Source organism: Dasypus novemcinctus, chromosome 23 (genome assembly GCF_030445035.2).
Source record: "Dasypus novemcinctus isolate mDasNov1 chromosome 23, mDasNov1.1.hap2, whole genome shotgun sequence".
In the NCBI taxonomy this organism is placed as follows: Eukaryota; Metazoa; Chordata; class Mammalia; order Cingulata; family Dasypodidae; genus Dasypus; species Dasypus novemcinctus.
Window position 1 is genome coordinate 3,817,121 of NC_080695.1, and position 144,179 is coordinate 3,961,299.

Below are 144,179 nucleotides of genomic sequence, written 5' to 3' on the forward strand. Positions count from 1 at the left end.
GTGACATTCTGCAGGTGTCAATGAATTATAAACATTAAGAAAATTTAAAGTCAATAAAGCTTTTGCCAATTGATCTTTTGGTGTTATAATACCATCATCTCCCCTTTTTGTTTTAAAAGCATAGTTTTTAGGGTATGATGGCTGCGTTCAACTATGGCTTGACCTGTAGGATTGTAATGAATGCCCATAACATGCACAATAGCATACATAGAACAAAAGGAAGTAAAAGATTTACTAGTATAAGAAGGGCTATTATCAGTTTTAATTTTCAAGGGGCATCCCATCACTGCAAAAGCAGACCACAAGTGGGAATGAACATGATGAATACGTTCACCACTTTGTGCAGTAGCCCACAAAAAATGAGAGTAAGTATTAATACAGACATGGACATATCGTAATTTACCAAATGATGGTATGTGAGTAACATCCATCTGCCACAGTTCATTAGGAGCCAAGCATCTGGGATTAGTCCCAGCCTGAAAAGTCACTGTGATTAAGGGTCCACAGGTGGGACAGGTGTGAATTTCTTGAGCTTGATGTTTTGTTAATTGAGGAAATTTATGTCTAAGTCCCTTAATATTAATATGAGTCAATGCAAGATATTTACTGGTATCTTGCAAACATCCTACTAATAAATCAGCTTTTGCATTTTGTGTAGCTAGAGGACCAGGAAGGGAAGAATGAGAATGGATATGAGTAATATATATGGGCTGACTTCTTTGCTGAATGAGAGCTTGAAGGTCAGCAAAAAGTTAAGATAATTCATCAGTAATAAAAATATGAGCTGTTTCAATATGAGCTACAGTTAAACACACATATTCAGAATCAGAGACAATATTCAAGGGCTCTTGAAACATTTGTAAAACCTTAATGATGGCTGAAAGCTCTGTGTGTTGAGCAGATGAATAAGGAGTCTGTCAAATTTGTTCTTTTTGAGAGGTAATGTATGCTGCTTTTCCATTACTACTACCATCAGTAAATACTGTACAAGATGGTTGGGCTATGCACATAGCCCTGAAAAGCACTGCAAAAGTCCATTGTTGGGCTTTCCCACAGATAGAGGAATGCAGCTGGCTTGATTTGTCTAAGAAGACACTAAAGAAAGTCTTAGCAAGTTTTAAAACAAAATGATAGCAACACAGCTGGACATTAACTTCTTGCAACAAACTAGCAGTGTTTGGGATTGCTGCATACTACAGTGTTGTTATTTTAATCTATGATAATAGGTTGTTTCTGTGACACATACTCTTTTATAATAATTAAAACCATAATTAACCACATTGTACTTCTCTTTAATATTATGCTGAAATATTGGTAACTTTATACACTCTTAAGTATTCATACAACTTTTTATTCATACAACTTTAATTAACAGAGGGTTAAAGAAAAACCTGCTAATTTTATAACACTTTTAAACACCTTCTATTCAACTTATAACATATTAAATGAACTTAACTATTACTTTAAATTTTTCTTTCAAGGTAAAAGAACAAACCTCTTATAATTAGTTTGGAATAAAAGGCTACTTTTCAGGATTTGATTTTGAGAAAGCAGGTTTGAATGTTATGTTATTTAAAGGAGATAAAAATTTTCCTTCTTGGAACACCGAGGAAATGAGGTTAAAGCACAAGAAGCTATTTTGATAAAACAGACTTTCTTTGTATACTGATTATTGAGGATAAAAACTTTTACCAAAACAGATTAATGACTTGAGAGACTTTGAGAAAGAACAAAATTTTAACTTTGCATTAGTATACTACTTGATACTAAATGTTTAAAAATTTTATAGATCGACCCATCAAATTTTATTTAACTTTAATCATAAAAATTTCTTTTCTATGAACCTTCTACACTTCCAGTATTCACCTAGGTTTTGTTCCACACTGTACTCTTTCCCAATAATCAATCATTTTATCTTAGGACAAAGTCATCTCCTGTTTCCTTAATAATAAAAACACATTCCATATAACCCACATACTAAGTTATCATACAAACTTTTTACAACATATAATACCATCAACACTAAACAAGCTTGTTAAAATAATGAACTTTTCTTTACTTCAAATATTTAGTAGCATGCAATATCAGAAACAGTCTCCTAGAAGCAAGTTGTCAGGGGAGGCTGGATGCTGTCAAGTTTTCCTGTTATAAAATTACATTTTATTATTATTATTATTATTATTAATTCATGTTCTTTTAATAATGACTTTTTGGAATTAGCCAAGTTCCAAGAGTTTATGAAAATTAGCCATCCTACTTTAGGACAAAACACACTTTTTAGAAAAAAACTTATTAAATTTCAATCAGCATTTCCACGAACTTTTAATGTTTTTTAATATTCATTTAAGTTTTACATCCTTCATTTTATCCTGTGAAGAAAAATAAACTATTCATTTCAATCTTGGCAAGAACAACTTTTTATAAAAAGACATAGTAATTTTGTTAATGAAGACTTACAATTTTTATCATTGTGGAGATTTTATTAACATTTAAACTTAAGTATTAATATAAGCACTTATTTAATTTTTGGCCATTTGAATAGAGCTCTTTTTAAAACTTTTATTAATTTGTATTACCATCTGGAGGTATCAAAATATACACTGACATTGAACAGACACAAAACAATTACAACACATTAACAGAAACATACAGTTTACAATTAACTCATAATTCTTACTTTCTTGGTATAGCTGTTTTTAAGTTCTCCATTATATCACATCTTAGATTTCACTTTTTAAGATTTCGGAATCCATGTTGCCTGTAACATGCAAGCTTGTACTTGGAAACATTTTTATTAGTTATCAGCAATCAGTTAAGATAACTTGAGCAGCATAAATGTACTTAAGCTCTTATTTAGCAGTTTAGACAGACTGTTAACACACATTTTTGGATTATTACTCTATAAGACTCTATATACTGAGACTTGAAGTTCAGGAGTAAACTATTGATTTAAAACTGAAAATTCCTTTTTAAACCTTGATAAAAATTTTGTACTAATTTTATTATCTTGGTTAAATAGGCCAATCAGAATTAGCATGGAAACAAAACAGAACACCAATGTTGCCATGTTTTTCTCTTTTTTCATTGTCTTAACTCTATTAACCCCCACTATCCCACAGCTACATTGTCATGTAGACAGCAGGGGGTTTGCAGAGTTGCTGCCAGAATAATTTCCTTATCTTAGCACTTTAACAGAGAGTTTTCTTACAAGCCTGATTTCACTAACAAGGACTTTATTTAGTATTTTTACCTGTTTTACATCTTTCAATAGTTTAAAAGGTATTGGTTCAAGATGGAACTCAACACCTCCCTGAGAATTATTAGCATCTGATGGAGTTGGTCATAATATAACCAGAAAAGCTGATAATAATTGCATGGCCTCTGGATCTCCTCATTGAGATCTGTGCAATAAACAGGGCATTAAAGGTGTTTGAGGAATGGAGTTGGGAACAATTATCTTATTAATATAGGGTAAAGTGTCTGATTGTAAAGGATCTAAGGTGGCAGCAATTTGCTGGCACAAAGCCCACACAGATAAAGGAATGGATTCCCCTCTTTGATATGCTCTATGTAGCACCCTTATTACCTGTTTCCACTGTTTCAGATTCAAAAGATTTTTCCCTTGCAGCTGAAACCAGTAACAGTGTTTTTGAACTAGATCTAAAAGTTCAAGTAAATCAGCAGTTTTTACTGAGACTCCAACAGCATTTAAGAGAGTTTTTAGTACCTGTGAATATTCTTCCAGCTGTTCTGGTTGATTACCCATACCCTGATGCTAGCAGAAAAGAGGATTAATTAAAATTCTTACCACTGTACAGTCAGACTCGAGTCACCCTTTGATGGATGTCTCAACGTTTCAGGAAGGTTTTCAGTTCCATGTTCCCGATACTGCCTTGGAAGAATCTCTGTTGCAGTCACTGCTTCAGGCCCCACGTTGGGTGTCAGATGTCAGAGTCATGGACCCAAAGGATATTGGGAATGAAAGATAAAGAGAGATTTGGATAGGGGATCTGAGAGCATTGAAGCCTCAAGCTCATCAGACACATTTATTAATATCAGGGGCTTCTTTATATACCCCAAGCAATCGTGAGAACCAGCAACTATCCTAGCTAATTATTCCCATAACTTCATTAATGAAAACACAGTTCACAGTGGATAAGATAGTAACTAAAGCCCAAGATGTTCTGTTATGTTATTGAAACAAATATACTCCTAAATCTTGTTGCCCAAGTTACTTGAGATATCAAGTCTGGGTTCTGCTGGAATGTTATGTTTCCCAGAGAGATTAGCCACCTGCATGTATACCTCTAGGGACAGCATGACCCAGTGGTCAGAAAGTAACTTGCTACCATGGAAACAGCATGCCTTTGTTTCCCACAAACAAATGTAAGGGGGAAGCAACTATGGACTAAAGTAGACTTACTATTATTCTAGCAATGGAAGAACTTATATTATTTATATGAAGGCAGTGTCCACCAGGGTTTCTGAGGAGAGGGGGAAAGAGTAGATGTAGCACAGGCATTTTTGGGATGTTGGAATTGTCCTGCATGATATCACTATGATAGACACAGGCCATTACACATCATGTCAAAACCAATCAAATTGTGCAGGGCAAAGTGTAAAGTATAATGTAAACTATAGTCCAAGGTTAGTAACAATACTTCAATATGTGTTCATCAATTGTAACAAAGACTAATGGTAGATGTAACTAAACTAATGAAAGATGTTGCTAATGTGGGAATGTGTGTGGGGAAGAGGTAGAGTATATGGAAATCCCTTATGTTTTTTATGAAACATTTATGTAATGTAAATCTTTTTTAAAAATTAAAAAATAAATTAAATAAATAAATGCAAACATCACATTCTCGATTGGATACTCAAACCACAAAATAGGCATTACTGGAAAGTATTGGTGAAAACGGAATAATTCTATAGTTTATTATATAGTATTGTAATGATGTAACAATGTTGATTACTCATTTTTGACAAATATATTATGGTTATATGAGATGTTAATATTAGAGAATGCTGGTTGAAGGGAATGTGGGACTGCTCTATGATCTTTGCAATGTGTACTAATTCTTCTGTAATCCAATATTGTTTCAAAATAGAAAGTTTTCCTTTAAAAAATAAGGTGACGAGCACATTCCAAGAATTTAGATATCACAGAGAGCTTTTTTTGTGCAAGACTTCTGTGAAATACTAGAGAAACTCCTACAGGTGAAAGGAAATGGCACCAAATAGTAACAAGAGCAGTGGACAGGGTTAATAAGTGTGTAACTATAAAAGATTGTTGTATGCATTCCCTTTACTTTTCCTAATTTTTAAAAATGCAGAAGGTACCACTATTCACAATAGAGTAATGATGGACTTTAATTTTGTATAAGAATAAGGTCAATGTAAACTATTACTTTTATGATTTTGTGAATTTGCACTTTGCCACCATAGCAAATGGAGTAGGGTGTATGTTCATCTGATCTTAGATGTTTGTACATTTATTGTAACTGTTTCACTGATGTGGAAAATAGCTATATTATCTTCTTAATGTAAATTGCTCAGGAAAATAATTCATCTATGATTTCATATTCAAATATAATGGCACACTATAATGAATGGAAAATAAAATTGCTTCTCTTAATATGAAGATTTTTCACTTACATTAAAAAATTGGCAAATCTCTCCCTTCTTCACACTGTCCTCTGAACTAATCCTCAAAAATTAGATGATACTCATGCCATCTTTTCTTTGTCCATCTCTAACGTGTGCAGTTGTGAATTGGAATTTCCTTGTAAGTATCCCTAATGGTGATTGCCATGGATCCTAAAATCTGGGAGCTAGGGCTTGTTGTTTAGAATCATTCCTGACTCATGTGGATGCAAAGTAAACATATTCCCTCACGGCAACTGTGCCTGGGAATGTGCATAAAAGCTAACCAAAATGGTGTGGAGTTGTCTGTTAAGTCACTTACATGGGCTATGTGTTGAGGAAACATGAGTACAATCACCAGTTGCCATGAGGAGATTGGCATCAGACTCAGGTGAGATGGCTATTTGGAAGAGGTTTGAATTTCTCAATATTTTCCATTCCTGGGCCAGATATGAGCTGAATAAAGGTTTGGAAGCTATCCAATAGCAAATCCAGCAGTTTCAGTTTGTCAGTGCATAAAAGACTAGTTCAGCTAATGTATGTGTAGATTGGACATCTGTGTAAATATCCAAGGGGCTGGAGTGATGGGATTGGATTTAATTTGAAATGTAATCTTTTCGAGGGTAAGAGGTAGAGGCATTATTAGGTAAGGAGAGACTGAGGAAAGAATATGGATGATGAATAATGACAATCAGGAGGGAAAGAGAGTGGAGGGGCATGAAGAGAGCACACTAGGAAGTCAGTAGAATTCTGTTTTACCAAGGAGAGTACATAGCATGGATACCTCATAAGGCCTCCCTTTAGGCAAGAGATAATATTGGTAGGAACCTTAATTTTGAATTCAATCTGGGTTTATTGGAACAGGACCCACAGGTACTTCAAATGGTAAAATTAGTGTTACCATCATGAGGAGGCATATGTTAAATTATAAATTTTACAAGTTTCATCAAGCAAGGTTACGTCACAGGGCAAGTAAACTGCACTGTCTGGAAAATCACTCACTCTGGCAGGGCTCACATGTAAAAACAGGACTTGACAGTGTGATTATTCACTGAAAATTTGAGGGTGTCTGGGGTCTTTCATGGATGGTGAGCCTGTCCCAGCTCAGGTGTAGCTGGGAGTTCTGACAAACATTTAGGTTGCAGGGGAGAGTGATCTCCAACTGTGAACTCTTGGGCTGAGGAACTAATTAGTCTGAGGAGATGTCATCTGTGGCAGTGAGCGTCTGGGCCGCAATGAAGTCACCTGGGATGTGGGGCAGGGTATCCTTCCCAGAGGAGACCCACTTGGATTGATGAGGCTCATGTTTTTTAGCTCCATGATATTAAAATGAGGCTGAGATGCTTGCAGAATATTTTCCTGTGGACATTTTATTTAGACTCAGAACCTTTTTCACAAGCATCACTCTTTTTTTTTCTTTTAGTTGAATTTTACTTTTATTTATTTTTGTATTTATTTACTTTTTTAACGTTACATTCAAAAAATGAGGCCCCCATATAACCTCCACCCCCCTCATCCCACCTCTCCCCCCATAACAACAACCTACTCCATCATCATGAGACATTCATTGCATTTGGTGAATACATCTCTGAGCACCACTGCACCCCATGGTCAATGGTCCACACCACAGCCAACACTCTCTCACAGTCCACCCAGTGGGCCATGGGAGGACACACAATGTCCAGTAACTGTCCCTGCAGCACCACCCAGGACAACTCCAACCCCCAAAAATGCCCCCACATCACATCTCTTCCTCCTACTCCCTACCCCTGGCAGCCACCATGGCCACTTTCTCCACACCAATGCCACATTTTCTTTGATTACTAATCACAATAGTTCATGAATAAAATATCAGTAAGTCCACTCTAATCCATACTCTATTCCTCCATCCTGTGGATCTTGGAATGGTTTTGTCCACTCCACAACTCTATCAAGAGGGGGCTTAGATTCCACATGGATGCTGGACGGAATTCTCCTTTCAGTTGTAGGCACTCTTGGCTCCCTGGTGTGATGGTTGACCTTCTTCACCTGCATGTTAGTTGAGTGGGGTAAGTCCAATAAACCAGAGTGTAGGAGTTGCAAGTCTGTTGAGGCTCAGGACCTGACTATCACATGGTCAGTCCAGAGATTCAGGTCCCCTGGGTATACACTAAACCACAGTGCCAACTACAGATCCAGTAAAAGTAACAGGAGAAGCTTGTGGACAAAGATCACATCTGAGTCCAGCTCCATCACACAGAAGCACAAATTCCAAAGTAGGGCCAACTGACATGGTACTGAACTCCATCTGCCATGACCATAGAACCTGTTGGTCTCCATAGCCCTCAGAAGAACCAATATCTTGAGTTGTATCTATGTTATCTGTCTCTGAGGAGCCCTATTGTTTGAATGTTTATGGTGGCAATGAGATCCTGCTGAGAAATACATATGCATAACCTCTAGAATGGCCTTCAGACTCACTTTGAAGACTCTTAACCATATAAAATCATTGCTCCTTACTCTTTCCCCCTTTTGGTCAAGCTATTTTTCCAGTTGCATTGCCAGTTGGTGCTTGGAAGTAATCCCTTTGTGCCAGGGAGGCTCCTCCCCTGTAGTCATGTCCCATGCTGTGGAGAAGGTAATGCATTTATATGTTGAGTTTGGTTTAGAGAGAGGCCACATTTGAGAAACAAGTAGAAATGCTACAAGTAGTGTTTCATTGGTAACCTATAATACTGGACTAATTTTCCATTTCAAAAGAAAATTTTCATAAGTATAGTCATCCATATCAAGGGTATGTCAATGGTCCATCCTCCTTCACTATTCACTGTCCCTGTACTCAGAGGATCCTTGTGACCCATTAGAGAATGTGTCAGAACTCCCCAGGATGGGAATTTGATATTCTTTCAGTTATTGTATGGATCTCCATCTACCATGAAAATGTCTCATTAACAATTGAATCATTGATATGACTTATATTTATGTCCCAGGTGAACCTCCTCTCATGCATCTGACACCCCACATCAATGATTCTCCACTGCCACAGTTGTAACAACTGTGTATGATTTGTTGTCTTGTATGTATAGTGACATTTTCTTCTATTATTCCCCCAATGTCTTGCTTCCAGTAACTCTCCACTACCATATTTGCCAAAACAAGCATTTTCAATATTGTAGTTTCAACCACAAACCCACAAATCCCCAGAGTTCATTTGCTCCCTCCCCTGAACCTCCCCTCAGTTCCAAGGACAGTTCAACCACCCCACCCTATCCCCTTACAACTACACCCTTACATCTTATAGATTTTGACCATATGGGCATTGACTCACAGCCCTCTATTCTCTTTCTGTCTCCTGTAAACGTATTGTCCAGACTCTAGTTCTGTGATTCTCCTTAATTTGCTTAATTCATATCAGTGAGATCATGTAATATTTGTCCTTCAGTGCCTGGGTTGCCTCACTCAACATAATGTCTTTAAGGTTCATCCATGTTATCCCATGTGTTAATACTGCATTCCTTCTTACAACTGGGTAATATTCCATTGTATGTGTATACAAGAGTTTGCTCATCCTTTCTTCAGTTGATGGACACTAAGGTTATTTTCAACTTTCGGCAATGTGAGTAATGCCACTAGGAACTTTGGTGTACATATATTTATTCATGTCTCTGCTTTCAATTCTCCTGGGTATATACCAGTAGTGGATTTCTGGGTCATATGGCAGTTCTATAGTTAGGTTTCTGAGGAACCACTGAAATGTCCTCCACAATGGTTGCATCATTCTGCATTCCCACCAGCAGTGAATAAATATTCCCATTCCTCTACATCCTCTTCAACACTTGTAGTCCTCTGTTTTTTAAAATAGATGCCAGTCTAATGGGTGCAAAATGATATCTCATTATAGTTTGATTTGCATTTCCCTAATAGCTAGTGCTATTGAGCATCTTTACAGGTACTTTGCACCATTTGTGTTTATTTTCTGTGCAAGTGTCTATTCAAGTCACTTGCCCATCTTTCAAATGCTTGTTTGTATTTTAATTTTTGAGATGTAGTATTTTTTTAATATATGCTGGATATTAGGCCCCTATCAGATATATGATTACCAAATATTTTCTCCAATGAAGTAGACTGCCTTTTCACATGCTTGACAAACTCCTTTAAGATGCAAAGGTTTTTTAATTTCAAGGAGGTCCCATTTGTCTACTTTTTATTTCATTGATTGTGATTTTGGTGTAAAGTTCATGAAACCATTTCCTAATACAAGATCTTGTATTAGGTGCTTACCTACATTATCTTCCAAGATCTTTATGGTCTTGGCTCTTATACTTATATCTTTGATCCATTCTGAGATAATTTTTGTATAATGTGTGAGATGATGTTCCTTTCTTAATTTTTGGATATAGATATCAAGTTCTTCAAGCACTATTTGATGAAGAGGCCATTCTCTCTCTGTCAAATGGCCTTGGTGGCCTTATCAAATATCAGCTGACTGTATATTTGAGGATCTGTATCAGAACTCTCAATTCCATTCCAGTGGTCAATATGTCTATCCTTGTGCCAATGTCAAGCAGTTAGAACCATTGTAACTTTGTTGCATTGTAGTTTTTTGTCTTTGTTTATTTTTTCAATATTACATTAAAAAAATATGAAGTGCCCATATACTCCCCACTCCCCTCACCCTACTCCTCCCCCCATAACAACAACCTCCTCCATCATCATGAGACATTCAATGCACTTGGTGGATATATCTCAGAGCAACGCTGTACCTCATGGTCAATGGTCCACATCATAGCCCACACTCTCCCACAGTCCACCAAGTGGACCATGGGAGGACATACAATGTCCATAACTCTCCCTGCAGCACCACCCAAGAAAACTCCAGGTCCCAAAAATGCCCCCACACCTCATCTCTTCCTCCCACTCCCCCAGCAGCCACCATGACCACTTTTGCCACACCAATGCCATATTTTCCTCAATTACTAATCACAATAGTTCATGAATAGAATATCAGTAAGTCCACTCTAATCCATACTCTATTCCTCCATTGTGTGGACCTTGTATTCGCTGTGTCCATTCCACAACTCTATCAAGAGGGGGCTTAGATTCCACATGGATGCTGGATACAATCATCCTGCTTTCAGTTGTAGGCACTCTTGGCTCCCTGGTGTGGTGGTTGACCTTCTTCACCTGCATGTTAGTTGAGTGGGGTAAGTCCAATAAACCAGAGTGTAAGCTGAAGTCTGTTGAGGCTCAGGGTCTGGCTATCACATGGTCAGTCCAGAGATTCAGGTCCCCTGGGTATACACTAAACCGCAGTGCCAACTACAGATCCAGTAAAAGTAACAGGAGAGGCTTGTGGACAAAGATCACATCTGAGTCCAGTTCCATCACACAGAAACAGAAACTCCTGATTAGGGTCAACTGACATGGCACTGAACCCCATTTGCCATGACCATAGAACCCGTGGGTCTCTGCAGCCCCCAGAAGAACCAATACTTGGGGTTGTATCCACTTTGTCTCTGGGACTCTGCTGAGGTGTGCATAAGGGCAACCCCTCTGATAACCTCCTGGCTCTTCTTGGAGACTCATAGCCATATACACTCATTTGTCCTTTCCATCTCCCCCTTTTATTCAGGTTAAAAAGCATTTTTAATTCCTGGTATTATGTACATTGAGATATTCTGCTTGTCCGAGTTAAACCATTTATTCAGGTCATTTTCTAGTTACATCATCAGCTGGTACTTGACAGTAATCCCTCGGCGCCAGGGAGGCTCATCCCTGGGAGTCATGTTCCATGTTGGGGGAAGGCAGCACACCTACATGCCGAGATTGGCATTGAGATTGGCTACATTTGAGCAGCAGGGAGGTTCTCAGGAGGTAACTATTAGGCACCCTGCAGCTCTAGGCCTTGTTCTTATTTCAGGTACACAGGCTCACAAGCATATTCATTAGTATCAAGGGCTCATTGTTGGACCTTCCTTCTTTTTTGGTCTTTGCTGTTGCACTTGGGAGATTCTTGCTGTTACTTTAGGGACTGTGATAGAGCTCCCTGGATAGGAACTCAGCAATCCCTCAGTTGTTTTCAATTGTATCCACTATGAAAATATCCAAACATTTTTATGTACGCTGGATATATGCTGTGAAAACTCCCTGCCAACGATGTGTCCCCTGTCAATGACACCCCATACTAATATTCCTCCCCTGCCATTGTTGAACCTCTCTGTGATCCAAAACTTCAAAAATGAAGCCCAATATATTGACAGGTTCCATTAATAGTAAAATGGAATATAGTGTTGAGTTTAAAGGTTAGATATAGAATACACATAAGTTTAGAAAAATTAAGGTAAAAATAAATTGGGGGATCAAAAAATTTAAAAATGCAAAAGCTTTGTTTTTGATGTTTTGCCTTCCATCACTGCAAAAGTGTTGCTCTGTATCCAAACTGGCAAGGCAACAACTTCCGTCTTTTCCTCAGTGTCTACGTCCTATCTTTTTCTTTTCTTTTTTCTAATTATTAAGCTTATCTTCACAAAAGTTTTAGATCACAGTAATTCATATATATAATATACAGTACTCCCACATATCCAACATAAACCCTTTTCCCTTCCACAGTAATAATCTTTTTACTTATTCATACGTTATTTACTGAAACTGATGTACAGATATTGAGACAATAGCTTTCAAACAAGGTAATATTTGTGTTTACATTGTGGTTTATATTTTAGACTACACAATTTTCTAATTTTTAGTTATTTTATGTTTTACTTTATGATTTACATTTTAGCCTATCAGCCCCTATATATTTTTGGTGTAATTTTACATGTCATATCCATCCTTGCATATGCTTGTGGAACACTTCTATTGCCCACACAGTTACATTGGTTCCATCTATTCAATACCTCTTTCCCCCTTCTCTTAAGTCCCACAATGACAGTCAATCTTCATTGCTTGAAGGGCCATGTTCAGAGATACTTGCAACAGTGTTGAGGGCTTGACATGCTCAACTGCCCTAATGCACTGGGAGCCACCATTTCTCTTGAGAGATACAATTCCCTCTATTTGAGAGTATCAGTCCTCCCCAGGATGTGAGGATACCTTCACTCTCATTATATGGGTCTCTATCCAAAGATATAACCCATTATGGCAAAATGAGCATTCATGCATTCACATATTCTCTGGGAGCCTGTCCAGTGTCAGATTATCCCCTTTAAGAATCTTAAACAGGTAACTTTCCTTATTATATTTTTGAAAAGTTTTTCTCCGCTTTATACTCTCAACCAAATACCTGACAATCTCCTATGTTCCTGTGTTGCCCCACACTCCCCCAATTTCTTGGGCAATATTACCCATCCTCCCATCACTAGACCCCCTCCAGCCTGCAATGCCCCACACAGAGGTTACACTATGCCCCCATTTTATCCCTTCCTTGTACAAATACTGACCTCCAGCTTATCATAGATTTCACCCATGTAGGTGTCAGCCTACATTCTTCCTCTGCCCCACAATTTCCTTTAAGCCTATCATCCAGTCTCCAGCTCTCTGAGGCAGCTTGGTTTACTTATTTCATATCATTGAGGTCATGTAGTATTTGACCTTCAATGCCTGGGTTGCTTCACTCAACATAAGGTTCTCAAGATTCATCCATGTTATCACATGTGTTTGTACTGTATTCATGCTTAAAGCTGAGTAGTATTTCATTGTACGTATATACCACATTTTACTTATCCATTCATCTGTTGATGGGTCTTTGGGTTGATTCCAACTTTTTTTTCCAAAATTCTACTCATTTTATTCATTTTTAAAAAAATATTACATTAAAAAAATATGAGGTCCCCATTTACCCTTACCACCCCCACTGCACTACTCCCCCCCCCCACCACAGTAACACTCTCCCCCATCATCATGACACATCCATTGCATCTGGTGAGTACATCTCTGGGCATCACTGCACCCCATGGCCTGTGGTCCACACCACAGCCCACACTCTCCCACGTTCCATCCAGTGGGCCATGGGAGGACATACAATGTCTGGCAATTGTCCCTGCAGCACCACTCAGGGCAACTCCAAGTTCCGAAAATGCCTCCACATCTCATCTCTTCCTCCCATTCCCCACACCCAGCAGCCACCATGGCCACTTTTTCCACACTAATGCCACATTTTATCGATTATTAATCACAATAGTTCATGAGTAAAATATCATTAAGTCGACTCTAATCCTTACTGTATTCCTCCTTCCTGTGGACCTTGGCTTGGTTGTGTCCATTCCACATCTATGTCAAGAGGGGGCTTAGATTCCACATGGATACTGGATGCAATCCTCCTGCTTTCAGTTGTAGGCACTCTTGGCTCCATGGTGTGGTGGTTGACTTTCTTCAACTCCATGTTAGCTGAGTGGGGTAAGTCCAATAAATCAGAGTGTAGGAGCTGAAGTCTGTTGAGGCTCAGGGCCTGGCTATCATATTGTCAGTCCAGAGATTCAAATCCCCTAGATATATCTTAAACCCCAGCACCAACTGCAATTCCAGTAAAGTAGCATGAAAGGCTTGTGAAAAGAGATCCCATCTGAGTCCAGCTCCATCATGCAGAAACACCAGCTCCAAAGAAGGGTCAACTGACATGGCAGTGAACTCCATCTGCCATGACCATAAAACCTGTGGGCCTCTTTAGCCCTTAAAAGAACCTGGGGTTGTATCTACTTTATCTGTCTCTGAGACTCTGCTCAGGTGTACATAAGGGCAATCCTCCTGACAACCTCCAGACTCTTTTTTAGAGTCTCATAGCCATACAAACTCATTTGTCCTTTCCAGTTCCCCCTTACTTTAGGTCAAAGAGCATTTTTAACTCCTGGTATTATATGTAGACAGGGATATTCTGCTGGTCCACATTGAACCTTTGATTTAAGGTTGTTTTCTAGTTATGTCATCAGCTGTACTTGGTAGATCCCTCGGTGCCAGGGAGGCTCTTCCCTGGTGTCATGTCCCATGTTGGGGGGAAAGCATTGCATTTACATGCTGAGTTTTGCTTTGAGACTGGCCATATTTGAGTAACACAGAGGCTGTCAGGAGGGAACTCTTAGGCACAGTGCTGCTCTAGGCCTTGTTCTTATTTCAGGTGTATAGGCTCACAAGCATAGTCATTAGTATCAGGGGTCACTTTTGGACCCTCATTCCTTCCTGGTCCTTGCCGTTGCACCTGGGGGCTGCTGCTGCCCCCTTAGGGACCACGACAGAGCTCCCCCCCCCCCCTGGTCAGGAAACCAGTACCCCCCCAGGTCTTTGTAGTATATTTTGAAGTCAGGTAGTGTGATCCCTTCAATTTCTTTTTTCTTTTTCAATATGTCTTTGGCTATTTGGGGCCTCTTTCCTTTCCAAATAAAGTTCATACCTAGTTTTTCTAGTTTCTTAAAGAAGGCTGTGTTCATTTTTATTGGAATTGCATTGAATGTGTAGATCAGTTTTGGTAGGATAGACATCTTCATAATATTTAGTCTTCCTATCCATGAACAGGAAATATTCTTCCATTTATTTAGGTCTTCTTTGATTTCCTTGAACAGTCTTGTGTAGTTCTCTGTGTATAAGTCTTTTACATCTTTAGTCAAATTTATTCCTAGGTATTTGATTTTTTTTTTTGTATTTGTATTGTAAATTGTATTTGTTTCTTGATTTCCTCCTGAGCTTGCTCATTCTTGGTGTACAGAAATGCTACTGATTTTCGTGCATTGATCTTATAACCTGCGACTTTACTAAACTCATTTATGAGTTCTAGAAGCTTTGCTGTGGACCTCTCAGGGTTTTCTTTGTATAGGATCATGTCATCTGCAAATAATGAAATTTGACTTCTTCCTTTCCAATTTGAATTTCTTTTATATCTGGTTCTTGCCTCAGTGCTTGAGCAAGTACTTCTAAGACAATGTTAAATATGAGGTGATAATGGGCATCCTTGTTTTGTTCCTGATCTTAGAGGGAAGGATTTTAGGATTTCACCATTGTAAATGATGTTGGCTGTGGGTTTTTCATATATACTCTTTATCATGTTCAGAAAATTTCCCTATATTCTGATCTTTTGCAGTGTTTTTATCAAGAAAGGGTGCTGAATTTTGTCAAATGTGCTTTCTCCATCTATAGATATAATCATGAGTTTTTTTCCTTCAATCTGTTTATATGGTGTATTACATTGATTGATTTTGTATGTTGGATCACCCTTGCATACCCGGAATGGATCCCACTTAGTCATGGTGTATAATATGTTTAGTGTTGTTGAATACGGTTAGCAAGAATTTGTTGAGGATTTTTGTGTCTAGGTTCATTAGAGAAATTGGTCTGTAATTTTCCTTTCTTGTGGTGTCTTTGTTTGGCTTTGGTACTAGGGTAATGTTGGCATCATAGAATCAGATAGGTAATGTTCCTTCTGTTTAGATTTTTGAAAGAGTTTCAGCAGGATTGGTGTTAGCTCTTTCTGGAATGTTTTGTGGAATTCACCTGTGCAGCCATCTGGCCCTGGGCTCTTCTTATTTGGGAGGTTTTTAATGACTGATTCTAATTCTTTACTTGTGATTGGTTTGTTGAGATCCTCCATTTCTTCTTCCATCAATACAGGCTGCTTATGTGTTTCTAGGAATTTGTCCATTTCCTCTGAATTGTCATTTTGTTGGAATATAGTTTTTCAAAGTATCCTCTTATGATAGTCTTTATTTCTGTGGGGTCAGTGGTGATATCTCCTTTCTCATTTCTTACTTTGTGTTTTTGCATCTTCTCTCTTTTTTTCTTTGTTAGTCTTGTTAAGGGTTTGTGAATTTTATTTATCTTAAATAACCAGCTCTTGGTTTTGTTTATCTTATCACATGCTTTCTTATTTTCTATTTCATTTAGTTCTGCTCTTATCTTTGTTATTTCTTTCTTTCTTCTTCCTGTGGAGTTACTTTGTTGTTTTTTTTACTAATTCCTCCAAGTGTACAGTTAGTTCTTCAATTTTTGCTCTTTCTTCTTTTTTGATGTATGAATTTATGGCTATAAATTTCCCTCTCAGTACTGCTTTTGCTGCATCCCATACGTTTTGGTATGTTGTATTATCATTTTCATTAATTTCAAGGTAGTTATTAATTTCTTTTGAGTTTTCCTCTTTGACCCACTATTTTCCTAAGCATGTGCTGTTTAATTTCCATATCTTGGAGCAAAATCTTGGCCTCCAGCTCTTGAACATTTCCAGCTTCACTCCACTGTGGTCAGAGATATTATTTTGTATGATTTCAGTCTTTCTGAATTCATTGAGCCTTTCTTTGTGACCTAGCATACGGTCTAACTTGGAGGACAATCCATGTGCACTTGAGAAAAATGTATATCCTGCTGTATTCAGGTGTAACGGTATGGAAATATCTATTAGATCCAGCTCCTGTATTATACTGTTCCAAGTTTTGGTTCTTTATTGATTCTCTTTTGAGATGTTCTGTCCAAAGTTAATAGTGGTATATTAAAGTCTCCCACTATAATTGTAGAGGCATTTATCCTTTCACTTAGTTTGTCCAGTGTTTCCCTCACATATTTGGAGGTGCCCTTGTTAGGAGCATAAATATTTGTGATTGTTTGTTCTTCTGGAATGATTATCCCTTTCACTAATATGTAGTATCCTTCTTTGTCTCTCACAATTTTTCACATTTAAAGTCTATTTTGTCTGATATTAATATAGCTACTCCTGCCTTTTTTTGGTTATTGTTTACCTGTAAGATTGTTTTCCAGCCTTTCACTTTCTATCTCCATGAATCTCTGGGTCTAGAATGTGTTTCTTGTAGACAGCATATAGATGGGTCATATTTCCTTATCCAATCTTTTGGTCTGAATCTTTTCACAGGTGAGTTTAATCTGCTGACATTCAGTGTTATTACTTTCAAGGAATTATTGATGTTAGCCATATTTTCTTTGATTTGTGTTTGTCATATTTTGTTTTATTCCTTCTCTTTTTTTCTTTTTTGCTGCTCTTACACTCTCCTCCAACCTGCCTCTCCTGTTTTTTTCTTTCTTCCTGCAGAACTCCCTTTAGTATTTCTTGAAGGGCAGGATTCTTATTGGCATACTCTTTCAATTTTTGTTTATCTGTGAAGATTTTGAACTCCTCATCATTTTTGAATGCTAGTTTAGCTGGGTAGAGTATTCTTGGTTGGAAATTTTTTTCTTTTAGTACATTGACTCTATCAAACCACTGCCTTCTTGCCTCCATGGTTTCAGATGAGAAATCAGCACTTAATCTTATGGAGCCTCCCTTGTATGTGATGGTTCTCTTTTCTCTTGCTGCTTTTAGAATTTTCTCTTTGTCTTGAGCATTGGATAATTTGACAAGTATATGTCTTGGGGTGTGCCTGATGGGATTTATAGTGTTTGGGGTGTGTTGAACTTCCTGGACTTGTACATCCAACTCTCTCAGTAGATTTGGGAAGTTTTCAGCCATCATTTCCTCCAACACACCTTCTGTTCCCTTTCCCTTCTCTTCTCCTTCTGGAATACCTATAATACGCATATTTGAGCGTTTTTCATTGTCCTTCAGGTCCCTAAGTCCTAGCTTGATTTTTTCTATTTTTTTATTGATCAGGTCAATATCTGTTTTATTTCAGATGTACTGTCTTCCATGTCACTAATTCTCTCCTCTGCCTCTTCTAATCTGCTGCTATTTTCTGAGAGTGTTTTTTTTTTATTTCTTCAACTGTGGTGTTCATCACCATCATACCTGTTATCTTTTTTATATGTCTACAATTTCCTCTCCAAGTGTTTTCTTCATATTGTTAATCTCTTCCTTTACTTCATTAAGTTGGTCTCTGATATATGTTTTACTATCTTTAATTACTTGTCCGATGTTCTGCTCCCCTTCCTGGTCTCTAGTTTGTTCATTGAATTTGGCCATGTTTTCCTGATTATTTGTTTGGTTTGTAGTTTTTTGTTGCTGTCTGGTCATCATTTTATCTTGATGGGTTTAATCAGTTCCTTAGCTTCCCTGTCTAGTCTTGGGGATTAATTAGTTGTTGTTCATGTGTAAGTGTTATGACTTCTCTTTGTCATTTTGTTCTTTTTACTCTATTTTCTTGTTGCTAAGTTCACTTTGAAGGAAAATATTAGGGCCAGGGAAAGCAAAATGAGTAAGAAAAGATAATGTATAACGTAGTATTGGTAATAAATGTTAATAGAACAGCAGTGTGAGATCTGGGAGAATGGATATTAGACTCATGTAAATTGTGTAGTTATAGCAGTAAGTAGAGTACCTATAATGAGACAGTCAACTGAATATGGGGAGGAATATTGTATGAATTAAAAAGCCCATGTTTTCATGAGAAAAGGAAAGAGAAAAGAAAGACAATAATATCAAGAGTGTATAGAAGACAGAAAACAGAACAAAGGTTTTAGAAATTAAAAGTCAGACAATTCGCAGTCTAAAGAAAGGGAGGTGCAATGTAAGAGAAACAGTAGATGATGGAGGATAGAAAGATGTGGGGGAAAATGGATAGTGTAGGTGGCCAAAATCAATACATAAGAGGAAAGAGGAAATGGAGGATGAGGAAACACAGCAATTGTGAAGCACTCCCTGTAGCACCTATTATATAAATAAAATAAAATAAAATAAGAAGAAAAAGAGAGAAAAGAAAAAAGAGATGAGAATAAGGGGGGTGGAGAAAAAGGGGGAAACAAGCAAGAAAAATAAAAGAGAAAAAAAATAAATACATGAAAAAGGACCTTGGGGGATAAAATGGAGGAAAGACCAGGAGACAATGCAATATTAACAGCCAAGAAAAAAAAAGAACCAACGGTTTAAGCTAGGAATCCTCTTTGCAGTTAAATAATACACTTAGGGATCTGACCTTCCCCTTTCTCCTTTCCTCACTTCTCTCTCTCCCAAGGCAGCAGGAAAGCTGCTTGAGAGGTCTGGTAGGAGATTCAAGTAGGTCTTTGTTGAACCAACTCAACACAGAAGACTATGGTTCTTTATTTCCAGGGTGAGATCACCTACACCTCACAAGAAACTGCAAACATGCTACTGGAAGCTTGGATAGCACCTCCTACAATTCCTCCCCCTTAGGTGTGCTAGGAGAGGTCTAATTGATTTTCTGACTCCACCTTCTCCCAGACCAAGTTTCCTCTCCAAGGACATTTAGGTAAATTTGGCTTTCTCATCAGATTCACCTCTCCTTTCTGCCTAGACTTTCCCCAAGACAGCCTGTACACTCCTCCAAGTTCAAGGAGAGAGAGAAAAACAAACAAACAAGAAAACACACAAATGCTGAGGGCTAGGGTAATCCAGGACCTCAGCTGGACCTCAGGGCATGATAGATTCAGGAAGAGGAATTCTGTGATATTGCAGACTCAAGGTGTGTGAGTCTCTGGAATATTGGCCACAAGGGTTTAGGGGACACAGACCTGGGAACCATGCATCTGGTTAACAGGGGGCCTGGGAGCACCACAGTAAAGTACAACACAGCCTTCAGGGATCCCCACAGCTGGGTGCCAGCCCTAGGGGGAGGGGTCCCACCCACAACCTCTGACCTACATGTCAGAAACTCAAAATTCCACCTCTCGCAAGAATCTCTTCTATCACTGTCTCACCAAATCGACATCCAGACACCTGCCCTGCAAGCCCCTGAAACAGCCCACTCAGGGTTTGGGAACACCCCACACAACAAAGGTCCCAGGGATTGCTGCAGCCCAGCCACCAGCCCTAGGGGGAGGGGCTCCACCCAGAACTTCTGACCTCCTGATCAGAAACCCAAAATTCCACCTCTCGCAAGAATCTCCTCTGTCACTGTCTCACCAAATCGGCTTCCAGACACCTCCTACCCTGCAAGCCCCTGAAACAGCCCACTCAGGGTTTGGGAATTCCCCAGCAGAGCAAAGCCTTCATGAATCACTGCCACTGCCAACCACCAGCCTCAGGGGGAAGGGTCCCACCCATGACCCCAACCTCTGTGAAAGAGACCCAAAATTCTACCTCTTGCAATAATCTCCTCTGTCACCGTCCCACTAAATTTACATCCAGACACCTCCTACCCTGTAAGCACCTGAAACAGCCTGGTCCAGCAGGACTCCAACCTTATTCAGCCACTTCTTTGCAGGAGAGATTATGAGGTGCACTTACTCAGATGCCATCTTGCCCCACCCAGTTTGTAGTTTGTTTTTGATATCAGGTAGTGTGCTTCCTCTGATTTTGTTTTTCCTTTTCAATATGTCTTTGACTCTTCAGGGCCCCTTGCCCTTTCAAATAAATTTCATAGCAAGCTTTTCCAATTCAGTAAAAAAAAAAATTTTTTTTTGGTAATTTTTATTGGGATTGAAATTTGTAAATCAGTTTGGGAAGGACAGACAATGCAATGATGTTTATTATTCCTATCCATGAACAGGGAATATTCTTCCATTTATTTAGGTCTTCTCTGATTTCCTTTAACAGTGCTGAGTACTTTTCTGCATACAAATCATTCATCTCTTTAAATTTATTCCTTGATATTTGATTCTCTTAGTTGCAATGGTAAATGAGATTTTTTTAAAAAATTGCCTCCTCATGATTGGTGTAAAGAAATGCTACTAATTTTTGCAGATTGATCTTATAATCTGTCACTTTAAAGAACTCACTTATTAGCCCTAGAAACTTTGTTGTAGGTTTCTCAGAGCTTTTGAGGTATACAGTCAAGTCATCTGCAAATAGTGAAATTTTTACTTCTTCCTTTACAATTTGGATGCCTTTCATATCTTTTTTCTTGCCTAAGGCTTGAGCAAGTACTTCTAACAGAATTTTAAATAAGATAAGTGACAGTAGGCATCCTTGTCTTGTTCCAGATCTTAGAGGGACTGCTTTTAGGATTTCACCATTGGATATGTTGTTAGCTGTGGGTTTCTCATATATGCCATTTATCATTTTGAGGAAGTTTTCTTCTATTTCTATCTTTTGAAGTGTTTTTAATCAGGAAAGAGTGCTGTATTTTTCAAATGCTCTTCCTGCATCTGTGGAGATAATCATGTGATTTTTTTTTCTTTCTGTCTGTTTATGTGGTGTATCACTTTGATGGATTTTCTTATGTTGAACCATTTTGCATACCAGGGATGAAACCCACTGGGCATGGTGTTTAATTCATTAGATGTGTTGTTGAATACAATTGTCAAGTATTTTTTTGAGGATTTTAACATCTAGTTTCATTAGAGAGATTGGTCTATAGTTTTCCATTCTTGTGTCATATTTGTTTGGCTTTGGTATTAGGGTGATGTTGGCATCATAGAATTAGTTAGGCAATGTTCCCTCCACTTTTATATTTGGAAGTGTTTTAGCAGGATTGGTGTTAGTTCTTTCTGGAATATTTGGTAGAATTCACCTGTGAAGTCATCTGGCCCTGGGTTCTTATTTGGGATGTTTTCAATGCCTAATTCTGTCTCATTACTTGTGATTGGTGTTTTCAAATCATAAATTTCTTTTCACCAGTGTAGGTTGCTTGTGTGTTTCTAGGAATATGTCCATTTCCTCTAAATTATAGGTCTTGTTGGTATACAATTTTACAAAGTATCCTCTTATGATACTCTATTTCTGTGGGTTCGGAGGGCCATAAGCCCTTCCTCATTTATTATTTTAGGGATTTGCATCTTCTCTTTTTTTTCTTTGTCTAGCTAAGGGTTTGTCAATTTTATTAATCTTCTCAAAGAACTAACTTTTGATTTTGTTAATTTTTTCTAACGCCTTCTTATTTTCAATTTCATTTAGCTCTGGTCTAATTTTTGTTATTTCCTTCTTTACTACTTCCTTTAGGGTTATTTTGGTGCTCTTTTTCATTTATTATTTATTTATTAATTTATTATTTATTTCTCTCCCCTCCCCCCCCCACCCTGGTTGTCTGTTCTTTTTGTTTATTTTGCTCATCTTCTTAGTCTTCTTCTGTTGTTGTCAGTGGCATGGGAATCTGTGTCTCTTTTTGTTGTGTCATCTTGCTGTGTCAGCTCTCCATGTGTGTGGAGCCATTCCTGGGCAGGCTGCATTTTCTTTCACACTGGGCAGCTCTCCTTATGGGGTACACTCCTTGTGCATGGGGCTCCCCTACGTGGGGGACACCCCTGCATGGCACAGTAATCCTTGTGTGCATCAGCACTGCACATGGGCCAGCTCCACGTGGGTCAAGGAGGCCTGGGATTTGAACTGTGGACCTTCCATGTGGTAGACAGATGCCCTAACCACTGGGCTAAGTCCACCACCTGTTGCTTTTTTTCTGATACTGCCAGGTGTGCAATTAGTTCTTTAATCTTAGCTCTTCTTTTATGTTGCAGACAATTTTGGCTGTGAATATCCCTCTCAGTACAGCTTTTGCTGAATCCCATACATTCTTTGGTGTGTTGTCTTGTCATTTTCATTGATTTCAAGTAGTTACTCATTTGTTTTTTTTGCAATTTTCCCCTTTATTGTTTAACTTCCATATCTTTGTCCCTTATCTGCTTCTCTGCCCCTTACTGATTTCCAGCTTCATTCCATTGTGGTCAGAGAAATTATTTTGTATAATTTCAATCCTTCTGAAGTCTTGAGAGTTATTCTGTGGCCTGTCATGTGGTCTACACTGGAGAATGATCCATGTGCACTTGAGAAGAATGTATATCCTGCTGCATTTGGGCGTAAGGTTCTGTATGTCTTTTAGGTACAGATCCTCTAATGTATTATTCAAAGTCTCTGTTTCTTTATTAGTTTTCTGTCTAGGTGTTCTGCCTAATCATGATAATTATATATTAAATCCCCCACTACCATTGTAGAGGCATCTATTTCTCCACTTATTTTTTCCAGTGTTTGCATCATGTATTTTGAGGTGCCCTGTTTAGGTGCTTAAATGTTTATGATTGCTTTTTCTTCTCATTAGATTACTGCTTTTATTAATATATAGTGGTCTTCTTTGTTGCTTACTATAGTTTTGCATTTATTTTTTATTTTATTTCTTTCTCTCCCCTTCATGCCCCCCCCCCCAGTTGTCTGCTCTCTGTGTCCATTCACTGTGTTCTTCTGTTTCTGCTTGTATTCTTGTCAGCGGCACTGGGAATCTGTGTCTCTTTTTGTTGTGTCATCTTGCTGTGTCAGCTCTCTGTGTGTGCAGCCCCACTCCTGGGCAGGTTGCACTTTTTTTTTTGCATGGGACAGCTCTCCTTACAGGGCCCACTCCTTGTGCATGGAGCTCCTGTACAAGGAAGACACCCCTGTATGGCATGGCAATCCTTGTATGCATCAGTGCTGCACGTGGTCCAGCTTCACCACATGGGTCAGGAGGCCCTGGGTTTGAACATTGGACCTCCCATGTCATTGGTGGATGCTCTATCCATTGAGCCACATCCACTTCCTTAGTTTTGCATTTAATGTCTATTTTGTCTGATATTAGTATATCTTATCCCACCCCTTTTTTTTGGTTATTGTTTACATGTAAAATAGTTTTACAACCATTCATTTTCAGCCTCCTTGTGTCCTTGGGTCTAGGGTGAGTTTCTTACAGATGGCATATAGATGGATCATATTTCCTTATCCATTCTGCCAATCTGTGTCTCTTGATTGGAGAGTTGAATCCATTAACATTCAGCATTATTACTTTCAAGGAATTACTTACATTAGCCATATTTTCTTTAGGTTTATGTATGCCATATGTTGTTTTTATTTCTCTTTTTTATATTTAAGGTATTCTTACAATCTCCTCCAGTTCTCTCTCTCCTGTGTTTTCCTTTCAACATGCAGAAATTTCTTTACTATTTCTTGAAGGGCAGGCTTCTTTTTTACAAACTCTCTTAATTTCTGTTTTTTTTTTTTTCTGTGAATATTTTGAACTCTTCATTTTTGAATGCAAGCTTTGCTGGGTAGAGAATTCTTGTCTGTAAGATTTTTTCTTTTAGCACCTTAACTATACCATGCCACTGCCTTCTTGCATCCATGGTTTCAGAGGAGAAATTAGCACTTAATCTTATCAAGCTTCCCTTGTATATCATGAGCCTCTTTCCCTTGCAGCCTTCAGTATTCTCTCTTAGTCTTGAGCATTGGACAATATGACAAGTGTATGTAAAGATCAGGCCTTAATCTAATAAGGTTGAAGCCCTTATAAGCAAAAATGGAAACCAGAGGAGAAGCTAGAGAAGGAGAGAGAGTTTTCCATGTGATGAATGCAGAGATGCAAATACAAGTTAAAGAACCCCAAGGATTATTGTAAGCTAGCACCATAACACTAGAAATTCTGGTAGAAAGCATGGCATATGAATACTAGGATGTTGGGATTCTAGCATTCAAAGCTGTAAGATAATAAATTCCTGTTGTTTAAACCGATCATTATGTGTTATTTGTCATAGAAGCCCTGGTAAACTAAGTCACTCAGTGAATAATACAAGCACTAATTTTGGAAGCATGTCTTTACAGTTCCAAAGGTTAGATAGCCCAAGATGTTGCAGTGTAAAATCAAAAGTTCAGTGTTCTTATTGGGCTTATTATGTTTACAGGCATATTATCTAAGGAGGGAGAATGGGAAGCATCTTCCCCTTTCCTCTTTATTAAGTCAAGAAAATTTCATCCTTTTACCCTAACACAACTGAGAAAGGCAATTTGAATATATGTTAATAATTTGAGTACCCAAGGGAGCTGAGTTTCATTTTTATAACATATCAAATTTATAGATACATATTAGTAAAGCATAAATCCACCCAAATTGCACAACCATGGTATTCGATATAATCACACAGTTGTGCATTCATCAATTCAGTTTTAGAGCATTTTCATTATTCCAGTAATAATAGTAATACCAAAAAAAAAAAAAAAAAAAACAATGCAACAAACACAACTCATCACCATTCAATCCTCTATGTTTCTCCTTCTGTGCCTAACTGCTATTCTGTTTCCATCTCTCTAGTTTATTTGTATTTATATATATTTTTAAAAATGGCCTTATATATGCAATGTTACACTTTTTATGCTTCCTTCTAGTAAATGTTCTTAGGATTTCCCTTTTAACCATTGTCAAACCCATAAAATAGCCCTGCTGCTCATGAACAGCATGATGTGCTCTCACAATTTCCATTCATTTTCAAAACTTTAAAGTAACATTTTTACCAATTCTTCACACATAAACTCTCAGCTTTACATTCTCTACCATCATCCAATTTTCTGGTCAATATATTCTAATTATTAATTCCATGATTTTATACAATATAACTTAGTTCATAATAACACAATCATACAGCATTTCTTATTTTTATGTTTGGCTTGCTTCACTCAAACTAATATCCTCTAGGTTCATCCATGTTGTCATTGCTTCATGATATCATTTCTTCTTACCACAGCATAATATCCCATCATATATATATACACCAGAATTTATTTATTTATCCATTCATCAGTTTATGGACACCTGTGCTGGTTCCAACTTTTGGCAATTGTGAATAATGAAGTGTGCGGATGTCTGTTCATGTTACTGCTCTCATTTCTTCTGGGTATATACCTAGAAAACTCCACATGAAAAGTTGATATTTAAGTTCCTTGGGAACTTTCCAACTGTCCTCCACAGTGGCTGTACAATTCTACATTCCCACCAAAGTGAATAAGCACTCCTATCTCTCCACTTCTTCTCCTTTTTAATAGTGGCCAATCTAATAGATGTGAAAGGATTTGAATTTTGATTTGAATTTCCCCAATTGCCAGTGATTTTGAACATTTTTTCACATGTTTCTTCATCATTTGCATTTCTTCTTTGGACAATTGCTTTTTCTGTTCTTTTGCTCACTTTTGACTGGGTAGTTTGGCTTTTTATTGTTAAATTGTGTGATCTCTTTCTATATCATGTGTATTAGCCTTTATCAGATATGTGATTACCAAATATTTTCTCCCATTGAGTTAACTGCCTTTTCACCCATTTGACAAAGATCTTTGAGGGGTAAAAGTGTTTAATTTTGAGCATTTTTTTTCTTTTTTTGCTCATGCTTTGGGTGTAAGTTTTAAGAAACTACCATCTACTAAAACATCATGAAGATGTTTTCCTGCAATTTTATCTAGGAGTTTTAAACTTGTCACCTTTTATATTTAGGTCCTTGATCCATTTTGAGTTAATTTTTGTCTAATTTGTGAGATCAGGATAGACTTTCTTTGGGATATGGATATTCCATTCCGCCAAGACCATTTGTTGAATACAGTGTTCTGGTCAAATGGGTGGGCTTAGCAACCTTGTCAAAAATCACTTGACTACAGATGTGAGGATCTATTCCTGAGTTCTTGATTTGGTTCTATTTTTAAATAAGTCTATCTTTATGCCGGTACCATGCTGTTTTTGCCACTGTAGGTAATATTCTTTTACGCCTGGAAGTGAGAGTCTTCCAAAGTCTTTTAAGTTTTTTAAAGACATTTTTGGCTATTTTGGGCCACTTGCCCTTCAAAATAAATTTGCAAATTGTCTTTTTTCTTCAAAAAGGCTGCTGGGTGTTTTATTGGGATTGCATTGAGTCTGTAAATCAGTTTGGGTAGGATTAACATCTTAATGATATTTAGTTTTCCAATCCATGAACATGGAATGTTTTTCCATTTATGTAAATTGTCTTCATTTTCTATTAAAAATGTTTTGTAGTTTTCTGAATACTGGTCATTTAGGTCCTTGGCTATGCTTATTCCTAAATATTTTATTGTTTTAATTGCTATTATAAATGAATTTTCCCCTAATATTATTCTCAGATTGCACAGCAGTAGTGTACAATAAATCTATTGATTTTTGTATATTAAACTTGCATCCTGTCATTTTGCTGAACTTGTCTATTAATTTTAGTAACTGTGTTGTGGATGTTTCAGGATTTTCTAGATATAGGTTCATACTATCAGCGCATTGTGAAGTTTCACTTTTTACTTTCCTACTTGGGTGCCTCTTATTTCTTTATCTAATCTAATTGCTCTAGTTAGTAATTCTAGCACAATACTGAATAATAATTATAACAGTGGGCATCCTTGTCTTGTTCCTCATCTCAGAATTAAAGATTTCAGTCTATCACCACTGAGTATGTACTAGCAGTAGTTTTTTCATATATGCATTTTACCATACAGAGAAAGCTTCCTTCTATTCCAATCTCTTGGAGTGGTTTTTTTTTTTAATCAAGAAAGGATGGTGTATTTTGTCAAATGCATTTTCTGCATCAATTGAGAGGATCATGTGATATTTCTTCTTCAATTTATCAATTTATTACACTAATTATTTTTTTGTGTTGAACCACCCTTGCATACTTAGGTTAAACCCACTTGAAATTCTTTTGATGTGCTTTTGGATTCAGTTTGCAAGTATTTGTTGAGGATATTTGTATCTATGTTCTTTAGAGATATTGGATTGTAATTTTTTAAATAGTATCTTTATTGGGTTTTGGTATTAGTGTGATGTTGGCTTCATATAATGAGTTTGGTAGTGTTCTTTCCTCTTCAATTTTTTGGAAGAATTTGAGCAAGATTGGTATAAGATTGTCTATGAATAACTGGTAGATTTCACTGAGAAGCCATCTGGATCCTGGCATTTCATCTTTGAGAGTTTTTTGATGACTGTTCCTATCTCTTCAATTATGATTGGTTTGTTGACATCCTCTATGTCTTTTAGGGTCAGTGTTGGTGGGTCCTGTGTTTCTAGGAATTTGTCCATCTTGTCTACATTGTCTAGTTTTTCGGTAGAGTTGCTCATAGAATCCTTTTGGTTTTGTTGATTCGCTCTATTTTTTTCTCAATTTCATTTATTTCTGCTCTGAACTTTCTATTACTTTCCTTCAGCTTGGTTTGGGATTAGTTTGCTGCTCTTTTCTAGTTTTTTTTCCAGGTAGCAGTAAGCTTTCCAATTCTAGTTCTTTCTTCTTTTTTACCGTAAGCATTGAGGTCTGTAAATTTTTCTCCTAGCACTGCCTTTGCAGTGTCCCATAGGTTTTGATATGCTGTGTTCTCATTTTCTTTCATCTCAAGATATTTGCTGGCTCTCTTGTAATTTCTGCTTTGACCCACTGATTATTTGAGTGTGTCATTTATTCTCCATACATTTATTAATTTTCCTTTTTCCAACACTATCAATTCCCATCTTCATTCTGTTATGATCAGAGAAAGTGTTTTGCTTAATGTCAATCTTTTTAAATTTACTGAGGCTTTTCTTGCCACCCAACATATGGTTTACCTTGGAGAAGGATATATGGGTGATTGAAAAGAAAGTTTATTCTGCTGTTTGGGTGCAATGCTCTATAGATGTATGTTAGGTCAAGTTCATTTATCATATTATTCAAGTTATCTGTTTCTTTATTCTCTGTTCACATGTTCTGTCTAATACTGAGAATGATATGTTGAAATTTCTGTTATTGTAGAGACATGTATTTCTCCCTTCAGCTTTGCCAGTATGTACTTCATGTATCTTGGAGCACTTGGGTTAGATATTTTTTCTTGGTGACTTGACCCTTTTATTAATATATAATAGCCTTCTTCATCCCTTAACACCGTTTTGCATTTAAAATCTCTTTGGTCCAATATTAGTATCACTACAATAGGTTTTGTGGTTATTATTTGTATGAAATAACATTTCACTTTTATATCAGGATTTGTCTTTATATCTGTGGTGAGTCTCTTGTAGACAACATATATTTGTTTCATTTTTAAAATCCATTCCATTAGTTTATGTCTTTTGATTCGGTGTTCAAGACATTAACATTCAAAGTTATTAGTTTAAAAGCATTATTCATGTATTTTGTTCTTTGGCTTTGTGTTTTCATGTTATACTATTATCTGTCTATTTACACGTAAATTTATCCTTCCTAATAATCTTCATTCCTACATTCTTCTCCAAATCTCTTGCCTTTGCTTTTTCCTTTCAGGATGCAACACTGCTTTTGTTAGCTCTTGCAATTGTCATGTTTTGGTAAAATATTCTATCAGTTTTTGTTTGTCTGTTTAGACTGCGAACTCTCCCTCATTTTTTAAGGAGAGTTTTCATGAATACAGAATTCTTGGCTGACAGTTTTTTCTCCTTCAGTACCCTAGAAACATCATACCACTTTCTTATTTCCTCCTATGGTTTCTGATGAGAAGTTGGTACTTAATCTTACTGATGTTTCCTTGCAAATGATGTTTTGCTTTTCTCTTGCTGATTTCAGAAGACTGTTTATCTTTGGTATTTGTCCTCTAAATAGTAACTGTCTGGGGGTAGGTCTATTCAGATTTATTTTGTGTGGAATATGTTGTCCTTCTTGGCTATTGGTATTTATGTCTTTCATAAGGGGTGGGAAGTTTTTGGTTATTATTTTCTCAAATATACTTTATGTGTCTTTTCCATTCCCTTCTCCTTCTGGGAAACCAATAATGTGAATGTTTCTGTCTTTCACATTGTCATTCAATTCCCTGAGACCCTCTTCCATTTTTTCCATTCTCTTTCTGTTTTCCTGTCTTTTCCAGTTCAGATGTTCTATCTTTAAATAAGGCCCGTTTCTTTTATTTGCAGGCTTTTACATGGTTCTTTATGCTCACCCAGAGTTGTCTTAATATCTTTATTCTTTTAGTCATACTTTCTTTCAATTCTTTGAATTGATTTAGGAGAGTTGTGTGATTACCATGTCTTGTCGTAAAACCCATATCTCTTCTGGAGTTTTAGTTTCTTCATTTGCTTAGACAAACTCTTCCTGTTTCCTGATATGGTCTGTAATTTTTTGCTGATGTTAAGGCATCTGAATGTTGGTGAATTTACTCCAATGGCCAGTTTTCTTTCTATCACCTTTTTTTTTTTTCACATATCTTCTTTGCTACTTGGTTCAACTTGTTCTATGTTTTTAAAAGTGCCCAGCTTAAGTGTAGATTTCCTTCTAGAAGTTAGGGTACAGAGAGATTCCAATGCAATTTTGTCCATGCCTGCCTGTAGATGGCACTTGCCAGAGCACCTTTCCATGGAGGTGTTTATTTCAATATCTGTTTTCCTGTGTTTTGGTCTGGCCAAAGCTGAGATTGAAATCAGACTGTGCTGGCTGAAGTCATTGAAGAAATTCCCCCCAATCCCTTTTCTTTTCCTTGTAAGACCTCACAGGTAGGAATATGCTCCTCTCTCAGTCAGCTGCAGTAAGCTAGGGGTTTTACCCCAGTTTAATGACTTGGGGTGGGGGAATGGAGCTCTTCTAGGATGCCACAAGGGTTTGGTAACTTACATGTGTAATTTTTAGGTCATCTCTCTGGCCCTCACCCTCTGGGAATCGTGAAGCACTGTCCTGGTCTGCTGACCCCAAAATCAGACCCATTGGAGAGTTTTTTGGCTCTTTCTCCATTGTTTTTGCCTCATATAATGCCATCTTCCCATAATTCTGGTTTCAGTTGTAATATTAAGGGGTTTCTTCTTTGTTGAAGTACTTGGTCACTGATGGGTCCATTCTTGAAGGACAGCTATTCTCTAATTGTGGAACTGTAGCTTTTCTTCGTACATTTAAAAATTTTCATAGAGCAATTCTGTATATAAGGTATGCTCTTTCCAATGTATAAGGCATTACAGAAAATGGTGTGATACTTCACTGTAAACTGAAAAGACCAGTCCCAAACCAATGTCAATTTTAAGCCCATTTCATCACCCAATTGGCTATTTTCACTTACAACAAATTCTGTGGCTTGCTTCACCCACTGGTTAGGACAGTTGAATAGGAGCATGCCTAACAGTGAGATGTGGGTACTGTTGTATAGGACCACTAAGTTAATTTCGTTAGAACTTGAATATGGCTGGATATTAACAGTTGCCTTGTGGCATCCAAGAATTGCAAAAATAAGGGAGATTCTTTTTCTGATTTCATTAAATGGTTGCATCTGTCCAGGAACTGATAGCCAGTCATGATCCACTCCTTCTATATCAGATACGGAATTACAGAAATTGTCCTAATGTAAGGATCCGTCATCACCTGAATAAGAGAAAATATGACATAACTCAAATCTATGAGTTCTCCTATGGTAGGTATGTTTGCTTTCCAGCCTGTGCATAAGTGCTACTGAATGCTTAAGGAATGCCTTTACATATTTTAACCATCTAGTACATTGCAATGAAGATAGCCATTTCAGTTAAGTTTCTTCAAAAGGCACATTAACACATAGTTGCTTAAGTTTTACAGATACTTTTTGTATTTCTTGGATATTAGACAAGGTCTTATTCAAATCCAATTTGTAAACATCACTTCTCTGTGGGTGATTTCTAGTTATTGCATTACAGATACTTTGATCAATTTTTCTCTGCTGCAATACATCTTTTGTGAGGACCATTCTCACCAAGATCTGCCATCAGGGTGGTTCCAGCACAGGAGTGGCAATCTTCCAACAAATAATGGGAAAACTACTTTAGGTCTTGGTCTGCTAAAGAACTTGGCAGTACAAAGTATTCTGGAAGGCAAGTGGATATCTTATAACCCTTGTTATTGGAAAAAACTCTCCACACAGAAACACCCATCCTATTGATACCTCTGTCCCATTCTGAGTAACTTCAAACCATTGGCTCTAACACCTCCTCCTCAACTTCCTGAGGGTAGTCAATTTATTTTTTTGACTGAATTGTAGTATTTTTCACAGCAAATTCAAATATAAAGATTAGCTGCAAGCCTGTTGGCTGGGAAGAGTGAAGTATTTGCAAGGTATACCTTTTTTAGCAGTTTTGGGACATGATTTTTCAAAACAAAATCTGACATTCCTGGAATCTTTACAATAAATAACTAACACTATTGGATCAAATTAGATTTTTGCTTGGGGCCTAGGACTTTCTGCTTCTTTTTGTGTTCATTTGCTGTGCAATTTGCTCAATACATTTCAAAGGAACATCACGTTTACCAAGAAGAAAGTTTTGTTATGGAATTTTTAAAATGGCATTGGATCACCTGGAATAAAGAAAATGTTTAAAACTTTTTTAAAGTTGAATTTTATCATTCATAAATGAACATCCACAAACAATAAGTGTATAGTAAATGTTGTGAACTTGCAAAAAAACATGCATATCATCATTCAGGGCTCCCATATATTACCCCAACACCAACACCTTGCACTGTTGTGAAACAATTGTTACAAAGGATGAAAAGCATCATCAAAACATTACTACTACCTATAGCCAGTATCTTACATTAGGTGTATTTTTACCACAACCCACCTGGTTACAGACACCCTGTATTAGCATTATAAAGTTGTTCATAGGAGAATGTTTGCATATTTGTTCAGATAACCACAATCCAGCTTCCACCAAATGATTCATAGTGTTATACAGCCCCATGGTTTTTAAAATCCATTCAGAGTGTAAAGTAAGTGGCTCTCATATTCATCACAGAGTTGTGCTGTCATCACCTCAATTTTCCTTACTCCAAAGAGAAAAATCTCATAATCCCTTCTACCCCACAGAAAATAGAATATGGGTTGAGAATGGGAGCTGATTCTTAATATATGTAGAATTTTTAATAATGTTTGTTGTAAATGTGTGGAAATGAATAGATTTGGTGGTAGTACATTTATATTACAGTGAGTATAACTGTTTTTTTTTGTAGATGTGATTGTGACCAAAAGGGGTAGTCTGTGGATACAATATTTTAATTGAAAGGAAGGTAGAGAATAATGAAGGACTGTATAATATAGTGATTTTTTTTTAATTTTTTTATTTTTTATTGACTTTGTAATAATATTACATTAAAAATATATATGTGAGGTCCCATTCAACCCCACCCCCCCACCCCCCCTCTCCCCCCCCCCAACAACACTCGTTCCCATCATCATGACACCTCCATTGGATTTGGCAAGTACATCTTTGGGCACCTCTGCACCTCATATACATTGGTTCACATCATGGCCCATACTCTCCTCTATTCCATCATGTAGGCCCTGTGAGGATTTACAATGTCCGGTGATTACCTCTGAAGCACCATCCAGGGCAGCTCCATGTCCCGAAGACGCCTCCACCTCTCATCTCTTCCTGCCTTTCCCCATACCCTTTGTCCATTATGTCCACTTTTCCCAATCCAATGCCACCTCTTCTATGTGGACACTGGATTGGTTGTGTCCATTGCACCTTTATGTCAAGAGGAGGCTCAGATTCCACCTGGATGCTGGATGCAATCCTCCCATTTTCAGTTGTAATCACTCTAGGCTCCATGGTGTGGTGGTTGTCCTTCTTCACCTCCATCTTAGCTGAGTGTGGTAAGTCCAATAAATCAGATTGTAGGTGCTGGAGTCTGTTGAGGCTCAGGATCTGGCTATCACATTGTCAGTCCAGAGATTCAAATCCCCTAAATATATCTTAAACCCCAACGTTAACTGCACCTCCAGCACATTAGCATGAAAGTCTTATGAAGGGAGATCCCATCTGAGTCCAGATTCATCACACATAAACACCATTTCCAAAGAGGGGCCATCTGCCCTGGTAGTTAACCCCATCGGCCATGACCATAACTCCCATGGGTCTCTTTAGCCCTCAAAGGAACCAATATCTGGGGGTTAATATAGTGATTTTGGTGATGGAAAATGACTGTGGTTAATAGTGTAAGAATATTCTTTTATGAAGTGTTAATAAAGGAAATTTAAAAATTATTGCCTACCAGCTTTACCCACAAATCATATGGACTTTTATCTGTTGCAATGCTTTTTTGTACAAAATTGACTTCATTCATGACAATTCTCCTGGCAAAAGAACTGGCTTCAGTTTTTTAATATTCGGTTCCAAATTAAATTTATCATCAGCCTGGGTCAGCAGCAGGACATAGGATCTGAATGTGGGTCTGGGCAGCTTGAAGGAGAACATGCTGCTCCCAACTATTCTCCTAAGATATTACCAGTGTCAGCACTGGGGCCACCCAATACCTCCAGACACCTCTGGACATTGGGCTCCAGATCCTGAAGTCCTAGGCCTGCCTGGGGCCTGGCTGGGAAGACTGACAGGCCAGTCGTGAAGAAGCAACTGCCCAAGTAAGGAGCAGGGCACAGGGAAGGCCTATGCTTGTTCAGGGGCCCACTACCCAGAAGGGGCCCACCACTCCACCACGAGAGACTGCACACACAGGGCCTGTGGCCTGCATCTTAGGACCTCTAACTGTAGATTTTGAAGTCAACATTGGAACAAGTTTCTGATGTGCAAATATCTATTAAATCAGGGGCTTTGTAGTGCAGAGCTAGCAAACTTGATGCTGCTGTAATTTGACAAAAGAGCCAGAACCCAATTAGTAGAATTAAAGCCTCAACTAATGGCAATTGAATGTAAAATCTCCGAACAGTCCAAGGTATGGTTCAGATATGTGATGAAGAGGACTCTGTTGCACAAGGTTTTAAATCATATGGCCAAATTTGGGAGCATGGAGATAATAACATGCCAGTTTGTTTAGTAATTAAAATATTTGTGCCTGATATGGGGGCTCCAGAAGTCGCCTGTAGTCACTCCTCCAATTTGTCCAATTCCTGTGGGCTGTTTGCCTCAATTGTTTGTTCAGCTGGAGATAGTCAAGCCAGCAAGGTATCTGTACCACAGGGCTTGTATTAGCCAAATCTGATGGCATATGGCTCTCAGCATTTGACATTTTTGTTTGAAAGAATGGCTTATTTGGAGGATTTGAGCCTCTGGATTACAAATCAAGGAAAGCACCAAGCACAATAACAAAAAAAAAAAAAAAAAAAAAAAGCCAACAAAATTGTGTAGGTCTCCATTCAATAAATTTTTTCTTGGTTTATGCTGCTTCTCTTCTTAGCATGAATTATTACCAATAATAATATTACAAATAAAAATATTGCTAATATTGTCTGGTTTCATCATGCTGGGAGAGGGTTTTTGCTCCACATTATTTTCTAAAATGATTATCTTTTACCAAGTGGAGTTGCTAATCTCCCTTCTTGATGGCACATACTTTATGTCAATAGTCCTGGAGCACTAATTTAAATTTACTGAAGGATATTCATAGGGAAAGAGTGATCATCCATCTCACATATGCTGAAAAAGTGGAACATTCCCAGGGGGTATGAATTTAGGTTTAAATATGTCCTATAACAAATAATCCCATAATATATCCTGGACTGTAAAATAATCTGTCATTAATGGGCCCAGGAAAGTATCTGTCTCAATGTGTCCTCCAGTCCTGATGGGTTAGAGGTAAAATAGAAAATCCATTTTCATGAGAAAAGATATGGAATGGTCTCATGTGTACAGGATCCTCATAAACATGAAAATGAGACATGCCCCTTTTAAGTATATAAAAGAGCCATGGAAATGTTTGTAAAAATTATTAAGTGATGAAAGTCTTCCCAGAGGTTTAGAATTAAGAGAAATTAAATTCTGGGCAAAAGTGAAACCCAGGCAAGAATAATCACTGGTGAGAGTTCTGGGAAAATGGCACCAAAGTAGTTCATACAGGGTGTAGCTCTCATAAAAATAAAAAAAAAAATAGGGAGAAAGCATAGGCATCATCCCAGAGAGCTTGTTTGGGGACCTGGAGGAAAGAAGAGTGCCACATTCATCATTGAAGAGAACTGGGGATGGAGAAATTAAGGGCCCAAAAGGAAAACTGTGAGCTCCTGACACCACAGCTGGGAATGGCACCCATCTCCCACCTCAAGGAGAACAAGCTCCATAAAACATGCAGCTAAGTAGCCAACAGAGTGGGAAAAGGGCATATTCCTCCCAGGGAAAGAGAGGGTGTGGCAGAGGCCTGACTGTGGTTTGTGTTAAGGGTGTTTAACCAGTATAATTTGGTTTTGAGTCTATGGTTCAGAAGTTAAAGGAAATCGAAGGATTCATCACAGTGGAAAGATTTGACAAAGAGCACTTTCTGATGGCTAGCCAAGAAAGTGAAGGAAGACAGGCTTTGCTGCCCCTGATTCTTTCCCAGTCACTTTGCTCTATTCTATGCCACATTATTGGATCCCTGACCCTGTTTTGATAACTTAAACTGGGAAAATTTAAAGTTTTAGAAAAAACTGAACCAGAAATCAAAAAAGAGTTGTGGAAAAAAAAAAAAAACACTAGGCAAGAGAAACATATTGATGAACAGAGTAAGATCACCAACATGATTAGATGCCTAGATATCAACAGAATCAACAAAATAACAAAACATACAAAGAATATATGACCAAGCAAGGAAACAAACGAAGAATCCAGAGAAGACACAGGAGTAAAGATAACTAGTCAGTGATGTTAACACAAATCTCCTTAATTAATTCCAGAATTTGATGGAAGATATGACTAAAGAGATGAAGATATTAAGATGACACTGTTAGGTGCATAAATGTTTATGATTGTTCTTTCTTCTTGAAAGATTATCCCTGTTACTAATATGTAGTGTTCATCTTTGTCTCTCACAATAGTTTTGCATTTAAAGTCTATTTTGTCTGATATTAACCTTTTTTGGTAATTGTTTGTAAGATTGTTTTCCAGCCATTTACCTTCAAACTCCTTGAATCCCTGGCTCTAAGGTGGGTTTCTTGTAGGCAGCATATAGATGGGGCATATTTCCTTATCCATTGTGCCAATCTGTATCTCTTGATAGGTGAATTTAATCCATTGACATTCAGTGTTATTACTTCCAAGGAATTACTTACATTAGCCATATTTTCTTTGGTTTTGTGTATGCCGTATTTTGTTTTTATTTCTCTTTTTGTCTTTTTAGTTGTTTTTTTACACTTGCCTCCAACTCTGTCTCTCCTGTTTTATTTTTTCCTCCTGGAGAACTCCCTTTAGTAATTCTTGAAGGGCAGGTTTCTAATTGGCTTACTCTATTAGTTTCTGTTTATCTGTGAATATTTTGAACTCTCCAACATTTTTGAATGACAGCCTTGCTGGATAAAGTATTCTAGGCTGGAAATTTTTTCTTTTAGTACCTTGACTATGTCATATGACTGCAGTCTTGCCTCAGATGAAAAATTAGCACTTTATCTTATTGAGCTTCCCTTGTACATGATGGTTCTCTTTTCTTTTGCTGCCTTCAGTATTTTCTCTTTGCCTTAAGCACTGGATAATTTGACAAGCATATGTCTTGGGATAGTGCTGTTAGGATTTTTGCTGTTTGGGGTGTGTTGTGCTTCAGAGACATGTACATCCATCTCCCTGAATAGGTTTGGGAAGTTTTCAGCCAATATTTCCTCCAACACCCCTTCTGTCCCTTTTCCCTTCTCTTCTCCTTCTGGAATGCCAATAATGTGTATGTTTGTGCATTTTTTGTTGTCATTCAAATCTCTAAGCCCCCGTGTATTTCTTCTATCTTTTTATCTATCAATTCTACTATCTGTTTGATTTCAGGTATACTGTTTTCCACATCACTAATTCTTTCCTCTGCCTCTTCAAATCTAATGTTATTTGCTGGGAGTGTATTTCTTATTTCTTTGATTGTGCCATTCATCACCATCATATCTGTTATCTTTTTGTGTATGTTTACAATTTCTTTAGTATACTCTCCAAGTTTTTTTTTTTATCCTAATCTTTTCCTTCACTTCATTAAGTTGGACAATGATATTTGTTTGGAGAGCTTTGATCAGTTGTTTGATCTTTTGTTCCTCTTCCTGGTTTTTAGTTTGTTCATTGGATTGGGCCATGTCTTCCTGATTATTGGTTTGGTTTGTAATTTTTTGTTGCTGTCTGGTCATCATTTTATGTTGATGGTTTGTTCAGTTGATTATCTTCTCTGTCTAGTCTCAGGTTTTATTTAGGTTCTGTTTTTGTGCATGTGTTAAGTCTTCCTTTTGATATTTTGTTCTTTATTTTCTATTTCCTTATTGTTGTCTAGGTTCCTTAGACTGAAGGAAAAAGATTAGGGCCAGGGAAAGCAAAAGAGGTAAGAAAAGAAAAAGTATAATAGTAGTATTGATAATAAATGCCAGCAGAAGAACCATATAAGACCTAGGTGAATGAATATTAAACTCATGTAAGCTCTGTAGAGTTACAGGAATAAAAAGTGGAGTTCCTACAATGAGAATGGAAACTGAATATGGAGAAGAATACAGTATGAATTAAAAGACCAGCGTGATCAGGAGAGAGGGAAAGAGAAAAGAAAGGACAATAACATAAACAGTGAATAAAAGATAGAAAACAAAGTAGAGGAGTTAGAAATAAAAAGCTAGAAATTTGGTGGCTAAACAAAGAGAGATGGAATGTAATAGCAACAACAGAAGATGGGAGATAGAAAGATGTAAAGGAAAGGAGATAGAGTTGGTAGCCAAAATCAGTACACACAGAAAACTGAGGGAATGTTGAGTTCCCATCTGGGGAAGCTCTGCTGCATTACCCAATAGAAGAGCAACAATCCCCAAAGTACAAGGGCAAAGTGAAGTGAAGAAGGATGGCCCAATGATGGTCCCTTGATACTGATGAGCCTATCCTTATGAAGCTGTGTACTTAAAATTTCTACATGACCTAGAACTGCTGTGTGCCTATGAGTTACCTCCTGAGAGCCTCTATGTAGCTCAAATGTGGCCACTTTCTAAGCCATACTCAACATATAAATACATTACCTTCCCACTTGCATGTGATATGACTTCTGGGGATGAGCTTCCCCGGCACTCAGGGATTACTACTAATCACCAGCTGGTAATATAATGAGAAAAATACCTTGAGTAAGAGGGGTGAATGGTAAAGACAAATGAGTTTATTTGGCTAAGAGACTTCAGAATGAGTCAGGAGGTCATCAGAGGGGCCACATTTATGTCTCAGCAGGATCCCAGAGACAGCCAAAGTAGATGCAATCTGAGGTAGTGCTGCTCCTGAGGGCTACAGAGACACACAGGTTCTACAGTCATGGCAGATGGCTTTGGAGTTCAGTGCCTCACCAGAGGGTCCTACTTTGGAATTTGCGCTCCTGAGTGTGAAAGATTTGGACTCCTATGAGACTTCTCTACACATGCCTCTTCTGTCACATTTATTGAACTTGTGGTTGTCACTGGAGTTGGTGTATGCTCAGGAGACTTGAATCTCTGGACTGTGCATGTGCCAGCTGGGCACTGAGGCTCAGCAGAGTTGCAACACCTTTCTTTCTCAATGGACTTACCCAGGTCTGCTGACAGGGAGGGAGGATGATCAACCACCATAACCAGGGAACTAAGAGAGTCTAAAACTGCAAGCAGGAGAATTACATCCATCAGTCACATGGGATCTAAGACCCCTCTTGATTTAGAGATGAAGTGGACATCACCATCCCAGGGCCCTCAGGATGGAGGAAGAAAATATGGATTAGAGTGGACTTCCTGGTATTCTACTATAGAACTATTGTGACTCTAGCAATAGAAGAAATTGCATCATTGATGTGGAGACAGTGGCCATGGGATTTGCTGGGGGCAGGGAGAGGGAAGAAGAGGTGTGATATGAAGGCATTTTGGGGACTTGGAGCTGTCCTGAATGATATTCCAGGGTCAGATGCAGGATATTATATATCCTGCCAGAACCCACTGAATGGACTGGAGAGAGTGTAAATTACCATGTAAACTATAATCCATGTAGTGTAGCAGTACTCCAGAATGTATTCATTAAATGCAAAGACTGTGCCTCACTGATGAAAGAGGTTGTTGATGTGGGAGGCGTGAGGGTGGGAAGTCAGGTATATGGAAAACATATTTTTTAATGTAACATTTTGTGTGACATATGTATCTTTAAAAAAAGACAATAAAAAAAGAAAAAAAAAGGAATTTTGAACCAAAAAAAAAGATGACACTGTGTTAGCATAAAGAACAATTTGAAAGCCTGTAAAGAAAAGTACATAACTTATAGAAATGAAAGACACAACAGAATAGATTAAAAATACATTAAGGGCAGATGGCCCCTCTTTGGAAATGGTGTTTATGTGTGATGAATCTGGACTCAGATGGGATCTCCCTTCATAAGACTTTCATGCTAAAGTGCTGGAGGTGCAGTTAATCTTGGGGTTTAAGATATATTTAGGGGATTTGAATCTCTGGACTGACAATGTGATAGCCAGATCCTGAGCCTCAACAGACTCCAGCACCTACAATCTGATTTATTGGACTTACCACACTCAGCTAAGATGGAGTTGAAGAAGCACAACCACCACACCATGGAGCCTAGAGTGATTACAACTGAAAATGGGAGGATTGCATCCAGCATCCAGGTGGAATCTGAGCCTCCTCTTGACATAGAGGTGCAATGGACACAACCAATCCAATGTCCACATAGAAGAGGTGGCATTGGATTGGGAAAAGTGGACATAATGGACAAAGGGTATGGGGAAAGGCAGGAAGAGATGAGAGGTGGAGGCGTCTGCGGGACATGGAGCTGCCCTGGATGGTGCTTCAGAGGTAATCACCGGACATTGTAAATCCTCACAGGGCCCACTTGATGGAATAGAGGAGAGTATGGGCCATGATGTGAACCAATGTATATGAGGTGCAGAGGTGCCCAAAGATGTACTTACCAAATCCAATGGATGTGTCATGATGATGGGAACGAGTGTTATTGGGGGGGGGGGAGAGGGGGGGTGGGGGGGTGGGGTTGAATGGGACCTCACATATATATTTTTAATGTAATATTATTACAAAGTCAATAAAAAATAAAAAAAATTAAAAAAAATACATTAATATCATATAATAGCTGATTTGATTTGGTTGAGGACAGAATTAGTGAAGTAGATGACAGAGCACCTGAACTTAAAAAGACAGAAGAATAGAAAGTGAAAAGAACGGAAAAGGTTTAACAGGGTTTCCAGGAATTGTATGATAGCATGAAACACACAGACAAATGCATTATAGGATTCCAAGAAGAAAAGAACAGAAAAGGGGCAGAAAGAATTTTAAAGGAAATAATGGCTGACAATTTTCCAAACCTTATGCACGACATGAATATCAATAATCCAGAATTACAACATATCTTAAACAGAATAAATCTGAATATATTTAATCTGAGACATATTCTTTTTAGAATTTAAAATGCAAGAAATAAAGACGTTTCCTAGAGCAGCAAGAGAAAAGCAGTTTATCACTTATATGGAAGTCTCATTAAGTCTAAGTGCTGATGTCACCTCAGAAACAATGGAGGTAAGGAAACAGTGGCACAATACTTTTAAGGTACTGATAGAAAAAACTTCCAGCCAAGAATTCTGTCTCCAGCAAAACCATCCTTAAGATATATTTACAGCCATTACAGACAAAGAAAATCTGAGAGTATGTCACCAAGAGGTTGGTTCTACAAAACATACTACAGTGTATGTTACAGGCTGAAAGGAAACAACAATGGTGAGAGACTTGGAGAAGAGTTTAGTAATGAAGATAATAAATAAGCATTACTGGAAGGGTTAAATGACAGAAAATAGTAAGATATGACAACAGAAATCCAAGGGATAAAATGGACAAGATAAGAAAAGCTTTATAGTGATATTGAATGTTAATGCACTGAACTCCTCAATCAAAAGGCATAGAATGACAGAATGGATTAAAAATATGAGCCATCTGTTCATTGCCTACAAGAGACTCACTTTATTATTTTTAGTTTTTTAATGAGGTACTGGGGATTGAACCCAGAACCTCCTACATGGGAAACAGGCACTCACCCACTGAGCTATACCCACTCCCCCAAAGTCTCACTTTAGATGCAAGGGCACAATCAGCCTGGAAGTGAAAGGTTGGAAAGAGCTATTCCATGCAAGTAGTAATAAAAAAGATCTGGAGTAATGACATTAATATCAGACAAAATAGATTTTAAATGCAAATCGGTTATAATGGATGAAGAAGGTAACTATATATTAATCAATGGGAAAAGTAAACAAGAAGAAATAACAATAATAAATATTTATGCACCAACTTAGTTCTCCAAAGTACATGAGGCAAACACTGGCCAACCTGGCAGGAGAAATTGGTGTTTCTATTTTCAGAATTGAACAGAACACCTGGACAGAGGATAAATAAGGAAAAAGAGAGCTTGAACAATATGAAAAGTGAAATAGATCTAACATACATTTGTAGAACATTACACCCAGCCCAAAGCAACATGATATACATTCTTCTCAAGTTCTCAATAACCTTTCTCCAGGACAGACTTTTTGTTGGGACATGAATCAGATCTGAATAAATTTAAAAAGATTGAAATTAAAGAAACGACTGTCACTGATCATAATGGAATTAAGTTGGAAATTAATAACAAGTTGAAAAAAGGAAAATTCACTAATGCATTTAGATTAAACAGTATACTCTTAAATAATCAGTGACTCAAAGAAGAAATTGCAAGCAAAGTCAGTAAATATCTCAAGATGAGTTAAAACAGAGACATAGCATATAAAAATTTATGACAGGGAAGCAGATGTGGCTCATACAACTGGGCTCCTGCCTACCACATGGGAGGTCATTGTTTCAGATCCCCATGCCTCCTGAAGAAGACTGCGACCTGGCATGATAGATGGGCATGGCCAGCTAACATAACAAGAGACACAAGAAGAAAAAACATGTTGAGAGACACAAAAAAGTGTGAGCAGAGGTTCCTGGTGCCTCCTAAAGAAGACAGTGAGCTGATGTGATGGGAAGGCATGGTGAGCTGATGCAACACGAAATGTGGGGAGGAAAAGCAGAATAAGAGACCCAACCAAGCAGGGAGCAGAGGTGGCTCTAGCAATTAAGCACCTCCCTCCCACAGCAGAGGCCCGGGGTTTGCCTCCCAGTGCCTCCTATAGAATCAAGGATCATGAACAGGCACAGTAAGTGAAAAACAACAAGGGGGTGGGAAGAAATACATAAATAAAGTAAATCTTAGAAAACCTTATAATAGGGGAGTAGATACAGCCCAATTGTTTGAGTATCTGCTTCCCATGTATGAGGCCCTGTGTTCAATCCCCTGTACCTCCTAAAACAATTATGGCAGTGCTCACAATGAAATTTATATCCTTCAATGTTTACTTTAAAAAAGAAGAAAGAGCTAAAATGAAAGATGTAACTGTACATTTGGAGGAACTAGAAAAAGAGCTGCAAACCAACCCAAAAACAAGTAGAAGAGAAGAAACAATAAGATTAGAGCATGACTAAATAAAATGGCTAATAAAAATAGACAAAAGAGAGAATCAACAAAACCAAAAGATGGTTCTTGGAGAAGATTAGCTAGTTTAAGCAAAGGAAAAAGAGATATGATGTAAATAAATAAAATTAGAAATGAGATGGGCCATTAATGCTACCTGAGCAGAAATTAAAATATCAAAAAAAAGATAATATTAACTGTATGCAAACAAACCTGACAAATGTTCATGAAATGGATGAATTCCTAGAAATCCATGAACAACCCACACTGACCCTAGAAGAAATCAAAGACCCCAACAAGCCAATCACAAGTAAAACAAATGTAACAGTCATCAGAAACCCTCCCAAAATGAAAGGCCCAAGACCAGTTGGCTTCACAGTGAATTCTGCTAATCATCAGAGATGATCTAATACTGATCTTTCTCAACCTCTTCCAAAAGTTGAGCAGCAAGGAACACTACCAAACTCTGTCACTGAAGCCATCACCTCAATACTAAACCAGATAGAGATATTATGAAAAAATATATATAGGCAAATATCTCTAATGAATACAGATGCAAAAATCTTAAAAAAAGAAATACTTCCTGACCAAGTTAAAAAGCACATTAAAATTATGCATCATGATCATATGTTGTTTTTTTTTGTGTGTGAGGTACTGGTGCCAGGGATTGAATGTAGGACCCTGTATGTGGGAAACCAGCACTTACTTAACCACTGAGTCTCATTGGCTCCCCTGAGTTAGTTTTTTTCATTTGTTTGCTTGTTTGTATTAATTTTAGGAGGTACTGGGAACTAAACATGTGGGAAGCAGAGGCTCACCATTTGACCAACATCTACTCCCTGATCATATGGGTTTTATGGCAGGTATGCAAGGATGGCTCAATGTAAGAAAATCAGTGCATTACACCTCATTAATAAATTGAAGATAAAAAGCACTTGATTATCGCAATTGAGTTGAAAAGACTTTTCGCAAAACACATCACTTCTTGATAAAAACTTTCTGAAACACAGCAGTAGAAGCAATCTTTATCAATAGGATAAAGGCCATATGTTAAAAAACCCAAGACAAACATGGTAGTGAATGGTGGAAGATAAATTTTTTCCCAATCTCACTGGGAAAAAAACAAGGATGTCCACTATTTCTCCTGTTAATCCGTATTGTGCTAGATTATGCAAGAAAACACAAAAGGCACCCAAACAGGATAGGAAGAAGTAAAATGTTCACTATTCCCCAATGATATGGTCCTATATTACAATATCCTGAAAAATCAGTCACAAAATTACTAGAACTAATAGACATTTTCAGCAAAGTTGCAGAATAAATATTAATATGCAAAAAGCCAATACAGTTTCTACACACTACTAAAGAGCAAACTGAGAAGGAAGGTAGGAAAAAATTCCATTTACAAGAGTGACTAAAAGAATCAAATGTTCAAGGAATAACCAACCAAAGATATAAAGGGCCTGTATTCAAAAACTACAAAACATTTTCAAAAGAAACCAAGGAAGTCTTTAATAAACTGAAGAACATTCCATGTTCATGTGTTGGAAGACTAAACATCACTAAGAGTTCAATTGAACTATAGATTTAATGTAATGCTGATAGAAGTTTAAAAGCCATTTTTGTAAATTGGAAAAGCCAATTATCAAATTTATCTGGAAGGATATGGGACCCTGAATAGCCAAAACTATCTTAAACTAGAAGAATGAAGTTGAAGGACTCTCACTTTCTAACTCTAAAGCATATTATTTAGCTAAAGTGGTAAAAAAAAACAGCACATACTGGTATAAAGAAAGATTGATGGGATCAAATCAAGAGTTCCAAAATAGACTCTCATATCTATGGTCAAGTGATTTTTGACAAGGCTGTGAAACAAACCCAGTTGAATCAGAACAGCCTATTCAAAAAATGGAGATGGGAAAACTGGATACTCAAATCTCGAAGAAAGGAAAGGATCCCTATCTCACACCTAATAGAAAAATTAACTAAAAATAGGTCAAGGACCTAAATATAAAACTAGAACCATAAAAGTTCTAGAAGAAAATGTAAGGAAACAACTTTTAGATCTTGTGTTAAGTGGTGGTTTCTTGGCCCTTACACCCAAAACACAAGCAATGAAATAAAAAATAGATTAAAAGGACTTATGACTTCCTCAAAATTAAACATTTTTGTGTTTCAACCAATTTTTCAAGAAGGTTAAAAGGCAGCATATTCAATGGGAGAAAAACCAACAAGGTTTTTATTTCCATGTTTTATAAATAGATCACAGAAGTCAATGACCAGAAAACAACCAAATTTAAAAATGGGCAAAAGAATTGAATAGACATTTTTTCCAAAGAGAAAATACAGATGACCAAAAGAGCACATGAAAAGATGTTCAGCATCACTAGTTATTAGGGAAATGATCAAAACGGCAATGTGATAATGTTTCATGCCATACAGAATGGCCATTATTAAAAAGACAGAGAATTACAAGTGTTTGAGAGGATGTGGAGAAATAGGAGCAATCCTTCACTGTTGATGGGAATGTAAATGGTGTTGCCTCTGTGGACTATGATTTGGTGGTCCCTCAGGAAGCTAAATATAGAACTACTCTATGATCCAGCAATCCTACAACTAGGAATATATACAGAAGGACTGAAAGAAAAAATGCTAACAGATATTTGCACATCCATGTTCATAGTGGCATTACGCACAATTGCTGAAAGATGGAAACAGCTTAAATGACCATCAACAGTGAATGAATAAACAAAATGCAGCATAAACTTGCAGGATAATACTCTTCACATGTAAGAAGAAATGAAATCAGGATGCATGTGACAACAAGGATTAACCTTGAGGGTACTATGTTGAGTGAAAGAAGGCAGAAACAAAGGGATGAATATTGTATGTTCTTACTGATATGGACTAAATACTATTAGTAAGCTTATGTAATTACACTATAGAGTACAGGTTAGTAGGAGATAAAATGCTGGCTAAGAAGGGGGAGGTAGATGGAATGTATGTAAAATGTTTAATAAAGTCAGTTGTAAATATGTTGCAATGGAGAGAGTTGAAAGTAGCACATTATACTGGCTATTACACTGCTTATTTATAACTTGTGATTATAGTTAAAAGATGTAGTCTAGGGAGGTTAATGTTAATTGAAAGACAGCTATAGGATAATCTACACAGTGATATTGGTGGTAGATGAGGATTCTGTTTAATAATATAAATGCAAGAATGTTCTTCAACTACAAGATATTAAGAATTTGTTGATAAATAAGAAAAATACAACTAATATAAACTATAATTACCAACAATATTGTAATATTTTTGTAGGAAAGGCAAAGGAGGTACTATATCAATGCTAAAAGTAAAAAAAAAATGAGTTTAGTTTTATGAGAGGTGAATATGATTAAACATTTTTTTCTTCATTTCCTTCATTAAGAAGGAGATGTAGGCCATGTCATTTAACCAATCTCTGCTCATTTATGTATCTTTCTGAACACTGGAGAAATAATTGAGTTTGCTTTTAGGATTAAATATGATAAATGTGACCGGACAGAAATTTTTAGATTAATGCTTTCATAATTTGGTAAGCCACCTTTTGTATATTATTTTATTTTTTGAAGTAGAGATAAAGTTAGAAAAAAATCAATGAGGGAGTAGATGTAGCTCAAGTGATTAATTTCCTGCTTCCCATGTATGAGGCCCTGGATTCAATCCCTGGTCCTTCTAAAAACAAAACAAAAAAGTGAAATAAACCAACTCTCATTGGAGAGTGGACGTAGCTCAACGGGTGAGTTCTTTTTTTTTTTTTTTTGTCTTTATTTTTTTAAATGTTAAATTCAAAAAACATGAGGACATGAGGTCCCCATATACCCCCACCTCCTCACCCCACTCCGCCCATAACATCAACCTCTTCCATCATCATTGGACATTCTTGCTTTCCACGTAATAGGTCCTGAGTTCAAGCTCTGGTACCTCTTGGAAAAAAAAAAACCCCAGCGGTGGCGGGGTGACGTCATCAACCAGCGACGGAAGCCATTCCCAGAAAACACCTCCGCAGATACTCTGGAGGATGGTAGATCGTCGAGAGGCGCTGCACGAACGCCGAATTGAAGAAAAAGTATCAGGTAGGAAACTTCTACCCGGCACCAACTGGTCCTCTTCGCTTTCCCTGCAAAGCTTCTGGGTTCTGCAGCAAGCAGCCTGGACCCCTCTCACCCGAGAAAGAGATTTTCGAGGAACTAACAGCAGTGAGTTGGAGCCCCTGCATATCCAGGCACAGAGACCCAGTGCTGAAAACAATTTGCTGCGGGGTGCTGGAAGCAGAAGGGCCCCCATTTTGGCGGTGGGGGGGTAGGGAATAAAATCTCAGCAGATTGGCTGTGGCTGAGCGGTGCACTCACCACATCCAGTTTCTGCCGGTTGAATTCCCTAAATGCAGACTGGACCTTTCCGAGGGTCCCGACTTTCTGCAATGACTCTCCGAGGCAGGAAAACCTAGCAGGGAAGAAACTTTAGGCAGAAAAGCCTCACAGAGGAAAATGGAGAGGGAGGATTAAACTGAACACCTGCTGGACTGGAGAGTTCCATAAATGAAAAGTGTAAGGAAAATGGGCACTGAGTGAGGAAGATTAAACAAATCTTAGGAGCAGGGGACAAAATTCTATACAGAAACAAAGAGAATAGATCAAGATTCCTGAAGAAGGAAGAGAGGAAAAACTGTCAAATTATGGCAGGCTGTTATGTTTCTTGTACTGAGGAAAGGAGGGCTTATAAGAGATAGGAATTAAGTTAAGCTTTAGTTTGCTGATGTAGGGCTTAGCTTAAAGGTCTACTTAATTTATTTAACTTAAACGCCAGTTTGATCTGGCTGTCAGCCATTGGGAATTGTGATAAAAATTGAAGGTGTTGAACCGGTGTTCATTTACTGCCTGTAAGGCCTTGGGGTAATATTTGCTAGTTGTTTTCATGTTGGGCTCATAGATGATCATGATGTCAGTTTTAACATGATCATAATTTTTAGGTCATCCCAGACATAAAGAAATCATTTGCTGGGTCACAAGTGGTTGGTGACCTACATTCAAATCTTTGGGACAGACAGTCCACCAGGGAGATTATAATGAATATTATGAGGGATAAAAGGTCCAAATGCCCACCTCATAGTATATGCCTAAGCCTAGTTCCCATGTTTTGACCCAAATGAAATCAAAGTGATCAAAAGAAAGGCCTTACCAGTTTAAGTCATGTAGTGCATTTAATTATTTCATTTAATTTTACCTTAACTTCCACAGAAGTGTGTACCCAAATACAACAGGTGGTGTTGGCAATGACAAAAATGCCTCCTTGTTCAGCTAATAAGTAACAAATTAAGCTAATAAATCTAATGAGTTGTTGTGCAGCTATAGCTTTAGCAGTAGATTCAGTAATTTCTCCATTGTGATTTTAATCCTATTTTCATTTGTGTTAGCCCTAAGCCAAGGTAGCAGCAATCTACCCAAAGACCCAAACCCAGAACCATTACCTCCCTGAGTAAATTCTCTTTCCCCCTACTGTAGGTTGAGGGGAGTAGTCCAGTGAGAAGTTTCAGATTCATTATAAATTCCTAAAGGACTGTGAGGTGACCAAATGCACATTGCCCAGGCATTTTGTCAACTGTAAAGGTAATTTACAACCCAGTCAAGTATCTAATAACATTTCCAAAACAAAAATATTGCCTGGGGAAGTGATTGTGTTCCCACCTACCATATAGGAGGTCCAGGGTTTGATTCTCAGGGCTGCCTGTTGAAAGGCAAGCTGGCCAAAATGGTGAGCTGGCCTGAGTGGAGTGCTGAGAACTGGCCCATGCAGAGAGCTGGCCCAGTAAGATGATGCTACAGAAAGAGGCACAGAGGAGAGACAATAAGAGATGCAGCAGACCAGGGAGCTGAGGTTGCACAAGAGTTTGAGCACATCTTTCCTACTCTAGAAGGTCCCAGGATCAATTCCCAGTGCCACCTAAAGAGATGACAAGCAGAAATAGAAGAACACACAGAGAGCATACAGTAAGTGCAAGGCAATGGGGTGGGGGAGAAATAAATAGATAAAATAAATCTTAGAAAAATTTTTAAAAAATTATTGCCTGGCAGAACAATGTAAATACAGTCAATGTGATGTTGTTTACAGATTTATTAGTAGGAATACTATCATTTGTCCTTAGTATCCAAGGGTCTGTCTTATTGAGACTATAAATGAAAAGCTTACCAAAAATTATTTGTGTTGTGAATATTTTGCAGATCCAGTAACCTAAACCTGAAAGTAGACATGCATTGTTAATGTAACTTGTAGTTTGTTGAGGTATGTGGACTATTATGGCAAGTTTTCCAAGCTCTTCTATGATATCTTTATAATTCTCTCAATCAGTTGTGTCTATTGTGTGGCTTACACTGAGCAAAAACAGGTTCTTTCCTTCCAATACACTTTAAAGACCAATTCCTGTGACACTGGGTTTCCAAGTGAGAAAGTTTATTTGCTAGGCAAGCAAAGAGATCATTGGTCTAGAAGGACCCAAAAATGTGCCTCCTTGATTTTGAGGAGGTTGGGGTTTTTATGGTTTCAAACAGGGCAGGGTGGAGTGGTTATAATCACAATAGTAAATATACACAAACCTTGTTTTCAGATAAACATAAACAAAAGTAAGATCAGACTCTAATAACCATCACAATAGTATGTGTACACAAGGGTGTGCCTCATTTGAAATAACCATAAAGTAAGGTGAGGTTGACCTAGCCAGTTTCGGTAATTTCAGGTATTAGCTTTAGACTATTCTATAATATAGTGAAAAAATAAGGGGAAAAAACATCTGTATAATGATTCAGTAATCATAAACTTAAGCTAATTCTTAATTCTTGGTTATAAGGTTCCAGGTCCAAGAAATTTTAAAGCAGAATAAAGAAGACTTGGGTCTAGTATTCATATCTGATATGAAACAGATGGTGCCGTTTGATCTGAAGAGAGTGAACCATTTGGGATAAAAAAAGAAATTTGTTATGGGTAGAACTATGGGGTCGCTTGCAATGTGCAGATATCAGGATTTATGGTGACAATTCAGTCTATAAGGTTACATTCCTTTGAAAAGTCCTTGTAGAAACAGCCAATGACATTGTCTTTCTAAGCCAGTACAAGGGCAAAGTATAATGAAATATAAAGATTTTATGCATTATGAATATTAGTTTTTTTTTCCAAATTCTACTCAATTTATTCATTTTTTAAAAAATATTACATTCAAAAATATGAGGTCCCCATTCACCCCCACCGCCCCCACCCCACCACTCCCCCCACAGTAACACTCTCCCCCATCATCATGACACATCCATTGCATCTGGTGACTACATCTCTGGGCATCGCTGCACCCGATGGCCTATGGTCCACACCATAGCCCACACTCTCCCATGTTCCATCCAGTGGGCCATGGGAGGACATACAATGTCCGACAATTGTCCCTGGAGCACCACCCAGGACAACTCCAAGTCCTGAAAATGCCTCCACATCTCATCTCTTCCTCCCATTCCCTGCACCCAGCAGCCACCATGGCCACTTTTTCCACACCAATGCCACATTTTATCAATTATTAACCACAATAGTTCATGAATAGGATATCATTAAGTCGACTCTAATCCTTACTGTATTCCTCCTTCCTGTGGACCTTGGTTTGGTTGTGTCCATTCCACATCTATGTCAAGATGGGGTTTAGATTCCACATGGATACTGGATGCAATCCTCCTGCTTTCAGTTGTAGGCACTCTTGGCTCCATGGTGTGGTGGTTGACATTCTTCAACTCCATGTTAGCTGAGTGGGTAAGTCCAATAAATCAGAGTGTAGGAGCTGAAGTCTGTTGAGGCTCAGGGCCTGGCTATCATATTGTCAGTCCAGAGATTCAGATCCCCTAGATATGTCTTAAACCCCAACACCAACTACAATTCCAGTAAAGTAGCATGAAAGGCTTGTGAAAAGAGATCCCATCTGAGTCCAGTTCCATCATGCAGAAACACCATCTCCAAAGAAGGGGCAACTGACATGGCAGTGAACCCCATCTGCCATGACCATAGAACCTGTGGGTCTCTTTAGCCCTCAAAAGGACCAATACCTTGGGTTGTATCTACTTTATCTGTCTCTGAAACTCTGCTCAGGTGTGCATAAGGGCAATCCTTCTGACAACCTCCAGACTATTTCTTAGAGACTCATAGCCATACGAACTCATTTGTCCTTTCCATTTCCCCCTTACTTTAGGTCAAACAGCATTTTTAACTCCTGTTATTACATGTAGACAGGGATTCTTCTAGTCCACGTTGAACCTTTAATTAAAGGTCATTTTCTAGTTACATCATCAGCTGGTACTTGTTAGTGATCCCTCGGTGCCAGGGAGGCTCATCCCCAGGTGTCATGTCCCACGCTGGGGGGAAGGCATTGCATTTACATGCTGAGTTTGGCTTTGAGACTGGCCACATTTGAGTAACACGGAGGCTGTCAGGAAGAAACTCCTAGGCACAGTGCTGCTCTAGGCCTTGTTCTTATTTCAGGCGTATAGGCTCACAAGCATAGTCATTAGTATCAGGGGCTCACTTTTGGACACTCATTCCTTCCTGGTCCTTACCGTTGCACCTGGGTGACTGCCGCTGCTCGCCTAGGGACCACGACAGAGCCCCCCCCCCCCCCGGCCAGGAACCCAGTACCTCCCCAGCTGTTGTTTTTAATTGTTTCCACTATGAGTATATCCAAACATTTCCATGCACCCTGGACACATGCCCTGTATAACTCCCTGTCAACCATATATCGCCTGTCAACATCCCATACCAGTATTCCTCTGCTGCCATTGTTGAACCACTCTGTGATCCATAATTTCCTGAAAAGTGAAGCCCAACATAATGTCAGGTTCCCTTACTAGTAAAATGGAATATAGCAACCAGTTTAAAGGTTAGATATAGACTACACATTGATTTGGAAAAATTCTACATCCTATCTTTTTCTTTTCTTCTTTCCTAATTATTGAGCTTCTCTTCACAAGAGCCTTAGATCACAGTAATTCATCTATACAATATACAGTACTCCCACATATCCATTATAAAACCTTTTCCCTTCCACAGAGATAATCTTTTCACTTATTCATATCATATTTACTGAAACTGATATACAGATATTGAGACAATAGCTTTCAAACAAGGTAACATTTGTGTTTACATTGTGGTTCATACTTCAGGCTATACAGTTTTCTAAATTTTTTAGTTATCCTATGTTTTACATTATGGTTTACATTATTAGTCTGTCGTCCCCTATATGTTTTTGATGTAATAATACATGTTTTGTATTCATCCTTGTGTATTCTTGTGAAACACTTTTTTTGCCCTAACATTTACTTTGGTTCCATCTATTCAATATCTATTTCCCCCTCCCCTTGGGCCCCACAGTGACAGTCAATCTTCATTTCTTGAGGAGCAATGTTCTGCAATACTTGCAACAGTGTTGAGGGCTTGACTTGCTCAACTGCCCTAATGCCCTGGAAGCCACCATTTCTCTTGAGAGATACAGTTCCCTCTATTTGATGGCATTAGTCCTCCCCAGGATGTGCGTCTAACTTCACTCTCATTATATGGGTCTCTACCCAATGGTATAACGCACTCTGGCAAAATGAGCATTCAGACATTCCCTAGGAGTCTGTCCTGTGTCAGATTATCCCCTTTGAGTATCTTAAACAGGTAACTTCCCTAATTATATTTTGAAAAGGTTTTCTCAGTATTTTACTTTCAACCAACACCTGACAATCTCCTATGTTCGTATGTTGCCCCTTCCTCCCCCCAATTTCTTGGGCAATATTACCCATCCCTAGCCCCCCTCAAACCCGCAAAGCCCCACCCAAAGGTAACCCTATGCCCCCATTTTATCTCTTCCTTGTGCACATACTTACCTCCAGCTTATCATAGATTTTTCCCATGTAGATGTCAGCTTACATCCTTCCTCTACCCCCCGATTTCCTGTGAGCCTATCTTCTAGTCTCTAGCTCTCTGAGGAAGCTTGCTTATTTCATATCGAGGTCATGTAGTATTTGTCCTTCAAAGCCTGGGTTGCTTCACTCAACAAAAGGTTTTCAAGATTCATCCATGTTATCGCGTGTGTTTGTAGTGTATTTGTTCTTAAAGCCGAGTAGTATTCCATTGTATGTATATACCACATTTTATTGATCCACTCATCTGTTGATGGGCATTTGGGTCAATTCCAACTTTTGGCGATAGTGAACATTGGTGTGCATGTATCAGTTTGTGTCCTTGTTTTCAGTTCTACTCAGTATATACCCAGCAGTGGTATTGCTGGGTCATATGGCAAATCTATGGTTAGTCTTCTGAGAAACCGCCAAACTGTCCTCCAGAATGGTTCGATCCTTCTGCATTCCCACCCGCAGTGGATGAGTGTTCCAATTTCTTCACATCCTCTCCAGCATTTGTATTCTTCTGTTTTTTTCATAGCTGTCAATCTTATGGGAGTAAGATGGTATCTCATTGTAGTTTTTATTTGCATTTCCCTGATAGCTAAAGATTTGGAGCATTTTTTCATGTGCTTTTTAGCCATTTGTATTTCTTCTTTGGAGAAGTGTCTGTTTAAATCTTTTTCCCATTTTTTAAATGGGTCGTTTATCTTTTTATTTTCAAGATATAGGAATTCTTTATATATGCAAGTTAAAGTCTCTTATTGGAAATATGGTTGCCAAATATTTTCTCCCATTGTATAGGCTCCCTTTTTACTTTCTTGACAAACTCCTTTGTGGTGCATAAGGCTTTAATTTTGAGGAAGTCCCATTTATCTATTTGTTCTTTTGCTGCTCGTGCTTTTGGTGTGATGTTCATGAAGCCATTTCCTATTACAAGGTCTTGTAGATGTTTCCCTACACTGCTTTCCAAGGTCTTTATGATCGTGGCTCTTGTATTTAGATCTTTGATCCATCTTGAGTTGATCTTTGTATAAGGTGTGAGATGGTAATCCTCTTTCATTCTTCTACATATGGATATCCAGTTCTCCAGGCACCATTTGTTGAATAGGCCATTCTCTCCCAGTTGAGAGGGTTTGGTGGCTTTATCGAATATTATATGGCTATATATATGAGGTTCTATATCAGAACTTTCAATTCAATTCCTTTAGTTTATGTGTCTCTCGTTATGCCAATATCATGCTGTTTTCACTACTGTAGCTTTGTAGTATGTTTTGAAGTCAGGTAGTGTGATTCCTCCAATTTCGTTTTTGTTTTTCAATATGTCTTTGGCTATTCGGGGCCTCTTTCCTTTCCAAATAAATTTCATAGTTAGTTTTTCTAGTTCCTTTAAGAAGGCTGTGTTGATTTTTATTGGGATTGCATTGAATGTGTAGATCAGTTTTGGTAGGATAGACATCTTAATAATATTTAGTCTTCCTATCCATGAACAGGGAATATTCTTCCATTTATTTAGGTCTTCTTTGATTTCCTTGAACAGTCTTGTATAGTTCTCGGTGTATAAGTTTTTACATCTTTAGTTAAATTTATTCCTAAATATTTGATTTTTTTATTTACTATTGTGAATGGTATTTGTTTCTTGATTTCCTCCTGAGCTTGCTCATTATTGGTGTACAGAAATGCTACTGATTTTTGCGACTTTATAATATGCGACTTTACTGAACTCATTTATGAGTTCTAGAAGCTTTGTTGTAGACCTCTCAGGGTTTTCTATGTATAGGATCATGTCATCTGCAAATAATGAAATTTTGACTTCTTCCTTTCCAATTTGAATGCCATTTATATCTAGTTCTTGCCTCAGTGCTCGAGCAAATACTTCTAAGACAATGTTAAATAGAAGGGGAGACAGTGGGCATCCTTGTCTTGTTTCTGACTTCAGAGGGAAGGATTTTAGGATTTCTCCATTGTAAACAATGCTGGCTGTAGGTTTTTCATATATACTGTTTATCATGTTCAAAAAATTTCCTTGTATTCCAGTCTTTTGGAGTGTTTTTATCAAGGGTGCTGTATTTTGTGAAATGCTTTTTCTGCATCTTTAGATATAATCATGTGGTTTTTTTCCTTCAATCTGTTTATATGGTGTATTACATTGATCAATTTTCTTATGTTGAACCATCCTTGCATACCTGGAATGAATCCCACTTGGTCGTGGTGTATAATTCATTTAATGTGTTGTTGAATACAATTAGCAAGTATTTTGTTAAGTATTTTTGCGTCTAGGTTCATTAGAGAAATTGGTCTGTAATTTTCCTTTCTTGTGGTGTCTTTGTTTGGCTTTGGTACTAGGGTAATGTTGGCATCATAGAAAGAGTTAGGCAATGTTCCTTCTGTTTCAATTTTTTGGAAGAGTTTCAGCAGGATTGGTGTTATTTCTTGCCAGAATGTTTTGTAGAATTCACCTGTGAAGCCGTCTGACCCTGGGCTGTTCTTAGTTGGGAGATTTTTAATGACTGATTCTATCTCTTTTCTTGTGATTGGTTTGTTGAGATCATCAATTTCTTCTTTTGTCAATATAGGCTGCTTATGTGTTTCTAGAAATTTGTTCATTTCCTCTGAATTGTCATTTTGTTGGAATATAGTTTTTCAAAGTATCCTCTTATGATAATCTTTATTTCTGTGGGGTCAGTGGTAATATCTTCTTTCTCATTTCTTATTTTGTGTATTTGCATCTTCTCTCTTTTTTTCTTTGTTAGTCTCGCTAAAGGTTTGTCAATTTTATTGATCTTCTCAAAACAGCTCTTGGTCTTGTTTATCTTTTCAAGTGCTTTCTTATTTTCTATTTCATTTGGTTCTGCTCTTATCTTTGTTATTTCCTTCCTTCTTCTTCCTGTTGGATTACATTGTTCTTTTTCTAATTCCTCCAAATGTGCAGGTAGTTCTTCAATTTTTGCTCTTTCTTTTTTGATGTATGAATTTATGGCTATAAATTTCCCTCTCAGTATTGATTTTGCTACATCCCATATATTTTGGTATGTTGTGTTATCATTATCATTTGTTTCAAGGTAGTCATTGATTTCTTTTGAGATTTCCTCTTTGACCCACTGTTTTTCTAAGAGTGTGCTGTTTAATTTCCATATCTTGGTGTGACATCTGGGCCTCTGGCCCTTGCAGATTTCCAGCTTCATTCCACTGTTTTCAGAGATATTATTTTGTATAATTTCGATCTTTCTGAATTCATTAAGCCTTTGTTTGTGGCCTAGCATATGGTCTATCTTGGAGAATGATCCATGTGCACTTGAGAAAAATGTACATCCTGCTGTTTTTGGATGTAATGATCTGTATATGTCCATTAGATCCAGCTCCTCTAATATACTGTTCAAAGATTTTGTTTCTTTTGTGATTCTCTTTTGAGATGTTCTGTCCAGAGTTGATAGTGGTGTATTAAAATGCCCCACTATAATTGTAGATGCATCTATTCTTTCACTTAGTTTTGCCAGTGGTTGCCTTACGTATTTAGAGGCGCCCTTGTTAGGAGCAGAAATATTTATCATTGTTCTTTCATTCTTCTTGACAGATTGTCCCTTTCATTAATATGCAGTATCCTTCTTTGTCTCTCACAATTGTTTCGCATTTGAAGTCTATTTTGTCTGATATCAATATAGCTACTCCTGCCTTTTTTTGGTTATTGTTTGCTTGTAAGATTGTTTTCCAAACATTCACTTTCAACCTCCATGAGTCTCTGTGTCTAAGATGTGTTTCTTGTAGACAGCATATAGATGGGTCATATTTCCTTATCCAATGTCCCTGTTTGAATATTTTGATAGGTGAGTTTAATCCATTGACATTCAGTGTTATTATTTTCAAGGAATTATTTATGTTAGCCATATTTTGATTGGACTTGTGTTTGTCATATTTTGTTTGTTTTTTTCTTCTCTTTTTGTCTTTTTTGTTGCTTTTACACTCTCCTCCAACTCTGCCTGTCTTGTTTTTTCCCTTCTTCCTGCAGAACTCTCTTTAGAATTTCTTGAAGGGAAGGTTTCTTGTTGGCATACTCTTTCAATTTCTGTTTGTGAATATTTTGAACTCTCCATCGTTTTTGAATGCTAGTTTAGCTGGATAGTGTATTCTTGGTTGGAAATTTTTTTCTTTTAGTACCTTGAGTATATCATACCACTGCCTTCTTGCCTCCATGGTTTCAGATGAGAAATCAGCACTTAATCTTATGGAGCTTCCCTTGTATGTGATGGTTTTCTTTTCTCTTGCTGCTTTTAGAATTTTCTCTTTGTCTTGACCGTTGGATAATTTGACAAGTATATGTCTTGGGGTTGGCCTGTTGGGGTTTATGACGATTGGGGTACACTGTGCTTCTTGGATATGTACATCTGTCTCTTTCAGTAGATTTGGGAAGTTTTCAGCCATTATTTCCTACAACACTCCTTCTGACCCCTTTCCCTTCTCTTCTCCTTCTGGGATGCCTTTAATACGTATGTTTGTGCGTTTTGCATTGTCATTCAGGTCCCTAAGTCCTAGCTGGATTTTTTCTGTCTTTTTATCGATCAATTCTACTAAATGTTTGATTTCTGATGTACTTTCTTCCACATCACTAATTCTCTGCTCTGCCTCTTCTAATCTGCTGTTATTTGCAGCGAGTGTATTTTTGATTTCTTGAACTGTGGTGTTCATTCCCAACATATCTGCTATCTTTTTGCATATGTCTGCAATTTCCCCTCCAAGTGTTTTCTTCATATTGTTAACCTCTTCCTTTACTTCATTAAATTCGTCTGTGATATATGTTCTGTGATCTTTAATTACTTGTGCGAGGTTCTGCTCCCCTTCCTGGTTTTTAGTTTGTTCATTGGATTCAGCCATGTTTTTCTGATTTCTGGTTTGATTTTTAGATTTTTGTTGCTGTCTTGTCATCATTTAATCTTGACTGGTTTAATCAGTTCCTTAGCTTCTTTGTCTAGTCTTGGGGATTAATTAGCTGTTGTTTTTGCATAAGTGTTATATCTTCTCTTTGTCACTTTGTTCTTCTTATTCTAATATCTTGTTGCTGGCTGAGTTCACTTTGAAGGAAAGTATTAGAGCCAGGGAAACGCAATTGTGTAAGCAAGGAAAATGTGTAAAGTAGTATTGGTAATAAATTTTAACAGAGCAACAATATGAGATGTGGGAGGATGGTATTACATTCATGTAAGTTGTGTAGAGTTATAGCAGTAGGTAGAGTACCTATAATGAGGTAGTCGACTGAATATGGGAGGAATATGGTATGAATTAAAAAGCTAGTGTTTTCGTGAGAGAGGGAAAGAGAAAAGAAAGGCAATATGTTCAAGAGTGTATAAAAGACAGAAAACAAAACAAAGGTATTAGAAATTAAGAATTAAACACTTTGTGGTTCAAAGAAAGGGAGGTGGAATATAGGAGAGACAGTAGATGATGGAGGATATCAAGATGTGGGGGAAAGGGGATAGTGTAGGTAGCCAAAATCAGTTCACACAGAAATGAGGCAACGGAGGATGAAGGAACCCAGCAAATGTGAGGTGTTCCCTGCAGCACCTATTGTATAATTAAGATAAAATAAAATAAGAAGAAAATGAGGGACCAGAGAGAAAAAAAAAATACTTTGTGGGATACGATGGGAGAAAAGACTAGGAGATAATGCAATGTTAGCAATCAGGACAATAAAAAATAAAAAATAAAAAACAAAACAAAACAAAAAAGAAAAAATGCAAACGTTCAGAGTTAGGCCATTCAAGGACCTCAGATGGAACTTGGGGCGTGATGGATTCAGGGATAGAAAGTCTGTGATATTGCAGACTCAAGAGGTGGGAGTCTCTGGGGTGGCCACCAGGGTTTAGGGGACACAGACCTGGCAACCTCAAATCTGGTTAACAGGAGCCTGGGAGCACCACAGTGCAACACAGCCTTCAGGGATCCCCGCAGCTGGGTGCCAGCCCTATGGGGGAGGTCACATCCGCAAACTCTGACGTATGTGTCAGAACCCCATAATTCACCCTCTCAGTTGGGTCTCTTCTGTGGCTGTATCAACAATTTGACTTCAGGACACCTCCCGCCCTGTAAGCCCCCGAAACGGTCACCTGGGGGTGCCTCTACACTGCAGCCAATTTAATGATGCTGCAGATCAGTAGCCAGGCCCAGGGGGAGGGGCTCCAGCCGGAAACGCCAATATCAGAGTCCGAAATCGAAATTCCCACGCTTCTCAAAATATTCCCCTAATCGGCTTCCAGACGTCTCCCACCCTGCCAGTCCCTGAAACAGCCTCCTGGTGACGTCTTTTTTTTTGTGAGCAATTTAAGGCCACTGCAGATCGGCAGCCGGCCTTGGGGGCGGGGCTCTAGCTGGAAGCATTATTATTTGTGTCCGCAATCAAAAATTCCCGGCCTCGCAATAAAACTCCCGTTTGTCTCCCTAAATCGGTCTGTGAAGGCCTCCTGCCCTGTTAGCCTCCCAATAGCCCGCTCAGGGCTTATGAATTCCCCAGTACCGCAGAGCCTCCAGGGCTCGCCATCTCAGCGCCAGTACCGCGGTTCCACCCACCCCTGGAGGGAGCGTCCTGCGCACAGCCCCCACCTCCGAGTAATAGAGCCTCAATTTTATTTTATACACGAATTTTCTCTGTTACCTTCCCACCAAATCGATGTCCAGACACTTCCTGCCCTGCAAAATCCTGAAACAGCCTGGTCCCGAAGAATTTCCAACACTGCCTGGCTGCTTCTTTGCAGGAGAGATTATTAGGTGCGCTCACTCAGCCACCATCTTGCCCCGCACCCCTATGAATATTAGTAAGGTAGCATCTGTGCTAGGATTTGATCTGTCACCGTGGGAATAGTAGTCTACTTTGTGACATTGCCTACTTTCCTTCTTGGCTAGTTGGATTTTTAACTCTGCATACTTAGTCCAGGGGTCTGATAGAACATTTTTTTTTGTTGAGTAATGTGGACCCATGGCTCAATACCCTGTAATTAACTTGCATTACCAGAAGTTAGGAGTACTTGTCAGGGTTCCTTTTAGTCATCTGTATTTTTACGTGTGATTTCCAGTAGATCCATTATCCTGGTGTCAGATTTTTTTTTTTAAGATGTATTTATTTATTTATTTCTCTCCCCTTTCCCCCCACCCCAGTTGTCTGTTTTCTGTGTCTATTTGTTGCGTCTTCTTTGTCCGCTTCTGTTGTTGTCAGTGGCACGGGTATCTGTGTTTCGTTTTGCTGCATCATCTTGTGTCATTTCTCTGTGTGGGCGGCACCATTCTTAGGTAGGCTGCACTTGCTTTGGGGCTGGGTGGCTCTCCTTACAGGGTGCACTCCTTGCACGTGGGACACCCCTGCGTGGCACGGCACTCCTTGCACGCATCAGCACTGCACGTGGGCCAGCTGCACAGGGTCAAGGAGGCCCGGGTTTGAACTGCAGACCCCACATGTGGTAGATGGATGCCCTAACCACTGGGCCAAGTCTGACATCCTGGTGTCAGATTATGATTAATGGAGTATCTGTCATGTGAGACAGGAAAAGTGTCCTTTACTTGTTGAAGGTAATCTTTGGCATAATGCATTAAGGATTTGCAATTTGGGTCATGTCCTTGTGTGACAATGTTCTCAATTTATTCCCAGAGATAGGTCTGCCAGGAAAAATTTCATATGGGGAGAATTTGAATTTCCTAAAATAAATGCTATGAATAAACAGAGGGCCTAAGGTAAAATTTTGGGCCTGTAAAGGCTAGGTTCTTCAGTTAATTTAGACAGCATTAATTTAAATTTATAATTATACCTGTTTTAACTAGTGTCTGTTTTTGCATGAAAATATGCAAGTGCATTTTTAAAATATTCACACCCAGTCTTTTGTGTGTAAGCCTTTATCTTAATGATAGCAACAGTAGATGGGAATAAAATGGCAGAAAGGAGATAATTCACTTGTCAACAATTTTCAAGTAGCATGCCAGATATGAGGAACCCTCTTTGCTTCCAGATCATGCTGAAAATCACTGTAGATCAGGGGCTCTAAACCATGGTCTGTGGAGATTTCGGGGGCAGGTTTTCACGGGGTCTTTGAGTTTGAATTGAAAATTTTAATTTAAAGACATGGCGATGTTGAGTGTAATAAAATTATCTGCTGCTACATTCTGAGTAGGGGTCCATGGTGTTCACATGACTGGCAAAGGAGTCCTTGGAACAAAAATGGTTAAGAACCCCTGTTATAACTGGTTACTGAATTTCCTTCTGATGGAAGGCGGGGTTGGGTAAGAGTACAGAGTTCATCCTTTTTGGTGGAAGAAAATTGTGGATGGCTGCCTTATTCAGTCAGTATGCGGTTGATAGTAAAGTATACACACTCTAGAATAATAAAAATTTTCCTTGTTTCTTCAGCACAAATATTTCTACTTATATAGTCACATGGGTGACTCAAAATATTTGTAGATTTCCATTCCTCTTAGATATACAGATTAGTAAGAAGCTTTTTGCTATAGGTGCTTTAGAGTAGTTGCCCAGGACAATAAAAATTTATAAAAGTGTGACATATCTTTGAAAAAAGCAGAAAGGTTGTTTTTGAGAGTTTTAGAAGGAAGTGAATGACACAAGGTGTGTCGAGTAGATTTATCTTAACTAACATCTGTGTTAATCTAATTGTGTCTTTTGAATTAGAGGACTGATGCTGTTACAACTACATTGAAAGAGAGTTTGCCATCAAAATGGTGTTTTTCTAGAGATGAAGCTCTGAACTCCACTTGGAATGAAAGCATCCTCTATAAGACTTGGGCTTGACTTCTGCAGGGGTGGAATCTATGATGAGCTGGCAGTAAGTATGAGCACAAAGAAGAGATAAAATGGGGGCAAGGGGTTGCCTTTGGGCAGGGCTTTGCAGATTTGAGGGGGGCTGGGGATGGGCGGATGGGTAATATTGCCCAAAAAATTGGGGGGCGGGAGGGGCAACATACGAACATAGGAGAGTGTCAGGTGTTGGCTGAGAGTAAAATGCTGAGAAAATCGTATCAAAATATAATTAGGAGGGTTACCCGTTTAGGATGCTCGGAGGGGATGGTCTGATGTGGGACAGACTCCTGGGGAATGTCTGAATGCTCATTTTGCCAGGGTGGGTTGTACCATTGGGTAGAGACCCAAGTAGTGAGAGTTGGGGTAGACTCACATCCTGGGGAGGACTAATGCCATCACATAGAGGGAACTGTATCTCTCGAGAGAAATGGTGGCTCCCAGGGCATTAGGGCAGTTGAGCAAGTCAGGCCCTGAACACTGTTGCAAGTATCTCTGGACGTGGCTCCTCGAGAAATGGAGATTGGCTGTCGCTGTGGGCCCCAAGGGGAGGGGAAAATGGATGTTGAATGGATGGAACCAAGGTAAATGTGGAGACAAGAGAGGAGTTTCGCGAGAGTACATGAGGATGAATATACATGTAATATTACACCAAAAATATGTAGGGGACGACAGACTAATAATGTAAACCATAATGTAAAACATAGGATAGCTAAAAAATTTAGAAAACTGTATATCCTAAAGTATGGACCACAATGTAAGCACAGATGTCACCTTGTTTGAAAGCTATTGTTTTGGAGTCTGTACATCAGTTTCAGTAAATATGATATGAATAAGTTAAAAGATTATCGCTGTGGAAGGGAAAAGGTTTTATGGTGGATGTGTGGGAGTACTGTATATTGTATATATGAATTACTGTGATCTAAGGCTCTTGTGAAGAGAAGCTCAATAATTAGGAAAAAAGAAAAGAAAAAGATAGGATGTAGAAATTTTCCAAATCAATACGTATTCTAGATCTAACCTTTAGACTCATCGCTATATTCCATTTTACTAGTCAGGGAACCTGACATTATATTGGGCTTTGCTTTTCAGGAAGTTGTGGATCACAGAGTGGCTCAACAATGGCGGCGGAGGAATACTGGTATGGGATGTTATTGACAGGCTATATATGGTTGACAGGGAGTTATACAGGGCATATGTCTAGGGTGCATGGTAATGTTTGGATATGCTCATAGTGGAAACAATTAAAAACAACAGCTGGAGGGTTACTGGGTTCCTGGCCGGGGGTACTCTGTCGTGGTCCCTAGGGGAGCAGCGGCAGTCCCCCAGGTGCAACGGTAAGAACCAGGAAGGAATGAGGGTCCAACAGTGGGCTCCTGATACTAATGACTATGCTTGTGAGCCTATACGCCTGAAATAAGAACAAGGCCTAGAGCAGCACTGTGCCTAGGAGTTCCCTCCTGACAGCCTCTGTGTTACTCAAATGTGGCCAGCCTCGAAGCCAAATTTAGCATGTAGATACAGTGCATTCCCCCCAGCGTGGGACATGACACCCGGGGATGAGCCTCCCTGGCACTGAGGGTCACTACCAAATACTAGCTGATGATGTAACTAGAAAATGACCTTGAATTAAAGGTTCAATGCCGATCAGCAGAATATCCCTGTCTACATATAATAACATGACTTTAAAATGCTGTTTGACCTAATGTAAGGGGGAAATGGAAAGGAGAAATGAGTTTATATGGCTATGAATCTCTAAAAAAGAGTCTGGAGGTTGTCAGAAGGATTGCCCTTATGCACACCTGAGCAGAGTCTCAGAGACAGATAAAGTAGATACAACCCCAGGTATTGGTTCTTTTGAGGGCTAAAGAGATCCCACAGGTTCTATGGTCATGGCAGATGGGGTTCACTGCCATGTCAGTTGGCCCTTCTTTGGAGCCGGTGTTTCTCCGTGATGGAACTGGACTCAGATGGGATCTCTTTTCACAAGCCTTTCATGCTACTTTACTGGAATTGTAGTTGGTGTTGGGGTTTAAGATATATCTAGGGGATTTGAATCTCTGGACTGACAATATGATAGCCACACCCTGAACCTCAACAGACTTCAACTCCTACACTCTGATTTATTGGACTTACCCCACTCAGCTAACATGGAGTTGAAGAATGTCAACCACCACACCATGGAGCCTAGAGTGCCTACAACTGAAAGCAGGGGGATTGCATCCAGTATCCATGTGGAATCTAAGCCCCTCTTGACATAGATGTGCAATGGACACAACCAGTCCAGTGTTCACAGAGAAAATGTGGCATTGGTGTGGGAAGGGTGGCCATGGTGGCTGCTTGGTGTGGGGAATGGGAGGAAGAGATGAGATGTGGAGGCATTTTCGGGACTTGGAGTTGTCCTGGGTGGTGTTTCACGGACAATTACAGGACATTGTAGATCCCCCCAGGGCCCACTGGATGGAACGTGGGAGAGTGTGAGCTGTGATGTGGACCATTAACTATGAGGTGCAGTGATGCCCGGAGATGTACTTACCAAATGCAATGGATGTGTCATGATGATGGGAGAGAGTGTTGCTGTGGGGGAGTGGTGTGTGGGGGTGGTGGGGTTGAATGGGACTTCATATTTTTTTAATGTAATATTTTTTTAAAAATGAATTAAAAAAAAAAAAAGACTTGGGCTCCCTGCATTCTCAGTCCATTTGGATTCTTATGAATAAGGGAGAGTATTTCAACCAGGTGGGAGAGTCCTCATTTATTTTGTAAATGATTTATTTTTTAATCAGAATGTGTTATTTAATTTGACTGCAGGCAGTTGGATAAAGACTCTCTGAGGTCAGGTAAAATTATTGTGGCTATATAATATTTCTGGATTTATAATTATTTGCTCATTGCCAAAGGGAAACTCGTTTAATATATTACCACTCAAGGAAGGGTTTTATGCATTTAGACCAGGGGAGAGGTCAAAATAGGAACAAACAAATTAATAATTGTACAACGAAAAATGATATGAGTGACCTGAAGGAACAGTAGATTTTAATATAGGCTATAGGTAGGGCAAAGGATACTTTTGGTTGGGGTTCAGTGAAGAGATCTCTGAGGAAATGACAAAACAAAGACTAAAAGAACATCAGGATGATGTGGGAAATTTTTCAGGGGATTTCCACAGAAATGAAGAGTGGCTACAGTGTTCAGTATTGAAATAATAGCTAATATGAATGTGTTTGAATGTTTCTGAGAAATGAATTCTTATTCAATCCTTGGATGCCTGGAGGAGTCCTAACTCAAAATTACTTAATTTGAAGGAAATATTTTGTTAAAGTGGCATATCTTGATTATGTTCATCTTGATTGACATTTAGGTTAATCAGAGAGTTAACTCTAGAAAAAGAGAATTTATTTAAATTTCTGGGCTCATGGTGATAGTATTGTCCTGAGTTATGTTGGATTTTTTTTGCCTTTACATATGTAAATAGAGATGTACACGCTCAGTTTTCAGCCAACGTGGAGTAAATTGAAGTAATTGAATAGATATGTGATTGTCATGATAGTGTACAGAAGTGTGAGAGATAGGGGGCTGTATTACAATTCAGCCTTGAGATGTTCTAAGAATACTGTTTGAGTACGGCCATGCAGGACACAAGAAGGAGGAATACACTCAGGGGACTGAGATGTCAGAGAAGTCTAGGGAAAAAAAAGTTCCCAAAAGGTCCAGTTCTTTACTTCCAAGTTATAGACTGAAGCACACACATTGAATTTATTCATGGGGAGCTTATTGGAGATGGTAGCATGATTACTTAAGAGGAAGCCTGTCATTTACTAACTCATCCTTTAAGGTGTGTGAGTAAAGCATAAAAGTGCTCATGTAGATTGATTATGAAAGAAGGAAAAGGAGATCAGGCACAAGGGGCATTTGGGTTCATAAAAGAAGAGAAACAATAAGGTTAAATGATGAGGTGATTGAGTATAATAAGAGAGAGCAGTTGCTGGTAATGACTTCGAAAAGAAGCAGGAAAGCCTGCAATTCAGTTGGAGAGGTTAGTAATGTGCTGTGTCACATGCAGTAATAAACATGACAGAAAATTAAAGTCACCTCCTATGTGGGCAGATATGGAAAATAGTAAGTTATCTATTGACACATCAGGCAAATACAGTGGCATCAGAAATGTTCTTGGAAAAAGACCTTGACCAAAAGGGGGAAAATGTAAAAGACAAATGAGTTTATATGGCCAAGAGACTTCAAAGTGGGTTGGGAGGTTATTCCAGAGGTTATGATTATGCATGTCTCAGTAGGATCTCATTAATGGCCAAAGTAGATACTTTTCCAAATAGCTGGGCTCCTGAGGTCGATGAAGACATCCAGACACTAGGGTCAGGTCAGATAGGTCAGGAGTTTGGTGTCTTGCCAATGTGCCCTATTTTGGAACTTACACTCCCCAAGGTGATAGAATTGGACTCAGTTGTGTTTTCCCTACACATGGCTCTTCTGTCCTTATATTTGAACGTATAATTAGTATTAGAGTTGGTAAGTGTACTTAAATCTTTGGTCTGTCCTGTTCCATCTGGGCCCTGAATCTCAATGGAGTTGCAACATTTACTCTCCAGTTCATTGGTCACACCCAGAACAACTAACAAGGTGAGAATGGACAATTTCCATACCAAAGAACTGAGAAAGGCTACAACTGCAAGCAAGAAATTTCTGCTCATCAACCCTAATGGATCACAGCCCTCTCTTAATTTGAAGTGGAATGGACATCACCATCCCAGAATCCTCAGGATTGGGGAATGAACTATGGACTAAAATAGACTTATTGGTATTCTACTATAGACCTATTGTGATCCTAGCAGTGGAAAAAAATTATATCATTGATGTGGAGACAGTGGCCACTGGAGGTTCTGAGGGATGGGAGAGGGAAAACAGGTGTAATATAAGGACATTTTTGGGAATTGGGAATTGTCCTGAATGACATTGTAATGACAGAACAAGCTATTACTTATCTTGCCATAACCTACAGAATTGTGTGGGAGAGAGTGTAAATAAACAACAATGTAAACTTTAATCCATGCTTATTGGCAATGCTACAAAATGTGTTCCTCAATTTCAATGAATGTACCACATTAATGAAGGATTTTGTTAATGTGGAAAAATGTGGGATGTGGGGATTAGGGCATATGGGAATCACCTATATTTTTTATGTAACATTTTATGTAATCTAAATATCTTTAAAAAAATAAGTGCAATATGGTGGTATTTTTGGGACATTGGAATTATGCTAAATGATGTTGCAGTGACGGATACAGGCCATTACATATCCTGTGATAACTTACAAAAATGTGTGGAAAAGAGTTTAAACTATAAACTATAATCCACACTTAGTGGCAATGCTCCAATATGTGTTCATCAGTTGCAACAAATGTACCACACTAAAGAAGGATGCTGTTTATTGGGGAAAGTGTGGGAAAAGAGGGAGTGGAGCATATGGGAATCTTCTGCATTTTTTTAAAAGATTTATTTTTTATTCTTTTTCTCTCCCATTCCCTCTCCCCAATTGTCTGCTCTCTGTGTCCATTCACTGTGTGTTTTTCTGTGTGTGCTTGTATTCTTGTCAGCAGCACTGGGAATCTGTGTCTCTTTTTGTTGCATCATCTTGCTGCGTCAGCTCTCTGTGTGTGCGGTGCCACTCCTGGGCAGGCTGCATTTTTTTTCACATGGCATGGCTCTCCTTACAGGGTGTACTCCTTGTGCATGGGGCTCTTCTTCACAGGGGACGCCCCTGCATGACACAGCACTGTTTGTGCACAACAGCACTGCGCATGGGCCAGCTCACCACATGGGTCAGGAGACCCTCGGTTTGAACCCTGGACCTCCCATGTGGTAGGTGGACACTCTATCATTTGAGCCAAATCTGCTTCCCTCTCCTACATTTTTTATGTAACATTTATATGATCTAAGTTTCTTTTTAAAAATTAAAAAAAAATTAAAAAATTAAAAAATTAAAAAAATATTCTCATGAAATATATGCTGAAATATGCATGCTTGGAATACATCTGGCAGTAAATACTACATAAGTTGGGAGGTAATGTTTGGGAAGTAGATTTGAACCAGGCAAATTAGGGAATCAATAGATGGATCTGGAACCTGGCAGAAAACCCACCACCATTGCTCATGTGGAAATTGTTACTCCCAAGATGGCTGCTGGAGAAACTTGGAAGAATCCCATTCTGAATGAGATTTCCTCTGGAAGCTAGGAGAAGCCCTGGATGTTCTCCAGGGGACTTATCATAGGTCCCTCCTGGGGGATTGATTGGTGGGAGAGGCAATTAAAACAGCAAACAGCTGGGACTACCTCCAGTCATTAACAAAGGGTGTTATAATTAATGGTTCTAAAAGCAAATGCAAAGGTCACCTGACCCTCTCTTGCCTTTTGACCCCTGTTCTTGCCTTCTGCCCCCTGTTCTGGCCTTTTTCACCCCTCAGCTTGATCAATACACAAGTAAACCTGGGGATTTATGATCTGTAATGGGGAGTTGTCTGTCAATCCTTTTTATCATTCTTCAGCCCCTTTCTCTTTACTTGGGCCCCATGATCTGTTATTTTCTCCCATTTCTCTTCTGATCATTCCCTAATAAGTTACTGGCCTAACTAACCCAGCTTGCTCTTGAAATTAATTTCTTTTAGCTTAGCCAAGAACATAGAGAAAATCTGACAACAGGTTCAATGAAAAGGAAATTTCCTTGAACAGGTTTGCTGTTCATGGGTGTAAGTAACAAACTCTATAAAGAGGAAGTTTTGACAACAGGGTGAAGATCTGAATATTGAAATGAGAGGTGACATTCCATGTAATAACTAGGTGTGATATATAACCCTTAAGATATTTGAAATTGGGATACAGGAAGAAAAAATTCAAACTCAGTCTGTGTTTTTCAGTGACCATATAATTTGTCATTTTACTTCACCTCTCTGAGCCATAATGTAGGACATTTGTTAAAGAGTAAATTAGACTTTATCAGTTGGGTTACTGAGAAGATTAAATTTTAAAAAAATATATAATTCTCCAAATATGTTGAATATACTAATTTTCTTCCTGGAATTGAGATGCAAATGATTAAGCTAATCTTGGGTCTGATCAACCTCATAATAATATATATATATTCTTTTTTTCTTTTTTCTTTTCTTTTAATAATATATATTCTTAAGCTTCTTAGTTGATTTCCAAATATATTTGGGCAGGATGTAGAACTCAGTGTTGAGTGGGCTGCCTTGTACATATGGAAGAATAAAGATGTTTTAGGACAAATGTATCCAGAAGGTCAGGTTCATGGTAGTGCAGGAAGGGGGAATCCAGAAATCAGAAATGCATGTGAGATAGCTGTTGGAAACTGAGGCACAGTGGCCTCACAAGGAGAGACATGCTGTCTCCATTACTACACTTGCACCTAAGGAATGTGGTGATTAAGAGTTCCTGGCAAATGGGATGAAGCTGTTAAAGGCTGAAAGAAAAGATGAGCACATACTTTTTGTAGTGAATAGAACACTTAGACTTTGTTCCTTGAGATAAGAATTTTTTTCAATTCATTAGACTATGGGTAATGCTGATAGTTGATGCATGTTGCTGCTTGTTGTCACATAGGCTACATGTTGCTGCTTGTTGTCATGCAGGCTATGTGTTCCTGCTTGTTGTCACGTAGACTGGGGTATATAGAGAGCCCCTTGTAAACAATAAAGTTGTCTGATAAGTCTCTACTCGCAGACCCCCTGATCCCAGCTCTCTTGTTCTTCCTTTCTTTTTCTTTCTTTCTCTTTCTTTCACTCTCTTTTTCCCTTTCTTTCATTCCCAATAACCTTCAGGTCCAAATCTCCAACAGAGAGCCAGTGCTATTGCAAAAAACCAGTAATATTTATAACAGAGATTCCAATATGCTTCCTCTTATGATGAGGACCCAATTACAGGTGTGATTTTGGTTAGGGATACCTATGTTTTGGAATCAGCAATGAATTAAAAGTCTCCAGTGAACCAGAGAGCAGGTGTTACAACTCTGCTGAGGCTCAGGGCCCAGCTGGCACATGGACAGTCCAGAGATTCAAGTCTTCCTGAGCATATACCAATCTCAGCACCTACCACAGGTTCACTAATGACAGAAGAGGCATGTGTAGAGAGGTCACATCTGAGCCCAACTCCATCACATTCAGGAGCACAAGTTCGAAAGCAGGGCCCACTGACAGGGCAACGAACGCCATCTGTCATGACTATAGGACCTAGGTGTCTCTGTAGCTCTCAGGAGCACCACTATTTGGGGTTGTATCTACTTTGGCTTTTTCAGAGATCCTGCTGAGATGTGCATAAATGTGATCCCTCTGATGACCTTCTGACTCATTGCAAAGTCCCTTAACCATATAAACTCATTTGTCTTTACCATTTCCCTGTTTTAGTCAAGGTCTTTTTCCAGTTGCATCACCAGCTGGTATTTGGTAGTAATCCCTTGGCACCAGGGAGGCCCATCCCTGGGAGTCATGTCCCATGCTGGGGGGAAGGAAATTCATTTACATGCTGAGTTTGACCTCAGCAGTTGTAACTCCTGCTGTCAGGTTCATTGGACTTACCCAGGTCAGCTAACGGAGGTGAGAATTGTCAAACAGCACACCAGGAAACTGAGAGTGTCTATAACTGCAAGTAGGAATCCCATACAACAGCCATGTAGGAACTAAGCACCCTCTTGATTTAGAGATGGAGTGGACTTCTCCGTCCCAGGGTCCTCAGAATGAATGACTAAAATAGGGATTAAAGTGCGCTTACTGGTATTCTGCTATAGAATTGTGACTCTAGCAATGGAAGAAACTGTATCATTGATGTGGAGACAGTGACTGTGGGAGTTGCCAAGGGCAGGAAGAGGGAAGAAGAGGTGTGATAAGGGGGGTATTTTCAGGACTTGGCGTTGTTTTGAATGATATTGCAAGGACAGATACAGGACCTTATATATCCTGCCATAACTCACTGAATGGACTGGGAGAGAGTGTAAACTACAATTGAACTATAACCCATGCTGTGTAGCAGTGTTCCAAAATACATTCATCAAATGCAATGGATGTGTCACACTGATGAAAGAGTTTGTTGATGTCGGAGGAGTGGGGGTGGTGGGGGGTGGGAGTATTTGGGAACCTCATATTTTTTACTGTAACATCTTATGTGATCTAAGTATCTTTAAAAAAAGCTGTTATAAACAAAAAAGGAGTAAAACTGGCATTATATTTTTTAAAAAGTCTCTGAACATCATGGGCTAATTAATAAATGCAATTCATGGATTTTCATCTTCTTGTCTATAATATGAAGATAATCATACCTTTATTAGCCAGAGAAGATAAGATCTCCAACATCTTGACTGTGGGAAAGGAGAGTCCTTTTTTATTTCTCTTGAGCATACCTTATGTTCTGTTTTGTTTGGGCAGGGGATACTCCTAGGTGAAAGTTTTGGCATTCAGGATGAGGGGGCCTAGAAAATTGTGGTCAAGATTTGAATCTTAAGATTTCTTTCTCCATTCTCAGCTTTGCTGTCCTTCTGCTTAACTGGTTGTGAGTGAAAATCCAGAGGAAGAGAGATGCCAACTAAGGTTTTGGCAATGCAGTCACATGTGAGTAGTAATTCTTCTTTGCACCTCTGTTTCCATCAGATGGGAAGATTTCTCCTATTGGTGTGACTATTCCAAGTGTATTTAGGAGTTTTTCAAGGATCTTAGCTTAAGTTTACATAGGACTCTTTATTAATTATTGTAGTTAGGTACAGATCAATGAGTAATCTTCCAAGGTAATTACAAGAGTTGGTTAAAGCTACCATTAAAGCTGTGTATTCTCTGAGAAGATTTTAGAAGTTTTCTTTTTCTCACCGATCCCATGGCCTCATTGAATAATGAAATCACGGATCATATAGACCTGGCCATATGGTGAATAGTGGTGACAGAGGTGAGTAAGAAGAGATGTTTACAGTCAGAAGGGATGCTGACTTTTCAGCTGTGCATGCAGTCAGCCCAATATTACAGGTACTGGGGTGTAGGGGTAGATATATTTGTCAGAAGTGCATGAGAAGTTTTGTAAATTAAATGAAATTAGGAATAATGTATTTGTTTCCTCCAATTTTAATTTTCCTAAACTTTTGATGGAATATATTTTACATTTTGAAATACTTTTTAAAAAGATTTTAGAAATATATTCATTAACTCCTCCTCATTGTTTGGACTCACTGTCTACTCTCGGTGTCTTTTCATTGTGTGCTCATCTTCTATTTAAAAGAAACCAGGAACTGAACCCAGGACCTCCCATGTTGGAGGGAGACAACCAATGACTTGAGCCACCCCTTCTCCTGCTGGTTGTATCTCTCACTGTGTTTCCTATTTGTGTCTCTTCATTGCATCTTGTTGCATCCAGTTGCCATACCAGGCCATCACATCATTGTCTCTTCATTGCATCATTTTGTCATGTCAGCACACTATGCTAGCCCATAATGACAGCTTGCTGTCTTGCTCATTTTCTTTAGGGGTACACCAGGAACCAAACACAGGGTCTCCCATGTGGTAGGCAGGAACCCAACTATTTGAGCCACATATACTTTCCTTGAATTAATTTTTTAAAAACTACAATTCTCCTTACCACTCTTGCTCAAATTTCCCCACTTCAATTTTCTAAATCAAATGTATTCAAATTTTATAAGTGGATGCTATGTATAGGAATTATTTTTTCCTTCATTTTATCTGTGGTTTCAGAAGCTGTATAATAGGTAGAATAAAATTTATGTCTCAGTGAAAATTTTTAAAGATCAGTAAAGGCCAGAGGCAATGAACAGGATTGTTTTAATGTTTCACAGACAAATGAGATGAAGATAAAAGTGAGACAATGAAACTGGTCTTTGTACACTCCAGAAAAAATTGAGAGTGGGTGGTCTCCTACCACAGGAATGGTCAGTCTAAGGCCATGTATCAGTACAACTCTCAGGAGTCCCTGGCTTGTGACACTGAACCATCTGTATTTATTCATTACATTGAATACCTGAGCTATGTAGCACTGAGGAAAGCAGGACTTAGTGATTTGAATCCTATTCAATTTTGCAGAATTCTGGTTATGTTTTCAAGGGTCTCTGCCATTTTAATGAATAATAGACCTGTGAATTGAATTTAGATAGAAAGCAGTTGATACATGAACTTACATTTGCCAAAATGCACAACATATTCTTAAATGATTTTATAATTGAGAGGAAAGTGAGCTCATCTATATAGGGGAGTAAGCTAACCATACCCATTTTTCAAAATGATATTTATATAATGGATATTGCTTGCCTTACAATATCTGTAAATTTACTTAAAATTTACTAAAACAAATATTTATTATTAATGCTCAAAGGAAAACAATAATTAGCAGAAAGGCATAATGACATTTAGTGGGATATTTCCAAATGTATGTCATACCCTATGTCATGTGATTTTCTTTTACAATGGGGATTTTGGGTTCAGAGTGTGTATGTGCCTGTGAGTGCATCTGAAAGGCAGATGGAAGTTCAGCATTGATAATGATGTTTCTGGAACCCCAACACCTTTCGAGTTTTATATACACAGTTTCTGCTTCTTTAGTACTGTTATTTTGTACATCCCACTCAAGACATTGGTAAGGATAGCCCTGTGTGAACACAAATTTCTGTGATTTTTTTTAGGCATTAGTGACCTTCAAGGATGTGGCTGTAGACTTCACCCAGGAAGAGTGGGACCTGTTAGACACAACCCAAAGAAAGCTGTTCAGAGAAGTGATGCTGGAGACTATCAGTAACCTGGTCTCAGTAGGTGAGACTCTCAAACTTTATCTACCACCTATATCTATCTTTTTTCTGTCTAACATCTATCTAATCTACCTATATATTCATCATAAATCATCTTCCATTTTTTAATTCAGGTATCTAAATCAGCTTCTCCAAATTGTATAATCTTTCTTACATTATATTTTTATATTTTGTAATTTTAATACATTTATATTGTGCTAACAATCCCTGAATGAATTTGTTTCTTCATTTTTTATTTACATCGAGTTCATCTCAATAGAATTTAATCTTTTTGACCACAATTTAATGTCTTTCTTGAATTTCAATTTTCAACACTCAGGGTTGTGCTGAAATAAATATTCTCCAAGTGCTATGCTGAGGCTTCAGAACACAGTAGTAGAAACATTGCTTATATCCTTTTCCATATAGAATTTAGATCATTTCTTGGGAATTTATGTTAATTGGATTATTTTTGAACATAATATTCAATCACTTTGAAAACAGAGATTTCTCACCATTTAGAATATAGACAATTCTTCAGTCTCTCTTTTTACTAGTTCATGGGTAACAACAAACAATGGCCCTCATTGAAATGGGCAAAAGGTCAAGAGTTATACATTCTGTTGAAACATTGTCAATGATCTAAGTTCAAGTTATTGTTGCATTGCTGACCTTCAATGCTTACCCTATTCTTTAGTAACTTGTGATGTACATCATGATCATGACCTGTTACTATCATAACTCAAAATCCAGGTAACTTTTTTTCATACAAACAGGATATCAAGTCTGCAAAAGAGATGTGCTTTCCCAGTTGGAACAGGAAGAAGTGTCGAGAGAAGAAATAAGTTTTCCTCAAAGCCAGAATCCAGGTGAACTGTAAAGACCTCTGCATTAGAAGAGGGGTCTCATGATGAAGTATGTGCTTGGCTATTTTAAATTCAGGCTTCCTTAAGTGTGTAATGATTTCTTTTTTTTTAATTAGGTATTTTTTATAAAGATTTATTTCTCTCCCCTCCCCCCCACCCCAGTTGTCTGTTCTCTGTGTCTATTTGCTGCTTCATCTTCTTTGTCTGCTTCTGTTGTTGTCAGTGGCATGGGAATCTGGTGTTCCTTTTTGTTGTGTCATCTTGTGTCAGCTCTCCATGTGTGTGGTGCCATTCCTGGGCAGGCTGCACTTTCTTTTGTGCTGGGCGGCTCTCCTTATGGGACGCACTCCTTGCGCATGGGGCTCCCCTATGTGGGGGACACCCCTGCATGGCACTCATTGCACACATCAGCACTGTGCATGGGCCAGCTGCACACAGGTCAAGGAGGCCTGGGATTTGAACTGCAGACCTCCCATGTGGTAGACGGACACCCTAACCACTGGGCCAAGTCTGCCGCCTGTAATGATTTCTTCAGTTTTCTTTATATGAGTTATGATTTCTAAAATGTAGCTGAAGATATTGGGGAAATTTTAGTCATGTGTTTGTTCCATGCATTTCTTAAGCTTTATTGAGTGTCATTGGCATTGGGAAAGGGATGTTCATTTGTTATTGTAATTAAACTGTCACATAATAATCCTTGTCTTGTTCTTGTTCTTGGAAGAATTTTTTCCTCTTTTTTACCTCACTGACATCCCAACTTTTTTCTCACATTCCATGTCTCAAAATCCTTTCTGTTATGTCCTAGAATTATCTTATTTATGACTTTGATCTTTCCCAGCTAATTGTGAATGTGGGAAACATACTGAAAGGGATATTTGGAACTTTCTAAATTTTTTTTCCCCTAAAACTATTCTAACAATTTATTCTGCCTTTTTTCAATCACTACAGGGAGGCAATGTGCCTTTAAAACATGGGAAATGATATTCAGGCAACCTACCTGTAGGAAAGACTCTTCTAAAATCATGTCATTGGTAAGTTTAATTTTTTATACCCTAGTGTTCCAAATAGATACCAAAGGATGGAATAAATTAGTAATTCAGTAAATCATGAAATTAAAGTTAATGTTAGAATTGAGTGCTAATCCAGCAAAAATTTGTGATAGTTTGAGTTTTCAGTAAAAACCTAAACATAGACTCTAACCTGAGTTCACATAAAAATCAAATTGTATAAGCAGGTTTTATGAATGCAATCTTTGAAACATTATGAAGCTCAAAATTGATCAAATACCTCTACAGTTAGAGTGTTATAATAGAGAAAATCTATGTGTATGGATTAGAATACTTTTATATGAAAGCAACATGCCAGATATTTTCATTTAGACTACCACTAGTGAATTAGTCTAGGTTTCATATATAGGGAAATGTAGGAATTCATTTAAATGGACAAAAGTTTTACAGTCTCTCATCTAATTCCCCACAGCACAGATCTCACACCCAAAAGAATTCCTTTAAATGTAATTCTTTGCAAGAAGATTCCTCTCACACATCCATAGTGAACCAATATGCATCGATTCACTTAACAAAGAAATCCTATTTCAGGAAACCACCTGCAGCAGTCCTCAGTGACTATTCATATGTTAAACAACATAAGCATCTTCACCATACAAGTAAATCATATGAATGCAACCAAAGTGATAAAAATTGTATCCAATGCTCTGACCCCAGGCAATACAATGTAACTCCCATTGGAGGGAAAACCCATGAATGTCATCTCTGTGGGAAAGCCTTCACTACATTATCTTCCCTTAAACAACATGAGAGATGTCACACTGGAGGAAAACCACATGAATGTCATCTGTGTGGGAAAACCTATAGTAATTATACTTCCCTTAAATATCATGAGAGAACTCACACTGGAGAGAAACCCCATGAATGTCATCTATGCAAGAAAGCTTTCAGTCAACATGCCAATCTTCGACAACATGAAAGAACTCACACTGGAGGGAAAACCCATGAATGCCATCTCTGTGGGAAAGCCTTCACTACATTATCTTCCCTTAAACAACATGAGAAATGTCACACTGGAGGAAAACCCCATGAATGTCATCTGTGTGGGAAAACCTATAGTCATTATACTTCCCTTAGATATCATGAGAGAACTCACACTGGAGAGAAACCCTATGAATGTCATCTTTGTGGGAAAGCCTTCATTCAACTATGTCACCTAAAACAACATGAAAGAACTCATACTGGAGAGAAACCCCATGAATGTCATCTATGTGGGAAAGCTTTCAGTCAACTTATCTCTCTCAAACAACATGAGAGAATTCACACTGGAGAGAAACCCCATGAATGTCATCTTTGTGGGAGAGCCTTCCATCAATATGCGAATCTTCAACAACATGTGAAAACTCACACTGGAGAGAAACCCCATGAGTGTCATCTATGTGGGAAAACCTTTGTTCACCTAACTAGCCTAAAACGACATGCGAAAACTCACACTGGAGAGAAACCCCATGAATGTCATCTTTGTGGGAAAGCCTTCAGTCAATATGCTAGTCTTCAAGAACATATGAGAATTCACACTCGAGAGAAACCCTATGAATGTTGTCTATGTGGGAAAACTTTCGCTTTTCGTTTTGCCCGCAGGAGACATGAGAGAATTCATGCTGGACAGAAATCATAATATATGTATGAGGAAACATTAGTTATTCTAACCTTGGACAACAGGAGATTACTCAAACTAGAGAGAATCCCTATGAATGCCAAAAATTTGAGAAAGCAATTAGTCAGTATTTTTTCTTTAATTGTAAAAACTCACTGTATGATAGTTTTGGGTATGAAAGAGACTTCAGCCATAGATTTAACCTTTAAACATACCAAAGAACTCACATAGTGAATAAACTGTTTTTAATCTCTTTAGTAGTTCCTATAGTCATCCATACTGCTTCAATAGCTTGCATGTATACTATAAGCCTCTGAACCCCCACCATTTTTTACTTATCACTTATATATTTGTGCATTGAATGTACCAAAGGCTTTATTTATCACTACTTTTTTTACATTTGCATTTAGACACTCGTAGGAAGCAAGATGTGGAGTTACATACCAAACAGTACAATACAATAATGCTGGCATTTACAATTATCCAAATGGTTACCTGTACTGCAGATCATTGTTTCTTTAGGGGGTTTTGAAGTACTACCTAGTGTCTTTTCAGTCTGAAAAACTCCCATTACCATTGCTTGTGAGGCAGGTCTAGTAGTGATGAATTCCCTCAGCTTTTGTTTAACAGCGAATGTCTTAATTTCTCCCTCATATTTTTCTCCCCCATCTCCCCTCCACTCTGCTCTTTTTGCTGCCTGTGTCCATTTGCTGTGTGATCTTCTATGTCTTTTTTTTTTGCTTCTCATTTTCTCCCCTAGGATGCCCTGGGATTTGATCCTAGAGACTCTGATGTGAAGAAAGTTTCCCTGTCATTTGCGCCATCTCAGTTCCTTGTTTCTGTTGTTGTCTTGCATTGACTCCCCTTCATCTCTCTTTTTTTGTTGCATCATTATCTTGCTGCATGGCTCACTGTGTGGGCACTTGCTCACCACATGGGCACTGGCTCACCATGCAGGCACTGGTTTACTGTGCACTGGCTCAATGCATAGGTTGCCACACAGGCACTGACACACCATTTGAGTCACTGCATGGTCACTGGCTTGCCACATGGCCTGGCTCACTGCATGGGCCTGGCTCACCATGTGGGCATGCCTATACCAGGAGGCCCCAAGGATCAAACCTGGGTCATTTTTGAAAGAGCAGCTAACTATATAAATTCTTGTCTGGCATTTGTTTTCCTTCAGAACTTTTAGTATTTCAACCTTCTGCCCTCTTGCCTCCATTGAGTTCTGGTGAGAAATCAATCACTTTCTTAATCTAATTGTATGTAAAATGTTCCTTTTCTCTTGCAGCTTTCAGAACTCTCATTGACCTTTGCATTTGGTAGTGCAATCAATATATGGTGGAGTATATTTTTTCATAGTTATCCCATTTGGTCATAACCAAGCTTCTTGGATTTGCATAATCATACCTTAAAAGTTTGTGAATGTCTCTTTTTTTTTTTTTTTAATATCCTTCTGGCCCTTTTTATCTTCTCCATCTGGCAGAGCCAGATATATTGGTATGGAGTAGGTGTTTTAGGCTGTTTTCACTTTCAATATTTCTTTTCTCGTCCTCTTCAGCCTAACTCACTTCAAATGTTTTTATTCAAGATCACTGCCAGCTCCAATCTACTCTTGAAACCCTCCTGAAAATTTTCTCATACCAGGTATTGTGGGCTTCAACTCCAGTACTATTATTTTGTTACTTTTACTTAAATTGTTTATATTTTTCTCTTTACTTAAACTTTCATATTGCTCATTTATTGTTTTTCTGATATACTTTAGTTCTTTACCTGGACTTTCATTCATCCTCTTTAGAGTTTTTAAGACCTCTCTTTAAAGTACTTTGCACATTATGTCCACATTCTCATCTTCATTGGAATTTTCTGTATTTTTATCTGCTTCCTTTGGATGGATGATCATTTCCTGTTTCTCATTTTGTATTTTGTTTTTTTTTCTTGCACATTCTATGTGTTAATATTTTAAATATCAATTTTTGTATTTATGCCTGGGATGGATTGTTTTCATTTTGTAAACAGCTGGTGAGAGGACAAACATTTTCTTGGGCTTCAGCCCTCTTATCAGGAAGGCTTGTCAAGGCAAATATACTGTGCAGAGTTTTCCTTGTCTTTCTGGGCCTCCATTTTGTCCTGTGTCTTTGTTATTTGTTTTGGAGTTTCACTATTTACAGGAGTTTGGTTTTCTGCTCTTTTCCTAGTATATAGACAGCCCTCTCCTGAGTATTTGAAGCTGCAGGCCTTTGTCTCAGACTGTTCCACTTCTATAGTTTTTTTACACTCATTTCATTGTCTCATGCTGCTTTTGTGTAGAGTGCAAATTCTGGAAGGAAGGTCACTCCAGGGATGAATTTCCCAAGTTGTTCTTTCCTAGGCATAACAAAGCCAGGGACTAATGAAGGGTTGCAGGCTGCTCCAATACGTCCTGTGGAGATGGAGAGTAAGGACAGCAAAACTTGAATGCCTTCCTAAAGTTGAGCTTTTCTAGCCAGGCAACAAATGCAGCATTTCAGTTTACTATCCCCCACAACCCTGGGGAACTGCTGCTTCTTTAAATCACCACTGCCTCTGCCTCTGTCCAGGAAAGGTTGGTAGATGCCACCATGTTTGTGCAGCGCAGTTTGAAACAATAACTTCCTCCATTACCATTACTCAGTGATCTTAACTCAGTAATAAAAAGCTGTGTTCAATGACCAGGTGTGCCTGTCCTGTTCTTGGGAAATAGGATTTTTAAATACCTTTCTGCCAGTGGCAGCTAGCCAGGGTCTGTACCCCATGGGGGTGGCCTTTTGTGAGATTGTATGATGGGAACCTGTAGCTGCCACTCAGAGACTGTAATTACATTTTTTTTTTTATGTTAGTTTATTGGCCTTTTCCTCCTGCTCTTCCATGGATGTTGTACAGTGTTATACTGGACTTGGACATTTGAAATAGGTGTTTCAGATGTCCCCTGCCTGTCTTATAGTTGTTGTGGAAGGATTGAGTACTGGAACTCTACTCTGTTATCTTTCTAATGTCTCATAATTTTGATTTCACCTGCAGGTCTCCATCTTCAATTCTCATAATCTCCTAAACAATGAATGGCCTCACACAACAATATTATTCTTGGAGGCCTGATTGTAATCCTGGTTCCAGAATGAAAAGAGATATAAGAAACCATGAGCCAGGCACTGGTAGCCCCTACCTCATTGATCTCAGGATTAAACCAGTTTGACAGCTCCTTGGTATTCATGGGGGATTCTTAAAGTCCCATTTATTGATACCCTTCCTCAAGAGGATGTAGACATCATGCCATAGGTACCTGAAATGTGGGGCATTACCTGTACCCAGGATTGTAGACAAGGTTGAAACATTGGCTGCCACCAACTTTGTGCAGAGTAGGTTGAAGTAATAACTTCCCCTAGAGCCATTACTCAGTGATCTGAATTCAGTAATCAAAAACTGTGATCAGTGATCAGCTGTAGACAGTTTACTACACAAATGCTTCAGTTCTGTATTGCTCAAGACACCACCATACAAAAGATATGAAAGAAAGTTTAAAATAATTGCCAAAAAGTCAACCAATTCCATTCCTTAATTTGCAAGGTACTCTGCTTGCAGCCCCCTAAATCAGTGGAACAAGTTGCTTTGTAGTGCATTTTGGGAACATAGGCTCAGGCACAAAAAATCTTGTAGTAAATGAACAGTTTATTAGCACAAATGGCCAAAAGATACAATCATGGCCAGTCTCCCAGGCAGGCCTGCTACTCAGGCAAGAGTTGGTAGATGAATGCTCTACATGCTCCAGTAGGAGAGAGTGACTCTGTACTGTTTCAGTGTTGAGTATTTATACACTCAGCGGGAAGATGACAATAAATCTTAACACATTTGATCTTACTCATTTCACAATTTGGAATGTTGTGCACACTTGTATACACTGAAAAACTGGCATTATGGTAAATCACTGTAACCTTGATGGTGCTTTATTCACAGTAAGCCTAATTAAATGCTAGAAAAGATAGCCATTGTTTCATGCAATGATCTGAAGGAATTAAAAAGAATTATTGTCTATAGACTTTCATTAATAGCAATGTTTCAGTATTGATCAGTTTTAACAAATGGACCACACTAATCTGCAATGTCAATAGTAGTGGTAACCATGTGTGGGTGCCAGGATGTTGTATGGGAATTCCCTAAATTGTTATTGTAATTTTACTGTAAATATGAATCTATACATCTCTAAATATAAAGTTAAAACATAATCACACTAAAGAAAAAAAGACTACTATGATCACTAATAAAGTATAGGTGGTTACAGAGATATCCTTTCATGTGAGGAGATGAAGTGAGCTTCAGGCTTAGTTATGAAGAATTTGAAGGAGGCAGCCATTCAAAGTGCTAAGGCAAGAGCTTTCATGGCAGCAGTCACAGGAAGGGCAAATGCTTTAAATGGAGAAAGAAGTTCCCCAGTTCAAGGAACAGAAGAGAGAGTAGGGAAAATAGGTTGGGAATGCAATGAGAGCTGAGAAGAAAGCAGATCACATGGGACTTCGGAATCTATGTGGAGAGCGGTGGGAGCAGGGTAGAAGCAACAGGAGGAACATGGCATGTTTCTGGGCAAATTAACCCTTATTTGTTCTAACTTAATTAGGTAAGGAATAGTCAAATGGGTAAGATGTTTCTGCCTAACTTAGTGAATCTATCCAAAATATGCCAATTGATGAACAATATACTTGGATAAGCAAATATTAATAGGCCTATTTCAGTTGGCCTTGACTATGTTGCTTCTCATCTTGCCCCAACAACCTTGCTCAGTCCCTTCAGATGTCTCCCCTCCCTCTCTCTGGCTTTCCCTTGGCACATAAGCATGCTCTCCTCTCTATGTCTCATCCAAAACTGAGATATCAGTTTTGCTGAAGGCCTTCACCACTGCGATTACTGCTCCCTCAATCTCTCAGAGCTAAGGTTCTTAGATGAGTCTCATTACTTGACACTACTTACTCATTTCCAATTCAACTAGCTGTGATCTTGTCACACTTCAGCCAACTACTCCACTGAAACTGCTCTTCTATGGACCATTTACATTCAAGTTCTTAATTGTAATGGACACATTCCTCTTTATCTTCTTGGTCATTTTTTTCTGATTTCTGTCATCATTATTTATAGGTTTGATTATATTTTTCCCTACTCCCACCTTGGCTTACCCATATCATCCTTTTCAACTTCCTTCCTACCCTTTGGTTTCTTCCTTCTCAGTGTAGTCTTCCACCATTTATCCCTTTCCTGTTGATGCCCCAAATTTCAAACTCCTGCCCATATACCCCTCACTCTAATACAATTTGGAATGGCCACTTCCAAATTATGGATTCACCTGAATCAAAATACAAGTGAACCCAACTCTTCACATCTAGTGAGAACTGTCTCCTCAACCCCACATCTGAGTTTCCATTTGAACTCTCAGACACCTCAAACTAAACCTCTTCATACAATGTTCTTCCCCCTCTTTCCTGTCAGGGTGCAGTCACCACCAATGGTCTAAGACAGAAGATAGAAGATTTCCTTGACATGTCCTGCTTTCTCATTCATTAATGCACTTAGTGATGATGTGTCAACTCTACTCCCTAAATACATTTTCTTAATTTCCCTCCTCTTCCCTGTTTTTCCTGCTATAGACTTATCCCAAGTGTTCATTACTGGTATCCTGGCTCTCTATCACAAGATTTCTGCTAGTTCCTCTGCCTCTTGATGGAATGTTCTCCAATTCATCTTCTATATTGATGCTATTAAAAATATAAAAACCCTATTGAAAATCTTTCACTTGTTTATGTAGTCTCCACAGTAAAGTCCAAATTCCTCAACATTTCATACCAAAAATCTCATGGTCTGACCACAGTTCATCTCTCCAGGCTCACACCTACCATCTCTTCAGAGTTATGCTACACTAAGGTCAGGATATTCTAAAAAGGTTCTGAGGAGAAATTCACAAGTTAATAAAATTCTGAGCAAATAATTTTAATTTGTCAAAGTGGGGAAATTGGTTTAAACACAGTAATGGGTATTAAGAATAGCCATGAAAAGAATAGAATGTAAATTTTGAGTATTGAACTCCTGTATTTCATTGAAAACCCATTAACATCCTTGGGAGTTCAGTTTAGAAAATGCTACTGAAGGCATTTGGAACAACTTATAACAGGTCCTAGAATATGCTGTGCTCCCTTGCTTCTCCATCTCTGTGTGGGATACCATCCATTCATTCATTTACTTTTTTAGTGCAAAAACATTCATTGTACATCAACTGTATATACTAAAACTAGTATAGGTTGGACATTCAGAGGACGAAAATGATCTACATGAGCCAAATTAGAAAATATGCTTTAAAAAAATCAGGTTGAATGTTATGAACTTGCAGTATAAAGTACGAGGAGCTGAATTGGGGAAGATCATGAGACAGTAACCTTGCCCCATCCTTCTACTATCTCTGAGGTAGGTGTCAGGGTTTTATTTTAGGTATTTTGAGGCATAGATATTACGTATGCATATATTTAAAGTTATATTTTCTTCATGTATTCATTCTTTCGTTATGAAATATCCATCATTGTCTCTAGTAATGTTTCTTGTAAAGTCTATTTTGTCTGATATTAATATAATTACTCCAGTTCTCTTTTAGTTTCTGCTTGAATGATATGTCTTTTCCCATCATTTTATTTTCACTCTATTTGTGTCTTTAAGATGGATCTCTTGTAGACAGTACATAGATGTTGTAAATTCATCCAGTTTGATGATCTCTAACATTGGGCTGTGTAGGCAATTCACATTCAATGGGTTGTTGGCATTTCTGGAATTATAAATCTATATTAGTAGTTATTTATTTTCTATGTCTTCTCGTTTATTCTTCTGTTTTGTATAAATTATTATTTAGTGTACCCTTTAAATTGATTTGTTTACTTTTAACATTTCCTCTAGTTATTTCTTTCAGATTCTAATTGAAAGATTGGAATACAGCTTATTTTATACATTCTACTTCAGATCAATCTAGAAATACAGACACTTTTCTCCAATGTACCTCTATTTCTTTTCCCTTTTCTTTAGGTTGTTATGATATATATTTTTTATATGTTACAAATGCTCCATGTAATAACTGATTTATACAGTTTTCCTTCTCATAAGTTAAAACAAAAAATAAGAAAATGTATACCTATAGAAGCTTTTATGTTAACCCACATATTTATCATTTCTTGTGCTCTTCATTGCTTCCCAATGGAGTAAGTTCTTTTCAGTCTGGAGTACTTCCTTTCAGTTTTCTTGTAAGGCATGTATGGTAGTTAAAATGATTTGTCCCCAGAAATGCCAAATTCTTATTCTTAATCTCAATTAATTTGGGTATTAACCTATTGGTAAATAGAATCTTATTACTGGATCCTTTATAAGCAGAGTTAATTTGGCAAACACCAGCAGGGGAAAGTCAGAGGCATAGATATAAGACATAATCATGTGATAAAGCACTGCTATCACCAGAATGACTGACTTGAGAAAGCACAGCCTTGCTGACATCTTCATTTTTGATGGCTATTTTCTGAAATTGTGAGTCAATAATTCTTATTTAAGCTAACAACTTAAATATTTGGTATTTGTCTATCTTGGATTATCTTTATTTGACTTTCATTTTGCTAGATATAGAATTCATACTTGACAGTGTTTTTCTTGCAGTGCTTTGACAATGTCATTCCATTGCTTTGTGGCCACTGTCCATTAATTTTACTGATGCTCCACTTTATGTAATGCATCATTTTTCTCTTGTTGCTTTCACGATTTTCTCATTATACTTGATTTTAATTTTCTTTTCTGAGTTAAAGTATGAGTAAGTGTGGCACATAATAAAGGAAGGGAGAAGACACAGTTCTACCCAGTAACCAATATTTAAATGATCTACCTATTAAATAGTTAACATTTTGCAGGAATACTGTATAATTTAAAAATATATCTTGTGTGGAGACAGCAGGGGAGGCTTTTGATGTGGCAGAATCTGTTTTGAGATTAATTTTCTTGTGGGTCCTCACATGGCAGTGATATGTAGAAGACTGGCAGTAGCTTCTCTGATACTCATGAGCTCACAAGTTTGTTGGCTGAAGGGCTTTTCACATGTGCACACTTGAAGGGCTTCTCCACTTTGTGAATCTTCTGGTGCACATTGAGGTCTGATGTCTGGAAGAACTCTTTCTGACACATAGCACAAACAAATGGCCTCACGTTCCTGTATCTTCTCTGGTAGGTGTCTAGCTGAACTGGTACCTAAAGATCCTGAGACAGTTCTCACACTTGTATGATTTGGGGGAACTATGGACACTTTCTTGGTTTATTCCGTGTCTGGATGTTCTATAATTGCTTTGGTTGGTAGGGACAGGCTTAGAGCTGGCTAGATCTATCCTGGGAAGAAACTGTGGTTCTACCTCCATCAGGACATCTTGAGAAGGTTCTCCTAGGGATCCTTTCTGGGATACAGAGAAGCCAAGCTCTGCTCTTCTGGAGTTATGCAGGTTCTCTCAAGTTCCACACCCCTCTTCAGGCTTAGGGCTATTATCTTCCTGAATAATAACCAGGGTAGGTAATTGATTGACTCAATTAGTAATACTGTCATTTACTTGAGTGGAATATCACAGAACTCTTGCTATTCCTCTGCTTGTTCTGTTTGAAGGGGAATATTTTGGGGGCCAAGGAAGGGTGTCCTCATACTCCTCTTGGACTTCCTGGGCTTCCTGTCCCTGCATGTGGACATGAACAAAATCAGGTGACCTTATGTAATCATTGGTCAGATCTTCCATGAATTTCTCCAGATTCTTCTGCTTGAATTGCAGTTCCTTCTCAAAGTGGACCAGTTTTTGCAGTATCCATTCATCATAAACTGTTCCAGGAGCAGTTGAGAAACGATTTCTTCCTTGCTGTGATTATCTGGCTGCAGCCACAAGTGAAATGCCTTACAGAATATTTTTAATTCCTGCTTTTCAAATGAGCCATTGTTGGTTTGATATAGGCTGAGCTGAGGACACTGAAACTTAGAGTTCACATCTCTCTTCTAGACATTGGTTCCTTGTATGGGTCCTTGTATTTGTTTTTCATTGTTTCTCTGTGATGTGTGGATCTCTTTGTATACATACTAGCAGGGTTTGTTTTTAACTTCCTAGATATTAATAATGTTTTTCATTAAATCTAGGTCATTGTTGGTCTTTATTTCTTCAAATGTTTTTCTTCCCCTTCTCTCCTTCTAGGAGTCCAATTAAATGGAAGTTGATATATTTGATGTTTCTCACAGATGACTGACATTCTCTTAATTTTCCCTCAGTAATTTTTAGTTGGGTTCTGAAGAATGGATTTTATTAGTTCAAGATTCATTCTTTTGCCATCTTGAATTATCTGTTGCATTATTCTACAGAATTTTTCATGAGTTACTGTTTCAGCAACACTAAAATTTCTTTTTAAAATAATTTTTATCTCCTCTTAGAAATTCCTTTTCTTGCTTCATTGTAGCCATACTGTCTTTTCATTCATAAAATATGATCTTTTTTAGTTCTTGGAACACATACAAGAGCTGTTTGATATCTTCATTTAAAAGACTTCTGGAGATAGTTATGGACCAATCCTCTTCACTGCATTTCCCCCTGTGTATGAAACACTTTTATTTTCTGAAAACTGATCATTTTGGATGACATAAAATATTTTACCATGTTTGAATTCTTATTTTTAATTGTTATGGTGCTTACTGCTGATGTTGCTAATTTTTTATTCATATTTTTATTTTGGTCTTGCTTGGACTAAATCTATGGTTTCTCTCTCCCTGTACTGTACAGCAATATACGTCTGTTCTTGATATATGTGTGCATATATATGCATAAACACACAAATATGTAATATATTTTATATAGCATATATTACATAATTCTTGCTGCCTTCCTGTGGATTGCACCTCTTTCTATGTGAATTAACTGTCAGCTAATAAATGTGCAGAGGTTGTTTTTAACCACTGTGGACCACTAAGGGTTCAATCCTTTGCTCAACAGTCTATGTGGGAAGAAGATTATTGAAAGTTCCCTGAGATTACTACCAGTCTAACTGGTGATGCAACTAGAAAGAGACCATGAATAAAAGGGTCAACTCAGACCAGCAGAATATCTCAGCCTACATCTTGAATCAAGTATTAAAAACTCTCCTTGACTTGAATAAAAGGGGGAAATGGCAAAGACAAATTAGTTTATATGGGTAGGAGTCTCCAAAAAGAGTCAGGAAGTCATCAGGGGGGTCACACTTATGCACACCTCAGCAGGATCCCAGGGAGAGCCAAAGTAGATACAACCCTAGGTGCTGGTTCTCCTGAAGGCTATGGAGATCCACATGGTATATGGTCATGGCAGATGGATTTGGAGTTTCAAGGCATGTCAGAGGACCCTACTTTGGAATTTGTGCTCCTGAGTGTCCTAGAACTGGACTCAGATGTGACCTTCCTCTTCTGTCACTTCTACTGAATCTTTTGTTGGCACTAGGGATGGTGCATACTCAGGGAACTTGAGTCTCTGGACTGCCCATGTGCCAGCTGGGCCCTGAACCTCAGCAGAGTTGTGACTCCTACTCTCTGGTTCATTGGATTTACCCAGGTCTGCTAACAGGGAGGTGAAGATGGTCAACCACCACACCAGGTACTCAAGAGTGCCAACTACTGCAAGCAGAGGAATTGCATACATCATTCATGTGGAATCTAAACCCCATCTTGATCTAAAGGTGGAGTGGACATCACCATCCCAGGATCCACAGACTGGAGGAATAAAATATGGATTAGAGTGGACACACTGATATTCTACTATAAAACTATTGTGACTAGTAATAGAAGAAATTGTAGCATTGAGGTGGAGAAAGTGGCCACAGTAGTTGCTGAGGGCAGGAAGAGGGAAGAAAAGATATGATGTGGGGGCATTTTGGGGACCCTGAGTTGTCCTAAGTGATATTACAGGGTCAGATGCTGGACTTTATATATCCTGCCATAACCCACTGAATGTACTGGGGAGAATGTGAACATAGGGTAAACTATTATCCATGCTGTGCAGTAGTGCTCAAAAATGTGTCCACTGAGTGTGGAGTGTGCCACAATGATGGAGGAGTTTGTTGGTGTGGGAGGAATGGGGTGGGGGGGGGTTGGTATACAGGAACCTCATTTTTTAATGTAACTTTTTTTGTGATATGTATATCTTCAAAAATTACAATTTACAAAAATGATGGGGTGGGGTTGGGGAGTGGGGTATATGGGAAGCTGTTATGTTTTTTATGGTTTTTTAATGTTGTTTAATGTAACTTTCTTTGTGATCTATGAACTTTAATTAAAAAAAGTGTAAAATAAAGAAAAAAAATAAATTTGAGATATCCAAGAATGAAAAGGTTATACAGGAAAGAGAGTTCTCTGTTATTAGAGTTAGTTATAACAGATACTGAAAGTGATCATCTTTATCTTCTTGGTCTTAATACGACCACACAGTAGTATTAGAATAGGAGAGGGAAGTGGACCCAGTGGTTAGGGCATCCGTCTACCACATGGGAGGTCTGCGGCTCAACCCTGGGCCTCCTTGACCCGTGTGGAGCTGGCCCATGTGCAGTGCTGATATGCGCAAGGAGTGCCATGCCACACAGGGGTGTCTCCGTGTAGGGGAGCCCCACACACAAGGAGTGTGCCCCATAAGGTGAGCCGCCCAGCGCAAAAGAAAGTGCAGCCTGCTTAGGAATGGCACTGCATGCACAGAGAGCTGACACATCAAGATGATGCAACAGAAAGAAACAGATTCCTGTGCCTCTGACAACAACAGAAACAGACGAAGAAAACGCAGCAAATAGACACAGAGAACAGAGAACTGGGAGGAGGGAAGGGGAGAGAAATAAATAAAAAATAAATCTTTAAAGAAAAAGAATAGGAGGAGACGTAAGTAAGCAGATCACCATGTAATTGAGGCAAAGATTTATTACCAACAAGCCACCACCAGAACACTGCAGACTTTGGAAGAAAGATGGCCTTGTTTAGTACTCTAGCCTCCAAAACTAAGATAGCAAATTCCTGTTGCTTAAGCCAGCCAGGATATGGTAGTCTTAAACCATCCCTGGAAAACTAATATAGTATTGATGAGTCTAGAATGATATCTGTCACTGTACATTCCCATTGACTCAGGCAAGTACAAGGACATGAAATTTTATGAAACAGAATAAAAAATTTAGAATAGTTCCAGAAACTTTATCTTGGAGACAATTGGAGGCAATTATCCTTCATAAGCTATAGAAATGATTTCCAAAAATTTTGCTTCTGTACTTACAAAAGACATTTTAAGAGTTATATAACCCTGGCACATTTTTAACTTCTTAACATTTTTCTCATAAATTTACATAGCTCCAAATGATATATCTTATACACCGCATTTACTGCAGTTTTTAAAATAAGACTTCTCTATCATTTAAGTGAATCCACTACCATCTAAATATATACTGAGTTCATATCACTCTTTGTTTAAAAATACACAAATTGACTTTTCATAATCAAACAGAAATGTGTGTTCCCATTTCTTCTTGAACTTCTATTACCATTTTATGTCCTGACAAATGTTATCTCAAATTAAAATGTAATATTAAATATATTTACATTTGAAAATATTTTGTTCACCCATCAACACTACTTTGCAAGAAATGTTTGAATGTGGATTAAATCTTATTTTAAGATGTCCTAGTTAAAAAATAAAAGGAAAGTTCCCTGACATTTTTGTATTTGCTGTGATGTTTCCTTTGCTGTGCACTTTCAGTTCTCCTAAGTGCATGTGTATAGCCTCAGGATCAGCTAGGATTATATGGATGATAGGGCCTGTATTAGTCATCCAAAGGGGTGCTGATGCAAAATATCAGAAGTCTGTTGGCTTTTTAAAAGGATATTTATTTGGTGTAGGAATTTGCAGGCACCAGGCCATAGAGCATAATTTACTTCTCTCACCAAAGTCTGTTTTCATGTGTTGGAGCAAGATGGCTGCTGACATCTGCAGGGTTCAGGCTTCCTGGGTTCCTCTCTTCCCAGGTCTTGCTTCTGTCCAGGATCAGGGTTCCTCTCTTCCCAGGGCTTACTTCTCTCTGGACTCAGGGTTCTTCTCTTCCTGGCACTGTGTGCTTACTTACCGGGGCCCCAGCTTAAGACTTCAGCATCAAACTCCAACATCAAAACTCCAACATCAAAACCCCTAACTTTTTAAATTTTTAAATTTTGTCTTCAAAAAAGTTTTAGATCACAGTAATGTCACATATGCACTATAGGGGACTCCCATATATCCAACATCAAACCCTTTTCCTACTTCCATAACAATGATCTTTTTACATGGTCATGTTATATTTGCTACAGCTGATGTACCAATATTGAAAATAGCTACCAAAAAATAAAACAAAATTTTATATATATATATATAAAAGAAAATAGCTATCAAACATGGTTCTATTTTGGTTTACATTATGGTTTATATTTTAGACTGTACACCTTTCTAGATTTTTAGTCAAATTATGATTTACATTATGGTTTACATTTTAGACTATATACGTCTCTAAATTTTTGGTGAAATTTAACATGTCCTATAGCCATCATTTCATGATCTTGTCGAACACTATGCTTATGAGCCTGTATGCCTAAAATTTCAACTAGGCCTAGAGCTGCAGGGTACCTAAGAGTTACTTCCTGAGCACCTCCATGTTGTTCAAATGTGGCCACTCTCTAAGCCAAACTCAGCATGTAAATGCATTACCTTCCCTCCAGCATGGGACATTACTCCTGGGGATGAGCCTCCCTGGCACTGAGGGATTACTGCCAATCACCAGCTGGTGATGCAACTAGAAAAAGACCTCGAATAAAAGGGAGAAATGGTGAAGACAAATGAATTGATATGTCTAAGAGACTTCAACATGAGTTGGGAAGTCATCAGAGGGGTCATGCTTACACACATCTCAGCAGGATCCCAGATACAGCCAAAGTAAATACAACCCCAGGTACTGGTGCTTATAAGGGCTACAGAGACACATGAGTTCTATGGTCATGGCAGATGGCTCTGGAGATCAGTGTCTTGCCAGTGGACCTACTTTGGAATCTGTATTCCTATGTGTGATGGTATTGGACTCAGATATGAACTTTTTTTTTTCTTTTTTTTTATTGATTTTGTGATAATATTACATTAAAAATATATATGTGAGGTCCCATTCAACCCCACCCCCCCACCCCACCTCTCCCCCCCCCCCCCCAGCAACACTCATTCCCATCATCATGACACATCCATTGGATTTGGTAAGTACATCTTTGGGCACCTCTGTACCTCATAGTCAATGGTCCACATCATGGCCCATACTCTCCTCCATTCCATCCAGTGGGCCCTGTGAGGATTTACAATGTCCAGTGATTGCCTCTGAAGCACCATCCAGGGCAGCTCCATGTCCCAAAGACGCCTCCACCTCTCATCTCTTCCTGCCTTTCCCCATACCCATCAGTCACCATGTCCACTTTCCCAATCCAATGCCACCTCTTCTATGTGGACATTGGATTGGTTGTGTCCATTGCACCTCTATGTCAAGAGGAGGCTCAGATTCCACATGGATGTTGGATGCAATCCTCCCACTTTCAGTTGTAATCACTCTAGGCTCCATGGTGTGGTGGTTGTCCTTCTTCAACTCCATCTTAGCTGAGTGTGATAAGTCCAATAAATCATATTGTAGGTGCTGGAGTCTGTTGAGGCTCAGGACCTGGCTATCACATTGTCAGTCCAGAGATTCAAATCCCCTAAATATATCTTAAACCCCAACATTAACTGCACCTCCATCACCTTAGCATGAAAGTCTTATGAAGGAAGATCCCATCTGAGTCCAGATTCATCACACATAAACATCAGTTCCAAAAAGGGGCCATCTGACCTGGTAGTTAACCCCATCGGCCATGACCATATCTCCCATGGGTCTCTTTAGCCCTCAAAGGAACCGATATCTGGGGGTTGTATCTGCTTTATCTGTCTTTCTGACTCTGCTCAGTTGTGCATGAGGGCAATCCTTCTGCCAGCCTCCAGACTCTTTTTTAGAAACTCGTAGCCATATAAACTCATTTCTTTTTTCCATTTCCCCCTTACTTTAGGTCAAACAGCATTTTAAAGTCATGTTATTTTATGTAGACAGGGATATTCTGCTGATCCACATTGAACCTTCCGTATAAGGTCATTTTCCAGTTGCATCATCAGTTGGTAGTTGATAGTGGTCCCTCGGTGCCAGGGAGGCTCATCCCCGGGTGTCATGTCCCACGCTGGGGGGAAGGCATTGCATTTACATGCTGAGTTTGGCTTCGAGACTGGCCACATTTGAGTAACATGAAGGCTGACAGGAGGAAATTCCCAGGCACAATGTTGCTCTAGGCCTTGTTCTTATTTTAGGCTTATCAGCTCACAAGCATAGTCATTAGCATCAGGGGCTCACTGTTGAACCCTCACTCCCTCCCGGTCCCCGCCGCTGTACCTGGGAGACTGTCGCTGCTCCGCTAGGGACCATGACAGAGCACCATTGGCCAGGAACCCAGTACCCCCCCTGCTGTGGTTTTTAATTGTTGCCACTATGAGTATATCCAAACATTACCATGCACCCTGGACATATGTTCTGTACAGCTCCCTGTCAGCCAAATATCACCTGTCATTGGTATCCCATACCAGTATCCCTCCATTGCCATTGTTGAAACACTCTGTGATCCAGAACTCCCCGAAATTTGAAGCCCAATGTAAAGATATGAACTTTCTACACATGCCTCTTCTGTCACTTTTACTGAACCTGTGCTTGGCCCTGGGATTGGTGTATACTCAGAAGACTTGAATCTCTGTACTGGCCATGTGCCAGCTGGGCCCTGAGCCTCAGCAGAGTTGCAACACCTACTCTTTGGTTCATTGGACTTACCCAGATCAGCTAACTTGGAGGTGAAGATGGTCAACGACCACACCAGGGAACCCGAGTGCCTACAGTTGCAAGAGGAGAATCACATCCATCAGCCATGTCGGATCTAAGTCCCATCTCGATTTAGAAGTAGAGTGGACATCACCATCACTGGGTCCACAGGATGAATAAAATATGGATTAGAATGGACTTATTGGTATTCTGCTATAGATCTATTGTGCCTCTAGCAATGGAAGAAATTGTATCATTGATGTGGACACAGTGGCCACAGTAGTTGCTGAGGGCATGGAGAGGGAAGAAGAGATGTGATGTGGGGGCTTTTTGGGGACTTGGCGTTGTCCTACATGATACTGCAAGGACAGATGCCAGACATTATATATCCTGCCATAATCCATGAATATACTGTGGGAGAGTGTAAACTACAATGTAAAATATAATCCATGCAGTGGAACATTGCTCCAATGTATTCACCAAATGCAATGAATGTGCCACAATTATGAAAGAGATTGATGATGTGGGAGTAGTGAGTGGTGTGTGGGGTATATAGGAACCTCTTATATTTTTTAATGTAGCATTTTTTGTGAGCTATGTAAAAAAAAATTAGAGAAATTTTTTCATTGTTTGATTTTTTCCCTCTTTAGTTTTTTGTGTTTTTTTCCCTCTTTAGTTTTTAAAAAATGTTACATTAAAAAAATATGAGGTCCCCATACACCCCCCACCCCTTCACCCCATTCCTCCCACATGAACAACCTCTGTTATCATCGTGGGACATTCATTGCATTTGGTGAATATATTTTAGAGCACCATGTCTTTTACTTGTGAGTCCCCACCCACCAAGAGGTGGGGACCCAACACCCTACTTAAGTAGCCCAATTATAGCCCTAATCATAGTTTAATCAACTACAGACCAGTTTACAAATATAGCCCAATATCTATTTTTGGAATTAATAACTAGATCAAACTGCTACAGGGTCCTGTCTGCCCTCTACTTCTCCTGCATGAAGCCCTATCTGAACCTGTGCTTCCCTACAACACATCCCTAGACCCTCCCCAATTTCCTCTTTCTGAGATTGCCATGTCAACTGATTATGCTGCTAGGAATGGGTGTGCTTACTACTCCATATTTAATGAGACTCCCCCCTTTTTTAGGAATTATCAGGGTTTAAAATGGACCTCAAACATGGGAGGGAGTTACTCAGCCACTGAGCTTCATCTGTACCCAGAGAGCCCTTTTTGACTGTGTGAGAGGTGCTCCTGGTCTGATTGCCTATCCTGTCTTCATAGCACTTCTACAGTGACCAAGCTGGAGTGGGAGAGTGAATGGGAGCAAACTCAGATCAAATGCCACAGACTTCCAGACGTCTTAGAAGCAAAAATGGTACTAAGATTATTGTATGCCTTTGATGTCTTCTTAGAGAGCTCAAATGATTGGTTAAATTTTACAGCTCAAGGTCATGCTTTGGAGAGAGAAGTCCTGGAGGTAAGCTTTTTAGTTAAAAATGAGTAGGTCCTTTGGGGAAGGTTAGTTGAGTTGGCACAAGAAATAAGGGGTGCAAGACTAAATAGTAGCACAAGTTCAGAAGTATAGTGATTGGAGAAATGTTATTCACAGTCCGTCCTGGTTTATCAACCACTTTTGGTTAATTGTGCCATGGGTTTAAAGTAGATTCCCAAATCATTAGTAGGTATGGTTTGGACAAAATTGAATATCATTGAAGCCCTTACTGAATTCAGAAGAACCAGAAATGATAAGGAGGAAAAGCTGAGCATAAGACACTATCTAGGACTTTTCACTTAAATGGCTGGGATTCATAAAGAAGAGCAAAGAATGGCTCATAAGGATAAGTTGCAACCAAATAGATGAGATCGAGTGTAGGAAAATTAATTTTCTATTTCAAAATCTATATCTCAGGGCAATATTGATATCCTTTTTGAGGGCACAGTTTGTATAATTTATGTTATATAACCTTATGTGAGAGTCGCCTGTGCCCTTATGCATAAGCCTGGCACTTAAACCAATATCCCCACATAATCTTTCCAAAAGTGGAGATTACTGTACTTACTGATAGTTTGTGAGATGGGTGGGCTGTTTTTGAATTATTCTCATATTTGTAACACGGTGGGAAGAAACAAACCTTAGTTATTCACCTCTATTTGATAGATACCCACTCTTCTTTGAAAATGCAAGATTATTGCTCTGACAGATAACAAATATCTTTTGGGTTGTAGAACTGGCAACCCATACTATTTACCTAGTTACCAGTGTACACACAAGATGGAATAAACTCCTGTGTCTTATTCTGACATTTCTCTTTTTATGATAACTATACTAAGGATTTAAGGTACTTAGAGTTAGTGAATAAATAAATGTTTGGAAAAACTGGAAAACTATTACAAACAATACAAATATGTTAAAAAGGAATAATAAAATGTTAAAATACAATGATAGCTTTAGAAACCTATCACAAAAACTGAAGGAATGATGTAAAAAAATTACAAACTCTAGGTTAAAGGAGAAAGCAGAGGGAAATTATGTAACTCAAGCAGTTGAGTTCCCACCTACCACATAGAAGGTTGCTGGTTTGGCTCCTGGTGCCTCCTAAAGAAGACAGTGATCTGGCATGACAGGTAGGTGTGGCAAGCGGACACAAGAAGATGATGCAACAAGAGACACAGAAGGAAAACAATGAGAGACACAACAAAGCAGGGAATGGAGGTGGCTTAAGTGATTAGGCACTCCCTCCCACATCAGAGTTCCAGGGTTTGTTTCCCAGTCCTTCCTAAAGAAACAGTGAAGAGAAAGAGACACAACCAGTGCAAACAATGAGGGGATGCAGGGAAATAAATAAAATATATCTTTTAAAAAAGAAGAAAGCTGAGACACCTTGACCTGCCAAACTGGGGAAATGATCATTTCTGCTTAACCATATTCATCCTTTTTAAAATCCACAGTCATGTACTCAGCAGCCATCTTAAGCCTCCATGCATCCTATAAGCACTCTTTCCTGGATTCTGACTTCTACTCACATCTCTTGTGCCTTTGTTATTTGTGGGTTGGCTTTCAAAATGTTTTGCAGAAACCTGGAGAGCCTCATAGTCTATAGCTGACCTTGTGGAGAAAACAGAGGAGCTGAGCCCAGGGGAACCCAGGAAGCTTGGACCCTCACAGACACTGGCAGCCATCTTGCTCAAATACATGAAAGACTTTAGTGAGGGAAGTAACTTATGCTTTATGGCCTGGTATATGTAACCTCCTACCCCAAATAAATACCCTTTATAAAAACCAAAAACAAACAATGCTTTGCAGCTCAGATATATTGTCCTGGGGTTTGCAGTAGGGTTTGGGCTGATGCTGCCCCAACACCCCACACCCAGCAAGCTCATGCCAATCCTATCACTACCCCCACCAAGCACCATCCCAGATAGGACTTAGTGCAACAGTGGATTCTGAATAAGGTGGGGACAGAGATCCTGAAGTTCTGCCCAAGGGAGAAGAGGAAATGTGTCTATTTCGAAGACTTTGGGAAAGCTTAGATTGAGGTGCTTCCAGGCATTTAGGTGATCTTTCTTTCAGTGGGGCTATTACTTGGGCATAGAACCACTTCTTCATTCTCCCCTGCAAAAGAGCTCGATTTCTGTAAACATACCCTACCCTAGAGTGACTCCCTGCTCTGTCTCCCGTTGGTCTTCACCCACTCAAATCTAAGTTCTGTGAAAGTAAGCCACTCAGCCAGCTCTCCTCTCATTCTTGAGAATGGATCTCAGCACAGGGCAGATCTGCAGCTAGCCTGGGCCCTCTGATCTGGAGGAAATGAAGTTCAGATCTGCAGGCCCTGGACCTCAGCTCTGATCCAGTGGGTGACTGGTGGACAATGAGGAGAACTCAGAATGGGGAGGGACTGCTGAGCAAGCAGCTCATGCTTGGACTGAACCAATAGAGGAAGTCACTGGCCTGGGACTGGGAATCAGTGAGGTTGATTCCTCAGGATGTGCCACTGCTGCCACCAGTAGTCTCTCATGGCATCTTCCTTTCTGAATCCTGCCAGTCTGTGCAGGAGAACCAATGGGCCACTGGTCTGTGTGCTTGTATTTCTGTTTCCCAGAGTGTTGTTTCTCCATCTACACAGAGGTCCTCTGGAGTTGCTGAATGCCTTGCATGTTTGCTAGAGATCAGTGGCCATGAACACGTGTAAGGTGACCTGAGGCATGGGTGATCAGTCTTGTACTCTGGAGACTGAAGAACAATGGGAGTGTGTAGAATGGGGCCCAGTTGCAAAGGGAAGGGATAGTTCCCTCATCTCATCACTGTTGTACCGGTGAAGGCAACAAAGGACAAGGGTGGCTCCTTTTGAGCACCATTTACATGTAGGTGCCAAGGGGATTTAGGGCTCCAGTGGCCAAGAAGAGGTCTAGTATGTGAGGATTCTTTGCTTCCACAATTAGGATTTCTGCTGCCCCTACCATGCCTGGGCTTGTGCTGATTGGGGAGATCCAATGAGTGGTTAAGACAGTTACCTACCTGTGCCCCAATGGACATGGAGTGTGGTAGAGATGATGGTACTAGTGCAGGTCTTTTGCAGAGGACAGGAAGCATTGGCTTAAGGGAGCTATGCTCTGGGCAGGTGCCACCAAAAGAAGAGGGGGGAGAGGAAGAGGAAGCATGCATGCATTGGAAAAATGCTGCTGTCAAAAGCCTACAACACCTATTATTCCCAAGCAGTCTCCAGGTACTAACTAGACCCCACCCAGATTAGCTTTAGAAATCAGACATCAGTCTATATCAGACATGTTCAGGTTGATATAGCCATAGATGCTGGTTGTCACAGCCTGGAGCCTCAAGAAATTGTGCTATGCAGTCCTGCTGAAACTTGTCCAGCTATAGGGTCTTTGGGCCCCTGAAGCCCAGATCTGAGCCACTGGATCTGCTAACTGCCACTAGGCAACTGGGTGCCCTGGCCACCGTAGTACACCTCAAACTTGGGTTTTACTCACACCCTGAGGACCAGGGTGACAGCCAGAAGGCAGGCCAGGCATTGAGATGGCTCTGACAGTGCCCAGCTACCCAAATAGCAAACCAGAAGCCAAGGGCTCCCTGGGATACCAGGTCCTTTGCTAGGCAGTTTCCAAAGAGGCTTGTCTCCACTTGGATTCTGACATCTCACCAAGTCAGAGATCCTCAGGGTGTGTGACCTTGGACCCTCTTCTGCCCCAGTGTGCCCAGCCTGGCTTAGTTCCTGGAAAGCCCCCATACCCACCCAACAGCCACACACCCCCATTCCCAGCCCTCAAGTGCCCCACACACATCCCTGCTGGGTCCAACTAGAACCACTAATGTACCCTGACAACCTGACCAGTGGGCAGCTGCCCAGCACTGCAGACTCTTCCTAGAATGTCCTTGGGCAGCCCACCTGGTCAATGCTTCACCAACCCAGCAGACTTGACTGAATGCACCAGGCTAGTGTCAGAAGGATTCCCAAGGCCTCATTTTCCACCCAACACTCAGGGGCATCACTCCTCTAGAGAGGCCAGGCCAAGCTGCCCCCATGCCTATCTTTCCATAGGGTGCACCCATCCCACAATGTGGCCTCCCACCCTTGTGGCCACAGCACTCTTGCTAGTGGTCTCCATAAAATGACTACACCTGTTATATGGTCCAGGCTCTGTCCTCAGCCATCAGAACCCAATTGGAATTGCTCAAGATGGAAAGCTGACATCTATTCAGAGGGCTGGGGCTGGGGGAGTCACTGGCACCAAGATCCCACCTGGTTCTCCCATGCAAATTCAAGCAACACAAACACTCAGTATGCAGTGGGGCATCTGTTCAATTCAGCAGCTGGAGCCAAACTGTGGCTCTGTTGTAGTCCACTATAATGGGAAGCCCCAACCATGACTGTGGTAGAGACTGGTGGACTTGGGCTTGGAGGCAGGTCATTTGAAGCTATGAGTGACTGAGAGGAGATGCTCCTGGAGCTGGGAACTGGATGGCCTTGGATAGGCATATCTCAAGGGGTCTGCAAGGAGAGGTGGGGCTCTGTAGTCTCCAAAGGCACTGTTGGAAAGACCCTTGAGGCTAATGGCTATGATCCTGGTGGTGCAGTTGAGTTAGGCATGGTGCTGCCCTAACACTCCACCTCACCCAAAAGCCTTCACCCACAACATCCACAGCCCCATGGGCACCACCCCACTACGCTTCCCTACCACAGTGGATTCTGCCCTGGGTTGTCACAGAGCTCTTGACCATCCTTCTGAGGGTGACTGGAATACATTTGATGCTGTTTCCAAGACCTCGGGATTGCATCAGGTACTTCCTGCCTCTTTGGGTTTCCTTTTCCTAATGGGCTTTCTCTTGGGGGACACTTTAGAATTCTCCCCAGCAAGGGAGCCCTCCCTCTGCAAACCTTCCAGATGGCCAGAATGACTCCATACTCTGTTGTCAGTGGTCTCCACCCACTTGACTCTAAGCTCCATTAGCTCAGGCCACTCAGGCCTCTCTTACCTCATCCTGGAGAACAAATCCCAGCACAAGGTCAACCTGCAGCCAGCTTGAGCCCTCTGACCTGAGGGAAGGAGGCCCAGGGGTGTGGTCTCTGGGCCAGGAATTAGCAGAGGTTGCAGGATTTGCCTTTACTGCTGGCAGTCTCTCTTGGCATCTTCATGCAGGAATCCTGTCTTGTATAGGTTGGGGCCCTTGGATATGTCTGTCTCCCTCTCTGCTTGCCAGTCTGCCTACCCACCTGTCTGACTGTTTTCTGGGCAATTTGTTCTTTGTCCAAATGGAACGGATTTTGCTGGTGTCACCATGCTAAGAAAAATCTGTCAGCTCTGTCAGCATTTAACCATCACTCCACATCATTCCAGTGGAAGTGTCAATATGGTGGACCACACTGGCCTACTGGATATTTTGTCTAGTGTCTCAAGGAAACTACACTAGAGATAAGAGGGATAGAGTCCACTAGCCATGGGAGACATCTTTTGAAGTCCAAGGACTTCCCATACAGAGTGCCTCAACCTTGGGGAAGAAATGCTTCCTTTGTATTGAAAGCCTAAATGTCACCAGGCCATCCCCAGGAGTTCCACATGACTACTGTTACAAAATGGTGGGATTTGATTCTAAGGATTGTTTCCTTTGAGCTCACCTGAACTTAATGTTACAATGGGCAACAACATTATTTCAGGACATGACAGAATAGCCTAATATACACTAACTGGTACTTACAGGGGGCACACTGGAGAATCTAATATGCTGGAGAAGTCACAGGCACACCTAGAGACCATCTCCCAGTCTTGTCTACTCCCAATTCTATTGTGTATGCATGCCTCAGTATGTTTCCATTCCACAGCCTGGTGCATGTGTTAGGTCTAATGGAAATGTCTGATCATCCTTAAATGCAGAAACTGGAAATACTTAGCCCCAAATGCTAATCAGGGAGAGAACTTTCATTGCCAGATCCTCATGTGCTGTGGTTTATAAATACTGAACATTCAAACAGCACAAGTCTCTCATCTCCAAGGAGAAGCATGCAGAATTGCCAACTTCCAATACTGGCATAAGAAGTTAGCCTTCCTGGAAGACTGGTCATGATGGAATCTTTTGCCCTACTGTTTTGGACAATTTGGACTCTTTGTTCTGTGAAAGGAATAAAGTGTTCATTTACTAAAAGTTGTGCCTGAGCCTGTTTCCCATTATGCACCATAGAGCAAATTACTCCACAGGTTTTAGTCTTGCAAGAAGAGTGCATGGGGAAGTACAGAATGGAGTGGGTGTTTTTTTATTTTTATTTTTTGGCCATTCTTTTCATTGCTCTTGCATTCCTTTTGTACCAGAGCATTTTGGATAGAACAGAACTGATGTCCTTGTGGGCTAAACTGAAGTTTCACCCCTGCCCTACCAGAATGGGTAGAGGTAATGGCCCACAGGTGGAGGATCTAGACATGTTTCCATCCAATGGAGGAAGGGTGGCAATAAATGAGACTTTGAGAAACCTACCCAGGAATTCTAGGGAGTTACCTGGATAGTGATGCACCGAGGTCAATGAGATTGGGATTTCAACTACCTGGAACACATAGATGAGAACTCCAATGGAGAACTTTGGGAAAAATATAAGCTAGAATAAGATCCACTGGCTCAATAGGGACAATCTTCCTCTTCCAGTTCCCCTCCCCTCAATTGCCAAATATGGGGAGTAGCAAGGGAAGAGCAAGTTGGAAAGCTCTTGCCTCCACCTTCAAATGTGAGGGAAGAGTCTGGCCCCTGGAAGGTTTCTCTTAACCAAGACATGACTGAATTTAAAATACCTGAGAATTATGGCCAAGAAACCCAATAATCCTCCAGGACCATAGGTCATATGCACCAGTGCATATACAATTTGGGGGCAATGAACAAAGCTTTATAGCATTGTTGGATACAGACATCCAAGTCACTATCATTCCAGTAGATGAAGAGGGGAGACCTTGGGCATTCCACAAGTGTGTGTGGATGGGAGGTTAGTGTCACCCTGTTCATTGGTCCATTTGGTTTCTGGCCACCTCTGTGCTCATGCTTCCTGCCACAGAATACATTGTAACTATTGATATCCTGCTCCACTGCACACCCCAGACATGACAAGTATAAGCTTCCCAATCCCAGAAAATTCTGGTTATCATGGTTGGGGGAGAGCTGGACTCAACATCTCCAATTTCTCCCACATCTTTGCATTGTCCAACAGTGACAATACTCCTTCCTGGTGGAGAAAAGGAACTCATAAAAGACCTTGCTTCTGCAGCTGTCCTCTGTTCCACTATCTCCACCTATAGTAGCCTGTTGTGGCCATTGGAAAAAGCAAATGGAGCATGGTAACTAATTGAAGACTGTTGGCATTTGCGTGCAGAAATATTGCCTTTGGCACCTGCAGTACCAGACATTGTGACACTCTTGGAAACCATCATGGCTTCCCCTGATGTTTGATATGCAATTTTGATCTGGTGAATACCCATTTTGCCTTCACACTCTGAGAGGAAGACCAGGTGAATTTTCTTTCCAATGGCAAGGCCTACAGTGGATCTTCATTGAACAGTCACATGGGTATTTAAACTCAACCACTATCTGCCATCACTGGGTGGGACAGGATTTGAGTAAGCTACACCTGTCCAAAGAACTCCAAGTGCGCCATTATATTGATAACCTCATGTTGGTGGGCCAGTGTGAGGAACAAACTACCCTGGGACAGTATGCATTGCTAAGTGGGAACTGACATATTTAGTTTGGCCATAAATTCTAACAAGATGCACGTTCCAGCTCAACGGGTGAATTTCTTTGGTGGTATATCAGCTCAAGGTAGTACTGGATCCCTGAGGCAGTTCAAGAGATATTAGTGTTACTAAACTCACTCATTTCCAGAAAGGAAGCCCAGTGTTTTATTAGGCTATTTGTGTATAGGTGCTGGCATATTCCATATCTTCACATTCTCCCGGCACCTCTATATTGGGTCATATGGAAAGCAGAACTACAGTGCTTTTATGCCATCAAGTTCCCAGACAAAATCCAGAATTTGTCCTTCAAAAGGAAACTTCTGATATGCTATTGGGCCTTGATGGAAATGGAAAAGGTAAGGATTATAGAAAGCTCTCAGATCCTCCTGAGTCTAGAAATCCTCATCAGATACTGGGTCCTGGGTAATCAGTACACTATCCAGGATGTGCCCAATGACAGAGAATCATCAAGTGAAAGTAGTAAATTAAAGACTGTTCTTGCCTGGGCCTCCGAAGAATGACATGCTTTCATGAAGTAGTAGAAGCATCCCTCAACAATGATCCTGTTGTAATATGATATGAAGGCCCTCCACTGCCTGCACTGGAATAGAGAGGGCCCCAATTTAAGGAAGCCCCCCAGGTGCTGTTTCACTGATGAATAAGCCAAGCTGAAGCCCTTGGCATCCCATTGGCAGCAGCTGCTGTGTACATAACCTCAGAAAGACAATAAACCACTTATAGCACAGGAGAAAGTACCCCATGTGCTGAACTATAAGTGATGCATAATCCTAGAACACTTGAACTCAAGAACCCAAGCCCACGATGTAACTGTTTACTGCCTCATGGTGGTAATCAAACAATATCATGTCAGGAACATGATTGGAGAATCAAAAGTTCTCATGTGTGGCAAAGGGGCTTATGGAAACAACTGGCATTGTGGAAAGGCACAATCTATGTTACTCATGTTGATGTCAAGGACATGGAATATATAATGATAGACATCTATGGAATGTCATAACCAATGCAGGATCATCAAGATGCATTGCACATCCAGTGAGGCTGGAGATCCTGGTGGGAGAGAGTCTGAGGATAATTCCTCCCTGTAGGATGAGAGTAATGAACTTTCCCTCAGTGACATCCATGAAATAACTGAATTTCCCATGACTGTTTCTGTTGCTGGGTGGATCCACCACTGAACTAGACATGAAAATGCTGACAACATGATATTACAGCCCCAGGAACATGGAATACATCTCTCATTAAATTTCTAGTATATAGAAATTGAAGTTTATTTTAACTATGGACACTGTGACCTTAGTGAGGTTACTAATTACCTCTGAATGTTTTTGCTAATTTAATAGTGATTTCTGTATACCCAATCATGTCATCTGCAATAAAAAAGTTTTCCAAGTTTTCTGATTTTTCTTTCCACTCTTTTATCTATTACACTAAGTCTACCATTATATTGATATATAACTGAAGTGATAAGAGAAGACATCCTTTTCTTGGTCTCTATTTAGGGTAAAGTATTCCTGTCTTTCAATATTTAATAAAATATGAGGTGTAGGGGTGAAAACAGAAATACCTCTGATAGTCCCAATTTCAGTAGGAAAGCATTCAGCAGCCTTTTAAAATTATGTATGAAACTAGCTGTGAAGTATCTAGAGAGATACTCCAGATTATACTTATTCAAAATTAAGATCAGGAAGTGGATTTCCACATCTGGACCATCATAATGGTATTGCCTATGGGCCTTGTAGTTGTGGGAACCTATTCCTTATTTTATTATGAACAATTTGAGCTTCTGCAGTGGGTTCAGACATACTCCCTATTGGGCCATTAGCAAGGGGCAAGGGGAATATTCTGGACTTCTGCTTGGCTCAGTGAATTACTATCCACTGGGCCCTCTTACACACTGATACAGAATCTAGTCACTGAAATGAAGTACTTGTTCCTCTAAGATCAGAAACAAAGCAATCATGTCTGTTCTTATTTTTCAGATATTTAATCACTGACTCAAATGTCCATCACTGACCCATTCAAGGTAGCCACAGCACCTTATCCATTTACATTAGAAGACCCCCAAATCAAATATTTCACATATTCTTCTACTTCTAAACTTATGGCATTTCCACCACTGACCTTCATTAACTAAGTCCTGAGATACTTGATCACTTGTCCAAATTCCTCAATGGCCCTCATAGAAACAAGACATAAGCTCCCTAATCACTGAATAAATGGTTTTCCTTTGAAAACATTCTCCATTATGAATTTTCTGGATCACCCCCAAGGAGTTCCGTCCTTCTAGTAAAGATTTTTCTCTCTTATTTCATGTTTTCTAGTTGGTTGCCTCAGGTGAAAAAATCTAATGAAAACTTTCCCACATAGAAGGCAACCATATGATTTCTCTCCAAAGTGAGTTTCATTGTATTGTTTGTGAACAGAGATTTCAATAAAGGCTACAGCACTTAAATGGCATTGATACGATTTACTTCTAAAATGATTCTGCTTATGTCACTGAGTATTTTCCAAGTGGTTTGCTGAAATATGGTTTCTTTCTCATGTCAATTAATGCATGTTGAGTCACTGTGGATCTGTAAGTGGAATCATCATGCAAATAATGACATTTAAAGGAATTGTTCTGGGTGCATGATCTCTACTTTGGGGAATTAAATGAAGACTATAAAATATTCATCCACATACATGAAAGTCTTCATGTCCCTACATATGAATCCTAGACTATTCTCTAGTGACAGTATCCAACAAATATCTTGCCCATGTTAGTTTCATATGCACTATTTTCCAGCATACATGGAGATTTGCTTTATTATAGCATCTCAATTGCAGAGCCATCTAATCAAGTTTGAAATTCAAGGTGTTTTAAAGTTTATGTATGTGAATGATGTTTATGCAATTGTCTTTTTATAAGAAATCATTAGAGTTTTGCATTTGGTTTAATTTTTCCCTAATTTCAATCTATTAGAGATTTTTGATGGATTAACATTAATCCCTAAATATTTTATTTTTTATTAAATTGTCTTAAAAGTACATAGATCACAAAAAAAGTTACATTAAAAAAATATAAGAGGTTTCCACATACCCCACCCCCACATCCCTACTCCTCCCACATTAACAACCTCTTTCATCATTGTGGCACAGTCATTGCATTTAGTGAATATATTTTGAAGCACTGCTGCACCACATAGATTATAGTTACATTGTAGATTGCACTAGCCCCCAGTCCATTCAATGGGTTATGGCAGGATATATAATGTCCAGCATCTGTCTCTGCAATACCATTTAGGATAACTCCAAGTCCCAAAAATGCCCCACATCTCATCTCTTCTTCCCTCTCCCTTCCCTCAGCAATACCATGGCCACTTTTTCCAGATCAATGCTACAATTTCTTCCATTACTATTCACAATAGTTCTATAGTAGAATACCAGTAAGTTCACTCTAATCCCTAAATAAATTACAGTTAGTTGATTGTACTGAATTCCTAATTCATTCCATCCCTAGGTAACTGGAAAACTAGAGTTCTCTCCATTGATGCTTACTGATGACATGATGTTAGAAGTGTCTTTCCTGCTGAAAGATTGCATTAATATCATTTCTTGTTTCTTAAAGCCATTTTACCTTTTGGTAAAAATTGTAGGGGCCTTGACAATACCTTTGCCTGGGCTCTTTTTTTTTTTTTTTTTTTTTGCCTGGGCTCTTAATAGCCAGTGAATGTCTGGGCAATGTGCACTTGCTTTCCTCACTGCACCTTTAGGAGTTTATAATGATTTTGAAATTTCTCACAGGACAAGTTGCCACAATCTATATTAAGAGGCAAAAAAGGTTTTACCCAGGGAATTCATGACCTGGGTTTGCCTCTTTTGGCAGATTGTTGCTACCTTGGCTTGAGTTAAGATAGGGAAAACATAATTAGAAATCTATCAATCATATTAGGAGAACGTACTGAATCTACTACTAAGGCCAGAACTGTATCACAACAGTCTTTAGATTCATTGTCTAATCTTCTTTTAGAAAATAGCATTGCCAAACTTGATTATATATTAGCTGAACAAAGACTCATTTTTGACATTGATAGCTGGAAAATGTGCTTACTAAAAATTCCTTCCCTTAAGCAGCTCAGAACGTTCTAATACACTAATTCATCTGGTTTTCTATTAATCTAATTTTAGAAGGTTACCCTTTGCACTTAGTTCCCCAAAGGATATTAACTGAAAATTCTCAATTTTGTTTACAGGAACAAGTTAATATCTCAAAGCAAAACCAGAGAGAATGGTGTCAGAAGAACCCAGTAAATTTGTAGCTATCCTCAGAGACCAAAAATACTTGATATTCTTGAATGGTTGGCTGAGAAAGGAGTCATAAAAACCTTGGGCTAGTCATCTGCACATCAATATCTAAACTGTGGTTTTTTAGCTGGTGAAGGGCATGTTTAATATGCTTGCGATAATGCAGTAGTGAGAGTCTATACATATCCTCATAAAGCCCCTGGAAGCATCACTTTATTTTTTAATTTTTTAACTTGTGTTTTTCTCACCTACCCCATTTTCCTTTTATTTTGCCTATTAAAACTCTAGCTCCAATTCTCACTGAACTGGTTTGGAGAAGAGTCCCGCAGGTCCTTTCTTGTGCACTTGCAATAAATCACCTTCTCTCTGAGAGATGTCTTTCTCCTCTGCCACCATATCTGGCATTGGAAATAGCTTCTTCTATTGGAAATAGCTGTGCTTGTGGTAACAGCATTGCCAAAACTACCTATTGTATTTGTGTAAATACCTTTGGGGATGTTGAGACAGAATTGTAAGAAAAATGGAACAAGCACAGGCCTGCAGGACTATTACAAAAGGAAACCAGAAGAGAACCCTGTCAGGGGGTGTTGTGGTGGGTCAGCATCTGCCCCTAACCCCACTGCCAACCCTGGTACCTTAGCTCAGTGCTGCAAGGGCCTTTTGGAGGAACCCCGTCCACATACAACAAAGCCCTGGGAGGTGTGAGTGGAGGCTCTGCCTATTGTAACAAGTGCCTCTGCCTGAGCACCAGCTTATGGAATCCCACCTCTCTACCCACACCCAGTTCAATCTGCTTGTCCAAAAAACTGATCCCAGTTCCCAGGTCCAAGGGCATTCCTTCACAAGTGGTGATGCATCCAGACAGCCTGCCTCCAAGCCCAGGACCTGTCAGTCTCCATCTGGACCCCTGGCTGTGGTTTCCAGTTATAGTGGAACTGATGGATACCTGATTTGTCTCCAACTGCTGGGTTGAAGAACTGTCCCAATGCACAATAGCTTGTTTCCTGAAGTTGCATGGATGGGTCAAGCAGGACCTTGGTGCTTGTAACTCTCACATCCCCAATATGCTGAGGGAACATTGACTTTCTATGTTAGGTAGTTTCCAGTTTAGATCTGAGGGCCAAAGACTAGCCAGGTATGGGACAGGTGCTGTGCTCATCCAAAGCCAGCCAATAGCAGGAATGTTGTGGACCCACCCACAGTATCCCAGGTGGGAAGGATGCACACAGTGAGAGGTTAGGCAAGGGGACAGCCCAGACTGGCCTGGCTAGAGAAGAAATGTTCCTGAGAGTTGGGCTGAAAACAAGACATTTGACTTTCAGTTCACGCTGGCCTGGTATGCTCAGTCAAGTCCCTTGGCTAGACCTGGCAGGAAAGGCCACCAGTGCTGGGTGGCTGCCAGCTGTGGGAGTCAGCAGGAATGCTGGCAGTTCTGGTTGAATGGTTGAGGAATACAGTGTGGGCATGGGGCATTCATGGCCTGGGAAAGAGTGTGTGTATCAATGTTGGGTGGGGTGGGTCCTTCCAGGGACTGAGCCAAGATGGCTGCCAGGGCAGGGCAAGGGCACACCCCCTGAGGATGTATGACTTGGTGGGATTTCAGAAGCAAAGCAGAGGACCTCCTTTTTGTAACCTGCCTGGTGAAGTGCCCATCACCCTGGGTTGTCCTTGGACTCTGGATGGGTAGCCAGACACTGCCAGTGTGGTTTCATCCCCTGGCTTGCCCCTTTGCCGGCCATGTCACCCGAGGGTATGGGTGCAAGCTGAGTAGGAGGTATAATGCTGCTCCAGGATGCCCCTGTAGCTGTTGGCAACAAGCAGGGGACAGGCACTGGGTGATCACAGTCCCTGATGCTGGGTGAGTCTTCACAGCACTGTCCAGTGCAGACTCTTGAAGGTCCAGGCCATGGCAACCACAGTTTTCTGCACTACCACCCTGAACATGACTGATGTCCCTAATCTCTGATGCAAAGCTGGGTTGGGCCTGGTTAGTACTCATATGGGAGGCCATCTGGGAATGTCAGGTGTTTTTGTTAGCTGCATATCACTCTATCCGTCGTCTTTAGGTCACCACCACCCAGAGAATGGACTCCTCTAGCCAGCACTTCATGTTCCTTCCCCCACCTGCATGGTCATCTCCACCTTAATCCTGCAGCACACACAGGTGGTTGCATCATAGCCCTTCCATAGATCTCCCAGTCCTGCACAAGCCCAGGCCTGGCAAGGAGAGTGGAGACCCAGACTTCTGAGCCCAAGACCCCTCACCTGCTAAATTCCTTTTCAGCCAACAGGCTGCAAGTAAATGTTGCACACCAGGTGCCCTCCTTGGCCTTCTCTGCCTTCCCTGGAACAATAGGGATAAGCCAAGGGCGCACAACTTCCCTTTGCCCCTGAACCCCATCCCACACACTCCCCATGTTCGTAGAATGCTCTGGCTCTGGGTGTCTAGGTTCTTGGCTATGTTACCTAAAAGAACTTAAGGACATGACATAGGGTAGGCAAGAGAGTATAGAGTTTATTGAGAAGGGAAGCAGACTTGGCCCAAGGGATAGGGTGTCTGCCTACCACATGGGAAGTCTGCAGTTCAAACCCTGGGCCTCCCTGACCCATGTGGAGCTGGCCCATGAGCCGTGCTGATGCATGCAAGGAGTGCTGTGCCACACAGGGGTGTCCCCCATGTAAGGGAGCCCCGTGTGCAAGAAGTGAGCCCTGTGAGGAGAGCCACCCAGTGTGAAAGAAAGTTCACCAATGGTGCCACACACACAGAGAGCTGACACAGCAAGATGACGCAACAAAAAGAAACACAGATTCCCGGTGCTGCTGATAAGGAGAGAAGCGGTCGCAGAAGAACACACAGCAAATGGACACAGAGAACAGACAACTGCAGGGGGTGGGAGGAGGGGAGAGAAATAAATTAAAAAACAAATCTTTTTTAAAAAAGAGTTTATTGGGAAATAAAACTAGAAATGAGTTAAGTACACAACCTGAGACATGGGTGTGGGCATGCTGCATGGTGAGATGTGAAGTTGGGTCTTTTTAAAGACTTTCCTCCTCCCTTTTCCTAATGTTGGGGAGTTGCCCCACCTGTTTGCTGTTCTGATTGGATGCCACACCCATTAGCTCTCAGGGGACCAATGGAGTTACCTGGGGATTCCCCTTGACCATAAACCTTGTGGCAAGGGTCTAGACGGGATACTTCCAGCATTTTTTCAGTAGAAGAGGGTTTCTTGGCAGGGTCTATGAACATGTTCTCTGCCAGGTCCCAGCTGCCTTCCCTCTTTCTCTATACTAACATGCCTCAAGTTCCCCCTCAGAGAACTTACACCCTTGTTCTTAAGGAGAAGCAGAAGGGCAATTGTCATTCTTCTGTAGCTGTCTCCTGCTTGTTAGGGGGAGTAGTCCCTGACTGACTGGGTATAAAATCCTTTGCCTATTCTATTAAGGTTGAGGGAAGACAGGTCTGGCACCAAGGTGGGAACTGTATAAAATCCCCACATAACTAATAATTTTTTCCTGGAAGGTGTCGATCCTGAAAGAAATAAACTTAGATTTTAAGTTACAGTGTCCTACTAAAAGGATAAAGAAGATGGTGGAAGTGGGTCCAAAAAGGGACCAACCATCACATACTGGACCAGAAGTGTGAGAAATTCCAGGTGCCTTCAGAGGCTGCATCCTCCAGAAGTGGATGGGAAACAGCATTTGCCCTTGAGTTCTTTTATGCACTTTTTTTTTTTAACTCTAGAGAGAAACTGTGGTAGATCTGCTGGGTTTGGTATAAATTCCCAACCCCAGTTCCTATGGTGGTAGTTATGCCTTGGATAACCACCCATGCTAGGAGAGGTGTGAAGAGAGGCACTGCCTTAGACATAAGCTCATAAAGACAATATAGACACCTGCTGGGGTTGGTGTATATCCAGGAGACTTGAATCTCTGGACTGGCCATGTGCCAGCTGGACCCTGAGCCTCAGCAGAGTTGCAACTCCTACTCTCCAGTTCGTTGGACTTACCCATGTCAGTTAATAGGGAGGTGAAGATCGTCAACCACCACACTAGGGAACTGGGAGTGCCTAGAGCTGCAAGCACGAGAATTACATCCATCAACCATATGGATCTAAGTCCCCTCTTGATATAGAGGTGGAGTGGACATCACCTACCCAGGGTCCACACGATGGAGGAATAAAATATGGATTAGGGTGAACTCTGCTGAGGCTTGGGACCCAGCTGGCACATGGCCAGCCCAGAGATTGAAGTCTCCTGGGTATACACCAACCCCAGCACCAACCACAGGTTCAGTAAAAGTGACAGAAGAGGCATGTGTAGAAAGATCATATCTGAGTCAAACACCATCACACTCAGGAATACAAATTCCAAAGTAGGGCCCACTGGCAAGGCACTGAACTCCAGAGCCAATGGTCATGACTGTAGAAACTTTGTGTCTCTGTAGCCCTCAGGAGCACCAGTACCTGGGGTTGTATCTACTTTGGCTGTCTCTGGGATCTTGCTGAGGCGTGCATAAGCACGACCTCTTTGATGACCTCCTGACTCTTTTTTGAAGACACTTCACCATATAAACTACTACTTCATTTTCCTATTAATTGAACTTGGCAATATATTAGACTTCAGTTTTGAAGAAGTATTGGACCACAAAGGGGTTCAACTATGGCAGGGGAGGAACACCATGTGGGGTGTTATTGATGGTTGGGAGGTAGTTCTCCAGGGCATGTATATAGGGTACCTAAAAATGTTCAGATATATGTTTGGTATTTTCATAGCAGTTACAGTTACAAATGCCATCTGAGGGAGTGCTGAGTTCCTAGCTAGAGGAGCTCTGTCACATTCCCCAATGGAACAGCAACAATCCATAAGTGCAAGGACAAAGACCAGTGAAGAAGGATGCTCCAATGATGAGTCCTTTAATTGATTTTATTAGTATCCTATAAACTTATGAAGATTACATGTAAGCTAAAAAAACTTGAAGCCATTATAGTTTTTGCAATAAATGTTCTTTTTCTTTCCTTCACAGGAATAATGGACCAAGAACCCCTCTATTACACATGATGTACCTGTGTTACCATTCCCTGACATCCATGGTATCCAGACAGAGAGGGCAATTTGAGTCCACACATGGTACATACAGAAACATGATGGTTATATGCTAAGCTAACCTTCTGTTCAGCAAAGCACCCCCTTCCTCCTTCTTGGCACATGCACTTTTAGGAAGCTAGATATGTAGTACCAGGATGGAATTAAAAATATTCACACTCTTTGGAACTTTGGGACATAGTGTGCTAATACTCATTCCTGTCCTCTGTAAGACACTGCCCACCTACCTTGCCAGCCTGGTTAGTCCAGACCACCAGGAGAGGTGCCTCATGAGCTTATTTCCCCTGCAAGGAGCCCCCAACACACACTTTGGATCTTGTGGTACATACATCTACTGACATTATTGTTTTCTCACTTTCTCTGCTGCCTCACTCTTATGCTTTTTGACATGGATTGTCCCTAGAGAGACCCCATGGTAAAGGGGAACTGCTAATCTGCCAGAGCCCAGGCTAAAGTTCCAGATGCTGTTTCTATCACTTGAGAAATGGATATGATCTCTGCAAGAACTGCTTGGACATTAGTCCTCTTTGAATTAATGTTTATCAGGACAGAGAGCCAACTTGGAAGGCCAAAGCCTCTGGAGGTGAACAGGCTCAGTGGTCCACCCAGAAAAGCAAAGATGGTACATCCTAGACAATTAACTACATTTAAAGGGTATCTGTCTGCAAAGGCTCTGCAGGAGTATTCCTATAAGCACAGCTCATTTCCAAAAGAAGGATCTGCCTGATCTGGTTCTACAAGGGAGAAATATGCCTTGCAATGAGAAGTTGATTTATTGCAAGTACACAAGAAAGTATTGGGGGAATCTTCCCAAAAACAGTTGAAATGAAAATGGTAGCTATCATTTTTATAGGCAAAAAAAAAAAAAAAGAGAAAAGGTGTAGGTGAGAAGAAAAACAAGGAAAAAAGTGATGCTGTGATGCCAGTGGTGTTGTGAGGAGGGTACATGCAATTTGTCAGTACCGCACTGTCTCATGCATGTTCAATTATCCTTTATTTCAGTGGCCAATAAACACAGTTTAGATATTGTTATGCCAATTGCTGAAGGATATCAAGCCTTTTGTTCCTGAGAAAAGATATAGATTTCCTGGGTGCTCCTGACACCATTCTGTCTGGTTTTACTTTGAGACATTATCTTATTTCTGTAAACAAAAATGAGAAAATCTTGCTAATATCCTTCAGAAATTAAGTACAAAGGTTAAACTTCTAAAATTAGATTAATAGAACACTTGGTTAATTAGTGTATTAGAATTTTTGAGAGTTTCATAAGTGAAGACATTTTTAGTGAGCACATTTTCCCAGCTATCAAATCCCCCTTTGTTTGCACTCTTCTTATTCTTAAGATGTATTTTGTAAATGTTCCTCATATAAGGAAAATGGGTGATGGTCCTATATTCTGTTGTTATTTTCTGCTGTTCAGGGGTGAAGAAAATTTCATATCATTTTGGAGGATGCGCTGCACATAAACTCACAAAGAGAATATAGGCAACAAAAAGAAATGCAAAATAAAGCCACCAATTAAGGAAGCCATTCTTTTATCTCATAAACTAGGTCATTACTACTTAAAAAATGAATCAAGTTTGCCAAAACTTTTAACATGTTCAATACTATGATCCAGGATAGAGGAGGTACTATATTCATCAGGTACAGTACTTAACACTAAGCAACACATACGTTTCTCTTTGGGGCAGTTAATCTATCTATGCTCCAGGTTTACAATCCCATACATGATGTCTGTCCATGGAAGCAGGCCATTAAGCAAATTGTGCCTGTTTAGGTTTTACTCACATTACTATGGTAACTATTCCTCCACTTAGTATGTTCTTCACACAGCCAGCATACTGCACCACTATTGGTCATAGAGAGCAAGCCATCTCTGGCTGACAGAGCTGCAGGTGTCTGAAGCAACAATGTAGTTCCAGCTACTTCAGGAGTAGGAGTAGATGATGTGGCAGATACTTTTATTGTTTTCAGAGTCATAGTGACCAATATAGACCATTTCTCAAATAGAGAGGCACCATGCACAGCACTGGGGGCCTTGTTTGAATGCACAAGAGAGTTTGACAACACTGAAATCCATCTCTTTTAATGTATAACACATCAAATGAACTTAACGATTTTAGTACAATCATTTTTAAATAATGTGAAATTAAAAGATACTTTTCAGGGTTTTCATTTGAGAAACAAAAATTTTAAAAGTTATGTTTGACCATTATGTTATTTTGAAAGTTAGAAGACTTGTTTCTCTAAAACAACAAATGACATAAGGTTAAAGTACAAGAAGCTATTTTGATAAAATAGATTTTCTGCTTTGTATATGGATTATTGAGGAGAAAAACTCCTTATAACCTTTTACTAAACAGATTAATTATTTAAGAAACTGCCACTTTAACAAAGAACCAAATTTTAGTTTTGCATCAGTATACTATTTGATACTGAGTCTTTGTCTTTATTTATTTTTTTAATGTTACATTAAAAAAATATGAGGTCCACATATACCCCACACCTTCTCACCCCACTCCTCCCCCCATAACAACAACCTCCTCCATCATCATGAGACATTCATTGCACTTGGTGAATACATTTTTGAGAACCACTGTGCCTCATGGTCAATGATCCACACCATAGCCTACACTCTCCCACAGTCCACCCAGTGGGCCATGGGAGGACATACAATGTCTGGTAACTGTCCATGCAGCACCACCCAGGACAACTCCAACCCCCCAAAATGCCCCACATCACATCTCTTCCTCCCGCTCCCTACCCCCAGCAGCCACCATGGCCACATTTTCTTCAATTACTAATTACAATAATTCATGAATAGAATATCAGTAAGGCCACTCTAATCCATAATCTATTCCTCCATCCTGTGGACCTTAGAATGGTTGTGTCCACTCCACATCTCTATCAAGAGGGGGCCTAGATTCCACATGGGTGCTGGATGCAATTCTCCTGCTTTCAGTTGTAGGCACTCTTGGCTCCCTGGTGTGATGATTGACCTTCTTCACCTCCATGTTACCTGAGTATGGTAAGTCCAATAAACCAGAGTGTAGGAGTTGCAAGTCTATTGAGGCTCAGGGCCTGGATATGACATGGTCAGTCCAGAGATTCAGGTCCCCTTGGTATACACTAAACTGCAGTGCCAACTACAGATCCAGTAAAAGAGGAGAGGCTTGTGGACAAAGATCACATCTGAGTCCAGCTCCATCACACAGAAACACAAACTCTAAAGTAGGGCCAACTGACATGGCACTGAACTCTATCTGTCATGACTGGCCACATATGAGCAACACGGAGGCTCTCAGGAGGTAACTCTTAGGCACTCTGCAGCACTAGGCCTTTTCCTTATTTCAGGGGCATAGGCTTACAAGCATAGTCATTAGTATCAAGGGCTCATTGTTGGACCTTCCTTCTTTCATGGGCTTTGCTGTTTCACTGGAGGAATTGTTGCTGTTCCTTTTGGGACTGTGATAGGGCTCCCCTGGCTAGGAAGTCAGCACACCCTCAGTTGCTGTTTTTAATTGTAACCACTATGAAAATATCCAAACATTTTTATGTACCCTGGATATATGCCCTGGAGAACTCCCTGCCAAACATGTGTCCCCTGTCAATAACATCCCACACCAGTATTCCTCCCCTGCCATTGTTGAACCTCTCTTCTCCAAAAATGAAGCCCAATATATTGCCAGGTTCCATTAATAGTAAAATGGAATATAGTGATGAGTTTAAAGGTTGTATATAGAATACATATTAATTTAGAAAAACTAAGGTAAAAATAAATTGGGGTATCAAAAAATTTAAAAAATGCAAAAGATTTGTTTTTGATGTTTTGCCTTCCATCACTGCAATAAGTGTTGCCCTGTATGCAAATTGGCAAGGCAACGACTTCCATCTTTTCCTCAGTGTCTATGTCCTTTCTTTTTCTTTTCCTAATTATTAAGCTTATCTTCACAAAAGTTTTATCACAGTAATTCATATATACAATATACAGTACTCCCACATATCCAACATAAAACCTTTTTCCCTTCCACAGCAATAATCTTTTTACATATTCATACTATATTTACTGAAGCTGATGTACAGATATTGACACAATAGCTTTCAAACAAGGTAACATTTGGGTTTACATTGTGGTTTATATTTTAGATTATACAATTTTCTAAATTTTTAGTTATGTTTTACATTATGATTTACATTTTAGCCTATCAGCTCCTATATATTTTTGGTCTAACTTAATATGTCATATACATCCTTGCATAATATTGTGGAACACTTCTATTGCCCACACAGTTACATTGATTCCATCTATTCAATACCTCTCTCCCCCTCCCCTTAGGGCCTACAGTGATAGTCAATCTACATTGCTTAAAGGGCCATGTTCAGATATACTTGCAATGGTGTTGAAGGCTTGACATGCTCAACTGCCCTAATACATTGGGAGCCACCATTTCTCTCGGGAGATATAATTCCCTCTATTTGAGAACATCAGTTCTCCCCGGGATGTGGGTATACCTTCACTCTCATTATATGGGTCTCTATCCAATGATATAACTCACTATGGCAAAATGAGCACTCACACATTCCCTATGATCCTGTCCTGAATCAGATTATCTCCTTTAAGCATCTTAAACAGGTAGCATTCCTTATTATATTTTTGAAAAAGTTTTCTCAGCATTATATTCTCAACCAAATACCTGAGAATCTCCTATGTTTGTATGTCCCCCCACCCCTTGCCCCAATTTTTTGGGCCATATTACCCATCCTCCCATCCCGAGTCCCCCTCAAGCCCACAAAGCTCCACCCAAAGGTAACCCTATGGCCCCATTTTATCCCTTCCTTGTACAAATACTTACCTCCAATTTATCATAGATTTCACCCATGTAGGTGTCAGCTTACATCCTTCCTCTACCCCCCCAATTTCCTTTAGGCCTATCATCCAGTCTCTAGCTCTCTGAGGCAGCTTGGTTTACTTATTTCATGTCATTGAGGTCATGTAGTATTTGTACTTCAATGTCTGGGTTGCTTCGCTCAACATAAGGTTCTCAAGTTTCATCCATGTTATCACATGCGTTTGTAGTGTATTCGTTCTTAAAGCTGAGTAGTATTCCATTGTATGTATATACCACATTTTGTTTATCCATTCATCTGTTGATGGGCATTTGAGTTGATTCCAACTTTTGGCAATAGTGAACAATGCTGCTATGAACATTGGTGTGCATATATCGGTTTGTGTCCTTGTTTTCAGTTCTACTGGGTATATACCCAGAAGTGGAATTGCTGGGTCATATGGCAAACCTATAGCTAGTTTTTTGAGAAACTGCTGAACTGTCCTCCAGAATGGCTGGATCCTTCTGCATTCCCACCAGCAGTGGATAAGGGTTTCCATTGCTCCACATCCTCTCCAGCACTTGTAGTCTTCTTTATATTTAATAGCCACCAGTATTATGGGAGTAAGACGGTATCTCATTGTAGTTGTGATTTGCATTTCCTTAATTGCTAGAGATTTGGAGCATTTTTTCATGTGCTTTTTAGCCAATTGTATTTCTTCTTTGGATAAGTGTCTGTTTAAATCTTTTTTCCCATTTTTTTAAATGGGTTGTTTGTCTTCTTATTTTCAAGGTTCTTTATATATGCAGGTTATAAGTCTCCTATCAGATATATGGGTACCAAATATTTTCTCCCATTGTATAGGCTCTTTCCACTTTCTTGACAAACTCCTTTGAGGTGCAGAAGGCTTTAATTTTTAGGAAGTCCCATTTATCTCTTTGTTCTTTTGCTGCTCGTGCATTTGGTGTGAAGTTCATGAAGCCATTTCCTGTTACAAGGTCCTGTAGATGTTTCCCTACACTGCTTTCCAAAGTCTTTATGGTCTTGGCTCTTATATTTAGGTCTTTGATCCATGTTGAGTTGATTTTTGTATAAGGTGTGAGTTGATAATCCTCTTTCATTCTTTTACATATGGATATACAGTTCTCCAGGCACGATTTTTTGAATATGCCGTTCCCTCCCAGCTGAGAGGGTTTGGTGGCTTTATCAAATATTATATAACTATATACATGAGGATCTATCTATATCAGAACTCTCAATTTGGTTCCATTGGTCTGTGTGTCTCTCCTTGTGCCAATACCATGCTTTTTTCACTACTGTAGCTTTGTAGTATGTTTTGAAATCAGGTAGTGTGATTCCTCCAACTTCATTTATCTTTTTCAATATGTTGTTGGCTATTCAAGGCCTCTTTCCTTTCCAAATAAATTTCATAGCTTGTTTTCCTACTTCATTAAAGAATGGTGTGTTGATTTTTAAAGGGATTGCTTTGAATGTGTAGATCAGTTTTGGTAGGATAGACAACTTAATAATATTTAGTCTTCCTATCCATGAACAGGGAATAATTTTCCATTTATTTAGGTCTTTGATTTCCTTGAACAGTGTTGTGTAGTTTTCTGTGTATAAGTCTTTTACATATTTAGTTAAATTTATTCCTAGGTATTTGATTTTTTAATTGACTATTGTAAATGGTTTTTGTTTCTTGATTTCCTCCTGAGCTTGCTCATTATTGGTGTACAGAAATGCTACTGGTGCTTGCACATTGATCTTTTTTTAAAGATTTATTTATTTATTTATTTCTCTCCCCGTCCCTCCCCCCCCACCCCAGTTGTCTGTTTTCTGTGTCTATTTGCTGTATATTCTTGTTTGTCTGCTTCTGTTGTTGTCAGTGGCATGGGAATCTGAGTTTCTTTTTGTTGATCATGTTGTATCATCTTTGTCAGCTCTCTGTGTGTGCGGCATCATTCCTGTGCAGGCTGAAATTTCTTTCATGCTAGGTGGCTCTCCTTATGGGACACACTTCCTGCACTTGGGACTCCCCTATGCAGGGACACCCCTGCGTGGCACAGCACTCATTGCGTGCATCAGCATTGAGCATGGGCCAGCTCCACACAGGTCAAGGAGGCCCGGGAATTGAACCGTGGACCTCACATGTGGTAGACAGATGTCCTAACCACTGGACCAAGTCCACTTCCCCACATTGATCTTATAACCTGTGACTTTACTAAACTCATTTATGAGTCCTAGAAGCTTTGTTGTAGACCTCTCAGGGTTTTCTATATATAGGATCATGTCATCTGCAAATAATGAAATTTTGACTTCTTGCTTTCCAACTTGAATGCCTTTTATATCTGGTTCTTGCCTCAGTGCTTGAGCAAGTACTTCTAAGACAATGTTAAATAGAAGGGGGGAGAGTGGGCATCCTTGTCTTGTTCCTGATCTTAGAGGGAAAGGTTTTAGGATTTCACCATTGTAAACGATGTTGGCTGTGGGTTGTTCATATATACTCTTTATTATGTTCAGAAAATTTCCTTGTATTCTGATCTTTTGCAGTGTTTTTTCAAGAAAGGGTGCTGTATTTTGTCAAATGCTTTTTCTGCATCTGTAGATATGATATGATTTTTTTCCCTTCAATCTGTTTATATGATGTATTACATTGATTGATTTTCTTATGTTGAACCATCCTCGCATACCTGGAATAAATCCCACTTGGTCATGGTGTATAATTCATTTAATGTGTTGTTGAATTAGTTAGCAAGTATTTTGTTGAGGATTTTTGTGTCTAGGCTCATTAAAGAAATTGGTCTGTAATTTTCCTTTCTTGTGGTGTCTTTGTTCAGCTTTGGTACTAGGGTAATGTTGGCATCATAGAATGAGTTAGGTAATGTTTCTTCCATTTCAATTTTTTGGAAGAGTTTAAGCAAGATTGGCATTAGTTCTTTCCAGGATGTTTTGTAGAATTCACCTGTGAAGCCATCTGGACTGGGGATCTTTTTAGTTGGGAGGTTTTTAATGACTAATTCTATCTCTTTACTTGTGATTGGTTTGTTGAGATCATCAGTTTCTTCTTTCATCAATATAGGCTGCTTAAGTGTTTCTAGGAATTTGTCCATTTCCTCTGAATTGTCATTTTTGTTGAAATATAGTTTTTCGAATTATCCTCTTATGATAGTCTTCATTTCTGTGGGGTCAGTGGTGATATCTCCTTTCACCTTTCTTATTTTGTGCATTTGCTTCTTCTCTCTTTTATTCTTTGTTAGTCTAGCTAAGGGCTTGTCAATTTTATTCATCTTCTCAAAGAATCAGCTTGGTTTTGTTTATCTTTTCAAGTGCTTTCTTATTTTCTATTTCATTTAGTTCTGATCTTATCTTTCTCGTTTCTTTCTTTCTTCTTCCTATGGAGTTAATTTGTTGTTTTTTTTACTAATTCCTCCAAATGTGTAGTTAGTTCTTTGATTTTTACTGTATCTTCTTTTTTGGTGTATGAATTTATGGCTATAAATTTTCCTCTCAGTACTGTTTTTGCTGCATTCCAAAAGTTTTGGTATGTTGTGTTATCATTATCTTTAGTTTCAAGGTAGTTATTGATTTCTTTTGAGATTTCCTCTTTGACCCACTGTTTTTCTAAGAGTTGCTGTTTAATTTCCATATCTTGGTGTGAAATTTGGGCCTCTGGCCCTTGCAGATTTCCAGCTTCACTCCACTGTGTTCAGAGATATTATTTTGTATAAATTTGATCTTTCTGAATTCATTGAGCCTTTCTTTGTAGCCTAGCATATGATCTATCTTGGAGAATGATCCATGTGCACTTGAGAAAAATGTATATCCTGCTGTATTTGCATGTAATGATCTGTATATGTCTATTACGTCCAACTTTTCTATTATACTGTTCAAAGTTTTGTTTCTTTATTGTTTCCCTTTTGAGTTGTTCTGTCCAAAGTTGATAGTGGTGTATTAAATTCTTTCACTATAATTGCAATGAATGTCTCATGATGATGGAGGAGATTGTTTTTAAGGGGGGAGGAGTGGGGTGAGAGTTGTGGGGGGTATGTGGGGACCTCATATTTTTTAATGTAATATTAAATAAATAAATAAAGACAAAAAAAGAAATAATTACTGAGAACTTCCCAACCCTTATGAAAGACATAAACATCAATATCCAAGCAGGACAATGCACAACAAACAGAATAGACCTGAATAGACCTATCCTGAGACAACCACTATTCAGAAAGACAAATATCAGTGATAAAGAGAGGATTCTGAAAGCAACAAGAAGAAAGTGAAACATTACATAGAAGGGAAACTCAATAAGATTAAATGCTGACCTCTCATCAGAAACCATGGCAGCAGGAAGAAAGTGGCATGATGTATTTAAAATACTGAAAGAGAAAAACTGTAGTCAAGAATTTTATATCTGGCAAAACTGTCCTCCAAATATGAGGGTGAGTTTAGTCTTCACAGACAAAAATATTGATATAATACACTACCAAAAGACAAGAATTTAAAGAGATACTAAAGGGATTGGTGCAGACAAGAAGGGAGAAAAAGGGTGAGAAATTTGGAGAAGAGTATAGAAGTGAATATTATTAGGAAGGGTATATTAAAGGGTAAAAAACAGACAATAGAACAATATTACAAGAGAGGGCTAAAGGACAAAATGGATGAACAAGTACTTTTACTGTAATAACATTGAATACTAATGGATTAAACTCCCTCATCAAAAAACATAGACTGAATAATGGATAAAAATTATGAGCCATCTATATGTTGTCTACAAGAGACTCAGCTCATAAGGCCACAAACAGGTTAAAAGTGAAAGGTTTGGGGAGATTATGTGGTCCATGGTTGAGCACTGGCTTTCCACACTCCCACATAAGAGGTCTTGGGTTCAATATTGGCCTTGGTACCTAAAAAAAAAAAAAAAAAAGTTAAAGGTTGGAAAAAGATATCCCGCAAATAGCAACCAAAAAGGGCTAGAGTAGTTACACTACTAATGGACAAAATAGATTACAAATGTAAAACTGTTATAAGGGATGAAGTTTATTATATATTATAAAAGGGACAATTCACCAAGAAGAAATAACTATACTAGATATTTATGCACCTAACTTGAATTCCCCAAGAGACATGATGCAAACACTGAGAAAACGGAAGGAAGAAATATATATCTTTATGATAACATTTGGAGAGTTCAATATAACACACTCAGTATTGGATAGAATATCTGGACAGAGGATAAATAAAGAAATAGAGATGAATAATATGATAAATGAACTAGACCTAACAGATATCTATAAAGCACTGTATCCCAAAAGAACAAGATATACATTCTTTTCAAGTGCTTATGGATCCTTCTCCAATATAGACTATATGTTGAGTCAAAACACAGGTCCAAATAAATTTTAAAAGTTTGAAATTATACAAAATACTTTCTCTGATCATAACAAAATGAAGCTGAAACACAAGCATGGGTGGAAAAGGGGAAAGTCATAAATATATGGTGATTAAACAACACACACTTAAATAATCAGTGGGCCAAAGAAAAATTGCATGAAAATCCAGAAAATATCTTGAGAAAAATGAAAACGAGAACACAACATATCAAAACCTATGGGACTCCACAAAGGCAGTACTGATATGGAAATTTATAGCCCTCAATGCTTACCTTAAAAAAGAAGAAAGAGATAAACATGAAGATCTAACTGCACACCTGGAGGACCTAGAAAAAGAACAGTAAACTAATCCCAAAGCAAGCTGAAGTAAAGAAATAGTAAAGATCAGAGATAGAAAACCATAGATACTCAACAAAACCAAAAGTTGTTTTCTTTGATAAAGTAAATAAAATCGACAAACTCTTAGCTAGACTGACAAAGAAAGAAAAAGCACAAATAAATAAAATAAGAAATGAAAGAGGGGATGTTTCAACTGAACACAGGAATAAGAGAGATCATAAAAGGATACAATGACCAACGGTATGTCAAAAAATTAGACAATGTAGATGAGATGGGCAAACTTTTATAAATATATGAACCACCTACATTGACCCTAGAAGAAACAGAAGGCCTCAACAAACTAATCATAGATGAAGAGATTGAAACTGTCATCAAAAACCTCCCAAAGATTAAAAGCCCAAGACTAGATGGTTTCACAGGTGAATTCAAGCAATATTTAAAGATGATCTAATGCCAATCTTGCTCAAATTCTTCCAAATATTGAACAGGAAAGAATGCTACTAAACTCATTCTAGGATGCCAACATCACCATAATACCAAAACCAGGTAAAGATTGTACCAAAAAACCCACAAAATTACAGACCAATATCAATGAATATAGGCAAAAATTCTCAACAAAATACTTGCAAACAGAATCCAAAAGCACATTACAAGAATTATACAAATGATCAAATGTTTTTTATTCCATGCATGCAAGGGTGGCTCAACACAAGAAAATCGAATAGTGTAATCGTTAGAGTTTGCCCTTCCCCCTAAAAAGGTTTGCAATGATTAACAGGTCATAAGGCTGTGACTCCATTATGAATGATTGAGCAAGAAGCCAATGTGCAGAGTACAGCATATTTCTCCCCAAGGATGAGCCATATCACAGTGGGAATGGAGCAGATAAGGACCCTCCTCCCTTCCAGGCCACCGGACCCCCACATTCCAAGAATACCCTACCTCCTGGCCCACTACCCCCAAGTCATGTATGAGAAGAATTCACTTTTACAACCCCTACTAACCCCCTACTCATGGACTAGTGTTTCCCTGCCTATTGCTGTACTGTATAAAGTCATATCCATCACTTCATGAGCTGTCTGAAGTCTCATCTTTAGATCCCCTCCACTAGAAGAGTTTCCCAATAAACTTACTGCCTGCCTGCAATCCTCAGTCTGTCTCCCAGTGAGCTCTGTTTTTCTCTAATATTTGTTGCTGGAAACCCAGCTTTGGGTTTCCACCCAGCCACTGTTGAATGTCCATCCAACACCAGACATCGAATCTCAGCTGGGTGAGTTAAGGATTTCTCCACTGGAGGATCCTGCTGTCTCTCTCTCCTTTATCCATTGTCCAGAAAAATCCACTGAGAAAAAACCTAGGGCTAGGTCAGGATCCTGAGTGTTCCCTGAGGGCCACAGGAAATGAAAGGCCTGCGTCCTCATGGGAAGAGACCCGTGGCTCTGGAGGCATCCAGTCCCAAGTGCAGTCTCCTGTTTCCTTGGAGATATCTGACTGATTCGGGGATGCCTGTCTCACAAGCTCCTCTGTCCTAGAGATCCTTAGTCTCGCCCAGGCCACCTAAAATGGGGAAATCGATTTTGCGCCCCCCCACCCAAAGCCATGCCTCTGGGTTTTCTCCTTCAAAACCTTAAAGTGTTGTATCCAAAAGGAGACATCCAACCCAAAAATCTCATTTTCTGTTTGACCTTTGTGTGGCCATAATATCAATTGGACAATGTAAGTCAATGACAAGAAAATGCACTTTAGTTCTCAAGTTCTCTGAGACTTAAAGAACTTTATCCAGCATAGTGGCAGGCCTGTGAGATTCCTTACACTCAGGCCTTCTCTCATCTTTGTATCCACCACTCCCTCTATCAGCCCTGTTCTTTTACACCAAAAACCTCCTCAAAAGCTTTCTTCTTTCTCTTTCTGCCCCTCAAATCCCCCAAAAACCTCAACTTTGATCCAGCTGGTCAGGCTCCACCTTCAACTCCATATATACCTTGGACATCACCTCCATCCCACCCTCCTCATCCTCTGACTCCCTTTCCTCATAGTCACTGCCTTCTGCCCCAACTTTATCCTCTCCTCATACAGGCACCAGGGCTGTAGCTCTTCAAAAAAACTAGTTCTTGCCTAAATTGAAATGAATAACTTATTTTTCTTCACAGAAAGAAATGAGAGATGTGAAACTTCAATAGAAAGTTTGTAGAAAGTTTGTAGCTGATTGATATTTGATGTTTGTTCAAGAAATGTATGATTTTTCCTAGGATGGGATGACTGGTTTTCATAAAATCAGAATGGAAATATGTTATTGTGAACTAATTGCAGCATTCATGTGAGTAAGAATGACAACACTGTAGTAAATGCCACTTATTTTGACCAATAGCAAGAGAAATAGCTGGATTTTATTTACCACAAGAGTAAGTCAACTTTGTATTTTACAGTCCACACCATGGCTTATGAATGCATGATTTAGCTTCAGAAATTTCAAAATAAACATGAACACTTTTCAAATGGTCCATACATGTTTTCAGTAATTTTTTAACTTATTACATTTCTATGTAGATGAAGCACTGAAAAATACAGAGTCTGTATCTTGGCATGACCCAAATGCATTGCTGGCTCAGGAACTCTGCCAGTTCAAACAAGTCCAAAGGAAGGAAAACACACAATGAATGTTAGTTCTGTATTCACTTCACATCAACACAGAGAAGTCAAATGGTCAAAGCTTAAGATCAGCTCTGTGATATTAGCGGGAAAAAATGTGGAGAAAGAAGTCATGCTATAGGCAATAGTCTTAATGACAAAAACACACAGCAATTAAAGACAGAGAGAATCAAAAGCCGGACTCTGTTAACTCTTACAATGAAAGAATATTTCTCTGGGCATGTAAACCACAAAACTCTTTGAAAATGTGGTTGACAACTCAACTATGACCTACAAATAATCATTAAGTAGAAAAATATTAAATGTCATTCCTCACTAATCACCAGAATAGCAGGAACAAAGAAACATTTGCAAAGAAAACAAGTCACCTGTAGCAGAACCCCACTCTCAAGATTTAAAAAGTGAACCAAACTCATCAAAAATTCTCATCTCATCCTATAATATGAAGTCACAGAAGCTAACAAGCTACATCAACAGGATGTGTCTCATGTTGTTTTCATGGTGGGTAGAATGGGTGTGTGGATCCATTCATACTCCCATCTAGTTTCTCTTGATAATCATTTGTCAAATGGCCTGCACAGATTATAAGTGTCACACACAGACATACAGACTGCAAAAGACCCCTACAGATCACTACAGCACACACGTACAAATCTAAGTAGTTAAATAAAGGGCCAGGGCTCTTTCTGTATGTATTAGTTTGGGTAAAATGCACTCCTATTTCAATGATTTGAATATCTCAGATGATGAATCCTAACAGGAGAAAATGGTACATAATCTTTCTGGACTAAGTTTAGGATGTACCCGAAACAAGATTATAAAACACTTGACCCAGTCTGAATGAATGAAGGAAGGAAGGAAGGAAGGGATATTGGTGTTATCTTTCCCTTCTCTCACTCCTCTGCTTTTAAACTAGCAGTCCCATTCCTGGGCCCAGTTAGCATTGATCCCCATATGGAGACACCAAATGAAAGCCTTACCATATCCACTAACTGCACCTTCATCAGGCTAAGCTCCCATGCCTGCTCTGTGCAACTCCCTCCCATCATCCTATCAGCAGATCCTGCCCTCAACTTGGTCAGGTAATGGTGCCCGGGATTTCAGTCAAGGAAGCAGTGGCTTTATTTTTTACTCTGAGATCATTTTGGGGACATACATCTATGCCTGACTAACATCTACAATCAGCTAAGAATGCCTGAAGCAATAAAAGATATCTCATCCAATCAGTGGAAGGCCTTTCAATGAGAAGTGATTCCAGTAGTCAGTGAGAGAATTCTGATCTCTACTTCAGGCAGACATCTTCTCCAAAATAAGTAGTTAATCAAGAACTTTCATCAAAGTTCTAGGCTTGCAGCCTGCTCTACAGAATTTAGACATGTGCATCACTGCAGTCATGTGAGATAATTTTATAATATCTCATATTTACAGATATCTCCTGTCAGTTGTTTCCCTCAAGAATCTGACAGAGTTGAAATTAAAATGTTATTTTAAAAACTTGATTGTTATAGATTTAGGATGTTAAATTTAACCCCCTATAAACATAAAAAAAATCTGAAAAATATACACAGAAAGAAAGGAGAAGGAACTAAAAACTGTTTACTACAAAAAATCAAATCAATATGAAAGTAGGCAGTAAAGGAAGAATTGAGAGATATGAAAGATTTAAGACTTATCCAATTAAATGTTATGCTTAAACTATATTTCAAAGAAGGTTTAAAAAATCATTCCCTCCCATGAATTGTCATTGCTATGTCCACCTCTCAAACACCAACATCATGCTGAATATGAGGAACACGGAGCCCATAGATGGTTGGCATAAAGAATAAAGTGTAGAAGACTTGCTTTCCATTGTTATGGAACTCCTACACACTATATATTTAAAGAAAAGAAAGGGAGATAGTGAGATCTCTAGTTTTTGGAAGGTATAAATTATTCCAAAGAAACTCAGAATACCAGTAAAAAGAAATAAAAAATATGAATTGTCTTTCCCTCAGCATTTTAAATGGTGATAATATTCCTATGCTTTAAGCAACAGAATACTTTTATGTAAAACCATGACATCACTTTAGTTGTGACATCATTTCAACTTAAATCATGCAGAGTTACAGAACACAAATTGGGTATTTTCAATGTCAACATTATCAACACTTTCAAACTTTTCAAACTAGAAATGTAGAAGCCTCTGGAGTATTCTAGGCTTTAATTTCTGAGAAGATAAACATAGGTAGATACAATCCACATAAACACCAAGCCCTTTGGGATCTTGAACATTTTTGTTAAAAGTGTAGTGAGTTATTGAGACAAAAAAGTGAGAGGAGACCACTGAGTATGATCCATAGACCTTACAAGGAGCCATTGTTATGGAACTCCAAGTCCCTACATAAGTCCTATGATCTCAGATATGTGGTCCACTATACCAGAAAGCTCTTTTTGGTGATCTGTTTGACAAAGACTGTTATTAGCTTGTTTATTTCTCATTCTTGTGGATTATTAGTTTATTTTGTCTATTTATTTATTTGTTTTTCCTTTTTTCCTTATTTTTTTCCCAGATTTTCTTTTCTTTATTCTTTATATACAAATATAATAAAGTCACTTGAAATCATTTGGAATGAGAGAAAACTATCTCATTATGGAGTATGCTAGTGGAGGAAAACTGTTTGATCACCTTGTGGCTCAAGGTCCTCTGTAAGAACAAGAAATGTGAGAGAAATTTTATCAAGCAGCATCTGCTTGGCAGTATTGCCAACAAAATTGTATTGTGCAAAATATTTTAATCAACATTTCTCCAAAGAGGAAATGACCAAAAACAACATGAAAGAAATGTTCTCTAACTAGCTATTAGTGAAATGCAAATCAAAACAATAATGAAATACCATCTCACACTGCATAGAATGGAAATTTAAAAAGTAACATAAAATAATAAGTGCTAGAGAGGATGTGGACAAATAGGAACACTCCTTCACTATTGGGATTGTAAAATGCTACAGTCTCTGTGGAAGACAGTTTGGCAGTCTCTCAGGAAGCTAAATAGAGAACTGCTGTATGGTCCAGCATTTCCTCTACTAAGAATATGTCCAGAAGAACTGAAAACTGTGACACAAACAGACATTTGTGCACCAATGTTCATAGTGTCATTATTCACAATTGCCAAAATGTGGAAACAACCCAAGTGTCCATCAACCAATGATTGGATAAACAAAACATGATATATATATATGATGGAATACTATGCTGCAGTAAGAATAAATGAAATTTGGACACATATGTAACTTGGTTGAATCTTGAAGACATTATGCTAAGTGAAGAAAGCCAGACACATAAGGACAAATATTGCATGGTCTCATTAATATAAACTAAATACAAAAAATAAAAGCATGGAGGTAAATCTTCGAGTATAGGTTATTAGTAGATAGGAGGAAAGCTGAGAAGGACTATCAATACTTAATGCATGTAGAAGTTTTAATTAACTGGACTATGAAAGTGTGGAAATGGATAAAGTTCATAGCAACACATTATAGTGAGTAGCAGCTGGTTTATAAATGGGATTGTGGCTGAAAAGGGTAGTCTAGGAATGTAAATCTCAATTGAATGAAAGCTAGAGAATAATCTAAGGACTGAATAATACAGTGAACCCAGATGGATAAAATTTGTGTTTGATCGTACAGATGCAGAAGTGTCCTTCTGTGGGCTAGAGCAGGTGTATGTCACTATTGCAGGGTGGTGAGAATGTGGAGAAGCATGGGAAAACTCAATTGGTGTGACATATGGACTGTGATTAACAACAGTATTGTAATATTCTTGAATCAATGCCAAAGATGTACTGTGTTGATAATGGGAGGTGTGGAAAAAATGTGCCAAATATATGCTATGGACCATGGTCTGTGGTAATAATCTGTAACAAGTGTTCCAACACAGTGTGGTGTGTTGATGAGGGGGAGATGAGTAGGAATTCTATACATGTGCATGATTTTTTTGTTTCACAACTTGTGTAATAAAAATATATTTTAAAAATAATAATAGGGTAGGTTGGGGGTAAAATATGCCAAATGTAAATTATGGCCTAATATTTTTATGATATTCTTTCAAATTTTGTAACAAATGTTTCACAGTGCAAGGTGTTGTTTCTGGGGTGTTGTTTGGAACCCCTGTTTGATGTTATGCATGCCTATTTTGTAGGCTCACAACTTTTACTATACATGTATTGTTTATCCATGTTCATGTATGAATGATGTACTTCAATAAAATTTTTTAAAAAGATAAAAAGGCAGAAAATCCCAGTTCTCCAACTTAAAGGAAATGAACTCTATGAGGAATAAGAGTGACTCCATCCCTAGTCAAGCCTCCATATGATGTCAGTTTTTAATTTTGATAAAGACAACATTATAGATATGATAAAAAATCATCTTCTGTGAATCCCACGTTTATGTCATGTAAAATAAATTTTGCCTAGCCAAAGTCACACAAAATTTTCCTATATTTTTCCTGATAATTGTGTAATTCTACTTCTTTCTTTAAATATTTTTACTTTTTTCTTTTTTTTAAAGATTTATTTTTATTTCTCTCCCATTCCCCCTCATTATCCATTCTTTGTGTCCATTCACTGTGTGTTCTTCTGTGTCTGCTTACATTCTTATCATGCAGGACTGGGAAACTGTGCCACTTTTTTGTTGCATCATCTTGCAGTGTCAACTCTCCAAGTGTGTGGCACAACTCCTGGGCAGGCTGCATTTTTTTGCATGGGTTGGTTTTCATTGCAGGATACACAGGGGACACCCCTGCATGGGATGGCACTCCTTGCATGCGGCAGCACTGCACATGGACCAGTTCACCACATGGGTCAGGAGACCCTGGTTTTGAACCCTGGACCTTCCATATGGTAGGCAGATGCTCTATCAGTTGAGCCACAACCATTTCCCTAGTTTTATTTCTTACACACAGTTCTTTTTTCCTCAATTTTGTGTTGATTTTTTGCATGATGAGCCATAGGGGTCTACATTCATTTTACTATTTATTCTTCATTCATTAATGTCATTAGGGATTCGTATGTGTATGTGTATATGTATATATGTAGTTTTTCATGGATATCCAGGATGGGTGTAGCATAGGGTGCCATGAGTGGGGACCTACTTTCTTTTTTTTTTTTAAGATTTATTTATTTATTTTATTTCTCTCCCCTTCCAGCCCCCCCCACCCCGATTGTCTGTTCTCTGTGTCTATTTGCTGCATCTTCTTTGTACACTTCTGTTGTTGTCAGTGGCATGGGAATCTGTGTTTCTTTTTGTTGCGTCGTCTTGTTGTGTCAGCTCTCTGTGTGTGCAGTGCCATTCCTGAGCAGACTGCACTTTCTTTTGTGCTGGGCAACTCTCCTTATGGGGCACACTCCTTGTGCATGGGGCTCCCATATGTGGGGGACACCCCTGAGTGGCAGGGCACTCCTTGTGTGCATCAGCACTTCACATGGGCCAGCTCCACATGGGTCAAGGGGGCCCGGGGTTTGAACCATGGACCTCCCATGTGGTAGATGGATGCTGTAACCACTGGGCCAAGTCTGCCACCCCCTACCTTTCAATTCACTGAACTCCAGGAGCTGTGGAGGACCCATGGCCTGTGTAACTCTTATTTTAAAAAATGTAAAAAGCTTAGACATTTGTAAGAGAACACTACAGCATATAATGAGTGGTCCCTGGGTAATGTGGGCTATGAACATCAAGAATTGAAGCCCTATGTGGCACCCCTCCTGGATTACCAGGCCCCTCAACAGTTATCATTGATAGTGTCCATGAGATACAGCATAGAAGAGGTAAAGGAATTACTCACTCGTGAAAAACCTATCTGTTGTTGGGTTACAACAGATGAAAGCAGGAGGTCTTCACCATTGCCCTGCAGACTGAGTCCTCACTGATCAGAAACAACATGGGATGCCTTTCAAGCCAATGCTGCAAAAATACAATGAATCCACATTTCCTACTTCTGATTCCTTATTTAAAAACATGAATGAATAAAGGAAGTTCAAGTGTCATGAGAAGGATCAGAGTTCATGGAGGAAGGCCTGGAGCAAAGTCACCATTCCTGCCCACCCTACACCAAGCAAGGAGAGGGAGAAGCCCACTCCTGTCCCTTCAGGCACAGCATCTTCACCAGCATTGATCAGCCATGCAAAACTCCTCTTCAGAAGAGCAGCCTTAGCCAGGCCTTCATTCAGAAGGACAGAGAGAGCAAAAATGCACCACAGTCAGGATCTTCCAAGAGTTGTGCTTTAGCCATATAATCCCAGGCCCTGCCCCACCTGCAGTAACAACTCCTGATAGCCTTGGTGCAGCCTAGCCTGGCTGGGTCTGAAGAATGACCCTGGGAGGGACTGCAGCCCAAGTCAAGCTCCCATCTTTGCACTATGGCCTCACATTCTGTGTATTTAAAGTGCAGTTAGGATGGAGACCCTGATGGAACCAATTCCCTCCAAGCTGTTTCCAAGGGAAACTCTACATGGAGCAACACCAAGTGATTGGGAAGCAGCAGAAAATTCCTTATGGTGTGAGGTCAGTCTCCCCTTCTGGCAACATCCAGGGTCAGCAAGGGGCCGTGAAGCAGTTCATTAATTTTATCTGACCTAAAGTATCCTTGGGATGTGCCAGCAGGAAGCAAGACAAATGGGAGAGTAAATACCAGAGAGAGATTTTCAGGCCCTCCAGTAGTTCAGCCATGCTCATGGAGCTTGAAATGGAGGATGAGAATCATGAGCTCCCTGGATCAGCAAGAAATGATGCAGGAGATTTGTGAAGTGTTTTATGCACTTGAGGCTGAATGGGACCTGACCAAGTGTTACAAATTGTTGTGCATATGGTGCAAGAGGTTATCCACAGGCTGCAAGTGAAAAGGACATCTGGGATCCCAGCAACTTTACAACTATTACTATGAAACTAAGAAAGGAATTTAGCTTAAAAGTGCTCCTAGGATTTGACTGGAAGTGTTCAGGAGGACTATGCGCCCTTACTGCCAGATGGCCATTCTGAACACTATCTGGGTGGACCTACAGAGACTGGACTGAAATGTTTCCCCTGGGGTGCTAGTTTCTTGGCCTGTCCTTCTCCAAGTCTGGTAGTGATGGCCAGGGGCCATTATATTGACTCCCCAACACCACATGGAAGCCTGTTAAAATAGAATCCCTTTTGTGATTTTTGTGGTAATTTTTTGCAGGATAAGAAGGTGCTGGTGTTGGAAACTGAGGCACAGTGGCTTCACAAGGAGAGATGTGCTGTCTCCATGCTGGTGCTATCTCCATGGCTACACTTGCATGCTAAGGAATGCAGTAATTAAGAGTTCCTGGCAAATGGGATGAAGCTGTTAAAGGCTGAAAGAAAAAATGAGCACATACCTTTTGTAGTGAATAGAACACTTAGACTTTGTACTTTGAGATAAGATTTTTTCCAATTCCTTAGACTATGGGTAATGCTGATAGTTAACTGCATGTTGCTGCTTGTTGTCACACAGGCTATGTGTTCCTGCTTGTTGTCACATAGACTGAGGTCCCTTGTAAACAATAAAGTTGTCTGATGAGTCTCTACTCACAGACCCCCTGATTCCAGCTCTCATTCTTTCCTTCTTTCTTTCTCTTTCTTTCTTTCACTCTCCTTTTTCTCTTTCTTTCATTCCCAATACCCTTTGGGACCAAATCTCCAGCATCTGGTACCCAATCTGAGTCTTCCAAATTAGTATTGGGAACTGTGGAAAGGACCTCGTCTACGGTCGTCTGATGTCCAAAGCAGTGTGACTCGAGTCTTCTTTGAGGTAAGTAACATTATCTGCGAAGTCATCAGGGTAATGGGTAATCAAACGGGATGTGTGGAAGCATATTCACAAGTGTTAAAAACTTTACTGAAAGTTAATGGGGTGCCTATAAAAAGATATGAATTACTAGAATTGTTTGCTTTAATACAAAAGCATTGTTGATGAGTCAATTGTAAACTGTATGTTTGTATTGGTGTGTTTTAATAGTTTTGTGTTTGTCTGTTTGTTCAATGTCAGTATATATTTTGATAACTCCAGATGGTGATATAAATTAATAAATAAAAATTTTTAAAAGAGCTCTAGTCAAATGGCCAAAAATTAAATAAGTGCTTATATTAATACTTAAGTTTAAATGTTAATAAGATCACTACAGGGGAGGTGGGGCAAGATGGTGTCTGAGTGAGAGCACCTTATAATCTCAACTGCAAAGAAGCGGCTGAGCAGGGTTGGAATTTTTCTGGACCAGGCTGTCTCAGGTGTTTGCAGGGCAGGAGGTGTCTGGACATCGATTTAGTGGGACGGTGACAGAGATGATTCATGTAAAATGTAGAATTTTGGGTCTCTTTCACAGAGATTGGGGCTGTGTGTGGAATGCTTCCCCCTGGAGCAGGCAGCAATGGCAGCAGTGATTCCTAGAGGCTCTGCTGTGCTGGGGAATTCCTAAGCCCTGAACAGGCAAATTGGGGGATTGCAGGGTGTCTGGAAGTCGATTTGGTGAGACAGAGATGGAGGCATTCTTGCAAGACATGGAATTTTGGGTTTCTGACATGGAGATAAGAGCTTCTGGCTAGAGCCCCTCCCCCTAGGGCAGACGGCGCATCTGCAGCATCCCTGAACTGCTTGTAGTACAGAGGCGACCCCATCAGGCTGTTTCAGGGGCTTGCAGGGCAGGAGGTGTCTGGAAGTCGATTTGGTGAGACAGAGACAGAGGCATTCTTGTGAGATGTGGAATTTTGGGTTTCTGACACAGAGTTCAGAGTTTGCAGGTCTGACCCCTCCCCATAGGGCTGGCGCCCAGCTGCAGGGATCCCTGAAGGCTGTGTTGCACTGCAGTGCTCCCAGGTTCCCTGTTAACGGGATTCATGTTTCCCAGGTCTGTGTCCCCTAAACCCTATTGGCCCACACCCCAGAGACTCACACCTCTTGAGTCTGCAATATCACAGACTTCCCATCCCTGAATCCACCACGCCCTGAGGGCCATCTGAGTTCCTTGATTGTCCTAGCCCTTGGCCTTCATGTTTTATTTTTTTCCTTTTCTTTTTTTCTTTTTTCTTTTATTTTATTATCTTGGTTGCTAATATTGCATTATCTCCTGGTCTTTTCTCCCATTGTATCCCCCAAGGTCCCTTTTCATTTATATAGGTTTTTTTTCTTTTTCCTTTTCTTTTTCTTGCTTGTTTCCCTCCCTTTTCTTTGCTCACTCCCTTTTTTTCTCTTTTTCTTCTTTTCTCTATTTTTCTTATTATTTTATTTTATCTTATTTGTACAATAGGGGCTGCAGGGATCACCTCACATTTGCTGTGTTTTCTCATCCTCCATTTCCTTGTTTCTGTGTGAATTGATTTTGGCCACCTACTCTATCCCCTTTCCCCCACATCTCACTGTCCTCCATCATCTACTGTCTCTCTTACATTCCACCTCCCTTTCTTTGTTCCCCAAATTGCCTAATATTTAATTTCTAATACCTTTCTTATGTTCTCTCTCTTTTATCCACTCTTGATACTATTGTCTTTCTTTTCTCTTTCCCTCTCTCATGAAAACACTGGCTTTTTAATTCATACTATATTCCTCCCCATATTCAGTTCACTATCACATTATAGGTACTCTACTTACTGCTATAAATCTACACAACTTACATGAATCTAATATCCATTCTCCAAGATCTCATATTGTTGCTCTGTTAACATTTATTACCAATATTACTTTACACATTTTCTTTTCTTACACAATTGCCTTTCCCTGGCCCTAATATTTTCCTTCAAAGTGAACTCAGCCAGCAACAAGAAATTAGAATAAGAAGAACAAAGTAATAAAGGGAAGATATAACACATATGCAAGAACAACAACTAATTAATCCCCAAGAATAGAAAAAGAAGCTAAGGAACTGATTAAACCTGTCAAGATAAAATGATGACCAGACAGCAACAAAAATCTACAAACCAAACCAATAATCAGGAAAACATGGCTGAATCCAATGAACAAACAAAATACCAGGAAGGGGAACAGACCTCTGGACAAGTAATTAAAGATCTCAGAACATATATTAGAGACCAACTTAATGAAGTAAAGGAAGAGTGTAACAATATGAAGAAAACACTTGGAGAGGAAATTGCAGACATATGCAAAAAGATAACAGATATGATGGGAATGAACACCACAGTTCAAGAAATCAAAAATACACTCACAGCAAATAGCAGCAGATTAGAAGAGGCAGAGGAGAGAATTAGCGATGTGGAAGACAGTACATCAGAAATCAAACAGTAGAATTGATTGATAAAAAGATAGAAAAAATTCAGCTAGGACTTAGGGACCTGAATGACAATTCAAAATGCAGAAACATACGTATTATAGGCACCCCAGAAGGAGAAGAAAAGGGAAAGGGGACAGAAGGATTGTTGCAAGAAATAATGGCTGAAAACTTCCCAAATCAACTGAGAGAGATGGATGCACATATCCAGGAAGTACAATGCACCCAAAACGTCATAAACCACAACAGTCCCACCCCAAGACATATACTTGTAAAATTATCCAATGCTCAAGTAAAAGAGAAAATTCTGAAAGCAGCAAGAGAAAAGAAAACTATCATATACAAGGGAGGCTCCATAAGATTAAGTGCTGATTTCTCATTTAAAACCATGGAGGCAAGAAGGCAGTGGTATGACATAGTCAAGGTACTAAAAGAAAAAAATTTCTGACCAAGAATACTCTACCCAGCTAAACTAGCATTCAAAAATGATAGAGAGTTTAAAATATTCACAGATAAACAGAAATTGAAAGAGTATGCCAACAAGAAGTCTCCACTTCAAGAAATACTAAAGTGAGTTCTGCAGGAAGACAGGAAAAAACAGGAGCAGCAGAGTTGGAGGAGAGTGTAAGAGCAACAAAAAAGACAAAAAGAGAGTGACAACAAACAAAATATGACAAAAACAAGTGCAAAGAAAATATGGCTAACATCAATAATTCCTTCAATGTAATAACACTGAATATCAACGGATTAAACTCACCTATCAAAAGATTCAGACTGGGACATTGGATAAGGAAATATGATCCATATATATGCTGTCTACAAGAGACACATCTTAGACCCAGGGATTCATGGAGGCTGAAAGTGAATGGTTGGAAAACAATCTTAAAAACAAAATATAACCAAAAACAAAAACAAAAAAAAGGCAGGGGTAGCTATATTAATATCAGACAAAATAGGATTTAAATGTGAAACAATTGTGAGAGACAAAGAAGGATACTACATATTAGTAAAAGGGACAATCTCTTAAGAAGAATGAACAATCATAAATATTTATGCTCCTAACAATGGCACCTCCAAATACAGGAGGCAAACACTGGAAAAACCAAGTGAAAGAATCGATGCCTCTACAATTATAGTGGGAGATTTTAATACACCACTATCAACTTTGGACAGAACATTTCAAAAGAGAATCACTAAAGAAACAAAATATTTAAACAGTGTATTAGAGGAGCTGGACCTAATAGACATATGCAGATCATTACACCCAAATACAACAGGATATACATTTTTCTCAAGTGCACATGGATCATTCCCCAAGATAGACCATATGCTAGGCCACAAAGAAAGGCTTAATGAATTCAGAAAGATGGAAATCATACAAAATAATATCTCTGACCACAGTGGATTGAAGCTGGAAATCTGCAAGGGCCAGAGGCCCAGATTTCACACCAAGAAATGGAAATTAAACAGCACACTCTTAGAAAAGCAGTGGGTCAAAGAAAAATCTCAAAAGAAATCAGTAACTACCTTGAAGCAAATGGTAATGATAACACAACATACCAAAACTTATGGGATGCAGAAAAAGCAGTACTGAGAGGGACATATACAGCCATAAATTCATACATCAAAAAAGAAGAAAGAGCAAAAATTAAAGAACTAACTGCACAATTGAGAGAATTAGTAAAAAACAAAAAAGTAAATCCACAGGAAGAAGAAAGAAAGAAATAACAAAGATAAGAGCAGAACTAAATGAAATAAAAAATAAGAAAGCAATTGAAAAGATAGACAAGACCAAGAGGTGGTTCTTTGAGAAGATCAATAAAATTGACAAACCCTTAGCAAGACTAACAAAGAAAAAAAGAGAGAAGATGCAAATACACAAAATAAGAAATGAGAAAGGAAAGATCACTACTGACCCCACATAAATAAAGACTATCACCAGAGGATACTTTGAAAAATTATTCCAAAAAAATGACAATTTAGAGGAAATGGACAAATTCCTAGAAACACATAAGCGGCCTATATTGATGAAAGAAGAAACTGATGATCTCAACAAACCAATTACAAGTAAAGAGATAGAATCAGTCATTAAAAACCTACCAACTAAGAAGAGCCCAGGGCCGGACGAATTCACAGGTGAATTCTACAAAACATTCTGGGAAGAACTAACACCAATCCTGCTAAAACTCTTCCAAAAAATCAAAACAGAAGGAACATTAGCAAACTCGTTCTATGATGCCAACATTACCCTAGTACCAAAGCCAAACAAAGACATCACAAGAAAGGAAAATTACAGACCAATTTCTCTAATGAACCTAGATGCAAAAATACTTAACAAAATACTTGCTAACCGTATTCATCAACACATGAAATGAATTATACACCACAACCAAGTGAGATTCATTCCAGGTATGCAAGGATGGTTCAATATAAGAAAATCAATCAATGGAATACACCACATAAACAGATTGAAGGAAAAAAATCACATCATTTTATCTATAGATGCAGAAAAAGCATTTCACAAAATACAGCACACTTTCTTGATAAAAACACTCCAAAAGATTGGAATACAAGGAAATTTTTTGAACATGATTAAGAGTATATATGAAAAACCCACAGCCAACATCATTTACAATGGTGAAATCCTAAAGTCCTTCCCTCTAAGATCAGGAACAAGACAAGGATGCCCACTCTCTCCCCTTCTTTTTAATATTGTCTTAGAAATATTTGCTCGAGCACTGAGGCAAGAACCAGATATAAAAGGCATTCAAATTGGAAAGGAAGAAGTCAAAATTTCATTATTTGCAGATGACATGATCCTATACATAGAAAACCCTGAGAGGTCTACAGCAAAGCTTCTAGTACTCATAAATGAGTTTAGTAAAGTTGCAGGATATAAGGTCAATGCACAAAAATCAGCAGCATTTCTGTATATCAATAATGAGCAAGCTCAGGAAGAAATCAAGAAACAAATACAATTTACAACAGTAAATTAAAAAATCAAATACCTAGGAATAAATTTAACTAAAGAGGTAAAAAACTTATACACAAAGAACTACACAAGACTGTTCAAGGAAATCAAAGAAGACCTGAATAAATGGAAGAATATTCCCTGTTCATGGATAGGAAGACTAAATATTATTAAGATATCTATCCTACCAAAACTGATCTACACATTCAATGCAATCCCAATAAAAATCAACACAGCATATTTTAATGAACTAGAAAATCTAAATACAAAATTTATTTGGAGAGACCAAGAGGCGGGGCAGGATGGTGGCTGAGTGAACTTACCTGATAATATCTCCTGCAAAGAAGTGGCTGGGCAGCATTGGAGGCTCTTCAGGACCAGATTGTTTCAGGATTTTTGCAGGTCAGGAGGTATCTGGACATTGATTTGGTGGGAAGGTAACAGAGAAAATACATCTATAAAATATACACCAAGGTCCTGGCTGCGCATGGAAAGTTCCCTCCTTGGGTGGGCAGAGCTGTGGCATCGGGCACTGGCACAGCACGGGGCGCTGCTGTGGCAGTTTTTTTGGGGGGGGCTCTGCAGTACTGGGGAATTCATAAGCCCTGAGCAGCCTATTGGGTGGTTAATAGGACAGGAGGCCCTTGCAGACCGATTTGGGGAGACAAACGGGAGTTTTATGGCAAAGTGGGGGGAATTTTTGATTGCAGACACAAACAATAGCACTTCTGCCTAGAGCCACGCTCCACCCCCCCCAACCCAGCTGCTGATCTACAGTGGACTTAAAGTGATAGCAATAAAGAGACGCCACCAGGGTCTGGCAGGGTGGGAGACGTTTGGAAGCTGATTAGGGGAATATTTTGCGAAGCATGGGAATTTCGAGTTTGGACTCTGTTATTAGCATTTCCAGCTGGAACCCCTACCTTGGACCTGGCTATTGATCTGCGTCATTAAATTGGCTGCAGCCTAGAGGTGCCTCCAGGTGGCCATTCCAGGGGATCACAGGTTGGGAGGGGTCCTGAAGTCAATTGGTGATATATCCACAGAATAGACCCCAATGAGTGAGTGAATTGTGGGGTACAGAACACAGGATAGAGCTTGTGGATGTGACCTCACCCATAGGGCTGGCACCCAGCTGCAGGGATCCCTGAAGGCTGTGATGCACTGTGGTGCTCCCAGGCTTCCTGTTAACTGGAATTGAGGTTGCCAGGTTTTAGTCCCCTAAACCTGGGTGGCCCACACCCCAGAGACTCACACCTCTTGAGTCCTCAATATCTCAGACTTTCCATCCCTGAATCCATCATGCCCTGAGGTCCATCTGAGGTCCTTGAATGTCCTAGCCCGCAACGTTTGCATTTTTTTCTTTTTTGTTTTGTTTTGTTTTTTCTTTTTATTCTATTTTTATTTTTTATTTTATTTTTTTAATGTTCTTATTGCTAACATTGCATTATCCCCTAGTCTTTTCTCCCAGCGTATCCCCCAAAGTCTTTTTTTTCCTCTCTCTCATCCCCCATCTTCCTCTTATTCTATTTTATCTTAACTATTCAACAGGTGTTGCAGGAAACACCTCACATTTGCTGGGTTTCCTCATCCTCCACTGCCTCATTTCTGTGTGAATAGATTTTGGCTATTGACACTATCCCCTTTCCACTACATCTTGATATCCTCCATTATCTACTATCTCTCTTATATTCCACTTCCCTTTTTTTGATCCACAAAGTGTCTAACTCTTAATTTCTAATACCTTTGTTTTGTTTTCTGTCTGTTATCCACTCTTGAAACTATTACCTTTCTTTTCTCTTTCCCTCTCTCATGAAAACAATAGCTTTTTAGTTCATACCATATTCCTCCCATATTCAGTCATCTACCTCATTATAGGTACTCTATCTACTGCTATAACTCTACATGATTTGCATGAATCTAGCCTCTATCCTCCCAGATCTCATATTGTTGCTTTGATAAAATATATCACCAATACTACTTTACACTTTTTCCTTCCTTACACAATTGCCTTTCCCCGGCACTAATACTTTCCTTTAAAGTGAACTTAACCAGCAATAAGAAATTAGAATAAGAAGAACAAAGTGACAAAGAGAAGATATAACACTTACGCAAAAACAGCAGCTAATTAATCTCCAAGACTAGACAAAGAAGCTAAGGAACTGATTAAACCCTTCAAGATAAAATGATGGCCAGACAGCAACAAAAATCTACAAACCAAACCAGCAATCAGGAAAACATGGCTGAATCCAATCAACAAACTAAAAATCAGGATGGGGAGCAGAACTTCACACAAGCAATGAAAGATCTCAGAACATTTATCACCCACAAATTTGATGAAATAAAGGAAGAGGTTAACAATATGAAGACAACACTTGGAGGGGAAATTGCAGACATACGCAAAAAGATAACAGATATGATGGAAATGAACACCACAGTTCAAGAAATCAAAAATACACTTGCAGCAAATATCAGCAGACTAGAAGAGGCAGAGCAGAGAATTAGTGATGTGGAAGACAGTACATCGGAAATCAAACAGATAGTAGAAGTGGTCGATAAAAAGATAGAAAAAATCCAGCTAGGACGTAGGGACCTGAATGATAATGCAAAATGCTCAAACAAATGTATTATAGTCATTCCAGAAGGAGAAGAGAAGGGAAAGGGGTCAAAAGGAGTGTTGCAGGAAATAATGCCTGAAAACTTCCCAAATCTACTGAAAAAGACAGATGTACATATCCAAAAAGCACAGCACACTCCACTGGTCATAAACGCCAACAGGCCCACCCCAAGACATATACTTGTCAAATTATCCAATGCTCAAGACAAAGAGAAAATTCTAAAAGCAGCAAGATAAAAGAAAACCGTCACATACAAGGGAAGCTCCATAAGATTAAGTGCTGATTTCTCATCTGAAACCATGGAGGCAAGAAGGCATGATATAATATAGTCAAGGTACTAAAGGAAAAAAATTTCCAACCAAGAATACTCTATCCAGCTAAACTAGCAATCAAAAATGATGGAGAGTTCAAAATACTCACAGATAAACAGAAACTGAAAGAGTATACCAACAAGAAACCTCCCCTTCAAGAATTTCTAAAGGGAGTTCTGCAGGAAGAAAGGAAAAAACAGGACAGGCAGAGTTGGAGGAGAGTGGAAGAGCAACAAAAAAGACAAAAATAGAAGGAAAAAAAATACAAACAAAATATGACAAACACAAATCCAATCAAAATATGGCTAACACAAATAATTCCTTGAAAGTAATAACACTGAATGTCAATGGATTAAACTCACCTATCAAAAGATTCAGACTGGGACATTAGATAAGTAAATATGATCCATCTATATGATATCTACAAGAGACACATCTTAGACCCAGAGACTCATGGAGGTTGAAAGTGAATGGCTGGAAAACAATATTAAAATCAAACAATCATCAAAAAAAGGCAGGAGTAGCTATATTAATATCAGACAAAATAGACTTTAAATGTGAAACAATTGTGAGAGACAAAGAAGGACACTACATTTTAGTGAAAGGGACATTCTGTCAAGAAGATCGAACAATCATAAATATTTATGCCCCTAACAAGGGTGCCTCTAAATACATGAGGCAAATGCTGGAAAACCTAAGGGAAAGAATAGATGCATCTACAGTTATAGTGGGGGATTTTAATACTCCACTATCAACTCTGGATAGAACATCTCAAAAGAGAATCACTAAAGAAACAAAACATTTGAACAGTATATTAGAGGAGCCAAATCTAATAGACATATATAGATCATTACACCCAAACACAGCAGGATATACATTTTTCTCAAGTGCACATGGATCATTCTCCAAGATAGATCATATGCTAGGCCACAAAGAAAGGCTTCATGAATTCAGAAAGATTGAAATCATACAAAACAATATCTCTGACCACAGTAGAGTGAAGCTGGAAATTTGCAAGGGCAGAGGCCCAGATTTCACACCATGAATTGGAAATCAAACAGCACACTCTTAGAAAAACAGTGGGTCAAAGAGGAAATCTCAAAAGAAATCAATGAAACAAATGATAATGATAACACAACATACCAAAATTTATAGGATGCAGCAAAAGCAGTACTGAGAGGGAAATTTATAGCCATAAATTCATATATCAAAAAAGAAGAAAGAGCAAAAATTGAAGAACTAACTGCACATTTGAAGGAATGAGAAAAATAACAACAAAGTAACCCAACAGGAAGAAGAAGGAAGGAAATAACAAAGATAAGAGCAGAACTAAATGAAATAGAAAATAAGAAAGCACTTGAAAAGATAAACAAGACCAAGAGCTGGTTTTTTGAGAAGATCAACAAAATTGACAAACCTTTAGCGAGACTAACAAAGAAAAAAAGAGAGAAGATGCAAATACACAAAATAAGAAATGAGAAAGGCGATATCACCACTGACCCCACAGAAATAAAGACTATCATAAGAGGATACTTTGAAAAACTATATTCCAACAAAAATGACAATTTAGAGGAAATGGACAAATTCCTAGAAACACATAAGCAACCCATATTGACGAAAGAAGAAATTGATGATCGTAACAAACAAATCACAAGCGAAGAGATAGAATCAGTCATTAAAAATCTCCCAACTAAGAAGAGCCCAGGGCCAGACGGCTTCACAGGTGAATTCTACAAAACATTCCAGAAAGAACTAACACCAATCCTGCTGAAACTATTCCAAAAAATCGAAACAGAAGGAACATTGCCGAACTCCTTCTATGATGCCAACATTACCCTAGTACCAAAGCCAAACAAAGACACCACAAGAAAGGAAAATTACAGACCAATTTCTCTAATGAACCTAGACACAAAAATACTTAACAAAATACTTGCTAATCATATTCTACAACACATTAAAGGAATTATACACCATGACCAAGTGGGATTTATTCCAGGTATGCAAGGATGGTTCAACATAAGAAAATCAATCAATGTAATACACCATATAAACAGATTGAAGGGGAAAAAATCACATGATTATATCTATAGATGCAGAAAAAGCATTTGACAAAATACAGCACACTTTTTTGATAAAAACACACCAAGAGATCAGAATAAAAGGAAATTTTTTGAACATGATAAAGAGTATATATGAAAAACCTATAGCCAACAATGTTTACAATGGAGAAATCCTAAAATCCTTCCCTCTAAACTCAGGAACAAGACAAGGATGCCCATTGTCTCCACTCCTATTTAACATTGTCTTAGAAGTACTTGCTTGAGCACTGAGGCAAGAACCAGATAGAAAAGCCATTCTAATTGGAAAGGAAGAAGTCAAAATTTCATTATTTGCAGAAGACATGATCCTATACATAGAAAACCCTGAGAGATTTACAACAAAGCTTCTAGAATTCATAAATGAGTTTAGTAAATTCGCAGGTTATAAGATCAATGCGCAAAAATCAGTAGCATTGCTGTACACCAATAATGAGCAAGATCAGGAGGAAATCAAGAAACAAATAACATTCACAATAGTAAATAAAAGAATCAAATACTTTGGATGATTTAACTAAAGAGGTAAAAAATGTATACACCGAGAACTATACAAGACTGTTCA

The 144,179-nt window shown here is 39.1% G+C and overlaps 1 protein-coding gene and 1 pseudogene across 2 annotated transcripts; one reads left to right on the plus strand and one right to left on the minus strand.

Moving 5' to 3' along the window:
* Positions 1-30,886: 30,886 nt before the first annotated feature.
* Positions 30,887-34,355, minus strand: LOC105747189 (myotubularin-related protein 10 pseudogene; annotated as a pseudogene).
* A 13,218-nt stretch (positions 34,356-47,573) lies between these two features.
* Positions 47,574-107,192, plus strand: LOC101422059 (zinc finger protein 596-like). Of its 2 annotated transcripts, none has more exons than XM_023591997.3 (7): positions 47,574-47,650; positions 62,136-62,289; positions 71,803-71,888; positions 73,955-74,081; positions 74,833-74,925; positions 75,871-75,953; positions 76,402-77,839. In XM_023591997.3, the coding sequence occupies exons 3-7, from the start codon at positions 71,856-71,858 to the stop codon at positions 77,605-77,607; spliced, it is 1,542 nt and encodes a 513-aa protein (XP_023447765.1). In that variant the 5' UTR covers positions 47,574-47,650; positions 62,136-62,289; positions 71,803-71,855; the 3' UTR covers positions 77,608-77,839. The 2 variants fall into 2 exon arrangements, with proteins under 2 accessions (XP_023447765.1, XP_058141624.1); XM_058285641.2 differs by lacking the exon at positions 76,402-77,839 and adding an exon at positions 107,010-107,192 and having other exon boundaries at positions 47,582-47,650.
* The last annotated feature ends 36,987 nt before the right edge of the window (positions 107,193-144,179 follow it).

What these genes read in the sequence shown, in the direction of transcription:
- LOC101422059 (XM_023591997.3), top strand. Translation starts at nt 71,856, where the DNA reads ATGCCAACTAAGGTTTTGGCAATGCAGTCACAT. An exon ending in TTTTGGCAATGCAGTCACAT is followed by an intron (nt 71,889 to 73,954) that starts GTGAGTAGTAAT and finishes GATTTTTTTTAG; the next exon opens with GCATTAGTGACCTTCAAGGA. An exon ending in TCCTCAAAGCCAGAATCCAG is followed by an intron (nt 74,926 to 75,870) that starts GTGAACTGTAAA and finishes CAATCACTACAG; the next exon opens with GGAGGCAATGTGCCTTTAAA.